Source organism: Felis catus, chromosome B4, assembly GCF_018350175.1.
Source record: "Felis catus isolate Fca126 chromosome B4, F.catus_Fca126_mat1.0, whole genome shotgun sequence".
In the NCBI taxonomy this organism is placed as follows: Eukaryota; Metazoa; Chordata; class Mammalia; order Carnivora; family Felidae; genus Felis; species Felis catus.
This window is the reverse complement of record NC_058374.1, coordinates 17,070,895-17,215,073: the sequence shown is the minus strand read 5'-3', so window position 1 is coordinate 17,215,073 and position 144,179 is coordinate 17,070,895. Positions and strand designations below refer to the sequence as shown.

Sequence of the window (144,179 nt, the reverse complement as noted above, 5' to 3'; positions counted from 1 at the left end):
AAAAGCCCCTAGGACAGCAAGAGGTTGTTGGTGTCTGAGACATCAGGTTATTGTCATTTGCCTGGTGCAGAATATTATCATCCCTCATTTTCCTTTAAAAATAGTTTGACACAGTGTGCCAGTATGCTCTTGTATGACCAGTAGGGTGTTCCGGAAAGAGAGAACCCCCAGTTTCTGGCTGAATGCCCAAGTCAAGGGGAGCGCATCCCTTTCTCAAAGTGAGCTGGTTCCCCCTCAAGGGGGTGCACATACAAATAGCCATCACAAATCAGCATATCGTAATATGGCTTTTTAACAGAAAGCATTCCCCAGGTTCTCAAGAGAGATTCCATGCTCGTGAAAACAGGACCAAAAATAGAAGAAGTTACTTCAAACAATCCTGAATGATTTAGTGTGTTTCTGACAAGGGGAAAGACAAAGGGCATTTATTTTGCCTGCCACGAACACCAGAAGGCATTAACGTTATTTTTGGCGATGAGGAAGAAAATGCAAATCATTGCCATAGTTTATCCTCAAAACCCTGTGTGCCCATTCATTTTCTAGAACCTGTGGAGGTATCTGGACCATTCTTCTTGGAACTAAGTACCAAAGGTCACTCTGAAAGCAACCATGTGCCTTAAGGTATTAATTTATTATAACTTCTAGTGATTATGCATTTAAAATTTACTTACCATCTCATTTTAATAATTATGGAAATGTTTAAAAAAAATATGGTTTGTTGGAGACCATGTACCTTTCAGAACACTCCTTAACACCCTCAATACCATAAACATTTACTTCTTATCTACAATGTGCGATGCAACTCAGCTGGTCGCCTTTGTTACTGTCTTCAAGGAATTCTATTTTCTTCACATCCAGATCGAGTACATAGACAACAGAAATTCAGCTGATGGAGTCCCTTGTCACCATCTTCCTCCCTCAAGCTTTTATTGTCCTTGGCCCTTAAGAAAAAGCGATTTCAGCAACACTTATTGATTCCTTACTAAGGGCCTCGCATTGGGAAGTACACAGAAGCTTAGGACTTGTTCAGGCTTAGGGAAATCCTGCAAAGTTGGGGGCTAAGAATTAGGAGATATGGTCTAAAGATGTCCCACTACAATGCTGGGAGTATATTGTAATGGTGAATTTTATAGGTCAATTTGACTGGGCCACATGGATTTTGTCAAGCATTATTCTGGGTGTGCCTGCGAGGCTGTTTCTGGGTGAGATTAACATCTGAATCTGTAGACTGAGTAAAGAAGGCCCTCCCTAATGTGGGTGGGCCTCACCGAATCAGCTGAAGGCCTGAAGAGAATAAAAGGACTGACTCCTCCCTGAAGAAGATCAAAGTCCTCCTGCCTGACTGCTTTTGAGCTAAGACATCATTTTCCCCCCCTGCCTTTGGGTTTACACTGAAATATGGGCTCTTTTTGAGTCTCAACCTAGCTGACTTTTGGACTAGAATCACATCACTGCCTCTTCCAGGTTTGTAGCTTGCTAACCACCTTGCAGATCTTGGGACTTACCTATCTCCATAACCACAAGGGCCAATTCTTCTTCTTCTTCTTTTTTTTTTTTAACGTTTATTTTGAGAGAGAGCACCACATGAGTGGAGGAAGGGCAGAGAGAAAGGGAGAGAGGGAATCCCAAGCAGGCTCCCAGATTTCAGTGCAGAGCCTGAGGCAGGGCTTGATCTCACACACCATGAGATCATGACCTGAGCTGAAGTCAGGAGCCTGATGCTTAATTGACTGAGCCACTCAGGCACCCCACCTGGGCCAATTCTTTATGATAAACACCACCCCCTTTTTGTATGCATATACATGTATGCACTATTGATTCTGCTTCTCTGGAGAGCCTTGACTAATATATATACCTAGGCCAAGGCTGGAGGGATTAGCCCATTCACTACCCACCCAGGGAACTCTGCACTCTTGTTCTAGATTGAAATTGATAAAGGTAATGACTTGGGGAAAATGGGATGAAGTTTTCTTTCCAGAACCACCATAATGAACCTACTTAAATAATTAAGAATGCCATGTACCTAAATTCCACATCTATCTCTAGGTCCATCAATAAAATATAAAGGAGATTTTGCTCTATTAAAAACGGAAAGGATTTGAAATGGAGTCAATCTGGCTTTAGCAGGTTTTGTTGCATTTGGGTTTTTAAATCACCACAGATTTTAGCAGGCTGCTATTCTTTTGTTTGGTGTAGAGAGGATTGGTAATTTTAGTTCGAGCAATGGAATGGGAAAACCGGCAGAGTGAATGTATTCCACAAAATTTGCTTATGTCCCCAAAGTTGACTATGCCCTCTCATTAAAGTCAGTTATGCCCCCCATATTAGATGCCCAAACAAGATGTTGACATCTCGAGAAAGGATTGTATGTGTGTGTGTGTGTGTGTGTGTGTGTGTGTGTGAGAGAGAGAGAGAGAGAGAGAGAGAGAGAGAGAGAGAGAGAGAGAGAAAGAGAGAGAGAGAGAGAGAGAGAGAATGTTGAAGCAAAGGTATTAGGAGGTTTTTGTTTTGCTTTGTTTTGTTTTTTCTTTTTCAATCAGCAGTGTCTCTAAAGATTGATTAAAGACATAGAAAATTATCTTAAACTTTACACTCTTCTTATTACTGGAAAGAACACAATTACAGCTCTTGATATTTCATGTTCTTCTAAGAGAGAAAAACCTTTATTCTTTTAAAAAATTTGTCCCTGCTTCTGAGAAGTTCTAGCTTTCTAAACTTTTCTTGAAAAGTCAAAGTACTCTAGCAATAGTTTTAGACTCTAGAATACGTGTCAACAATTTCTAACCTTGAGGAATATACAAACATAAGGGAGGCCATACAGGCAGTTGATGAGTCCTGGCACTAGACAGACCTGGATTTTTTTTAATATGAAATTTATTGTCAAATTGGTTTCCATACAACACCCAGTGCTCATCCCAACAGGTGTCCTCCTCAATACCCATCACCCACTCCCCCACACCCCCCATCAACCCTCAGATTGTTCTCAGTTTTTAAGAGTCTCTTATGGTTTGGCTCCCTCCCTCTCTAACCTCTTTTTTTTTTTCCTTCCCCTTCCCCATGGTCTTCTGGTAAGTTTCTCAGGATCCACATAAGAGTGAAAACATATGGTATCTGTCTTTCTCCGTATGACTTATTTCACTTAGCATCACACTCTCCAGTTCCATCCACGTGGCTACAACAGGCCAGATTTCATTCTTTCTCATTGCCACGTAGTATTCCATTGTGTATATAAAGCACAATTTCTTATCCATTCATCAGTTGATGGACATTTGTATGGAACCACAAAACACAGACCTGGATTTTAACTCTACTGTTTACGGTGTGCACCTGAGGAGGCTTCTTGAAGTCTGTGACCCTCAGTTTCCTCTTCTATAAAATGAGCTTATAATAATACACCCCTCACAGAGTTGTCATAAGAGAGAACTGAAGTAACGTATCTATGTGTTTATTATAGGAAGTGACATACGGAGACGTATTCAGAAGTGTTAATGAAGATAATGGTCATGTTCACAAAATCAAATTTACACAGAGTAAAAAGTAGACAACATTATCAAATGTAATAACCTCTCATTGTATATGGTATTCCCCAACATCTCCTTAACCTCAGATGTCGCACACCATATTTCCAACGTTACTGTCATTTATTTAGTATCTTTAACTGACAAAGAAATTTAGCTTTGTCGTAAACAATAATATTTGTGATATCACAGATTTAATGTGCTGGTTGAATTTCTCTAATAAGCAACACAAAACCACAACTATTAAGAATGTTCGTCTGTACATCACTTAGAACCATCTCGTATCTCCCCAGTGGTCCACACATCCATTTTAGGAATCAGGGAAAAACAAGTAAACGGGTGTTAAGGCACACAAGATAAAGATAAACTGAGGAAGGCTTTGGAGAGAAGGATGAGTGGAGCAAGGGCCTGAAGATAAATAAAATCAGAAGACTTGTACAAGAAACAAGTGATGAATGAACTCACTGATGCATCTATCACTAGGCCCATTAGACCGTCCTGTATGAATGAGGCAGAACACAAATGCTTATTGACATTCTTGACTTAATATGCGGTCCCCGGGCTGATCGGAGACTAACATGTGCAGAAAAAGTTACAGACATGTTACTCTATCCTTTTACGTGGGGTCGCTAAAAGTATCGCAAAACAAAGCAAAACACAACACCAGCCCCTAATTTCTTGTATCAATACTCTCCGACGCTGCCACTTTCTGGAAGCGTGGCCTGGGCAATGGATTTTCTCTCTCTAGGCCTTCGTTTCTTCAACTGTAAAATGGACCTATTCTCTGTTTCACAGGTTATCGTGAAGGTTCAATGAGACCGTGCATGTGAAGTCTTTCTTACTGGGCTGGCGAGTTCTCAATAAATGGTGGCTATTAAGTTATCAGAATAACAATTAATGATTTATCACAAGAGCGCCTTTGAGTTTTGGCAATTAAGTAGGAAGAAAAATGACAAGGCTTCCATACCTGGCAAAGGAAATATTCCTATTGACTGTCTGTAGGTACATGGGGATAAAACTAAGGGAACTCGGTTGCCTCTGAAAGAAACACAGAACGGGGTCCCCGGGTGGCTCAGTGGGTTAAGCGTTAGACTCGGTTTCAGCTCAGTCTCAAAAAACATTAAAAAAAAAAAAACTTAAAAAAAGAAAATGAAAGAAACACACAATGGTTAATCTTCACACTTCTGATACATCCATGAAATATGAGCTCCTGTTCATTCTCTCTTCTCGAAAGGACCCTGGGCACTTTCAAATGGAACTTTTGGTAGACAGTAATAGATGAGGCAATAGAGCGTGTTGGAATTTGCTTTGCCCCCTGGGGGTTCACTTCGTTATTATAACAGCAACACTATTCACTCAAGAAAGGAGCAGGGTGTGTTTCTCTAGAACCTCTCAGGAGCTAAGAAATCGGGGAGAAAGACAGGTGACTCACATGAGCTCATACAACGATTTCAAGCAGACATCCGTACGTAGGTCTTTCCATTTGTTGGCTGTAGTGTAACAGCAGTCTTATTTGTGACTTGGTTTTACCGGCTGTGATTTTCACAAACCACCATAAATGTGAAAATTCACTTCAAGAGAATTGATCAGAACCAAGAGTGTAAGGCCTTAAAGTCTGAGAGAAATCCACATGTACAAATATGATTTAATAGAAAGAGTATTTTCCTAAGATGTTTAAAAAATAACAATCCCTTAGTATTTACAGAGCTTCTCTCTCGGAAGAACTCAAAATATTTTACAAATGAAAAAGCTTTTAATATTCTTGCAAGACAGAGAGGAGGACAGTACTCCCATTTGGCAAAGGAGAGCAATGATGTGATTTTTTTTTTTTTTGCAATCTTCACCTCCGTTCAGAGTTTAATAGTTTGAGCAATATGTTGCCTGTAACCATTGTTTAAATCTGAGCAACTTTTAATATTACCAGCAGGGCCTGGACAAAAGACTGTCAGCTCTTGAAAGGGGGTCAGAGCAACTTCATCATTTGCCTTCCAAAACCAGAAAGCACTCTGGGACTTGGGCTTTGACCCACCTTGTTGGTGAAAAACTCCTCCCACAAAAATATTGCTTAACATTCCTTTTTCTTCTTTCTTTTTAAAACAACCCTATTCAGCAGATTCCCATGATCACAAATCACTCGTTTACAGATGAATGAATAGTATGTGGAGCTAAATCACAGCACTGTTTCAGAGTGTTTAAGGTATTGAGGGGCCCCCACAGCTCCAGTGGGCAGAGTTGTGTCATATTCCCAAATAAGGGGGGGTGGGGGCGGGGGCGGGGGTAGAGTGACCTTGCACCAGTGTTAAAGTGAAGGGTGAATGGAATTGAAATACTGAGTGGTCTTGCTCATGCCTGAAAATCCTTTTAAAATGGGACCGTCTCGTGAACATTCTGGAAATTCTTTTCCCAGCCTTGGCTTTGATGCCACTCTCTGAAATAGCAATGTGTTTACAGACAGGACTATGAAGAGAAAAGGAATGTTACCAGGGCCATGGCATCGTGCTATGTAAGTCAAAATTACAGGAAAATAATCAGGGACAAAAAGCTCACACTGAGTCATCCTCGCAGATTAGGAGGAGTGATTATTCCCAGCTACAGGCAGTCTTGTGGGTAGGAGTCAACCAGATGACTAGCTGTGGGGGTGACAGAGTCTCGAGGCCGAATCTACCTGCCACAAACAAATCCAGAATGTACTCGTGTTGAATAGTGAGTGCAAAAGTCAACCCTTGCTCCCTCTTCATGCGTGCTGTAAAGGATGCTCGAGGGTGACAATTCCAGCAGCCTGGCGTCCTGGCCAGAGACCTGATCAATAACCAATGGAGGACAGGCTATTGAGTAATCAGGATTCTTTTCTCACTGCAGTAGGGCCTGAAAGAGGCGAGAGAACAAGAAACCGAATCTACTGCCACTGAGATCCAACCACAGATCTGTCCCTAGACAGGCACAAACCTAATCACAGAAAGATGGAAAAACCAAAGCCCCAAACCCTTTCTCATCTTATGTTCCTGAAAAAAATTGTTTGGAAATCTCAGCTTTTTCTAAAGCCTTTGTGGCCTCTCAGATCTAGTTTGTTCTCCTTCGCTGGTGGTACAGGGGAAAGCGGAAACCACACTGAAGATCCATCATATGCCAAGTTCTACGAATTATATTTGTTTGCCTGCCTACCCACCTACCTACTTACCTACCTACCTACCTACCTACCTACCAATAACTAGCCTCTAAGGTTAGCATGATATCTTAGTATTTCATATATGAGAAATATCTGGGGAAGTTAAGCATTTACACTTTGAAGAGTACGGAGGTCGGATGAAAAGTCAAATCTGTGTGACCTCTCACTTTCTGTTTTTACCTCACTACCAGGGCACCTCTGATTTTTGTGTTTGTGGCTGACATCCTCCTAGCAAGGGCTTCAAAAACTTGCCCCTGGGGCAGAGCCGACTGAGGGTGGTAATTCCCAGTGATAGTTGAGTGAGGGTTGGACAAAGAAAGTGAGATGGTGCAGCGGAGACAGGGGCAAAAAACCCGAAGTTTTGACCTTCAGAGCAACACCCTCTCCTCTCCTTCCCTAGCACTGCCTTGACTGAGACTCCTCAGAGGACTGAAGCTCCTTGGAGAATGAAACCGTCCTTTCCTCCCTTTCTGGGTATCTTTCCTCCCAGAGGAACGACATTGCTAATTTATTTCCAAAAGAAACTTCTCATATTAGACAAGTGAAGGATTCTCAGCTGTTTTGACAATGTTGGACTCTGCCTGGAGCACAATTGCTAGTCTGTCCATCGAGCGATGGAGAGACTTGCTCTGATAAGAAGGGTCTCCATAGAAAGATACAAAGATGGATGGGTGGATGGATGATTAGATAGATGTATGGGGAAAGGGCTAGACAGATACGGATAGATATTGATATTTCTTGTTTTATTTCTGAAAATTCAACTTGCAAACACGAATAGAAAACTAAATGAAAGCTTGACTGGCATAATCAGTGGGTTTAGGGGTCCTTGCTATGATTTCATGGAATTTGTAAACATCTCCAATCTGACAATTTATCACAGTGTGTTATAATTATGTGTTTACCTGTGTTATATGGTAGCATCCAGGTTTTCCACCTTTCTGGGATTACTCTTTGTTTTAATATTCAAATAAACTATCTACGACACAATTCCTTTGTGAAAACCCTAACACATACCCCCAAGAATTCTGTGTTGAACCTCCAAATGAAGGATGGTTGTTTCATGGTTTATCTTTTCTTATGAATCCTAACTCCTGATATATTCTCTTTCTGAAAAATTTTTCTTACTTATTTATTTCTTTCAGTAATCTCTACACCAAACGTGGGGCTTCAACTCACAACCCTGAAATCAAGAGTTACATGCTCTACTGACTGAGCCAGTCGGGTGTCCCCCCTCCCATATAGTCTCAATCCTTGCTTATTTACCTTTCTCTGTTGTTTACAATCTATACAGATTTTCTCAAAACGTGGCCCCTATCTTCTTCATATGCTCCTTCTTCTCCCCGCTCCGTCTCCTTTGTTAAAGGATAATTCTACATCTAACTAAGAAGCTTTTGCACCAGGAAGAAAACCATCATCAAAATGAAAAGACAACCTATTGAATGAGAGAAGATAATGGCAAATGATAAATCCGATAAGGAGTTAATATCCAAAATACATAAAGAACTCATGCAACTCATCACCAGAAGAGACACCCTGATTGGAAAATGGGCAGAGGACCTGAATGGACATTTTTCCAGAGGAGACATGCAGACGGCCAACAGACACACGATACAGAGGTCAACTTCACTAATCATTAGGGAAAGGAAAATCGAAACCACAAGGAGATGTCACCTCATACCAGTTAGAATGGCTGTTACTGAAAAGAAGAAATAAACATGTGTTGGTAAGGATGTGGAATAAAGGGACCCCTCGTGCACTGTTGGTGAGAAGGCAAACTGGTGCAGCCACTGTGGAGAACAGTACAGAGGTTCCTTACAAACTTAAAGAGAGAAATAACCACGTGATCCAGTAATTCTGGGTATTTTCCTGAAGAAAACAAAAACGCCAGTTGGAAAAGCTACATGTACCCCTATGTTCATTGTAGCATTCTTTATAATATCCAAGCTATGGAAGCCACCTAAGTGTCCATCCATAGGTGAATGGATAAAAGAGATGTGGCATACATATACACAATGGAATATCGCTCAGTCATAACAAAGAATGACCTCTTGTCATTTGGGACAACACGGGTGGACCGAGAGGGTATTATGCTAAGTGAATGAAGTCAGACAGAGAAAGACAAATACTATAGGAGTTCACTTCTGTGTGAAATCTAAAAAAACAAAACAAACAAAAAAGAAACAGACTTATAAATACAGAGAACCAACTGGTAGTTGCCAGGAGGGGCGGGGGGTAGGGATGGGAGGAATAAAGGGGAATAAGAGGTACAAACTTCTAGTTATAAAATAAAGAAGTCATGAGAATAAAAGCCACAGCATAGGGAATATAGTTCACGATTTTGTACTAACTCTGTATGGTGAAAGACGCTAACTACACTTACAGTGAGCATTTCATAATGTGTGTAGATGTTGAATCACTGTGTTTGTATACCTGAAACTCATATAACGCTGTATGTCGACTATATTGAAATTAAAAGTTAAAATTAAAAAATTTTAAACATCAAAAATTAAATTGTGATGGCTGTACAAATGTGAAAGAAACACTTGCCAAAGATTTTGTTTAACTCACCAATGATGAGGGAACCAGTGAAATGATCCCCACTGCTTCAAATAAGAAGGTCTAAAAATACACACATAGATGTGGAAAGAAACTGACGATCAAAGTAAAAGTGGTCAATACCACATGGCAATAATCAACAGCGTCTCTACATAATTTGCACTTTTATAAACAGAGTCATTTGTATCACTACAGCTATTCTACCTTCTCGAGTTGTAAAATAGCCCAAAAGACAATGAAACCTGGGGGGGGGGGGGGAGTCACGGAAGGGTACTCTCGATACTGAATAATTTTTTTTTCCCATTACAAAACCTTTCACAGTTTTTCTGGATATCTTTTTCTCCTTCATTCTTCAAAGAAAGTTATTTTAAACATAGATTTATTGGAGTTTAAGATTATTAAAAACTGGGACAAAGTTGGACCACAGCACAATGTAGAAAATCAGGGAATAACGTAGAATTGAATATTGGGTGTCACTATTACTCCCCAGTCTCTTGTAGCAAAGAGACTTGCTTACTGGCCGTCTTCTCCTCGGAGAAAGGTCATCCTCACCAACCTCTGCTTTTCCCTCTATCCCTCTCTTACCTATTAAGAGGACAACCTCTCTCCTTCTCTCATCTGGACTGGCTCTGAAATTTACTCGTAGAACCTAACGGCCTGTTAGGTGTTTTCCCATATAAAGACCATTTTCCCACTGAAGCAGGATTCTGTCCCTCGAGGGAAGTGTGTCCTACACCGGGCCAGTTTTGACAGTAAGAGTATGTTCCCCCTGCTTACCCAAGCATTTAGGCTCTTTGAGACTATCCTTGGGATTTTCAACACTTAGCACACAGTGAGTCTTCAATAAAATCTTGAAATTTTACAGTTTAGGTAAACCGAACCAAAAGAGTTCGCACTGAACTCAGAAGCCTTCCTTCCTTATAGTCAAGATATTCAGTTCTGCACATCACAATCTGATCTGGTCAGCGACTCTTTCTAAGTCTTGTGGAGAGTGCATCATTCTTAGCCAGGAGAACTTACTCTTGATTAATGTGAAAAAAGACATCTCCTCCCATCTCAAGTAACCTTTCAGCAGCCCGTCTTCCCCACCTAGCCGATGGGTGGGGAAGGGTTAGATAAGAAACCTGGCTGATAATTTGAAATAATCAGAAGGCTAAAAAATAATTCAAACACAACGTTTGTTGTTCTTTAAATCATTGCCATTTGATGTATTTCCAAAATGTAATAAGCGTAACACTCAACTCTGTTATTGTAGAAGTTAAGCTTTCTATTTTTGTATTTAAAAAAAAGGCACCCACTTAGGACAAGATGAGTTCATTTGCAAGATAATTACAGCAAATACAGAGACATTCTTGATAGGAAGACCAAATAAAGGCCGGGTTAGAAGACCCACTGGGACCAAGGACAATAACGCTTCAAGGTTACAGAAGTGTGTGCCTTCATTGTTTTGCTTTTTTGGGTTGCAAACTCTAATATCCATCGCGGTAGGGAAAAAGGCAAACAAAGTAAGTGTGCAAAGTGGGGCTCCAGAAAGGTAATTGTGAAAGGCACAGATTGTATAAGTACTGGGATGATGGCATTGCAATGTGAAGAGCAAACGAGTCCTGAGAAGTCTATGGTGGGACTTGGCAAATCCACGGTCTACAACTTGGGACTGACCGTGCCAGGTGTTCTCCAGATTTGCATGAGCTTCCGGAAGGAAGAAAAGGAAAGGGGTCCTTTATGCTAGGAATCTTCACCTACATTTAATCTTCACAACAACCTTAGGGAGCATTCTTAATCCTCACTAGCTTGCCCAAGGTCACAACACTAAGAGCCCAGGTTGGAACGTAGGCTCCTGTGATTCTCCACCATATATCCTCATTCTATTTTCTGTTATATGCCACAGCTAGAAGACTGGTTATGAAGATGTAACCTTCAATGTACTCAGGAATTCAGAAAACGTTATGTTTGAGGATATTTAGAGCATAAAATCATAGGGAGAAGGAAACACAAGAAATAATGAACCGTTCTTACATTCAGTCAATATAAAGGATTTCCTATTTCGTTTCCTGGCATGTATTTCAATGACCTGAGCTACTCTCCATTCTCATTGTTAACACCCTTGCCCAAGCTCTCACCACCACATGCCCGAATTGCTGTAGCAACTCCTCCCTGGGCTCTGGGACTCAACGCAGGTCATGCCTTCATGCCCCACCAACATGCACACACTACTTGCCTCAGATTAGTGGGCCAGCCTCCCCAACGTACCACATTTGTTTTCATTCCATTCCTCATTCTACCATGCCCCAGCTCCAGCTCCCCATGAAGCCTTCCCAGACTGGCCCATCCCTCACGGATGCCCCTATTCCTGATTTCCTGTGGCACTTTGGGCTCCCCTATGTGAGTTCTATTTCCTGAATTAGATGATCATCTCTTTGAAGTGACTGAGTCTCAAGACTGGGCACGTAAAAGGATCTACACAGGGGCCTGCGCAGTGCTGACCTCACAGTAGGCATTCGATATGTGCCAATGAACTCGATCATTAATGTCAGAATATTAACAGAGAGGATGCCTGGGCATCAGTTAGGCAACTAACTCTTGGTTTCGGCTCAGGTCATGATCTCATGGTTCATGAATTCAAGCCCCGCATCGGCTCTGCGCTGATAGTAAGAAGCCTGCTTGGGATTCTCTCTCTCTCTTTCTCTCTCTCTCTCTCTCTGCTCCTCCCCTGCTCATACTCTCTCAAAAATAAATAAACTAAAATATAAAAGAATATTAACAGAGGACAAAAAGCCTTCTAAAAGTAAGTAAGTGCCTTATGTGAGGGATACATAGGAAGGAAGAGAAATTTAAAAGGTGCTCCCAGTGTTGGTCAAATGCAACAATATATGAAAACAATTCTGGAACCACTTGACTGAATCTCAAGGATATCAGTATAAAACATCTTAATAAACTCCCCTTTACAATATTGCTTCTCAAAACATTTAGTCAGGGACTCTTCAGAGTTACTCTGTTCCCTCGTGGTCCCACTGTCCTCATGGTTCCCTCGTGGTTCCCTCATGGTTCCCTCCTTCAAGGGCCAGGGAGGGCCTGGCAATGCATGCCTTTCCAAGTCTATCCCTTCCCTCCAGGCACAGTCAAAGAATCCCCAGTACCGCCGATTCACTAAGCCTGATGGTGATGGACCAGAGTCAGTCCCTCTTATGGTAAACAGATGAAAAATGAAGTGTGCAGACCTGAACTAGCTCGTCACTGACTCCATGAGGAGACTCATCCAAAGTGGCAGATGGGACGTTTGGGCAGCACTCAAGCACCTGCTGGATGCAAGCCCACCCTAGGCTGCCTGGGTCTTCTCGGAAGAGCTCAGAGAGTTGATGTTTCCAGTTCAGACAGTCAAGGTATGAAAAGAGTGGGGAAGAGTGAATGCAAATTGCAAACCTGTCCAGGCTCAGGGTACCGGTGAGAGTAAGTTCATTTCCTAGGGATGCTGGGGGAGCTCTTAATAGGACCTTGAAACTCAAAGAGATGTTGACCTAGCCCCTAATGTACATTTCTACCCATGTTTGCCGGGGGATGTCTGTAAAGTTACACTCACTGTATCCCAGTTGCCTTTATTTAGGAACTCTCAGTATTTTCTCCACTGTCAGAAGGTCCCAGGTGACCCCCGCCCCGACCTATCCAATTTCCCACTTCTTGGATGGCCTAAATGGGCTTCGACTCGAGCTATATTGTGTTCTATCTCTGACTGCTCACAGGTTTACCAGACGGTTTCTCCGTAAATGACATATCTGAACTTCCTGAACATACAGCCTTTCCAATATTGTTTTAAATATAGTAAGGAGTTCGTCTTATAAACCCCCAAAGATTATACTTTCTAAAAAACCAAGTCCCCAGTGTTTATTCGTTTGTTTATTCATTCATTTGTTCATTTAGTCATTCAACACATAGGTACTGAGCACTTATAACCCGTGAGGCACTATACTAGGTTCTAGGGAAACCATCCAATAAGACATAGTAATTTTCCTCAAGGAGCTAACACAGTACCTACTGAAGGACTCATCTTCACTTGTCTTATTGTATTCCTTAATTCTCACTGATCCACAAAGAATCATTCTTATTCCCTCAAAAATGACCCCAAGGTAGGTCACAAATTCAAAGCCAAACAAATTTAGTGATAAGAGATCATTATTGGGTCGCCTGGGTGGCTCAGTCAGTTAAGCGTCTGGCTTTAGCTCAGGTCATGATCTCCCGGCTCATGGGTCTGAGCCCTCCATCGGGCTCTGTGCTGACAGCTCAGAGCCTAGAGCCTGCTTCTGCTTCTATCTCTGTCTCTGTCTCTCTCTCTGCCCCTTCCCCACCTACACTCTGTCTCTCGCTAAAATACACGTTAAAAAAAGAGATAATTATATTTTGCTTATCTTTAAAGAATGGTGGCAAGTTAAGGGAATCTCTGAAGACATCAAGTTAAATTGACATGAAGGAATTTTAGCTTGCCCCCTCCCAATTTGACACACATCCAAACCAGTCATCCAATCTGAAATCTGCATACGCACCAAGTCAGAATCCTATCATTTGGGGGAAAATCACGTTATGGGAGTTGATATACAACTGCTCCTTTCTACATAAAGCCTTTGTTCTAACCACTCTGTAATTTCTGAAGCTATGACATTTTGTTAAAGCCGCCCCCAAAATACAGCTTGGGTAAAGCTTGATGATTAAAGGCAACAGCCAGGGATACTAGGTTCAGGGAGACTGGCACATTCTGAAATACTTGGAGATCAGGCCACGAAGAGAAGCACCCTAGTCTTCTGGTGACGGCCTTTGATCTCCTGGGACTCGGAATCTGTTCAGAAAGGGAGCTTTGAACTCTGCGTTGGGCATGCTTCCCAAGAACTCCACATATCTTCCTCTGGCCAGCGGCCAACAAAGGACAGCTCCAGGAGGCCGGGCTGTGTTGGTTGGAAATGTTCTGAGCATTCTGGCTTCTCATTCTGGGGGTGTCCACCGTGTGCTGAGCTCTCTTTTCAGCCAATTGGAGGTCCTTCTTCTGAAAATGGTTTTGGCCCATGAACCAGAGTACATGTTCCAATTCTCCCACTTTACCTTCCTTAACAGTTCCTAAGACTTCCAGAGAAAGGAACAGCTGGGTTTCCACGTTAAATTAAGTGCCTGTGAGAAGTTGTCCTGCTTCCCGGTCAAACATTTCCTTTCGAAACAGAGCACATCCTTCAGGTCATGATCACCAGGCGCTACACTGTGAGATTAATGAGCAGTTTGGGCCAAAACCAAAAACAGTGCAGGACTCGGGCCCCCGCTCAAATCCTGAGATACTGGCTTTACAAAAATTAAAAAACAAAATGATGTTTGAAAAACTATATACGTGAAATGCCAAATTGAATAATACTATTTAGGGCATGTTGTTATGAAGATCTCAGAACATCAATGACTTACTTTTTATGGAACTCTTACAAACAATGCCTCACGTATCAGGGTTTGGTCGACTCTAGAAAGTAAGGTTGCTGATGTTTTGTCACGGTGTCAGACTAGATCCCAAAGGAGGCCCAGGTCTCCGCAGGATTGTTCCCGGCCAAAAATTGCTTCCCTGTATCATCTACCAATTTGCTATTTGTTTGAACTAATAAAAGCTCAGCTTTTAAGACGCAAGCAACCTGCGTGGAGAATAATCATTGCAGATTTTTTACCTATAGTGCCTACAGATTTAACACCCAACAAATTCGGTTGCTCTGAGAAAAGGAGGTTTTGATGGGAAGGTAGGGGAGGGAGGGAGAGAGGAAAAGGGGGAGGCCCCTTTTTTTTAAAGTATATTTTGTATATTTTGAGAGGGAGAGAGAGAGAGAGAGAGAGAGTGTGTGTGTGTGTGTGTGTGTGTGTGTGTTTGGGCGAGAGAGAGGAGAGAGAATCCCAAGCAGGCTCTGCACTGTCAGCTCAGAGTCCATGTGGGGCTCAAACCCACGAACTGTGAGATCATGACCCGAGCTGAAATCAAGAGTTGGTTGTTTAAGCAACTGAGCCACCCAGGCATCCCCAGGAAGGCACTTTGGGAAACAGAATGTCTGGGAGGGAGTGCTGAGCCATGAAGCTTTGACTAGTCCAAGGGAGGCATCAGCACCTTGGCGTCCTTTCTTCTGGGAAGGGAGAAAGGGGCATGAGGAAGCAGAGAGAGAGGTGAGCTGTTCCACGGCAAAGTCTGTCTGAAATTCCCCTAAGCCCCTGGTAGCTGTCATCTCCTCCCGTAACAGCAGGAAGACATCCTCCAAGATCGTTTTCTCTAAGCACAGAACTTCATTCTTTAAATTTTGTTGACTGATAGAGAGCTTCCTCGAGTTCACTGAGAAGGTGACTTTTGAGCAAAGGAGGGAGAGGGAGTGTACCCCTCATGTGGTGTCCTGGGGTATGAGCTTCCCAGGCAAAGGAAGGAGGGCAGAGGCTCTGGAGGGGACAAGCCTGGCAGGTTCAGGGATACGTGAGGAATGGAGGGATAGGGTTGCAGAAGGAAGGTCAGGTCTTGGAGAGCCCCGGATCTGATGGTCAGGGCTTGGGTTTTCATTCTGAGTGAGGTGGGAAGCATTGGAGGGTTTTGAGCAGAGGCGTATCATGATCTGACATAGATTTTAAAAGGTTCTGGCTGCTGTGTTTACTTAATAACTGCTGCTTGTGAGCACTTGCGTTGCTCCAGTAAATCCAAAATCAGCTTACGTACACATGGACGATATTATTCTTCAGGAAGTCCAGAATGTATATCTCAAGAGCATCCCAAACTAAGTATAAACCATGTTATATATTGCATTCAAATATCTACTTTTATACCTGTTGACTAAAATGTTGGGAACATTAAACACCTGTCATCTACAGATAGCTAATAAAACCCAGCTTGGCATTATAGACACCTGGACAATAAACTGACTTCAGTTTTCTTAACTATGAATTGAAGCATCTGAACGAGTGCATTCATTCATTAATTTTATCAAATATTTATTAATACATACTTCTATTAAGAGCAGGGATTATGCTGAGGGAAGATCCTCTTTCTTCTTAAGGAGTTTGTATTCTAGTGGTGACTGACCGGAAGCAGTCTTAAAGAAGGAAGTTGTATTTTTGGTTTTGTTTTGATGGGTTGAACTAAGTATTTTTTTAAGTCTGAGGGAAAGGAGCTATAGATAAAAATATATGGAAGATTCTAGAAAGTGGGAAGACTATCTGTAGAAGAAGGTGAGCTGCCCCCAGAGGCCAGAGAGAGAGGGTCGGGTGTTCCCTTGTGATAAAAGTTTTACTAAAGAAGGTCACAGGTTTGCAGATTGGAAGGTGAGAGAATTTTATCATTAAAAAGGCTTCGATTTTCCTCCTGAAGTCACCTGCTGAGCCATGAGAAGGGTACTATGGGACAGAAGAATTGAAAAAAGCAGTAAAGTCTTAAGATGGCCACTGTGGAGAATGGGACAGGAGGGCCCTGGGACTAATGCCTAGTGGGGCCAATTGGTACTTTTGGTGATTTTTACATCATAAGAGTACAAGTGAGTGGAGAACACAAACAATTCAGTTGGTGCGAGGTTGGGGCATTGATACACAGCATGATGTGGAGACCATGGTAGCCAAGGGCTGGAGGAAATTGGTAAAGACTAGTTGATACAAAGAAGGATTTGTTCTGGTTGGATGGGGAGGTAAGGGGAGGGTGGCAGGAGGAGAGGAAGGCAGGAGGGCGATTGGGGGCAAAGGGATTGGATACCTCACTGAGACAAAGGCAAGTATAGCGGGAATCATGAGAGCGCTAGAAGAGGCAAGGTGTGGTCAGCAAGGGCAAGGTTTGGATTTAAGATTTTACAAAGGAGCAGTTTGAGGAGTATGGTAACTGGGGTCTGGTGGGGAGAGTGGACAGTGAGAGAGTGAGAGAGAGAGAGAGGGGGGGTTATTGGAGCTCAGGGGGCCTAAGAACCGGGAGATGGGTCTGCTTCATCTGCTTACATGGAGATGAAGGCAGCTGGAGGTCCAGTAGGGTTTCGGGCAGAGAGAATCACGGTCCCTTGTAGCTCTAACGTCATATTTTTTGGATTTATAAAAGTAACCAATAAGTAAGAAAATGGTGACTTTTAGTGAAGTTCAGTGAGCGATACTGGATAAGAAGTGGTTCAGAATTCCTTTATTTTACCAAAGCAAGTCAATGTTCGTCTCCAACCAAATATTATCGCGTCGTATGTCATCGCGGAAATGGGGTAAGTTTTGATTCAGAAGTCGATCTAACCCCATCACTTATCATCTGTGTGGCGTAACTTCTCCAAGAATCTTTCGTTATTTGTAAAACGGAAATCACAATATTGATTTCCTGTGGTCGTTGAGATTTTCATATACTATGTCATATATGAAATGGGTCCCAAAGATGATTTGTTTAGTAACCCCTCTTTCAACCCCCTGCATGTCCTGCCCTGGGTCCATATGGGAGGTGCCACATGAAGAGACTATGCCTGCCCCTGGACACAGGTGATCAGTTCCAGGGTGGGCACCTGGCCCAGGGGAAGCCAACATGCCCCCCTCTAACATTTTGTACTCCAACCACAATGAGTATGGTTAGTCTCCCTACCACGGCTGAAATCGTGGGGTGTCAGATGTAAAAGGAATTTTTTTTTTTTTTTTTGAGAAATGGAGCTGGTCTGTAGATAGGAGCCAAGCTATCCCCTCTTTTGCTTGAATGGCAGAGGTGGGTTTCTTAAAAACGGTGCCGACGCAGTGTGTGAAAGTTACTGGCAGAGGACCTAACCCAGTTCACGTGTTGCACAATGGTTTTTATTTTTTTCAAGCATGGCTACGTAGGAGAGGGATTAGGAGTCAAAAGTAACTACGTGATTTATCAGACACTGCAAACACACGCGTGCATGTGACAGAGACAGAGGCGGAAGCAGGGCGGGAGGCAGAAGGCGGGCAAACGCAGGAGAGAAGAATGTGAGAAATGACCCACGAGAAGGCTTTCCCGGCTACAGGATAAACAAGTCACCAGTGTCCGCCCAAAGTACTGAACATGCTTCCTGTCCCTACCCTCTCCATCGAGCAGCGCTCCTGGGGAAGGCACAAAAACATCAGAAGTCTTAAAACCAGAAGACGAGAGGAGAAACGCGGGTGATCTGGAGCTGAAACAGCCACGAGGAGCCAGAAAACGGGGGAGGGTGACTGTTCCACTGAAACGCGCAGCTGACAGTTCGAAAAACTTAGTCACCAGCCTCTGAGAACAGATCACAGAGCGGGGAGGCTGGACTGAGGCACAGCAGGGGGAACCACGTCCTAAGACTCCGAGGCGCAAGGCTTTGAAACTCACAGCCTCTGAAACCAGAAACCTAGAAGACCAACTCATGGGAAAAAGAGGAGAAATCCGCTTTGTGTTTCGACGCGCAAATATGACTAACACCCCTCTGATTGAGGCTTTTGAATGTGGAGACAATTCCAAAGGAATCGTCTACCAGTGAGCATGATTATATTTGATCCGCCAAAAATTCACGAAATGTGCCTCAATTTTGAAAATTGCCATTTTGTGCCTAAATGGCCTTTTTAAAACAAAAAAAACAAAAAAAAACAAACCCGCTTCACTATGTCACTCAACCTAAATTCCCTTATCGTTCTAACCATAACTTTAAGAAAAACTGCATTAATTTTTACCCGTTCTGTGGGGGACGAGCACACACAGAAACAAACGTGGATGGTGACAATGTCAACACTAGGTTATGAGCACCCAGATGATTCAATATTTAATTTTAGATCTCCTCATCAGACCAAAGACACGACCATTTTAAATGTTTATGGAGAAAGTGAGAGATCCCAGAGAGGGTATCACCAAACTCCGCCAAGACCGTGGACTCCAGTTTTAGGGACGGGGAGCCTGAGGGCCAACATGGTAAGATTATTTCTTGCTGGTTCTGAGTAGGGTGACCTGGTTGGGTGAGGGGGAAAGCTGGAAGCGGCACTACCCCAGGGGTCATTGCAACAGCTGAGGAGGAAGGTGAACGGGCTGAAAGACCAGAAGAAAAGGGAAGAAAGGATGGGAGGATTTCGAGAGAAAGAAGGAAGGCTCAATGGCTCCTCAAGGCTCACGAGAGGTGGAGACAGAGAGAGAAGGAAACAGTGTAGCTGAATGTAAACCACATAATAGATATATTTTTAGGTCTCAAGGATCCTCTTCAGAACTATATAATGTGGCAACAAGTTTCTGTGCACACCTGACTAAACAAAACGCTCTAGAAGGTGTACTTAGGCCCACGGTCAAGTGGTGTTTGTAATTAGAACCCCTGGGCCCTCTTCTCCGCTCCGCCAATTTTGGGAAATTGAGGTCATCACGGTTTGTTCCCCGGTCTGTAAAATGGTGGGTGTGTGGGAGAGAGGACTGGATGTTCAAAAAGAATCACAGAACAGCCTGACAAGAACACCCAGGAGGAAAAAAAAAATGGCGCCAGACAAAAATTAATTCTGGAAATCCTTTTGTAAATTGTACCGGCTAATGTGAACTTAGTCTTTAAACGAGAAAAACATGAAGGCAGAGGTAAGATTTTGAGAGGTAATTTCAAATAATTGCTGTGTTCTCTGCACACAGGAGTGAGCAGCCTGGCTTTCTGAATAAATGGCCATTTACAGCTGTCATCACCTGGCAAAGCCCCCAGGAGCGTAGCCACCCAGATGGCCCCCACACAGACGAGTATGTTCAAAGACACAGAAGGAATTTTCATACAAAAGAACCTTTCTTCTGGCATTAGTAGCCATTGAGTCAGATTGTGATTGAAGAGCAGCGCATTTGTATTATTGTCGCACCAAGGTTGGATTTTTGCACTGGCATAAAGCATGGAAAATTATCCCTTTTCCCTCCAAAGAGTCACTGCTGATTTCCTCGAAACATGTAGCACTTTAGTGTTGCTCAGGGCAACTGACTTAATTCAAAGAGATCCTGCTTGTGAGTGACAGCTGAAGCAAGGTGAAGTTTATTTGTGATAGATTTAAGAATGGGTTCTAATAGGTATGCAGAGAGATATCAAGCAGTTAGGAGAACAGCAGCGGATTTCAGAGAAGTTTAGCTAGCTGAGAAGAGCCCATTAGGGAAGTTTGAGTTCTTGCGAGAATTTGCATGCAAGCTACTGGTAACTTCTAAGAAAAAGATTAACCAGAGGCATAGAAATACATAAACAAATCTGGCTAATGCATTTTCACCCAGGGAACAGATGTCGCTACACAAAATTCCGTCCAAAACATTCTATCCAAAGCTCCCCAGACTGGGTTAGAAGTCAGATAAAGGTATTCCGGACATACGTTAGTGAAACAGACAGTCCGAAGTCGACTTTGGAGATTGCACGGAATCGCCTAAGCCCTCCAATTTTATATATTCGTTTGGTAATGTTTGACTGGATATGAATGTAATGGCTGCCATTTTGTTGGTTTACTCTCCTCTAAGGAAAATAACCAACTAGTAAAACTTCCAAAGGCATGCATTTTTAACCCAAGAAACATCTGAAAATGAATTGTTTACTGAACACGGCGTCCGGTGAATTCTAATTTGCTAGCTCAGTCTGCAGCCTGACAGTAGTCATTACTGAGTCACAGAGTGACTGATTTCAGATTGCGCTCAGAGCTCGTGGGAAGCCATGGAAAGTAACTACAATAGTCATGTATTCCTGTATTGTTTTATATGCTTTTCCCAGACCAAAACAGACCGTTTATCCTATTGTATTTCTCTGGTATCGCGTACTTACACTGCAGCACCTAGGGCATTATGTTTCACTTAATTTTCTTCCGTATCAGTCTCCTGCTTGTCTGAAATCCTTAAAGAGCAAAGAATATGCCTCATCCTTCTGTTTTTAGCTCCTGGCCAAGTGCTTGGCACAGCAGTATCTGTCAATAAAAATGTAGTGAATGAATGAATGAATGGATGGATAATTGCTTTCTTCAATTTTTATCAACCTTCACACATCAACACCTAATACTGTTCTAGAAAGCCAATGAAGGGAATCAGAATAAGTCATCCTGAAGTATGCCACTTTGGCATCAAGATTATTTTGAGCGAGAGACAGTTTAGAATCGACAGATACAGGACGAATTCTCTGCCTTTCCCTTTTCTGCCTAAAGGCAGCGCATACTTTTCCATTGGTGATGGTGTCCCTCTCTCTTCCCCACCCTGCCCAGAAAGAGAAGAGCAACTCACATCACCAGAGACAGGGGAGGCAGCAACAAGGCTAACTTGCTTAAACAGATCTTACTAAAATAACCTTTATCTCTCCTATTTCCTAGTTACTTCCCCAATACACATGGGACCCTGAAGCCCAGCCCCTCCTGTTTTGCTAAAGGTGTATATAACCCCTGAGTCTAACCACTTCCTTGAGTTTTGCTTCTTTTTGTGAGCTCCCATGCATGTAAGTATTAATAAAAGCTATGTATCTTTTCTCTTAGGAATCTGTCTTGTTAATTTCATTGACAGGCTCTCAATATAAGAGGGTAGAGGTTACACTCTCCTCCCTGACACCATTATATATATATTTTTTTCTTTCCTTTCTCCCTTTCCTTTTTTCCTTCTTTCATTCTCTTTCCTTCTTTCCTTCCTTCCTCCTTTCCTTCCTTCCTTCTTTCCTTCCTTCCTTCCTTCCTTTTCTTTCTCTTTCTCTCTTGCCTTCCTGACTTCCTTTATTTTTTTCTTAGAGCACATGTATGTGAGCCTAGGAGAGGAAGAGGGATGGAGAGAATCTCAAGCATAGAGCTCCACGCAGGGCTCAATCTCAGAAACTTGAGATCATGACCTGAGCCAAAAACAAGAGTGGGGTGCTCAACCAACTGAGACACCCAGGCGCCCCTATTGTCTTTATTTCTTATATTTTAACATTATATATATTTATATATTTTAACATTTCAAAATATAAAACAAAATCAAAGTAACAAACTTCTACCTTGACCACATGGGACTCTTTTTAAAGACTTTTCCTTCCTGTTAACCTTTCAAGCCAAAAATTAACTCAAAAGGTTTCCACTTTTTAGCCTCTGCCTTGATTACTTATTCTCAGTTTCTATACCTTTGGCAAAGCAATTTTCTTCTTTCCAAAGGCCATCCCCAAAGCTCCTTTTTGTTAATGAAGATGCTCTCCTTGAGCAAACTTGAGTCAGGGGGCTCTGAACTCTCTTCTCAATGAGGCCTCAACTTCAGGACTCCTGTGTCCATCCGTGCATTGCCCAATTTTAGCAAAAACCCCGCTAAGTCAGGAACAGAGAAATTCTCCCACTTGATAACTGATCACTTTGATGTCTGATTAAATTCCTGACCCCCTCCCTTCCCCCAGGTGATGTCTAATCACATGGCCTGCCTTTAGCAAAAGTCCTGTCAAGCTGATTTAGCCAGAATCCCCTTTATCCCTATGTTTCCTTAGTAATGTCCCATCTGCTGACCCTACCCTGATCCTGGGCTATAAGTCTCCACCTGCACATGCTATCTTTAGAACCGAACCCAGTTTTGGAGCACCTGTGTGGCTCGGTGGGTTAACTGTCCAAAGCTTGACTTTGACTCAGGCCATGATTTCACAGGTCCTAAGATTGAGCCCCACATCAGGCTCTGTGCTGACAGCATGGAGCTTGGTTGGGATTCTCTCTCTCCCACTTTTTCTACCCCTCTTCTCTTCTCTCTCTCAAAATAAATAAATAAACTTTAAAAAAAAAAAAAGAACTGATCCCAGTTCTTTTTTTTTTTTTAATTTTTTTTTTCAACGTTTATTTATTTTTGGGACAGAGAGAGACAGAGCATGAACGGGGGAGGGGCAGAGAGAGAGGGAGACACAGAATCGGAAATAGGCTCCAGGCTCTGAGCCATCAGCCCAGAGCCCGACGCGGGGCTCGAACTCACGGACCGCGAGATCGTGACCTGGCTGAAGTCGGACGCTTAACCGACTGCGCCACCCAGGCACCCCGAACTGATCCCAGTTTATGTGGAGGTCTCTCTTCCCCTCTTGCAGTCATTCCTGAATAAAATCTCTTTCTTCCACTTTACTGTCAGGTTCTGATTTTAACAAGATGTACCGGGACCAGTAGCTCAAAAAAGACCTCCAGCAAAGGATCCTCCCTCCATGTGTCGCTTGCTTTGCCCTGCTAGAGAACAATTTTCAAAAATTTTTCATCATGGCTCTCATTCCTTTCATCATCCATCTGGTAAGAAGCACCAGATAGGCTGTAAAACTAAATTTCATCATTGCTGCAACCAACGGTAGGCGGCTTAGTGGCCGTGCACGAACTGGAATCAAAAACAACATACACACGCTCAAAAAACCGAAATCGTTAGAGAGGACGGAAGAATCTAAAGAACTGAGAGCCAGTAGCAGAAAGTTACAGTTCTGCTTTTTGTTATTCACACTGGGAGCCAAGATGAGATAAGGTTGGGCGTATACAGCCCCTAAGGCTTACTTCCTAAGCGGTGCATTTCTCCAGGCTTCCATGTCTAGCCCACTTGAACAGAGCACTGCTGCCTCCAACATCCTTAAGGTACAATGTTTTTCATGTCAACAACCTGCATCTGATGCATATATCAAAAATGAACATGGGGCGCGTGGCTGGCTCAGTCAGTAGAGCAGGCGACTCTGGATCTCGAGGTTGTGAGTTTGAGCCCCACATTGGGTGTAGAGATTACTTAAAAATAAAATCTTAAAAAAAAAAAAAAACAACGTAATAATCAAAGAAGGAACTGGTAAGACATGAAGGCTATTTCAAAGAGATTAAAGAGAGCACCCCAGTGTCACAGTCATAAAGCATCTGATTTCAGCTCAGGTCATGATCTCACGGTTTGTGGGTTTGAGACCCACATGGGGTGAACAGGAGCCTCGCTTGGGGTGGGCCCCGCTTCTCTCACTCTCTCTGCCCCTCCTGGGATTCTCTCTCTCTCTCTCTCTCTCTCTCTCAGCCCTTTGCTCACTTGTGCCCTCTCCCTCTCTCTCTCAAAACGAAAAGAGAAAGAGAAAGAAAGAGACTGAAGAACAGAGAGATACAGAATCAATTACGAATGCTGAAATACATTTGTTAACAGAGGTAAAATGTGTTAATATCTAATGGACGATCAGTTGTAAAGCTTGAAATTATCTTTTATACCAGCGGGAAATGAACTGTTTCTCTAGTGGAACAATATTCATTTGCATCATCGCGGACAAGAATCATTTGTACGGCTATCAGTTTTCCACAAGCTAACTTCTTCCCTTACATAGATGTACAATTGCCTAGATAATAAGTCAAAGGTACACATCGCTACAGAATCAGATAATCTCCAAAGGGATTGCCAGCCCTTTGTTGAAAGGACACTTGGCAAGCTCTTTTACCCACTTCAAAGTCTTGGACAATCTCTCCTGACATCCTTTTGGAATTTAATTATCTTCCCTATTCCTCTTTCTTTCTCATTATTATTTCTTTCCTTCTTTTCTCCTCAGGTATATATTGATCACTTACTGTGTTCTAGAGCAGCACTGACGAACAGAACTCTCCATGATAACGGAATTACTTTCTGTCCATGCTCTCAAGTATGGTAGCCACTAACCACACATGGCTATTGAACAGTTGCAATGTGGCTAGTATGACGAATAAATTTTAATTTGGCTTAAACTTGACTAATTTAAATCTAGATAGACACACGTGGCCTGGGTCCTTTAAGGGAAGGCACAATTGCAGCTACTATGTGGGATTCGTCAGCGTGTAAGGTATTGTACCCCCGATTCCCACCTTTTTTCCCTATAAGCTTGTGTGTTCATAGAGAAGTTCAGGCAGTAGGAAAACCACCATTTTAGAAGATAGCAGGTGAGCACAATGATGGTGTGTGAATGCAGAGGAGAGACTACTTCTAGCTCGGTAGATCAGCAAACACTTTAGACAATGTTGGATAAAACTTGCCAAGATGCTAGAGAAAGACATTCCAGAAAAGGGAATAGCATGGCACAAATAACGAGGTAAGTAGGTGCAATGGGTGTATTTAGGGATGCAGGAGTTACCCTGGTAGGCCAGGGCACAGAGCTCAAATAGGCAAGCGGTGAGAGCTGAAGTTTTCTAGAAACGAAAAGGCCTTGAAAACAGACTACAAAGTCCTTTTGAAAATCACTGATGAGCTTAGGAGTTTGTCCTGTAAAAGTTATGGGAAGTCACTGAATGCCCTACATGGAGAACGACGTGACCAGATATTTACTTTTTTTAAAGAATCTCCATAAAGGCACCACAGAAGTCAGATTGGAAGGCAGGAGCCAGCAGTGTTTAGGATACCCATCGGAAGGCTGTCAAAACCTTGATGTGAGAGGTGATGGGGTCTGCACTAACATCATGGTAACCAATAACATCGGGGGCATTCATTCGACATGGCTATAGCCCAAGATTTAGTTTAGTTTTTGATAGAATATGTGTATATGCATGTATGTGTGTATATGTCTATGTGTATATGTATGTATGTGTATACAGCTCTGTAGGCATATATACATATGTATGTGTATACAGGTACGTATTTGTATACAGGTACGTAGGGATATATAGTTACATATGTGTATATGTATACACACACACACTTTCCAGGCAAAATGACTGTTAGGGGTGAACTTAAACATGGTGACTCTGACAAGAGGGAAAACTATTTTCATTTCTGCACCCAGCTCTGTGAATCTCTATGTGATTTAGGAACAGGGCTTCAATGACTTATACAGGGTCAACCTTGGACAAAATTGTTAAAGGTTTTAGAAGCATTCAGCCCCCCCTTTTCCCTATTTAGCCTGCATAGCTAACATGTATTTATTGATCACCTATTAGTACCTGGACCTTCATTAGGATCTTAAATTATTAGTTTCCTATGTCCGCTTTAACAAAGTGCACCAGTTTAGTGGCTTGAAATACTACACATGTATTATCCCCCACTTCTGAAGGTTAGAAATGCGACATTCTCACAGGGATACAATCAGGATGTCAGCAAGACTATGTTTCTTGCTGGAGGCTCTAGGGTAGGATCCGTTTCCTTGCCTTTTCCAGCTTCTGGAGGCTGTCTGTGTTCCTTGGCTCAGAGTCACTTCCTCTACTTAAAAGACAGTAATGGTGGGTCAAGTTCTTTACAGCCCTTCGACCTTCTCTTCTGTCTCCCTCTCCCACTTTTAAGGGTCCTTCTGATGACACGTGGACCCACACAGATAATTCAGGATAAATCCCTAGGTTGAGTCCGTTGATGCGTACCCTTAATTCCACTTGTAACCTTAATTCCCCTTTGCCATTTTCCCATCCCAAGTTCCTTAACTGTAATCAACCACGAAGTCCCTTCTGACATATAAGGTAACATATTCACAGATTCCTGGGATTAGCGTGGACATCTGGAAGGGGGTAATATTCTACCTACCACAAATACATTATTTCATCCAATTCCCACCACATGATTACTATGATTATTTCCATTTTAAGGGGGCTTAGGACTCTAGCACTAGGTTGTAGATAATGAAACTAAAACTTAGGGAAGTTGAATTCAATGACCCAGTGGGATATTTTGAGCTTGAGACTCTCACTGCACTTCAGGGGCATAGATAGTTGTCTACTTTGCTTACTGTAGGGAGAGCCTGGATCCCAGGCAAGGCTTTGAGGACAGGAGGGACAGGATTCGGAGAGTGTTGTTATCTCAGAGTCAAGTCAGACGGCGCCTCACTGCCTTTCTTGTCCTGGGAGCCATCCACTTGCGGGATCAAAAGACAAATGGGCCACGTACATTCAAAATTAGCTCTCCCTAAATAAAACATTAAGTTTATTTTTTAAATGAGAGAAAAGCTAAAATGTTACTATAAATTGTATACCAAATACGTGCACGGAGATCACATGTGGTCATTTCAGAAATCCAGAAATATCAGGCACATTCGGTGGAAGCTAGTCTTTGAAAAGATACGGTCTGGTTTTAACGCGAAAAAAATGTGTAATTCTATGGTCCCTTTGTTCGTTCTCTCGCCCCGGCCTCCTTCATCGGCTAAAAGTGCAACAAATCCAGCTGTGGGTCTCCCAGGTAGGGCTGGATTTCTTTGTTTGAAGCTGGTTATACACTTGTGTTCACCCTGTGCAAATTCACAGAGCCGTGAACTTATGATTTGTGTCCTTTCAGGACGTACGCTACGCTAATAAATTTAAGAAGACACTAATACCAGAGAGCAAGTGCAAGGGGATGGTCTCAATGGAGGAAGCAGGACTGCTGGGTGGCCGAGGGCAATTTACCCTGGAGTTCATGCTCCAAGGCCCTCCCCGCTCTGGGTTCCCATGAGCGTGAGACATGCTGCTAAGGAGCAGCTGGGTGTTCTAGGTGGGGAAGGGAAGCCAGACTCCCCTGAGAAATCACCTCCAGAAAAGAAGGAAAGAAGGAACAGATTTCTGAGGATTCAGTGATTTCTTTTTCAAAATACATATGCACTTTTTGATTTTAAAAAGCAAACAAAAACGAACGAACAGAGTACTCACTCTCCTAGAGGTCATAGTGCCACGGCAAAGCATTGCTGCACGGGGGAGCAGGAAAGACCACACCCAAATCCGTGGCAAGCAGGAAAGACAAACGCTTCAAACTGCTGCTGTATTGACTCCCAAACAGTCAAGTTTCAAAACTTGTGGTCTGGTGCATCTTAACGTCTTTTGAATCCCTGCCTTCATGGAACTTACTTGCTGAAGTGGGGGTGGAGACAGACCGACCAAAAACAAACCACGTGCAACATAGAGTAATTGACAGGGGACAAGTGCTACGGAAAAAAATTAACAAACCAGAGAACAGGAAAGGGAGGGCCATGGCGGTGGTGATGAAGATAAGGCGTGATTTTTAAAGAAGGTAAAGAAGGACCTCCTCGCGGAAATATGGCATTTAAGCAGATACCTGAAAAATCAGCATCCGGTGGGCATCTGTGGACAGGCATCAATGGAAGGGGAGCAGTAAATGCAAAGGCCCAGAGGTGGGAGGCTACGAGGAGTCAGTGTGGTTGGGGCAGAGCTGAGTGCAGGGGGAGCGGCAGGAAAAGTGTTCGCAGCGGGGAGGGGGGGTGGGGTGCAGACCCGGCAGGTGTCTTGAGCCACGGCAGGGAGTCTGACTTTTACTCTGAGTGGATTTGAGGAGGAACTGATCACAGGAGGGATATAATCTGAGTTAGACTATAACTGGATCATTCTGAAACTATACTGAGAAAAGACAATTTGAGGGTTGTTGTAGAAGCAGGGAAAAGAGCTCGGAGCCTAAGCAATGATCCAGGGAAAGACAGGAACGCTGATGGAGGGAAGAGTAGATCCGGAGAAAAGGGATCCGACTTTGTTTATCCTTGAAGTCAGACCAATATGACTTCCTGACAGACTGGATGTAGGTTAAGGGAGAAGACGAGTCAAGAATGATTCTAAACTTTTTGGACTGGACAACGAAAACATACAGCAGCCTCTCACAGTCATGGGAAAACTTGGGAAGTTTGGGAAAGTCCATGGGAAGGACTCAAAGAAAGTGAAAATACAGACCACAGAATGGAAGAGAATATTTACAACTTATATCTAATAATGGTCTAGGTCCCAGAATATATAAAGAACACTTATAATTCATCAATAAAAAGACAAGTAACACAGTTAAAAATGGACAAAGGATTTGAATGGATATTTTTGCAGAGAAGTTGTATAAATGGCCAACAAGTGCATGAAAGGATGCTCAACATCATTAGTCATCAGAAACACAGAAATCAGGGGGCGCCTGGGGAGCTCAGTCAGTTAAGCGTCTGACTTGTCATCTCAGCTCAGGTCATGATCTCATGCTTTGAGGGATTGAGCCTGTGTGGGACTCTGCTGACAGTGCGGAGCCTGCTTGGGGTTCTCTCTCTCCCACTCTCTCTGCTCCTTCCCTGCTCATACACACACACTCTCTTTCCCTCTCTCTCAAAATAAATAAGCATTAAAAATTTAAAAAAGAAAGAAACATGGAAATCAAAACCAAATGAGGCAAATCTCATACTTAGTAGAATGGCTGTATTCCAAAAGATTGACAGTAAAACTAGCATGTGGAGAAATCGGAATCCCCATACATTGCTGGTGGGAATGGAAAATTGTGCAGTCACTTTGGAAAACAGTTTGGGAGTCCCTCAAAAACTTAAATGTAAAGTTGCCATATGACCACCAGTTTGACTCTTGGTATATACCCAAGAGACCTGAGAACTATGTTCACTCAAAAACAGGTACACGAATGTTCATAGAAGCAAGATTTATGATAGTAAAAAATAAGAACAAATATCCATTAACTGATGAATGGATAAACAAAATGTGGTGTATCCACACAGTGGAATATTATTCAGCAATAAAAATATTCAATACTACTGATACATACTAACAGACAAAACTTGAAAATGTTCTGCAAAGTGAGAAGCTAGCCACGAAAGATCATGTATTGTATGATTCCATTTATTTTTGAGAGAGAGAGAGAGAGAGAGAGAGAGAGAGAGAGAGAGAGAAAACAAGTGGGGGAGGGGCAGAGAGAGAGGAAGAGAGAGAATCCCAAGCAGCCTCCGTAATGTCAGCATGGAGACTGACATGGGATCGAACTCATGAACCATGAGATCGTGACCTGAGCTGAAATCAAAAGCCAGATGCTTAACCAACCGAGCCACCCAGGTGCTCCAGTATGATTCCATTTAAGTAAAATGTTCAGAATAGGTAAATCCATAGAGATCGAAAGTAGGTTAGAAGTTGCCAGGGGCTTGGGGAAGGCAAATGGGGAGTCATCACTAGTGGGTATAAAGTTTCTTTTTAGGGGCACCTGGGCAGCTCAGTCGGCTGAGCATCCGACTTCAGCTCAGGTCATGATCTCATAGCTTGTGAGTTGGAGCCCCATGTCAGGCTCTGTGCTGACAGCTCGGAGCCCGGAGCCTGCTTCGGATTCTGGGTCTCCCTCTCTCTTGGCCCCTCTCCCACTCGTACTCGTGCTCTGTCTCTCTCTCTCTCAAAAATAAATAAACACCAAAAAAATATTTTTTTTAAGTTTCTTTTTAGGGTAAGAAAAAGGTTCTGATCAGAGTATAGCGATGGTTACAAATACACTAAAAACCATGGGATTATACACCATTAAAGGGAACATTTTACGATAGGGTGAATTATATCTCAAATTAAAAAAAAAAAAGAATGAACGTCTTTGACAGTTATTCTTAAAAGAATATCTATGAGCAGGACATGTATCAATTATTCAGACTTAGCATAATAACAGTAATAAAACCAGTACAGTCTGGCATCAAAGTAGACTAATAAAACAGAAACTAAAAGTCAGAGGCAGGTCCATGTTTATAGGGAAATTTAATATATAGTCAACTGGTACCACAAATCAATGGAGAAAGAATAGATTGTTGTATAGCTACAGTTAGCAAAGCGGGCCTACTATCAGAAGCAAATAAATCTGAATTACTAGCTAACACCAGACAGATGGAGTCCACATGGATTAAAGACCTGAAGTTATTGGAAAATGGGATGTTTCTTGTGACTTTCGACGGGGAAACCTCTTTTTTTTTTTTTTAATTTATTTATTCTTTGAGAGAAAGAGAGCGAGCGAGAGTCAGCGGGGGAGGGGCAGAGGGAGAAGGAGACAGAGGATCCCAGGCAAGCTCTGTGCTGAGAGTGTGGCGCCCCATGCGGGGCTTGAACCCACAAACTGTGAGATCATGACCTGAGCCAAAGTCGGATGCTCAACTGACTGAGCCACCCAGGCGCCCCACGATGGGGAGAATTCTTCAAATGAATCTTCAAACAATAAATCTCAAATTTAATGAGATCGATTACACTGAAGTTAAAAATGTCTGTTCAGCAAAGCACATCGTGGACAAAATTAAGACAGGTACAGAATGGAAGAATGATCTGCAATGGTTAAAATCAACAAAAGGTTAATATCTGAGAATACAAGAGACATTCTCATACCAACAAGGAAAAAGTAACAATTCCAATACAAAGTCAACAAAGGATACAACAAAGGGATTTATAGCGGAGGAAAGTCACATGACTAAGGAGCATAAGAAACAATGATGTGATAGTGAACTGAGACAGGACACATCCCCTAATAAACAGGTAAAATTAGAAAGATGGAAAATGACAACTGTTGACAGGGAGGTAGGGATATCTGAATCCTCATGCACTGCTGGAGGAAATGGAGACTGATGTTGTCAGCTGTCAGACTGATGTTGTCCTGTTCCGGGTATACGTTCAAAGAAATCCTCACGCGGATCGGTAGGGAGAAGAATTTGAGTATAATTATTGCAACATTCATATTGGTTTTGGTATCGGGAAGCTATAGACAGTCTTGGAATGTACCACTTGGGAGAGGGGATAAATAAAATATATATACTTTCTAAAATTCACCCACCCCATGTGTGCACACGTACATGCGTGCCAGATATAAATGCTCAACGGCCTTAAGAATAACTAAATCTCTATTTCTGCAAATCTGATTTGCCTGGGCCTGTTCCTAATTCTAACCACAGAGAACCTCATGTTTTTCTTGGGTCTCAGCTCACCTACTCACAGAGCTTACCATCCCAGGTTGGAATAACACGACTTCTAAAACCCACACTCTCTTAGCCCTCAGGCCGAAAGAACGATGCTTTTGCATTTTTTCCATGTTCTGAATTCCCAGTGCAGGCACAAACTGGTTCTTCTGCTTATCCTGTGAGCCCTGCAGACACACTTGATCCATCTCTGTTTTCCTGCCAAGAGACCAGATCTTCTTTTAAAACTAAACCTAAGCAGGAGCTCTGGGTCCACTGTCAGATTCAGACCTCTTGCCAGCTCTTGACCTTGATCAGGAAATGAGCTTGTGGAGTTGTCTTAGACCTTGAGTTTGCCCTAGTACAACGAAGGATTACTAGCACCTGGGCACATTCTTCCATACCTTGCCGTAGGGGCTCCCCTGTTCTTAGGTCCTGGCCATCTGCCTTTCATTCTCACTGGAAGTGTAGACGATGCCCAATGCAGTAGGCTGAATAACGGTCCCTGAGTGGAGTCCTCTTCCTGTTTCCTGGGACCTGTGAATCTTGCCTTGTAGGGCAAAAGGGACTTGGCAGATGTGATTAATGTCAAGAGCTTTAGAAGAGGGAGATTATCCGGGATTACCCGAAGGGCCCAATGCAATCACAGCAATCCTTAAAAGAGGGATGATGAAGGAGTTAGAGGAGAAGGTGACCCGAAATGGAAAGAGACTGGAGTGATTGGCTTTGATCATCAGGAAGGGGCCACAAGCCAAGGAACAGAGGTGGCCACCAGAAGCTGAAAGTACAGAGAACATCAGAGCCTTCGTGCTGCCACCTTGACTTTAACCCAGTGACACTGATTCGGGAGTTCTGACCTCCGGAACTTTGAGAGAATAAACTTGCGTTAATTTAAGCCATTACATTTGTAGTGACTTGTTACGACAGAAATAGGAAATAAAGACACACAAGAAACACTCTCAACGTGTTATACTGAACACCTCCTAATCCTACAACTGAGGGCTCTTTTCCTTTTCCTCTTCCTTCTGAGCCTCTCTTGGGAGGCTGCCAGATGTAGCAACAGCAAAAATACGGGTTTTAAGGGGAAAAATCCAGATCTGGTTCCATGCAAGAATTTCATGGAACCATATCTGGTTCCATTGCAAGTGTTTCCATGCAAGAATTCTTTCTTGTCCTTTCTCAAAAAATTTGTATGTGTTTCTATATCCTGGGGAAGATCAGTTGAGAAATTGGGGAAAGGAGAAAATATAATTCTCCAGCAAAAACGAAAGCTTAGCCATCAACATAGAAGGGGAATATTTATGATCTAACCAGCCAGTCTTACTTGTAGCTGTTGCTATACGTGTGTGCTTCTGACTTGACCTGCTGCTAAGAGTGAGTCATTCTGGTCCAGAAAATAAATATTAGTAGGTTTATACACATCGTATGCTTTATTTAAGTCCTATAGACGATGTTCTAAGAAACAACAACTTTAGAAGCAAATAAATCCTTAAATTGGCAATGTCTACACATGAATTTTATAGTTATGTTCACCTTTTTGGGAGATCCAAATATTACATTATTTGAATACTAGCCAGTGTGGTTTTCTGGCATTTTCCAACATTTGAACATTTGCTGTGGTTTAAAGATACTACTCAACTTAATATTTCTTACTCATCAAACACGAAATTTTAGATACCCATACTGGTGAGTAAAGTGCATAAAGAATGCTGGAAGTATTTTAAGCATAACTTATAGTTTGGGGAAATTCCTGAGAAATCAGATAAATTATCGTATCTCATTCTTGAACCCCCACATTAGTATCTATTAGGAATTTGGATGCCCCAGTTCAAATTCCCACTCTATCACTTTACTAGTGGCACAATCTTGGGAAAATTATTATTTTAAGCTTCAGTGTTTTCATCAATCAAAAGGAGATAATAAATAATACCACATAGGTTTGCTGCAAGGATTAAATAAGATTATATATGGGAGGTGCCAGAGACATAATAAGTCTTTAAAAAAGTTCAAAAACAACATGGGGTAGATTTTTGTAAGGTTGGATTTGGCTATGGATACTGAGATAGATAACAACAACAACAACAAACAAGCAGCTAAAGGTAATGTTGAGGGGCATCTGGATGGCTCAGTCAGTTAAGTGTCTGACCCTTGGTATTGGCTCAGATCATGATCTTGCGGTGGTGAGAATGAGCCCCGTGTCAGGCTTGGTGCAGAGCTTGCCTAAGATTCTCTCTCTCTCTCTCTCTCTCTCTGTCTCTCTCTGCCTCTCCCCTGCTCCTTCTCTCTGTCTGTCTCTCTCCCTCTCTCTCAAAAAAAAATAGAACTTAAAAAAGATTTTAAAGGTGAAGTCGATTCGTTGGACATCAGCAAAATTAAAAACTTGCGTGCATCCAAGCATATTATCAAGAAAGTGAGAAGACAACCAACAGAATGGGAGAAAATGTTTCCAAAATATGTATCTGGTATATACCTGATCATATTTCCAGAATATATGAAGAGATCCTAAGTCACAACAACAAAGACACAAACTTGACTTCAAAAAGGCAAAGGACTTGAGTAGATACTTCTACAGTGAAGATACCCAAATAACCCATAAGTACACGAAAGGGTGCTGAGCGCCCTTCGTCATTAGGGAAATACAAAGGAAGAGCACAATGAGATACCATTTGGCACCTTCTAAGATAGTAATAAGAATAATAATAACAATAATAATGGAAAACAGTAAGTGTTGGGGAGAATGTGAAGAAATTGAAACCCTCACATTGCTGGTGGGAATGTAAAAGGATACAATTGCTGTGGACAACAGTTTGGTGGCTCTTCAAACAAATGGTCAACACAGAATTGCCAAATAATCCAGCAATTCCGCTCCTATGGGTATACCCGAAACAAGTGAAAGTAGGGACTTGAGCAGACACTTGTGTGATAATATTCATTGCAGCATTATGGACAATTGGTAACATGTGGAAGCAATCCAAGTGTCCACCAGGGGGTGAGTGGATAAACACAGAACAGTATATGCATACAACAGAATATTATTCAGTCATTAAAAGAAATAGATGAAGGGGATGAACAAGATACAAGAGATTAAAAGTACACTTATCTTTTTAAAAAATATTTAGTTATTTAAATTGTTTTTTAATGTTTGAGAGAGAGAGAGACAGGAAGAAAGAGAGAGAGAGAGAATGAGCAGGGTAGGGGCAGAGAGAGAAGGAGACATAGAATCTGAAGCAAGTTCCAGGCTCTGAGCCTGACATGGGGCTTGAACCCACGAATCATGAGATCATGACCTGAGCCGAAGTCGGACACCCAACCAACTGAGTCACCCAGGGGCTCCAATGTTTATTTATTTTTTGAAAGATAGAGGGAGGGGCAGAGAGAGAGAGAGAGAGAGAGAGAGAGAGAGAGAGAGAGAGGATCCGAAGCAGGCTCTGCACTGACAGTGCAGAGCCCAATGTGGAGCTCAAACTTACAAACTGTGAGATCATGACCTGAACCAAAGTCAGAGCCTTAATTGACTGAGCCACCCAGGTGCCCGAGAATACACTTAACTTGATGAACACTGAGTAATGTATAGAATCGGTGAATCCCTAAAACTAATAATACACCGTATGTTAATTATATTTAAATTAAAAAAAAAGATACTGAAGTTCTGACACCTGCTACAACATGGATGAATCTTAAAAACATTATGCTGAATGAAATAAGCCAGACATAAAATGACAAATGCTGCATAATTACATGAAATACCTAGAATAGGCCAATTCAAAGAGACGTAAAGTAGAGTGGGGTCTACCCAGGCTGTCGCGGGCATGGGGAGTTACTGCTTGATGGCCACAGAGTGTCTGGTGGGGCGGTGGACCAGGTGGGACATGTAAGTGAGGAGAGTAGCACATCCTGGGAATGTCATTACGCCTCCGCATTGTGCCTCTAAAAATTGTTAAAATGCTAATTTTCTATGAAATTTGTTTGACCCCCCCCCCCCCATTCCCATTCTAATGGGGCTTCCTCATGAGATTGTGCTTGAGGAAAGGTTTCAGTGGCTGGGAGACTGAGAAGCCACTTTCCCACTGGGTGCTGTCTCTGGGGTACTAAAGTGTCCCTTGTCTTCTTAAAATTTTTTAAGTAGGCTCCACACCCAGCACAGAGCCCAATGTGGGGCTCAAACCCAAGACCCTGAGACCAAGACCTGAGATGAGATCAAGAGTCAGATGCTCAACTGACCGATCCACTCAAGCACCCCCTGAGTGTCCCCCGTCTTAACAGACATTTTATTCCTTTGCCAGATATTCTCCTTCATTGTCTGATTTTTCTCATAACTAAAGACCTGTAAAAAGAGAGATGCCTGGATGGCTCGGTTGGTTAAGTGTCCAACTTCAGCTCAGAGCACGATCTCGCGGTTTGTGCGTTTGAGCCCCGCGTCGGGCTCTGTGCTGACAGCTCAGGGCCTGGAGCCTGCTTCGGATTCTGTGTCTGCCTCTCCCTCTGCCCCTCCCCTGCTCACTCTTTCTCACTCTCGCTCTTTCTCTCTCAAAAATAAATAAGCATAAAAAAAAAAAATTAAACACTGTGTGAGGCAAGAACTTGACTCTCAGTCTGACCCGAAGTACGGCAGTTAAGCTCGGTGAAGTAAGAAGATGCCAGAAGGTAGAGAGGCTACGACTCTCTTAGTCTCTCCATGTTCACCAATTACTCAGGACACCCTGGCGAGGGGCAGGAGTGGTAGGGAGTGGGGTGGTTTTGAGGTGGGCCTCACCAGGCAAAGACCACAGGCCCCAAACGCAGAGCCAAGCGAGGTGACGTGTGGCCCGCCCCCCGGAAAGTTGACCGTCCTGTTGGCTTTTCCTGACACCGGACCCACTGCACCAGGAGACCCTGAGCCAGCATATCTGTCACCATAAAACACTACCACGAGGCAAGGCCTACTGCAGAGTTAACCTTATCTGAGAGGCATTATGCGATCAAGGAAGATTTGGCAAGCTTCGCGCGCTCTGCTCCGCAGAAAAGGCTGAAGTGCTGATTTTCGCTTCCCCAGCTCACTTCCACTCAGCTAAATGAAGGAACAGCAAACACAGCGTCAGTGCGATGACTGGAAGGACACAAACCAGACACAGGCTTGCTAAGTTAAGTACATTCAAGGAAGAAATATTTATATTTTACATTTTAAATAGTCCCCGAGGGAAGCGCGGTATGGTTTTCATCTCGCTTGTGTTTAAGAACTTATCGTCCTTAAAAAAAGCAAAGCAGGCCCCGCGAGCTACGGATTGAAACGACAGTGATTTTCTTATCGTACAGATCAAAATAACAGGCTTGGGAGCCAAAGGAGGCTTTCTGTGGAAATGCATGAAATATGGGCTACGCAGAAGAAAAGGTAAAAATGATTGTATTAACAATGAGCGAACGTTCCGACCGTCACGCCACTGGCTGCCCGGACACAGGCCCCTAGGAGGTAATGTGTCCCAAACTTCTCCTGTATGATTATGTAACACAAATGCACATTTTTAGGAGTGCGTCTTCTGAGATTTGGGGCAAAGAATATAGAGATTTGTGCAAAAGGGGACTTAGGAACATTCTAGAAAAACTCAGGGAAGAGGGCATGTAGATTTCTGATCTGGGTTGCCCTGCGAGATACAGTGTGGATGGAAAAGGTGTGGTCTCTTGAGGGAATGGAGACTTTTCAAGGTCCCTATGTGAGCAGAAAGAGCAAAGGCAACTCAACCAGTTTACGGAAGGTAACCCTCAGTTCCGTCATGGGGTACAAACATCTACTCTGTGGGAAATGATAGTACCACTTGCTGTGACACTTCAGTGTGACGAATGAAGGAATTAGCTTGCTAGGCTTTGGGTCCCAGCTTCACCTCTTACTAGCCACGTGACTTGGGCGGAGTCACAGTCTCTGTGAGTCAACATCTCTATCTGATAAATGGGGAAAATAATAGTATTTATCTTCTTAACTTTAATAAACTCTTGTAGCACTTACTCTACGCCAGTTCCTGGGCTAACTACTTACTCGTATTTACTCCTTGATTCTCATCATGAATTTTAGGTAGTAAAGGTGGTTGTAAGGATTAAATGAGATAATACAAGCAATTAGTTACAAAACAGTGCCCAAGATATAGAAAGTGCTTGGTGAATGTCGCTAATGTTAATATCATAATTGCTTTTGAATGAACTCAGTTTAGTCTTCAGCCATTTTCTTATATCTGGGCTGATAAAAAATATTATTAACAAAAGCAACAATATAATGGCAGCTATCATATATGGACCGCTTATTATATTCTAGGGACTATGTTATGTTTCTTCCATATACCATGTCAACCTTGCAAGGCAGAAAGTGTTACATCTGCCTCACATGGGAACTAAGGTTCAAAGCGGTTAAGGAATTTGTTCAAGTTACCACCACAAACAAGTGTCAGAGGCAGGCCTTGGAGCCCATGCTCTTTCAATATGCCAGGCTATGGAAGCCAGAACTAATAAACAAATTTCATTATCACTGAACAGATGACATGAAGAAGTAAATTCATTTGAATGTTGGATGAGACCCATATGTGGCTATATATGTTCTCTAAACAACAGTGGACTCATGTAAGAATAACTTCCTCCAAGTAGTAGATCCCCTCCCCCCCACCCCACCACAGTGCCTGGTACACATGGGTACATCACAAATGAAGGTGGTGGTCCCAGGGCTGGCAGGGGTACGGGGCTTAGCTGTTCCCTTTATGTGATATGATGTAGATGTAGAATGATTCCCCCAAACCTCTCATGCTTTCAGTTATAGAGTAAAGAAATAGTATCGTTAGTCCTTCTGCAAGGAAAGCTCTGGCTGAAGAAAGAGACAACGAAGGTCCCAGAAAGAAGACCATACCAGAACATACGCTCAAAATAGACAGGCAGCGTGGATGACAGACGATGAGTCAGGAGAGCTGGGCTCTGGGCTCAGCCCTGCAACTCACCAAGTGCAGCACCCTGGGCCAGGGTCAGGGTGGTGCCCCAATCTCCATTTCCTGAATTCCCAAATCTTCTGATGAGCCAACCGTAGAGTGAGACTTGGGGGTGATGTTGAAATTCAGACACACTGGTCTAATTCTGAGATGCAGTGACCCAGCCATCAACCTGATCAGAGCCTCAAACCCCAGCCTGTCTGACTCGGGATTCTTTAATGCTAATTGGAAAGAAAACGTCTGGAATTAGGATGGAGGCTGTGGCACCCCTTCCAACATTGTGTCTGGACTGCTTTCCCTCGTTCTTCCAGCTCCTTTCCCCCCAAAACCAAGTCAGTTTCTCCAAACCTCTTTCTGTAGCTCTCTTTCCCTTGCTGCCAACACTTTTGTTTCCCCCAAACATACTTCTGATCACACCACATTATACTAGCCTCCTGGTATTTTAAGTTCTACCTTTGTAAAATAACAGATTGAGCTGGAAGCTATCAAAGTTTCCTTGCAGGCCAAGCATTCTCCGATTCTGTACGTGGAGTTGTATATAATCACATTACATGTCTATTTCGGAGAGCTCTGTTTAACTTTTAAGGCTTTGACATCAGATCAACAATAGCCCTGATGTAGGATGTAATTAGACAATCACACAAATATTATTAAATGAGCTCAAATGTGAGTGTGTCTCCTCTTGAAATAAATTGTCCAGAATGAAATAATCTACTGTTTGCATAGATATTTACTGTTTGCAGACACTCTCAACTGCACTCTCTCATGTGCTTCTTACGTGAACCCTAAAAGATAGGTGTGAACCCCTCACCATACCTAAACCGTGATCTCGTCACATGGCTCACCTATCTTTTTCCGTGTTAGTCACGAAGGAAACTCTGAACATGGGCACACCAGCAGTTGAGTTCTGCAGCTAGATGCAGCCTGGGCGGTTGGCAAAAGAATCTCTCAGTGGCTCACTAGCGTTACCTTTCCTGAAAACCAAGGTGTCTTTGTCTGTTTGGGCTGCTAAAATAAAAGACTTGCAACTGGGTAGCCCATCAATACCAGAATTTTATTTCTCACAGTTCTGGAAGCTCGGAAATCCTAGATCAGGTTATGGGAGGATTTAGTGTCTGGTGAAGGCCCGCTTCCCGGTCAACAGATAGTTGTCTTCTTACTCTGTACTGCCATGGTGGAGGTGAGGTGAGCTCTCTGGGGTCCTTTTGTAAGGACACTAATTCCATTCCTGAGGGCTCCACCCTCATGACCTAATCACCTCCCAAAGGCCACATCTACAAATACCATCCTTGGGGGTTAGAATTTCAACATATGAATTTGGGGGGACGGTGGGGGGATACACATAGCATTTAGTCCATAGCACAAGGCTAACCATTTTATCCATCTAGTGACTCTGTAAGAATAATAATGAAAAGACTTTCTAAGTAATTTACAAAAACCCAAGGCTAATACTTGTACAAGTATAGGTAAGTACTTTGAATATCTTACTTGTGATCCTGTCCAAAAGATTAGGCTGGGGTTTCATTAGACTGGTCTCTTCTACTCAACAGGTTTCCGATATGAAGGGTGATTTATAAATTTTATGCCAGGAGAGAAATTTAAGAGGTGATCCTAATCTCTTGATAATCGAAGTTTCCTCAAAGTCTTGCATTAAAACAATACTGAACACAGAATTATATACCATTAAAAAACACACACACAAGAAAAACTCATACGAAGTAATTCTTTGGAGCCTAAAGATTTGCAGATCTCCACCATAAATAGCTTTTAAAACAAAGTGAAGCCATATTTCTAGACACACCTCAGCTAACTTAGGAATCTATAAGGTAACCAGATAATCAGCTCGTGAGAAGCAAATGGAGATGGTTCCTTCCTTTCACTGCCATTTAGGCAAATTGATCTGTTTCTTATTTGTGAAGACAAAGCAATATGGCATCTCTGTGAGGTTTTCTGTTGTTTTTCAAATAGACTTTGAAAACATTAAAAAAAAGAAACAACTTTGAAATATTGGTTGAATTTTCAATTCAGTTGCCAAAGCACTTTAATTGATTTATGTGGTTATTCACCAAATAGTTACTAAATGCCTTCTAAGGGCTAAGTAAAGATCACGGCTCTGTAGATATAAAGATGATCAAAGTGTAGTATCTGTTCTCAAGAAGATCGCTGTCCGGTGGGAAGGAGCACTGTCTAAACAGTGATATATAATATGAGTCATGGGTACCATGATAGAGATTCAATGGAAGGAGAAAAGATGGTGATAGGATCCCACTGGATTTGGGGAGACTTAGGAGGAAGAACAAGGGAAGAACTTCTCAAGGAAGTCATGCCCAAGGCTTGCCAGATAGAGGGAACCACCTTGCAAACACATGGAGGTGAGACACAGCAATAGTACAAGGAAAATACACAAGCAGTCTGATTTGGTTGGAATGTAAAACACAAACAAAGAGGGAATGAAAATGCAATGGGATGGGGCGCCTGGGTGGCGCAGTCGGTTAAGCGTCCGACTTCAGCCAGGTCACGATCTCGCGGTCCGTGAGTTCGAGCCCCGCATCAGGCTCTGGGCTGATGGCTCGGAGCCTGGAGCCTGTTTCCAATTCTGTGTCTCCCTCTCTCTCTGCCCCTCCCCTGTTCATGCTCTGTCTATCTCTGTCCCAAAAATAAATATAAAATGTTGAAAAAAAAATTAAAAAAAAAAAAAAAGAAAATGCAATGGGAGAAGTCAAAACAGAACAAATCACACATTTATTAAGTTATTCTGTGTTAAGTAACTTGGACGTTTTCCTGAAGGCAATAGGGAGAAACAAAATATTTCAAATAGGGGAATGACGTCCTCTGATTTGTTTTTTAGACGGTTCATTTTAACAAATTTTTAAATGCTAGGTTCTAAGAGTATAAACATGAGTGAGAGAGAGCGTTTTACCCTGGAAGAACTAAAAGTCTGGCGGAAAACACAGACAAGGAAAGTGTCGACTTCAAAATTTTTGCTGAGGGCTATGACAGTAACTGGATATTTGAAAAGACAGCACGCAGGTAGAGTTGGCAAAGCTAAAAGAGCTCCAGAAATAGATGGGAAAGTGCTTCTCTTCCTGGAGTTGTATGTAGTATGAAGTTTGAGTCTTTGCAACACAAATAGGTTGTCGGCCTCCATTCCCTCCAACAAAATGCCTCTGAACGGCTGTCAGCTCCCAGTCTTGGGTGGGGGGCGCTTCGAGGTCACCTAGCTCCATATCTCCTAATAACAGCCTTGCCCAACTGGGGAATCACCTCATTCCAAAGCAGCTTGTTCCATTGCTGGAGGTAGACGTGTCAAAAAGGGGATTCCTGCAGAGCACATCACTTCTAGTGACGCCTTTTGACTCCTGTCATTCTTGTCTGAGGCAATGTGTGTGATGGGAAAGACCCAAGGCCATGGAATCACAGTGGCTCTGCATTTAGGTGCTGTGTCCTCGTTAAGCTACTTAAACTTTCTGCCTCAAGTCCCTCATCTCCAAAATGGTCTCATACGGGACTTAAATGACAAGAGAAGCATTACAGGAAAGGCGGTAAGTGCCTTGTATAAAGAAATTCAATTAAGTCATAGCTATCACCATTATTATTAAAGCATAATTCTCGCTATGTCCTCTTTCCTCACTTCATTTTTTTTTTAAAGAAAGCAAAACTTCCTTCCATGAACTCTCTCCAAATGTTGGTCTCAGTGCTGTACTTGTTACCTGGGTTCATCACACATAATACTATCATAGAATACTATGTCTCTTGGGCACAAAAAAGATTTAGGCAATTTCGGACATCTATTCCCACCTATTCTTGTATTCTGACTGTTGATCCGGGTGACTTAGCATCCACAAGAGCATCTATATTTTCCAGGTTGGCCTGATAGCCTGGTATTTCCCTCTGCATTTTTTAAAAGGGAAATGCATTTAAAATTCCAAATGAGACCAGTTTTTTAATGCATAATAAACGCATTACGTGACCTTGTACATCTAACATTTTGCAATTGTTTGCTACATTCCCCAAATCGCAAGATAAAGAAACAGCTTCTGGTTCAAGATGGCGATGTAGAAGGATCTGGAACTTATCTCTTCCAACAGATAAATCTATAGATACATAAGGAGTAATTTCCTCTGGGGGGGGGGCCCACACGAGCTGAGGTGATATGAGCTTCCATATCAGGTGAAAGAGAAAAAACCCACATCGAGGTGGGATGGAGAGGGTGAGACACAATTTGACCATGAAACCTCACCCCCAGCGTGACAACCCACAATCGAGAGGGAACTCAAAATCGTGAGCTTTTTCCTGAAGAATAAAGCATTTGAAGCCCACATCCCACATCCCAACTTTAAGACCTCTACCTGAGAGGTGAGCCCCCCAAAACATCTATTTTTGAAAGTCAACACGGTTTGCCCCCCCCTTGACCCACCAGGCTACAGTGAGCTAAGAAACAGTTCTTAAATCTCTTACACAGAGCCTCCTCATCCATGCCAGGGCCCAGTGCAGAGTGCTGGATGAAAAGTGCCCAGACTTTTCGTGAAAGAGACCCCTTTGGTTTTTTTCAAAAGCACCAGCCTGAGAGACAGGCATCCAATTTAACACACAGCTAGGGGCCTAGTGAAATGCTCTTCAAAGACAGAGGCTGGCAATCACCACCTTAGTATTCTCCCCGTCTCACTCTAGCACCAGTGTCTCCCAGAAAGGAGCTTCTATATTTATCTGGCACCCTGATTTTTGCAGCTGCTGCCCAGGGCAAACCTCTAGATTGCCTGGCTCTGGTGCCCAGTGAGTCTTATGCTGGTAGGTCCCACAGGACGGTTGCAAACAGAGAAAGACTTCTTAACCAGCTCCAATGCACGGAGCACGGCAGAGAGGCCACAGACTGAGGCAACCGGTCTTGCTGTGTAAGTTGTCTTGAATTAGGTTGTCTTTAGAGCTGTGGCCAGAGGGGCAGCCATCTAACTTAACACACATACACACACACATATAAGGGTTGACAGGAATCTTCTTCAGAGACCTTGGAGGCTGGGTGCCATCTTTGTGTTCTCCCTCTGCTGCATTCCGGAACAGTGGGATATCCCAGAGAGAAGCTTGTGTACAAATCTGGAGCTCCAGTTTTTACATCTGGCAGCCAAGCTTTTGTGTCTGCCACCCAGAGGACATACCCTTCAATAGCCTAACTGTGATCGGGGCGCCTGGGTGGCACAGTTGGTTAAGCGTCCAACTTTGGCTCAGGTCATGATCTCCTAGTCTGTGAGTTCGAGCCCCACATTGGGCTCTGTGCTGACAGTGCAGAGCCTGTAGCCTGCTTCGGATTCTGTCTCCTTCTGTCTCTGCCCCTCCCCTGCTCACACTCTGTCTCTCTCTCTCTCTCTCTCTCTCTCTCTCTCTCTCTCAAAAATAAATAAACATTAAAAAAATTTCTTTAAAAGTGGCCTAACTGTGATGGCCAGTGTGGCTTGTGTTCAAGGTTCAATGGGATGGTGACAAAAAAAAAAAAAAAAAAGTTCTCATATCGGGGCTCAGTGCTGAGGGAGCAGAAACACCTGCCTTCCACTCTTCCTTTGAAAGACGTAAACTCGCACATTTAAAAAGTTACTACCTGAGGATCTAGCTTCTAATCAGCCTGAATCTAGGTGTTGATTGACATCCTTCCCTTTGGGACAGTGACAGACGTCGGCACACCCTCAACTGCTAGAAGTCTCTGAAGCGCAAAGAAGGCTCCTCGGACAATCACAAAAGTTTGAGAGACAACCAAGAGCTACAGCAGGACTCAACAACCTATTTCATCTCCTGCATAAGTCCACTCCTTCAAGACTGGGAAAGAGGACTGTTTCATCGAATGCATAGAAACCAACATGGCAAGTCAAGGAAAAATGAAGAAGTAGAGGAATATGTTCCAAATGAAAGAATGAAATAAAACCTCAGAAAAAGGCCTGAAGGCAACAGAGATAAGTGATCTACCTGAAAAAGGGTACAATCACGGCCATAAATACGCTCGCTGAGCTCAGGAGAAGAGTAGATGAACAAACTGAGAATTTCAACAAAGATATAAAAAAAACGTACCTATAAGAAAGTACCAAATAGAAGTCACAGAGCTGAAGAATATAGTATTTGAACTGAAAGATACACTAAAGTTTCAACAGCACATTAGATGAAACAGAAGAAAGGATCAGTGAACTCAAGATACAGGACAACGGAACTAACCCAATCAAAGCATCAAAAAGAAAAAAGAATGAACACAGCTTAACAGACTTATAGGACACCATCAAAACAAACCAACACACTAACATCTGCATTATAGGGGTTCAAGAAGGAGAAGGATAAAATGGACAATTTATTTGAAGAGATAATGGCTGAAAATTTCCCTAAAGTGGGGAGGGACACATAAATACAGATTCAGGAATTCCAGAGAAACAAAAAAAAAAAACCCTTGCGAAGACACATTATAATTAAAGTGTCAAATTCAAAGACAAGGAGAAAATCTTCAAAGCAGCAAGGGAAAAATAAGTTTTTGTGTACAAGGGAATCCCTACCATATTATCAGCAGATTTTTCCAGCAGAAATTTTGTAAGTCAGAAGGGAGTGACATGATATATTCAAAGTGCTGAAAGAAAAAAAAAATTGACAAGAATATTCTATCCGGCAAAATATTTACTCAGAATTGAAGGACAGATAAAGAGTTGTAGACAAATCAAAACGAAAGAAACTTGTCACCACCTGACAGGCCTTATAAAATCTGTTCAAGGGACTTCTTTAAGCTGAAACAAAATGGTGCTAAGTAGTGAAAGGAAAACATGTGAAAGTATAAATTTCTCTGTTAAAGGTAAATATATAGTAAAATTAGAATAATCTAATGTAAAGGTGATGGATTAATCATTTGTAAAGGCATATGAAGGTCAAAGACAAACGTAGTAAAAATGACTCAAACTGCAATAATTTGTTAATGGATGCATGAGATAAAAAGAGGTGAGTTGTGATATCAAAAATAAAATGTGGGGGAGGGGTATCTGAGTGGCTCATCAGTTAAGCGCCAACTTCGGCTCAGGTCATGATCTCATGGTTCATGTATTTGAGCCCCTCTTCAGGCTCTGTGCTGACAGCTCAGAGCCTGGAGCCTGTTTCGGATTCTGTGTCTTCCTCTCTCTCCCTCTCTCTTTGCTCCTCCTCCACTCATGCTTGCTCTCTCTCTCTCTCTCTGTCTCTCAAAAATACAATAAATATTTTAAAAATTAAAAAAAAACTAAAATGTGGGGAGGGGATGTAAAAATGTAGAGGTTCAGATACATTCACACTTAAGTTATTAGCAACATAAAATATATTGTTATAAATGTAAGGGTTTCTTTTTTTAATGTAAGCCTCATAGTAATAGAAAGTAAAAACCTATAGTAGACACAAAAAAGAGAAAGAATAAGGAATCCAAGACCCCTACAGAAAATCATCAGGTCTCAAAGAGAGCAAGAGAAGAAAGAAAAAAAGGAATTACAAAACAGCCAGAAAAGAATTAAGAAAATGGAAATAAGTACATACTTACAATATTTATTCATTCATTCATTCATTCATTCATTCACTCATTTAAAGAGTGGGAAGGCCAGACAGAGAAGGAAGAGACAGAGACAGAATCCCAATGCAGAGCAGAACTCATGAACTGTGAGATCATGACCTAAGGTGAAACCAAGAGGTGGATGCTTAACTGACTGAGCTACTCAGACACCCCAAAAATTATTTTAAATGTAAGTGGACTAAATGCTCCAATCAAATGACAGAGGATGGCTGAATGAGCCAAAACAAGAACTCCCATTTATATGTTACCAACAAGAGACTCACTTCAGAAGGAAGGACACACACAGACTGAAAGTGAAGTAATGGAAAAAGAGATTCTGTACAGATGGAAACCAAAAGAAAACTGGGATAGCTATACTTAGAACAGATAAAACAGACTTTAAGGACTGTGATAAGAGACAAAGAAGGTCATTTTATAATGAAAAAGGGGTCAGTCCAACAAGAGGACATAACATTATAAATATTTAGGCACACAACATAGCAGCTCGTAATTATAAAAAGTTTTAATAGACCTGAATAGGGAAATATATAGTAACACAATATACCAAAATTGGTGCATTTTTATACACTATAACAAACTACCAGAAAGATAAAACTAAGAAAATAATTCATTTACAATTGCATTAAAAAGAATAAAATACTTGGGAATAAATGTAACTAAGGGAGTGAAAGGCCTGTACACTGAAAACTATAAGACACTGAGGAAAGAAAATGAAGACACAAATAAGCTGAAAGATATTCCATGTTCATGGATTGAAAGAATTAATATTATTAAAATGTCCATGTTACTCAAAGCAATCTACAGGTTCAGTGATTTCCCCATGAAAATTCCCAATGGCACTTTTCAGAGAAATAGAGCAAATAATCCTAAAATTTTTATGAAACCACAAAGACCCCAAATAGCCAAAGCCATTATGAGGAAGAGGAACGAAGCTGGAGGCATCATGCTCCTTGATTTCAAACTGTATTATAAAGCTAGAGTAATCAAAACAGTATAGTGCTGGCAGACCTAAACATGAGACAGCAACCATCAAAATCCTAGAGGAGAACACAGGCAACAACCTCTCTTGACCTTGGCCGTAGCAACTTCTTACTAGACACGTCTCAAGAGGCAAGGGAAACAAAAGCAAAAATGAACTATTGGTATTTCATCAAGATAAAAAGCTTCGGTACAGTGAAAGAAACAATCAACGAAACTAAAATGCAACTTATGAAATGGGAGAAGATATTTGCAAACAACATATCAGATAAAGGGCTAGTATCCAAAATCCATAGGGAACTTATCACACTCAACACCCAAAAAACAAATAATCCAGTGAAGAAATGGGCAGAAGACATGAACAGGCATTTCTCCAAAGAAGACATATAACTGCCTGATAGACATAGGAAAAAATGCTCAATATCACTCATCAGGGAAATAAAAACCAAAACCACACTGAGATACTGTGACACCTCACACCTGTCAGAATGGCTAAAATTACCAACTCAGGAAACAACAGATATTGGAGAGGATGTAGAGATAGGAGAACCCTCTTACATAACTGTTGGTCAAAATGCAAACTGGTGCAGTTACTCTGGAAAACAGTATGGAGGTCCCTCAAAAAGTGAAAAATAGAACTACCCTCTGATCCAGCAATTGCACCACTAGGTTAATTATCCAAAGGATACAAAAATGCTGATTCAAAAGGGCACATGCATCCCAAAGTCTATAGCAGCACTATCAACAATAGCCAAATTATGAAAAGAGCCCAAATATTCATCAACTGATGAATGGATAAAAAAGATGTGATGTATGTATGTACACACACACACACACACACACACACACACACACACACACTGGAATATTACTCAGCCATCAAAAAGAATGAAATCTTTCCATTTGCTACGATGTGGATGGAACTAGAGTGTATTATGCTAAGCAAAATAAATCAGCCAGAGAAAGACAAATACCACATGATTTAACTCATATGTGGAATTTAAGAAACAAAACAGGGGCGCCTGGGTGACTCACTCGATTGAGGGTCCGACTTCGGCTCAGGTCATGATCTTGTGGTCTGTGAGTTCGAGCCCTGCATCAGGCTCTGTGCTGACAGCTCAGAGCCTGGAGCCTGCTTCAGATTCTGTGTCTCCCTCTCTCTCTGCCCCTTCCCCGCTCATGCTCTGTCTCTCTCTCTCAGTCAAAACTAAATAAAACATTAAAAATTTAAAAAAAAAAAGAAAACAGATGAACATAGGGGAAGGGAAGGAAAAATAAAATAAGACAAAAACAGAGGGAGGCAAACCATAATAGACTCTTTTCTTTAAAATTTTTTAAGGTTTATTTATTTTTAACAGAGAGACCAAGTATCAGTGGGGGGGGGGGGGAGGGTAGAGAGAGAGAGAGGGAGACAAAGAATCTGAAGCAGGCTCCAGGCTCTGAGCTGTCAGCACAGAGCCCGATGCGGGGCTCGAACCTACAAACCGTGAAATCATGACCTGAGCTGCAGTTGGTTGCTCAACCGACTGAGCCACCCAGGTGCCCCCACAAGAGACTCTTAAATACAGAGAACAAACTGAAGATTGCAGAAGGGGAAGTGGTGGGGTGGCAGAATGGACTAAATGGGTGATGGGCATTAAGGAGGGCACTTGCTGGGATGGGCACTGGGTGTTATATGTAAGTGACCAATCACTAAATTCTACTCCTGAAATCATTACACTATACGTTAACTAACTTGAATTTAGCTAAAATCTTGGAAGAAAAAGAAGCAGTATAGTCCTGGCATAAAAACAGATACATAGATCAGAAGAACAAAACAGAAGGCCAGAAATACACCCATACATGTATGATCAATTAACTTATGACACAGAAGACAAGAATACACAATGGGGAAAAGAGTCTCTTCAAACAATAACGTTGAGAAGAGTGGATGGCTACATGTAGAAGAATGAAACCAGACCACTGTCTTAATACCATACACAAAAATCAACTTCAAATGGATTAACGACTTGAACTTAAGACCCGAAATTATCAAACCCTTAGAAGAAAACATAGGTGGTAAGCTCCTTGACACCAGTCGTGGTGATACCTTTTAGATTGGACACCCAAAGCACAGGTAAAAATGGCAAAAATGAACAAGCAGGACTATATGAAACTAGAAGCTCTCCTACCAAATGGGAGAAGACACTTGCAAATTAGATATCTGATTTAACACCCCAAATATATTGAGAATTCATACAACTCAATGGCAAAACGAACGAACAAACAAACCCCCCAAAAAGTCCAATTAAATAGTGGGCAGAAGACCTGAATAGACATTGTTCCAAATAAGACATCCAAATGGCCAATACGTATATGAAAAGGCGCTCAGGATCATTCACAGTCAAGGAAATACAAATCGAAACTACAACGACCTATCATTTGCGTTACAATGGCTGGTATCAGAAAGACCAAAAAATAACTAGTGTTGGTGAGGATGCGGAGAGAAAAGAAACCTCGGGCACTGTTGGTGGGAATGCAAATTGGTGCAGTCACTATGGAAGAGTATGGAGGGTTAAAAAATTTATAATAGCCAAGATCTGGAAACTAAGTGTCCATCAGTGGATGAAAGGGTAAAGAAAATCTGAGACTTGTACTTTTACATATATATGTTAATATATATACTTCACCACCATTATATATACACACACACACACACACACACACACGCACACATATGTGTGTGTGTGTGTGTGTGTGTGTGATGGAATATTATACAGCCATAAATAGGAGGAAATCCTGCCATTTGTGACAACATGGATGGATCTTAAGGACATTAAGCTAAGGGAAATAAGTCAGATGGAAAAACGTAAATACTGTATGATCTCACGGATAACTGGAATCTTGAAAAAAAAAAAAAAACCCAAACCAAACACATAGACCCAGAGAACAGATTGGTGGTTGCCAGAAGCAGGGGACGGGGGTGGGAGAAATGCAGGAAGGTAGTCAGAAGATACAAACTTCTAACCAGAAGTTATTAAGTTTATTTTATTTATAAAATAAATAAGTCATGGGATGTAAAGCACAGCATGGTGACAATAGTCAACAATACTGTGTTGTGTAGGGGTGCCTGGGTGGCTCAGTTAACTGTCCAACTTTGGCTGACTCAGGTCATCATCTCACAGTTCGTGAGTTCGAGCCCCACATTGGGTTCTGTGCTGACAGCTCAGAGCCTGGAGCCTGCTTCAGATTCTGTGTCTTCCTCTCTCTGTCTCTGTCTCTCTCTCTCTCTCAAAAATAAATTAAAACATTAAACAAAATTTAAATACTGTGTTGGGTATTTGAAAGTTTTTGAGAATAGATCTTAAAAGTTCTCATCACAAGAAAAGAAATGTGTTACTCTGTGTGGTGACAAATGTTAACTAGATTTACTGTGGTAAACATTTCACAATACATACAAACATCGAGACATGATGTTGCATATCTGAAATATAATGTTGTTATATTCAGTTATATCTCAATTAAAAAAAAACTTGCTTAGACTCCAAATCCTCACGGATTTCAACATGACTTGGGTAGTAAAAGCAACCTCAAAGGACTGAGATCTTGATTGGGCAGGACCAGGGGTGAATGGAGATATTTGTTAAGATGGCTGGACTACAGTCAGAGATCTAAATTAAGTCCTACGTCAACACCTTCACAGGGATGAGAATTCAGGTGATCATTCAGACTCTCCAAACTTCAGTTTCCTCTCTACAGAGGCTGTGTGATATAGGGATTAAGATCACAGATTCTGGAACCAGCCTGCCTTAGCTCTCTAACGTTGGGCAAGTTTAACTGACCTCTCTGGGCCTCAGTTTCTTCATCTGTAAAAGGGTGCGTGAAATTAGTATTAGGCCTACATTCTCAGGCTCCTTAAGAGAATTAAATAACTCTCATAAAGCACTTGTCATAGCATCTGGCACACCGTAAATGCTATAAAAATGTTTGCTGTTATGACACTACGCTAAGATCAGAGTTAAGTGTCTGACTGGGGTTCCAGCACCAGCCTTATGCGATGCTGGAGGCTGAGTCTACGGGCGCCCTGCATAATTTGTTATTTAAGGGAATTACTGAGACCATGAGTCAACCTAACCCAGAAAACACAAGTCCTAGGTACTTGCCAAAATTTGGAGGGAATGGGAATCAGTGGGAGCCCAGGTGGGTTATGGCTGGACCAAGCATCCCTCTCTGTGGGCAGGGGAAGGGCAAGATCTTTTTTTAGAAATTTTTTAAAGTTTAGTTATTTATTTTGCGAGAGACAGAGATAGTACAAGTCGGGGCGGGACAGCGAGAGAGGGAGCGAGAGAGAAGTGCGGAGCTCAAACTCGCAAAACCTTGAGATCATGACCTGAACCTAAACCAAGAGTCAGATGCTCAACTGACTGAGCCAAACCAGCCTCCCTGAGGAAGACCTTTTTGATGTTGTTCAGTATGACTAGGGAGGTGGAGGGAGTTAGTTATATAATGAAAGGAAAGCTTCTGAGAAACAAAAGTCTTTGCGAAAAGGGTTAAGGGGTGTGTGTATTGGGGGTGGGGTGTCACGGAATGTGCAGGGGGAAGGTCCACGCGACAAATATCTGCCACTGAGATTTGGACATGGAGGCAGGGGCAGGGCGGGGTGGCTACAGTCAGTTGAGCAAACGCATTTCATAGGTAGGCCCTTCAAAGAAGCAATGGGTGTGGGGTAAGATCACTCTGGATTTGGGACAGCCTCGTTCGCTTCTCAAACTCCCTACAACTTCCGTTGGGTTTTGAGAGTTGCCTCCGTAAGTAAAAGTGTGAGCATGTGAGGCTCATCGCGCCACAGCCAGGGGAGCTATGGCACTAGGGGGAGGTGCAGCGCCTGGGTGAGGTAGAGTGCCACCATCCATGGTGACGTCGGGGTCCAGCGCGGGCTGTGTGTGCTGCCAGCCAGAGGGCATCTGGCTGTTTAGACAGGCCAGGCCTCCAGCAGGCAGAGGCTCCGCTTACCCTGATGGGGCTGGACTCTTTTCAGCCCTGGTTTCATTCCCTCAGCAGGTGCATGGTAACAGGGGCAATTGGTGGAACTACTTTTTGTCTCCCCGAGTTGAAATCAAGTTGTGACAATAGCCGTGGCCTCAGGTTTCTCTCCGTCAGTCTCCATCATTGAACCTCCACAGCCTTAGAAGTGTGAGTGGAGTAGAACGTAATAGGTTTCCATTTATTATGAGAGAGAAAGAGAAAGGGGAAGGGGGGGGGGCGGCGGGGCTCACACTGAGGGCAATCATGATGGTTGAAGGCTTCCCAGGGAGATGGGCAGAGTAGGGTCCACCAGAGGGGACCCCCATCTCTCTGGCTCCAGAAGTGAGGAAAGGTGAAAGGCAGCTTTGAAGGACCGGCGGGGGGCTGGCTTGGAGGTGTCACAAGAGGATTACAGAAAAAGCCTTGCTCTCCATTCTCCACCAAGACAAAACATTTCCTTGACCCAAAGCACAGCCCTGGGAGGTAAACCACAGAACCGACGACCAAGCGGGTACCGATGATAAATTCCTCTTTATGGATCCATTTCCATTCTGCAGGCACTGAGCTAAGGGCCTCATGAGCAGTAAGAATCTCTTAAGGACCTCACCACAATCCTAGGAGTTAGGTTCCCTTTTTAGCCTTATTTTACATGAGAAGAAATAGCTGTTTAAACAAGTTGCAAGGGGCGCCTGGGTGGCGCAGTCGGTTAAGCGTCTGACTTCAGCCAGGTCACGATCTCGCGGTCGGTGAGTTCGAGCCCCGCGTCAGGCTCTGGGCTGATGGCTCAGAGCGTGGAGCCTGTTTCCGATTCTGTGTCTCCCTCTCTCTCTGCCCCTCCCCCATTCATGCTCTGTCTCTCTCTGTCCCAAAAATAAATAAATGTTGAAAAAAAAAATTTAAACAAGTTGCAAGACTATTGAGTGGCAGCATTGGTCTCTGAGCCAAGATGCCAGTTTCAAAAAAGCCTGATTTTTTTAATGATCACACAAAACCCCCCACCTGATTAATCCCGCGTACCCTAGCGATTAGCAGCCAAATGGTAGGACCCTTCCCCTCAGCTCTGAAGGAGAAAGGAAGTGTAAAAATGCAGCGTCCTGACGGGTGCGTCTTTCAGCAAGAGGCACAGTCTCACCTCCAAAGTCTGGGTTCTGGGCAGAGTGGTGTTGGCCACAACGCATGAGCGCACACGCAGAACCCTCTCGCCCTGAGGCACGCAGTGCTGGAACCATCTCCCCAGGCCCAGCACTTGGCATCACAGCGACCTGGTGACGTCTTCCATAAAGATGGCTGTTCACATAAGATTTCTGTGTGATTTGCTCTTTTATTTTTCTCTTGGACCATTTCTAGCTCAGTGACGACAAAAGAAATCAATCACCAAGTAGAAATACAGCGGAATCCTAAATTTAGGCCTAGTAAACAGAAAGACTCTACGGTTATTGAGAAATCCGGCCTCAGGAAAAATGCCATTTACCCCGAATTTCAGGAACACGTGAATTTAGATAACTTCACGGGATGATGATGTGCAGCCATCCCAAATTGAGACTCTGCCCATATTTAGAAGGCGAAGAGTTGTCCTAATATTCTTATCATTACCCCTCAGTTTTGAGGAAAAGAGAATTGCTGGCAATTCTAAGATTGCTTGTGGCTGGAAGTCCCTCGCAGGCTACGGGGTTGCTCAGTAGATTAGCAAAGAGCCAGCTCAGGGAGCAGAAGGAAGGAGTGCTGAGCCCAGAAAGGTGCCCCTCAGAAGTCATTACCCCCGTATCCTTAGGGTGACATCCTACAGATGACCTCTGATGGCCAGGACTCTGTTTACCATCAGGGCATTAGGTACAGGCTTGCAAAACGTTCACCGAGAACGTCCTTCCAATCACTCCAGCCCCTCTGTACCGTACCCACAAACTCATCCTAGAGGTCAAATTCAATTCACTCTCCCTGGAACGTTACGCTGTGAGTCGCTCAGCCCCCAAATTGTAATTTAGCTAGCCCCAAACTGCGCTAGACTTGAACTTGAAATAATTCACCCAGCAGAACTTTCCCAATTAAATTGGCACAAACTCAGGCTCCATGTCAAAATCAGAACTTGGGTCATAGAGACCAAAACGCAAATGGCGCCAGATGCTTCTAGCACGCAACCTCCACACCGTGTTGACCACAAAGCTGGTTTTGTTCCGCTACAAACGAGTGTCTTTTTTTAACAAAAGAAGGGCAAAGCGCTAGGTGTCGCGGCTGCTTACCTTGAAGGTGACTATGAGTACCAGTGCAGGTCTCTGGACTCCTCATCCAGTAACTCCTGTAACTGATCCTCTGCTCCGAGACCAGGAGGCAAAGGGAAAGGAGTTTCAACCTAGAATGCTGGCCTAGTGTGAGGTTTACAGAGTGGTTAATCAACTTAACGGGAATCACACAGTCCTTGGGCGGCCGGGTTGTGTGCCTGCTCTTTCTCGAAGCCAGCTGTGGCTGACTTCTACCGAGCCGGCGGAGCTCCAGCAGTGCCTCAACGAGGAGCATCAGGATCACCTGGAAGCCGCTCAAAATCAAAGTCTCAAACCCTACCCAGACTCACAGAATCAGAAACTCTCGGGATGGGGAGGAACAGTCTGTGTTTTAAGAAGTCCCCTGGTTGATCCTGATGAGGCTTTTTGGGGTGACAGTGGGGTTCACGGGGTCCGGAGCCGACGGCCAAAAAAGAATTCTTGAAGTCGTCTTTGGTGCAAAAAGGTGATTTTATTAAAGCACGGGGACTAGGACCCGTGGGCAGGAAGAGCTGCCCCAGGACCATGAAGAGAGGCTGGTTATATACTATGGAGTGAGGAGGCGGGGGAAGTCCAGGGGAAGTTTCCAGCGAGATTTTCATATGCTAAGGAAGACTCAAGGGATACTGGAGGCCTAGCTATTGTCAAGCTAGGGTTGTTTTTCCCTTTAGCAAATCATTAGCATGAAGACACAGGGAGTTCCTGGAGGAACACCAAGTATTTGTCAATGGGCTGCAGGTTAGAAGGCAATTTAGTTCTATCTGCCATTTCCTTCTGCCTTTGTTCCCCACATCACTATGGAGGGGTGATGGAGGCTTAGATCCTGCAGGACAATGATCTCTATCAGTTAACCGTTTGTTTTCCCCCCTTTCCTTTGTTCTTGGGCAGCCAGGAGTGCCCAAGGAATGCCACACATCCCACCTGCTTGGGGAGGGAGGGGTGGATGTTTGCAGCCTATCAGCTTGCCTTATGTTCCCTCTTCACTCTTACTGGATGCCACCATTTGTGAACTGCTGTACTTTGTCATGAGGCCCCCTGAAATCAGGCTCTAGAGACAACTGAAGAAGAAACCCGCCTCACTTTGAAGTCAAATAACGGTGGTAGAAAAAGATCGAGTTTGGGTGGGACAAGGCAGAATATCTATTTACCGGTAAGAAAGGCAGGAGAGACGGATTGGATTGGTTGCTACGAGTCTTTTTGGCAGTCAAATGGGCCTTTTCCCTCGTCAAGATATATCATTAAAAAAATAAGAAAAATATTAGGCCTCTATTTTCCAAGAAAAATAACTAAAGCCGGGGTTATTTTCTATTTTAATAAATTGGCTAGGTTGTCAGTAACGTTGTTTGCACATTTCATGAACTTACCTACTGGAATCATGTTTAGATTTCCTCCCCAAAATATAAACTATATCACATTGTCAGTAATATTATATCCATAAGCACACTCTGTTAAAACCGTGACAGTTTAGGGGCGCCTGGGTGGCTCAGTCAGTTGAGCGTCCGACTTCGGCTCAGGTCATGATTTCACGGTTTGTGGGTTCGAGCCCTGCGTCGGGCTCTGTGCTGACAGCTCGGAGCCTGGAGCCTGCTTCTGATTCTGTGTCTGCTTCTCTCTCTGCCCCTCCCCTGCTCATGCTCTGTTTCTCAAAAATAAATAAATGTAAAAAAACAAAAACTGTGACAGTTTATGCATTGATCTACGGCCTGACTTAAGCTTTTGTTATTTAAAACATTTTTTTGAACTTCCCTTTTTGTTTCCAGCTCTCCTTACCTAAAACAGGTTTCATTTAGTGATTAGATAGAATGTTCATGTATTATCCTCTAGGCTTCCTGAGTTTGCTGATGTAACATCACTTATGAGCCAGTGGGCAAGGCTTCTAGAACTATACGATATTGGTTTTGCAAGAGTTGGTTCAGAATCTGACACTCAGAAACAGAAGGTAATACAAATCACCACATTAACACTAGGCTTTATTACATTTGTCTGTCATTTAGTTTCCTTGGGGTTTGTCATCTTACAAGCAGAAAAATATTATTGACATCACAGAAGCTGCAGCCACTTTATCCCAACAGGCCTCTGTCCACTTCAAATACTACAAACAAACGTTCTTTATTAGCAAAACAATATTGTTTGAAAGTTTCCCAGAATTAATTTAGAATTTCCTAATTACTGAAAAAGATACAAGTTCCATCATGGTGCTGGGGACTAAAACCAGAATTTCAATTGAGGGCAACGTGATCTTTGTATCCTAGAACAAAAGTGCCTTATAAAATTAATAACTTAATGACCTAAAAGACACATACTTCGTCTAAGATAACAATAATTAATTTACAATCACTGTATAGAGTACGACAAAAGAAACAAAAGGAGGCCATATAAATTCGTTTTTTGAAGAAGTGTGAGACTCTTAACTTATATTTTAATATTTTGTTCATATATAGCCAACAGTAAGAGAGAAAGCCAACCTAGGGTCAATCCAAAGTTCTGCAGGAGAAACATCAACCAGGGTCGCCGTGTTTGAACATGAGTCATTTCAGGAAGCTAAAAAAAGAATAAAAAACCAGAATAAGATCCAGATATATTCACTGCTGGGAAAAGTTTGGTGGGAAAACATGAGACTGTTATTCAGAACCTAATAACCTTTCAAATTCCCAAAGCAGTTACAAAATGCTTAATACCTACTCCCAACCAAAATTTGAAAATGTAAGATAAATTAAGTCATTTGATTGCGGTTAGAAGAATCCTAGTGTTGCCAGAAGTCTTAAAATGACAGAGTTATCAACTGAAACCAAGCGCAATCCTTCTTATTTTTGTTTACTGTGAAGTAGATAATAGATGAAAAGTATTACTTTTGACTGTTCTGTTAGGTTTACGGAGCCATTAAACTTACTGGTTGTTACAAAGCACATATTTGTTTCCTTTCAAAGAGATCTTCAAGGTCTTTCTGACCTTCAAAACAATAAAGGAATCACGCTCTAAAGCTACGCTTTACTCTCCTAGAGGCAAGTGACAAGGGTTTTGTTTGTGAAATGGCTTTAACACCATTGAGAGCAAAATGTTCCTGTGAGCATCTAGGAACAGCACCTCAAGGTAGTATTTTTTCTTTCTTTCTTTTTTTTCACTTGGCCTTTATTATTTTTTTTAATATGAAACTTATTGTCGAACTGGTTTCCATACAACACCCAGTGCTCATCCCAACAGGTGCCCTCCTCAGTGCCCCTCACCCCCCCTCCCCTCCCTCCCACCCCCCCATCAACCCTCAATTTGTTCTCAGTTTTGAAGGGTCTCTTCTGGTTTCTTTTTTTTTTTTAATTGAAGTACAGTCGACACACAACGTTACATTAGTTTTGAGAGTAACGCGTAGTGACTTACCACCTCTACACCGTATGCTATGCTGGCCACAAGTGAAGCTGTCATCTGTCACCTTACAACGCTCTTACACCGTGGACTATATTCCCTGTGCCGTATCAGTCCTCCCTGTGATGTGTTTTTGTCTCACATTCTTTCAAATCCCTCACCCCGGGAAGGTGAGTGGAGATCTCTCGTATGACATAGTCATTTCTATTAGAAAACAGGCTTAGGTCAGCCTGGAGGGGAGACTTAACTCACCCATGCCATTGTTCACATTTTGGGTTGGATAATTCTTTGTTACGGGGGTTGTAGGGCGCTTAGCAGCATCCCTGACTTCTGCCTGACATATGTCAGCTGTACCTCTGACCCCAGTTGGGACAACCAACAATGTCTCCAGATGTTGTCAAATTTCCCTGAGGAGTAAAAATCACATCTGGTTGAAAACTGGGTTATTTACAGCAAGAAAAAGATAAAACATATAAAATGTGCAAGGGTTTTAGAGTTACGGCTAGAGAAAACAGGTTGATATACTTTTTTTTTTTTTTACCTTGACATGTTTTTTTTCAGGCCTGTACAAGAGCATCTGGAATGTTCTATTTGGGTATGCTTGAGATGGATATTTCTCCCTTTTAAAATTAGATAAATGGACAGAATGAAGATTAGGATTATTGTGTCCTGCTATCTTACACCCTAACATGGAGCAGTGGACTAGAAGGCAAAGTAGGATCCAGAAATGCTGTCCTGGGTGGATGACCTTAAAGAAATTATGTGTCCTATTGGTTTGTCTCCGCCATGGTTAAACATCAGGTTAATGATACTACTTGAGAGTAATACTATTTGGTTCATTATTATAAACTCAAAATGAAATTTGAAAATCCATAAAATATTCCCAAAGAGCCAACAATTTATGGTAATCTGGAGGGATTAACAAGATACATGCATCAGAGTCACCCCATACATCTGATTCTCAATAGTTTGTAAGCAATTTCCGAGAGGTGACTCCAAGGCCAGACAACATGGGCCACCAGTTCCCTTCTGTCTCAATAATTTATGTTTCAGACCATCTTGGTGACACAATTAATTATGCCATCTCTGGTAACATAAAGGCTGAAGCTCTGACCAGCCTTATTTCCAAATACGCTAAGGTATTGAGATATTGTGTAGTTCCCTCTCCTCCCTGTTTCTCAAGCAAGGTAATTAATGTTCATTTACAAGATGTGGATGAATTGACAGCTCATCTTATGTCCACTGTGTCCAGCACTACCTGATTGTTCATCTCTGATGAAGTAGAAGTAATTTCTAAAAAGATTTTCTTGGTAAATGCTCATAAAATGTGAAAGATTTGCTGAACAATCATGCTGTTTTCAACGACGTGTTGAGAAAACTACTTCAGGCAAGACAGAAAGCACGGTGACGAAAATGGTTCCGGTTCAATAGATAGAACTTGAGATTTATTTTCAAACCACCAGTGTCTTAACCTACAATTGAGAAAGCTCATTTTCTAATTGTCATCTTTGCCTCAAACTTCTAGTCAGGATCGTTTGTTGGAAAGAAGTAGGTCTTGATTAGGTAGATTTAATAGCCAAAAAGTTGTAGATACAAAAACACAGAAATTAAATGAGGGTCCTGGGACTTCCCGCAAAATCTCAATCAGTTTCTGTCATGACTCAATCCAAAGAAATGCCACAATTTTTAAAAACAATTGTTTGATCTATTGTTTTCCTCACTAGCCTGTTTGTAGACCTGCTGTTTGCTTGTAGTGTGTGACACACGATAGAATTGAATAAATGTGTTTATAAGAGCTTCCAGACTCTGTCAGTGGCCCCATTCCCAGGAAGAAAACCAAGAATCCTTTATTCTGAGTACGCACATGGCATTGTCCACAAGAAAACATCATGAGGATTTTACAGCTCCAAGAGCCACCGTTCACATGAACTCAATGTCTTCTGGGAAGTTTTGCAACTTAAGATGACATTTTGAAAATCCATAGAATGTTCCCAAAGAATATTCCCCGGTGCGTTCAGAAAGGGGAGTGAGCATGTTATCTCTAACCGATTCATGGGAAGCCAAAGCAAGCTTCCCGCCATCCCGACCTTGGTGGACATTTCTAAGGCATGTATATTGATCTCCAAGGGGCCTGGAACACATAGCCCCAAGACAGTACACGGGGCAAACACGAACAAGACGGAGGGCCAAGGATGGAGTTGTTAGAGTGTACAATCCTCTGTCTACTACAGTAATGAGATGAGCGGGCTTCTTGTCCTAGTTCTGACATCACATTCATGTGACTTTGAGTAAGTCATTATCCTTCTTGAGCTATGGTTTCCTCAGAACCAAAAGGAGTTAATAATTTAGCTCTTGGGGGCGCCTGGGTGGTGCAGTCGGTTAAGCATCCGACTTCAGCCAGGTCACGATCTCGCGGTCCGTGAGTTCAAGCCCCGCGTCGGGCTCTGGGCTGATGGCTCAGAGCCCGGAGCCTGTTTCCGATTCTGTGTCTCCCTCTCTCTCTGCCCCTCCCCCGTTCATGCTCTGTCTCTCTCTGTCCCAAAAATAAATAAACGTTGAAAAAAATAATAATAATAATTTAGCTCTTGCAGGATTATGAGGAGTAAATGGGGTGCAGGATATAAGAAAGGGCGTGATAAAATGGATGTAAATGAAAGTAAGCGCTGCATGAGACCTGTAGCCAGAGCATCCTGAAAGACTTCAAGGGAACGATGAGCTGCTAGAAGGCACACCCAAATGGATGGCAAGATATCATAGAGTCGGGGCGCCTGGGTGGCTCAGTCAGTTAAGTGTCTGACTTCGGCTCAGGTCATGATCTCATAGTTCACAAGTTCCAGCCCTACATCAAGATCTGTGTTGACAACTCAGAGCCTGGGGCCTACTTCAGAATTTGTGTCTCCCTCTCACTCTGCCCTTCTCTTGCTCTAGCTCTCTCTCTCTCTCTCTCTCTCTCTCTCTCTCTCTCTCAAAAATAAGTAAACATTAAAAAAAAAAAGACTAACCTTGTAAGCCTATAGAAATGGACAAACAATGAAAATCGACATTTAAAAAAAGTTTAAGGAGATTCTCATCTTGATATGGATCATCTTGATTTGGATGGTCTATCTGAACTTTGCACGTTCGCATGTAAGTGGATTTTGGTAAGAAAATCAAGCTAAGCTTGCTTTTGAGAAAATACTTGGCTCTTTTTTGGATGATTATGGATGAATATATAAATCGTAATATCTCTTGGATATGCACCAAAATACCAGAGAGTCTCACAAAAAGTCTTTCCAAAAGACACAAATGTAAAATGCCAAATCCCAACCGTGTCTGATTACAACATTTCACTTTCTTTGAACTTACCCATATTTTTGTTATCATTTCAGTCAGTAAATTTTGAAGGGACATAAAGATATATATGCATTCATTTTTAAGAGTATATATTTTGTTTTTTCTTTTTAAAAAATTCCTGACATGAGTTTTAGTGCTACCCATTTTCCCCTGGATTTCAAGAGAGAAAAGTCCCTTTTTCCTCTAGGGCAATTAGATTCCCTTATTGAATAATTTTACAGATCCTGATTATATCCTAAGACTAGAGGGGGTGAAATGATGGATAGAGTATGTTAACAATGAAGTAAAAGGTCAGGAAAAAAGAGAAATGTTAGCAAAACACTTTTGCCCAGAGATAGAGCTAAGAGATATGTTTTTTAGATTGCTGCCAGAAATTTGGAAATCTTGAAGTAGAAAGCAACTTTCTTTTTTACCTCCATGTTTAGCAAATTCCCCAACTCAAATCAGTGGATGCCAAAATATGACAGCCAAGGAATTGTAATGTTCTGGCAAAAAAGAAAAAGAAAATCTTTACCTAAAAGGCTTTTAACATGCTTTTTTTTTTTTTTTTTTCAAATTTGAATCAGACACTGGAGACCAATTCCCTAGATGGACCAAGTCTACATGGTGACTGACCTATCTGCAGATAATGGTCCCTATATTTCTATTAACTAACTGAGATGTAGGTATGGTGACCAAACCTCTGATTAGAATTTCTGGACATTTAGAAAGTGATATGAAGCACATGATTTATACTTGAGTCAGTCTCCATAACTGTATTCATAGTCTTAACTTTTTAAAGGGAATGCTCACAGAGAATGTTAGAACACAGTGGATAAATTCTAATGGCATGTGCCTTGTAATAATTATATACTAGGGAGGACTTATCACAAAGGAGGATGATCTATAAAACATTCTCTAGAACTAAGATTTTTTGTCTCTCCTTTCACATCTAAGCTGCAGAATCTTGCTGTGCAAAGCCTTCTCTGTCTACTTCTATCTGTAATCTGAAACTGGTTTCTTGTGGGTATTAAAGCTCTATTGCTACATATTTCAACATTTACTTTCAGTATAGATCATAAATGTGTGTCTGAAAAAGAAAGTTCAGCATCCAATGCTTCTACAAAACACCGAAAAATCAAAGTCCTTTCATTATTAAAAATTTATAATTTAAATATAAATATTCAACATTCACTTATTTAAAAAAAATTTTTTTTAATGTTTATTCATTTTTGAGAGAGAAAGAGGCAGAGCATGAGCGGGGAAGGGGCAGAGAGAGGGAGATACAGAATCCAAGGCAGGCTCCATCCAGGCTCTGAGCTGTCAGCACAGAGCCCGACGGGGGGCTCAAACTCACAAACCATGAGATCATGATCTGAGGCGAAGTCAGGCGTTTAAACAACTGAGCCATTCAGGTGCCCCTCACTTATTTTTTAAAAAGTTTATTTATTTATTTTGAGAGTGAGACTGAGAGTGTGAGAAGGAGAAGGGCAGAGAGAGAGGGAGAAGGAATCCCAAGCAGGCTCTGCAGTGTCACTACAGAGCCCGACATGGGGCTCAAACCCACAAACCATGAGATCATGACCTGAGCCGAAATCAAAAGTCAGATGCTTACCTGACTGAGCCACCCAGGCGCCCCTCAACATTCACTTAACTGAAGATACTTGGTGATGTTTTTTATGAAGGTAAAATTGTAATTTAAATGTTTTCCCTTTCTCAGGAATACGTAGTTTTTGACATTATTAACTTTCAAGAGAAATAATTTGCTTCTCCATTCATGAGGCTCTCTTGATAACTGACTTACACCATCTTCTTTTCAGAAGGACCCTAAAACCCATTCATTATGCACATGGAGTTAGGTATGCATTTGCATTTGCTAAAAGGAGCCACTCTCGTTCCTAAGAAATATGATGAGAGAGAAAACCTCAGAAACATATTTTGTAGGCTGTCCTAATAATACTTACTCTCACTAGGGGCACACATTCCATAGGTTGTTCTAATTGTCACATTTTTATTATTTTTATTTTTTTAAGTTTATTTATTTTGACACAGAGAGACAGCAAGTGAGTGTGAACGGGGGAGGGGCAGAGAGAGAGGGAGAGAGAGAGAATCCCAAGCAGGCTCCACGCTGTCTGCACAGAACCCAACATGGGACTGGATCCCAGGAACTGTGAGATCATGACCTGAGTTGAAATCGAGAGTCAGACACTTAACCAACTGAGCCACCCAGGAGCCCTTGTCACATTTTTAAAGAACTTAATTGTGTCTTTGCAGAAGACCCACATCTGAGAACAAGATGGAAGTTTGTTAGTGAAAGTTATAATTTGGCTTTTTTTTTTTTTTTGGTAAAAAAAATGAACAAACTGAAAATCAACAACTCTTCTCAGATATGACAGAAAAGTGAGGTCCAATGACTGACCCAAACGCTGGAAAGAAAGTCAAGTGAATATACAGAATCACAACTTACCTGAGCAGAAACCTACAGGAAGAAACTTTTGTGGGACCCAATAAGCCAAGGTAGGGAAAAAGAAACACACAAACCTGTAATTGACAAACTATTACAGGCTTAGTGTAGACAAGCCTAAGAATTAAAAAATTTAGGGGACCCTAAGTCTCAAAGCGTCCCCCACACTTTTGTTGATTTTACTGCCAGGAGCTCTACCAAATTCTCACAGTGAATATTGGGGGGGGGGAATTCCCTTGTGCTTTTATCAGGAGGAAGATAAAGAAGCCATTTTGAAATCCTTTAGAGATTCTGATCTTAACAAGGATTTCCCTTATGAGAAATTATTTTATCAAAGTCTAACCTGCTGGAGTTTTATCAGAGCTTATCCCACCTAGGGAAGGGAAGTCCTCAACTTCACCCCACTCTAGCCATTTTCTTCCACCTAAAGGGGGAGGAGGCAAGAAGTTCACAGTCTGGAAGCACAGGCTCCCCACAAGACCAAGACCTAATCAAAGAACTATGGAAGGCTCCCCTTCTCTCCATGCCTTACCATGATATTACTACAGGACTCTTGACCACACAATTCCTTTTATCCAGTACAACAGGTCATGCTTTCAACCAAAGTAACATGAATTACTAGAAGGCAAAAAAACACAGTTTAAAGAGACTGAACAACCTTCGGAACCAGAGTCAGATACAGCAGGAAAGTTGGCATAATCAGGCCAGGAATTAAAAAAACAAACAAACTGTGACTCATATGGTAAGGGCTTTAATGGGAAAAGTAGACAACATAAACAATAAAAGATAGATAATATAAGCAGAGAGATTCTTCTAAAAAAGAAAAAGAAAAGTTAGAGATGAAAAACACTGCAAGAGAAAAGAACAATGATGGGCTCATTAGTGTACGGGACAGAGCTGAAGAAAAACTCTGAGTTTGAAGCTATGACAATAGAAACTTCCAAAACTGAAAAGGAGAGAGAAAAAAGACCCCAAAAACCCAAAACATAATATTGAAACCATGAGAAAAAACGTGTAATATAGGTGTATTGGTAATATCAGAAAAAAAAAAAAAAAAGAGAGAGAGAGAGAGAAAATGGAAGCAATATTAGAAGCAATAATGGCTGTGAATTTCTCCCCCAAAAATATCAGGTACCAAATCCCAGCTCCAAAGAAGCTCAGAGAATAGCAAGCGGAGATGTGCCAACAAAACAAAACAAAACAAAACCAACCAACCAACAACAAGCAAACAAAAACAAAACACCCTTCGGGGCGCCTGGGTGGCGCAGTCGGTTAGGCTTCCGACTTCAGCCAGGTCACGATCTCGCGGTCCGTGAGTTCGAGCCCCGCGTGGGGCTCTGGGCTGATGGCTCGGAGCCTGGAGCCTGTTTCCGATTCTGTGTCTCCCTCTCTCTCTGCCCCTCCCCCGTTCATGCTCTGTCTCTCTCTGTCCCAAAAATAAATAAACGTTGAAAAAAAAAATTAAAAAAAAAAAACAAAAAAAACAAAACACCCTTCACGTAGGCATATCATTTTCAGACTTTAGAAAAACAAAGGTAAGAAAAAAACCTTAAAAGATGGCAGAGTAAAAAACAAAAACAAAAACAAACAACCATCCAAAACCAAAACCAAAACCCAAACAAAAAACTTATATAGAGAGGAGCAAGGACAGAATTATATCTGAATTCTCCTCTGAAACGATGCAAGAAAAAAAAAAAAAGAGTGAGAGAAAATGTTTAAAGTGTTGAGAGAGAAAATCACCAAGTTAGAATTCTGCACCTCCAAACTTTTCCAAGAGTGAAAGGAGGGAGCGCCTGGGTGGCTCAGTCAGTTAAATATCCAACTCCTCATCTCGGCTCAGGTCATGATTATACAATTCGTGAGTTTTAGCCCCGCGTTGGGCCCTGTGCTGACAGTACGGAGCCTGCTTGGAATTTTCTCTCCCTCTCTCTCTACCCCCACCCCACTCATGCCCTCTCTCTCTCTCTCAAAATAAATAAACTTAGAAAACAAAAAGAGACAAAGGAAAATAAGACTTTATCAGACAAACAAAACTTGAGTAAATTTGTTGTCAGTAAAAAATGTTAATTGAAGTTCTTTGGAGATGGGAAAATGATAAAGGTCAGAAACAGGGATCTACACAAGAAAGGAAGAGTATCAGAAAGTGAAAAAGTGAAAGCAAAATGAAAACTTTTAGGTTTTAAAGTTCTAATTGATCCAACAGATAATGGTTTCTTCAAAATAATAGCAACAACGTATTCCAGTCCGTATGCTTGTGTGTGCCTATGTATGTATGCTTATGTAATATTGAAATAATTGACAGAAATGATGCAACGGATGGGGAGGATGGATTAGGAATATTTTCTTATTACAAGGTACTTTTATTATCCATGGCGCAGTGTTATTTGAAAGAGGAGTTGGATAACTTGTAAATGTATACTGAAAACTCTAGAGTAACCACTTAAAATACTCAAAAAAGAAGTATAATTCATGTGCTAACAAATGAGTCAAGTGGAATTATATAAAATGCTCAATTAAAATCACAAGACGGAAAAGGTGTGGAAGGCAAAAAAAGGTAGCCATAAAGAACAAAAGGCAACAATTAGAAAACAGTAACAAATATAGTAGATTTTAACCCAACTATATCAATATTCACTGTAAATGTCAATAGACTAAATACACCAAAAAAAAAAAAAGAGGGATTTTCAAAACGGATCAAAACATGAGACCCAACTATATGCTTTCTACAAGAAGTCCATTTTAAATATAAAGGCACATATCAATTAGAAGTAAAGGCATGGATGAAGATATATCATGCTAACACTGAGTAAAAGAAAGCAAGACTACCTATGTTAATTTCAAACAGAGCAGACTTCAGAGCAAGAAATGCTATCAAGGATAAAGATGGGCATTAAATAAAAACAAAAGACTCAATACTCCAAAAAGACATAACAATTCCTAATATGTGTGTACCTAACAACAGAGAGTTAAAAAATGTGAGGGGCGTCTGGGTGGCTTAGTTGGTTGAGCATCCGACTCCAGCCCATGATCTCACAGCTCGTGAGTTCAAGCCCCGCATCAGGCTCTGTACTGACAACTCAGAGACTGGAGCCTGCTTCGGATTCTGGGTCTCCCTCTCTGTCTGCCCCTCAACCCACTTGCATTCTGTCTCTGTCTCTCTCAAAAATAAATAAACATTAAAAAAAGATGTGAGACAAAAATTGATAGAACAGCAAAGAGAAAGAGACTGATCCACTATTATTGTTGGAGACCTTAACATGCTTCTATCAGAAATGGACAGATGCAGCAAAAGTTGATTCTATGAAAACATCAATAAAATCTATAAGCCTCTACCCGGTTAAGAGAAACAGAAAACATAAATTACTGATATCAGAAATGAAAGGGGTATCACTACAAATACCAAGGACAATAAAAGCATAATAAATGGATGTTATGAACAACTCTATACCCACAAATTCGATAATCTGGATGAAACACAAAAATTCTTTTAACAGACAACTGCTAAAACTCATACAAGAAAAAATATACAATCCGAATAGGCCTATATCTATTTTTAATATTGAATCAATAATCAATAACCTTCCAAAACAAAAGTACCATGCCCAGATGAGTTCACCAGTGAATTCAACCAAACGTTTAAGGAAGAAATTATACCGATTCTCTACAATCTTTTCCAGAAGACAGGGGCAGAGGGAATACTTCCTAACTCATTCTAAAAGGTCAGCAATATCTTAATACCAAAACTAAAGACATTGCAAGAAAACTATAGAGCAATATCTCTTATGAACAGATATGAAAACTTCTCAACAAAATATTAGCAAATTGAATCCAACAATATGTAAGAGAACTACACACCACAACCACATGGGATTTATCTAAATACACAAGACTGGTCCAACATTCAACAATTAATACAGTCTATAGGACAACATCGACAGTCAAAAGAAGATATTAATAGATGCACAAAAAGCACTGGAAAAATTCCACACTTGTTTATGATAAAAACTCCCAGCAAACTAGGATTATAAAGAAACTTCCTCAAATTCATCATGAACATCTATAATTAAAAAAAAAAAAAACAACAAAACTCTACAGGTAACATCATGCTTGGTGAGAAACTAGACTTATTGCTAAGATCAGGCACAAGGCAAGGATGTCCCATCCCACTGATGCTTTTTCAACATCAAGTTGAAAGTCTTACTGAATTCAATAAGAGGAGAAAAGGAATTTAAAGGAATATAGAAAAAGATCATTTATGTATAAAATCCAAAAGAATCATCAAAAAGACTCCTAGAACCAGTAAGTGCTTATAGCAAAGTTGCAAGATACAGTAATAGACAGTAATATACAAAAGTTGACTACTTTTTAAATATGAGGAATGAACAACTGAAATTTGAATTAAAAACACATTAGCATTTATGTTAGCATCAAAAAATGAAATACTTAGGGATAAATCTAAAAATTATGTACACAATCTGTGTGAGAAAAAGTGTAAACATCCAAAAAAAAGATATCAAGGAAAAAATAAAGAGGCATAGAGATAGTCCATGTCCATGGATAGGAAAAATCAATATTGTCGAGATGTCAGTTCTTCTACAGATTCAATACAGTCCCATCCAAAATCTCAGTAAGTTATCTCATGGCTGTTGACAAACTGATTCCAGGATTTATATGAAGAGGCAAGAGACCGAGAAAGGCCACCATATAATTGAAGGAGAAGAACGAAGTTGGAGAGCTGACACTGTCAGTCTTCAAGACTTAATATAAAATTGCAGTAATCACAACAGTATGGAACTGGTGAAAGGACAGAAAGACAGATTAAAGGAACAGAACAAAGAAGCCAGAAATAGACCTATATAAATATAGCCAACCGGTCTTTGACAAAAGAGCAAAAGTAATAAAATGGAACAAAGATAGTCTTTTTAAAAAAAAAAAAAAACCTGCAATGAATCTATACACAGACCTTACATCCTCCACGAAAATTAAGTCAAAATGAATCATAGCTCTAAATGGAAAACACAAAAGTGTGAAACTCCTAGAAGATAACAGAGGAGAAAACCTACATGATCTTGGGTACAGTGATGCCTTTTTTAGATATAATACCAGAGACATGATTCATGAAAGCAATCATTGATAAGCTGAATTTCATTAAAATTAAATTTTCTTCTTTGCAAAAGACATATCAAGAAAATGAAAAGACAAGCCAGAGATTTGGAAAATTTTTTGGCAGAAGACACATCTGATAAGAGACTGCCATCCAAAACATACAAAGAACTCTTGAAATGCATAAATAGGAAACAACCCAGTTTCAAATAATGGTTAAAAGACCTGGACAGACACCTCCCCCAAAGAAGGTACACAGATGGCAAGCAAGCATATTCAGAGGTGTTTAACATCATATTTCACTAGGAAATGTCAAACGAAAACAGCAACGAGATATCACTACACAACTATGACCGTGGCCAAAATCCAAACATCGATGACACTGAATTCTGACAAGGACCTGGAGCAAGAGGGACTCTCATTTAATGCTGGTGGGAATGCAAAATGGTATAATCACTTTGGAAGACATTTGGAAATCTTTCCTGGAACTAGACATACTCTTATCATATGATCCGGGGATTACATTCCTTGATATTTCCCCAAATATATAGAAAATTTATGTTCACTCAAAACCCTGCACATGGATATTTATAGCAGCTTTGTTTGTAACTGCCCAAACCTGGAAGTGACCAAGATGTTCTGCAGTGGGCAAAAGGATAAATGCACTGTGGTATATCCAGATGTGACATAGTGCCAAAAAGAAATGAGCTATCGAGCCACGAAAAGACTGGGAGAGACCTTAAAACCGTACCCCTAAGTGAAAGAGGCCAGTTTCAAAAGGTACATACTGAATGATTCCAACTACACTGCATTCTGGAAAAGGCAAAACTACAGAGATTAAAAAATATTCGTGGTTTCTAGGGGCTAATGGAAAGGGAAGAGGCAGGACACAGAGGATTTTTAGGGCAGGGGAACTATTCTACACATTACAAGGGTGGGTATGTGTCATTTGTCAAGACCCATAGAGCATACAACACCACATATGCAATAAATGTGAACTCTGGACTTGGGGTGATAATAATGTGTCAACAGAGTTTCTTAATTATAACAAATGTACCTCTGTGGTGCAGGATGTTGAGAGTGGGGAAAAGCATGCATGTGGAGGACAGATGTTATTTGGAAATTCTCTGGACTCTCTACTCAGTTTTGTCATGAACCTCAAACTGCTCTCAAAAATAAAGTTTTTTAACTAAAAAAAAATCCATTTCCCAGTTACCCTAACCATATTTCAAGTGCTTGATAAGACAGCCACACATAAAAAAAAAAAAAAGTCACTAGATAAATTAAAGAAACACTTTGCGGGAAGTATAGGCCCACTGGGAGAAGAATTATAATGGTTATGGATCATTCTGTATTTCTTCTGCCCACACATTCCTATTCCTCTAAAAATAGGAGAAAAAAGGAGAAGAAGGAAAGGCTAAAGTATATTTTAAGTTACTGGACTGTTTAGTGGCTTAGGTCAAACTAGAGAGTGCCATTTCAAAGTCTTCTGTTTATACTCAGAAGGATCTTTTTTTTCCCTAGTATTTTCCACAATCTTACACCTGTATAACATCTGCATATTATCAAATGCATGAAAAAAAATGGACTTTAGAATATTCACTCATCTGGGTATTTACAACAAAGTTAATAAAGCATTCAGTTAATTTTTTTCTTTTGATCTTTTGAAGGGTCATTTGGTAATTACTCATTGATAACATGTTATCTAGAAAATGATTAAAAAGAGACATTGGTCACTTTGGAGAATTTTTTAAATTAAATAGATAGGTAAGTAGATAGTTTACTATGGTTCTTTTTTTTTAATATGAAGTTTATTGTCAAATTGGTTTCCATACAACACCCAGTGCTCATCCCAACAGGTGTCCTCCTCAATGCCCATCACCCACCCTCCCCTCCCTCTCACCCCCATCAACCCTCAGTTTATTCTCAGTTTTTAAGAGTCTCTTCTGGTTTGGCTCTCTCCCTCTCCAACTTTATTCTTCCTTTCCCTCCCCCACAGTCTTCTGTTAAGTTTCTCAGGATCCACATAAGAGTGAAAACATATGGTATCTGTCTTTCTCTGCCTGACTTATTTCACTTAGCATAACACTCTCCAGTTCCGTCCACGTGGCTACAAAAGGCCATATTTCATTCTTTCTCATTGCCAAGTAGTATTCCATTGTATATATAAGCCACAACTTCTTTATCCATTTATCAGTTGATGGACATTTAGGCTCTTTCCATAATTTGGCCATTGTTGAAAGTGCTGCTATAAACATTGGGGTACAAGTGCCCCTATGCATCAGTACTCCTGTATCCCTTGGGTAAATTCCTAGCAGTGCTATTGCTGGGTCAGAGGGTAGATCTATTTTTAATTTTTTGAGGAACCTCCACACTGTTTCCCAGAGCAGCTGCACCAGTCTGCATTCCCACCAACAGTACAAGAGGGTTCCCATTTCTCCATATCCTCGCCAGCATCTATAGTCTCCTGATTTGTTCATTTTAGCCATTCTGACTGGCGTGAGGTGGTATCTGAGTGTGGTTTTGATTTGTATTTTTCCCTGATGAGGAGCAACGTTGAGCATCTTTTCATGTGCCTGTTGGCCATCTGGATGTCTTCTTTAGAGAAGTGTCTATTCATGTCTTCTGCCCATTTCTTCACTGGATTATGTGTTTTTTTGGGTATGGAGTTTGGTGAGTTCTTTAAAGATTTTTGGATACCAGCCCTTTGTCCGATATGTCATTTGCAAATATCTTTTCCCATTCCGTCGGTTGCCTTTTAGTTTTGTTGATCATTTACTTTGCAGTGCAGAAACTTTTTACCTTGATGAGGTCCCAATAGTTCATTTTTGCTTTTAATTCCCTTGCCTTTGGAGATGTGTCAAGTAAGAAATTGCTGCAGCTGAGGTCAGAGAGGTTTTTTCCTGCTTTTTCCTCTAGGGTTTTGATGGTTTCCTGTCTCACATTCAGATCTTTCATCCATTTTGAGTTTATTTTTGTGAATGGTGTCAGAAAGTGGTCTAGTTTCATTCTTCTGCATGTTGCTGTCCAGTTCTCCCAGCACCATTTGTTAAAGAGACTGTCTTTTTTCCATTGGATACTCTTTCCTGCTTTGTCAAAGATTAGTTGGCCATACTTTTGTGGGTCCAAGTCTGGAGTCTCTATTCTATTCCATTGATCTATGTGTCTGTTTTTGTGCCAATACCATGCTGTCTTGATGATTACAGTTTTGTAGGCTAAAGTCTGGGATTGTGATGCCTCCTGCTTTGGTCTTCTTCCTCAAAATTACTTTGGCTATTCGGGGTCTTTTGTGGTTTCATACAAATTTTAGGATTGCTTGTTCTAGCTTTGAGAAGAATGCTCATGAAATATTGATTGGGATTGCATTGAGTGTGTAGATAGCTTTGGGTAGTATTGACATTTTGACAATATTTATTCTTCCAACCCATAAGCATGGAATGTTTTTCCATTTCTTTATATCTTCTTCAATTTCCTTAATAAGCTTTCTATAGTTTTCAGCATACAGATCTTTTACATCTTTGGTTAGGTTTATTCCTAGCTATTTTATGATTCTTGGTGCAATTGTGAATGGGATCAGTTTCTTTATTTTAGTCTTTGTTGCTTCATTATTAGTGTATAAGAATGCAACTGATTTCTGTACATTGATTTTGTATCCTGCGACTTTGCTGAATTCATGTATCGTTTCTACCAGAGTATTGGTGGAGTCTATTGGGTTTTTCCTGTATAGTATCGTGTCATCTGCCAAAAGTGAAAGCTTGACTTCATCTTTGCCAATTTTGATGCCTTTGATTTCCTTTTGTTGTCTGACTGCTAGAACTTCCAACACTATGTTAAACAACAGCGGTGAGAGTGGACATCCCTGTCGTGTTCCTGATCTCAGGGGGAAAGCTCTCAGTTTTTCCCCATTGAGGGTGATATTATCTGTGGGCTTTTCATAAATGGCTTTTATGACATTTAAGTATGTTCCTTTTATCCCAACTTTCTCGAGGGTTTTTAATAAGAAAGGATGTTGAATTTTGTCAAATGCTTTTTCTGCATCGATTGACAGGATCATATGGTACTTATCTTTTCTTTTATTAATCTGATGTATCACATTGATTGATTTGTGAATGTTGAACCAGCCCTGCATCCCAGGAATGAATCCCACTTGATCATGGTGAATAATTCTTTTTATATGCTGCTGAGTTGGATTTGCTAGTATCTTGTTGAAAATTTCTGCATCCATATTCATCAGGGATATTAGCCTATAGTTCTCTTTTTTTGCTGGATCTCTGTCTGGTTTGGAAATCAAAGTAATGCTGGCTTCATAGAATAAGTCTGGAAGTTTTCCTTCCCTTTCTATTTTTTGGAACATCTTAAGAAGGATAGGTGTTATCTCTGCTTTAAATGTTTGGTAGAATTCCCCAGGGAAGCCATCTGGTGCTGGACTCTTATTTTTTGGGAGATTTTTGATAACTGGTTCAATTTCTTCACTGGTTATGGGTCTATTCGAATTTTCTATTTCTTCCTGTTTGAGTTTTGGAAGTGTGTGGGTGCTTAGGAATTTGTCCATTTCTTCCAGGTTGTCCAGTTTGTTGGCATATAATTTTTCATAGTATTCCCTGACAATTGTTTGTATCTCTGAGGGATTGGTTGTAATAATTAAATATTCATTCATTATTTTATCTATTTGGGTCATCTCCCTTTTCTTTTTGAGAAGCCTGGCTAGAGGTTTATCAGTTTTGTTTATTTTTTCAAAAAGCCAATTCTTGGTTTCATTGATCTGCTCTACTGTTTTTTTAGATTCTATGTTGTTTATTTCTGCTCTGATCTTTATTATTTCTCTTCTTCTGCTGGGTTTGGGGTGTCTTTGCTGTGCTGCTTCTATTTCCTTTGGGTGTGCTGTTAGATTTTGTCGTTGGGATTTTTCTTGTTTCTTGAGATAGGCATGGATTGCAATGTATTTTCCTCTGAGGACTGCCTTCACTGCATCCCAAAGTGTTTGGATTGTTGTATTTTCATCTTCATTTGTTTCCATATATTTTTAAATTTCTTCGCTAATTGCCTGGCTGACCCATTCATTCTTTAGTAGGGTGTTCTTTAATCTCCATGCTTTTGGAGATCTTCCAGACTTTTTCCTGTGGTTGATTTCAAGTTTCATAGCATTGTGGTCTGAAAGTGTGCATGGTATGATCTCCATTCTTTTATACTTATGAAGGGCTGTTTTGTGACCCAGTATGTGATCTATCTTGGAGAATGTTCCATGTGCACTCGAGAAGAAAGTATATTCTGTTGCTTTGGGATGCAGAGTTCTAAATATATCTGTCAAGTCCATCTGATCTAATGTATCATTCAGGGCCCTTGTTTCTTTATTGATCCTGTATCTAGATGATCTATCCATTGTTGTAGGTGGGGTGTTAAAGTACCCTGAAATTACCACATTCTTATCAATAAGGTTGCTTATGTTTATGCTTATTAATTGTTTTATATATTTGGGGCTCCTGTATTCAGTGCATAGACATTTATATTGTTAGCTCTTCCTGATGGAAAGACCCCATAATTATTATATAATGCCCTTCTTCATCTCTTGTTACAGCCTTTAATTTAAAGTCTAGTTTGTCTGATATAAGTATGGCTATTCCAGCTTTCTTTTGACTTCCAGTAGCATGATAGATAGTTCTCCATCCCCTCACTTTCAATCTGAAGGTGTCCTCAGGTCTAAAATGCATCTCTTGTAGACAGCAAATAGATGGGTATTTTTTTTCTACCCATTCTGATACCCTACGTCTTTTGGTTGGAGCATTTAGTCCATTTACATTTAGTGCTATTATTGAGAGATATGGGTTTAGAGTCATTGTGATGTCTGTAGGTTTCATGCTTGTAGTGATGTCTCTGGTACTTTGTGGTCCTTGCAACATTTTACTCACAGAGTCCCCCTTAGGATCTCTTGTAGGGCTGGTTTAGTGGTGATGAATTCCTTCAGTTTTTGTTTGTTTGGGAAAACCTTTATCTCTCCTTCTATTCTGAATGACAGGCTTGCAGGATAAGGATTCTTGGCTGCATATTTTTTCTGTTCATCACATTGAAGATTTCCTGCCATTCCTTTCTGGCCTGCCAAGTTTCAGTAGATAGGTCTGCTACTACCCTTATATGTCTACCTTTGTATGTTAGGGCCCATTTATCCCTAGCTGCTTTCAGAATTCTCTCTTTATCCTTGTATTCTGCCAGTTTCACTATGATACGTCTTGCAGAAGATCCATTCAAGTTACGTCTGAAAGGAGTTCTCTATGCCTCTTGGATTTCAATGCCTGTTTCCTTCCCCAGATCAGGGAAGTTCTCAGCTATGATTTGTTCAAGTACACTGTCAGTCCCTTTCTCTCTCTCTTCTTCTGGAATTCCTATGATACCAATAATGTTCTGTTTGATTGCATCACTTAGTTCTCTAATTCTCCCCTCATACTCCTGGAATTTTTTATCCCTCTTTTTCTCAGCTTCCTCTTTTTCCATAATTTTATCTTCTAATTCACGTATTTTCTCCTCTGCCTCTTCAATCTGTGCTATGGCTGCCTCCATTTTACTTTGCACCTCATTAATAGCATTTTTTAATCATCATGACTAATTTTTAGTTCCTTGGTCTCTGTAGCAATAGATTCTCTGCTGTCCTCTATGCTTTTTTCAAGCCCAGCCATTAATTTTATGACTATTATTCTAAATTCTTGTTCAATTATATTGCTTAAATTGGTTTTGATCAATTCGTTAGCTGTCGCTACTCCCTGGAGTTTCTTTGAGGAGAATTCTTCTGTTTTGTCATTTTGGGTAGTGCCTGTGGTAACTTCAAACTGCAGGGCACTTCCTCTGTGCTATCCAGAGAAACTTGTGTTGGTGGGCAGGGTTGCAGTCAGACCTGATATCTGCCCCCAGATATCGCTGCGCCCACAGTCAGACTGGTGTGTACCTTATCTTCTCCTCTCCCAGGGGCAGGACTCACTGTGGAGTGGTGTGGCCCCTGTCTGGGCTGCTTGCACACTGCCAGGCTTGTGTGCTGCGTCGATGGGATCTGGCCAAGGGCGTATTAGATAGGGTCAATCCGCAAGGTGCACAGGGTCAGGAGGGGCAGGCTTAGGTAGCTTTTTTGCTCTGAAGCACCAGGAGGGAGGCAGACCCGTCAGAGGGATGGATCCACAGAAGCACAGCGTTGGGCGTTTGCACAGTGCAAGCAAGTTTGGTGATGGGAACTGGTTCCCTTTGGAATTTTGGCTGGGGGGTGGGAGAGGGAGATGGCGCTTGCCAGTGCCTTTGTTCCCCTGCCGAGCTCTGTCCTTCCAGGGCTCAATAACTCTCCCTTCTGGCGTCCTCTCGCCCTCCCTGCTCTCTGAGAGCAGAGATGTTGACTTTTAAAATTCCAGATGTTAAGTCCTGCTGGCTGTCAGAACTCATGCAGTCTGGCCCCTCCGCTTTTGCAAGCCAGACCTCGGGGGGCTCTGCCTTGCCGGACAGGCTGCCCCTCCACCACTCCGGCTCCCTCCCACTAGTCTGTGGAGTGCACACCGCCTCTCCGCCCTTCCTACCCTCTTCCGTGGGCCTCTTGTCTACACTTGGTTCCAGAGAGTCCATTCTGCTAGTCTTCCAGTGGCTTTCTGGGTTATTTAGGCCAATGTGGGTGGAACCTAAGCGATCAGCAGGACAAGATGAGCCAGCGTCCTCCTACACCGCCATCTTCCCCTGTACCCTCAGTTTGCTATGGTTCTTAATGACACCCGAAAGTTCGGCCAGTGTTTGTAAAACCTAACACTCAGTCTATATGATCCTTTATCCATGAGCTGTCTCCAAGAAAATTTTCTGAAGAAGTCATCCATGAGATCACAACTTGCTGAAAAATTGATAAATTAGAAACACTGTTGGTCTTTATAAACCCAATACATAGGTGGACTAAGTTTTGTCTTTCTTCTCTCATCTGTTGAGTGAACAATACACTTGTTTTAGTAAGTCTTCAACCACGGAAACAATCACATGACCTTTTTGGTTTTCTTCTGGACTGGTGACAATATGAAGCCACACATAGGCTGGGTCTTCACAGCAGTGATTTTTTCACACATTCAATTAACTTTAGATGAACTGAATTGTAAACAACCTATGTTAGTCTTAATAAGTAAACAAGACTGTATCTTACACTCACTGTCACAGACTACATAAATCTACCAGGGAAGTTGGTTTAGTAAATGAAAGATCACACAAGGATCAAATTTGTCATACATTGTTCATTAAGAATTTAAGAAAACATCATCCCTTCTAACTTCAAGGAAATACAGAGATTTCTTTTATTTACTTGTTCTCATGAATGCATGTTTATCTATTCGTATAACTTAAAATTAAAGAAGAGGAAAAAAGTGGATAAAAATTGAGTCAGATTTCTGTTTCGAATGAGTTAAAAAAACAAAAGAAGAGAAATGACCTCATGTGATTAATGATGGAATCCTTTTGACTTGTAAATGTCTTTAACCTAAACAATTGTATTCACTAAAGCATTACATTTTTTAAAAAAATACTGCTTACAAAACATGTCCTGATAAATAAAAATTTGTTACCCAGTACCAGTATCTTTTTTTACTTTTGAGATGTTAAGATATATTTAAAATTTAGCAATTGTATGATACAAAATCAACACAAAAATCTGCTGTCTTTCTGTACACAAATAATGAACACTCTGAATAGGAAGGATATTAAGAAAACAATTCCAGGGGCGCCTGGGTGGCTCAGTCAGTTACGTGTCTGACTTCAGCTCAGGTCATGATCTCATGGTCCTTGGGTTCAAGCCCTGCATCGGGCTCCATGCTGACAGCTCAGAGCCTGGAGCCTACTTTGGATTCTATGTCTCCCTCTCTCTGCCCCTCTCCTGCTTGGGTTCTGTCTCTCATGCTCTCAAAAATAAGTAAACATAAAAAAACTTTTTTAAATAAAACAATTCCACCTGCAATATATCATCAAAAATAATAAAATACTTTGGAATAAACTTCACCAAGAAGACACAAATAAAGGGAAAGATGTCCTATGTTCATGGATTGGAAGACTTAATATTGCGTAGATATCAATACCAGGTAAAGTGATCTACAGATTTAATGCAATTCCTATTAAAATCTTTATGATTTTTTTATAGAAATAGAAAAATCTATCTTAAAACTCATATTAAATCTCAAGAGACCCTGAATAGTCAAAACAATCCTGAAAAAGAACAAAGTTGGAGGTCTCACACTTTCTGATGTCAAAATTAATTACAAAGCTACAACAATCAGGAGTCTGGTCCTGGCATAAAGACACACTATAGACCAATGGAATATAATAGAGAAACCAGAAATAAATTCTTGCATACATAGGCAATTTTGACAAGAGTGCCAAATCTATTCTTTCAGAACAGTCCTTTCAACATAAGGTATTGGGAAAATTGTGTATCCACATGCAAAAGAATGAAGTTGGACTCTAACCTTATACCCTATACCAAATGAACTCCAAACGGATAAAAGACCTAAATGTAAGACTTAAAACTGTAAAACATTTAGGAGAAAACATTGTGAGAAATCTTCATGACAGTGGATTTGGCAATGATTTCTTGGGTATGTCTTTAAAAGCTCAGGCAAAAAACAAAAGAAAACAACAGATTAAATTTGGGTTTACCAACATGTAAAACTTTTATGCATCAAAGGACATTATAAACAGAGTGAAAAGGCAATCCACGGAATGGGAGGAAACATCTGTAAGTCATTTATCTGATAAGGGATTGATATACAGAATATATAAAGAACTCCTACAACTCACACTCACACAAAAATCTAAACAGAATGATCCAAGGACTTTAATATGCATCTCTCCAAAGAAAATATACCAATGCTCAATAAGCACATGAAAAGATGGTAAAGAACATCACTGAACATTCAGGAAATACAAACAAAAACAACAATGAGATACCACTTCACATCCATTAGGATTGTTATTTTCAAAATGACAGGCTATAACAAGTGTTGGTGATGATGCAGAGAAAGAGGGTGGGTAAAATGATGCAGCCACTATGGAAAACAAGTAATTGAAAATAGACACTCTATGATTCCGCAACTCTATTTTGGGATATACACATAAAAGAATTGAAAGCAGGGACTTCAAGATATATTTGTATACCCATGTTCACAGCAGCATTATTCACAATAGCCAAAAGGTGAAAGCCACTCAATGTCTACTGATGGATAACTGAATAAGCAAAGTGTTGTACAGACACAAATAGAATGTTATTCAGCATTAAAAAGGAAGGAAATTCTGACACATGCTGACACGGATCAACCTTGAGGACCTTATGCTAAGTAAAATCAAACAGTCACAAAAAGACAAATACTGTGTGATTCCACTTATATAAGGTACCTAGGGTAGTCAAATTCAGAGAGACAGAAGGTAAAAAGGTGATTGCCAGAGAGTAGGGGTCGGGACAGTGGGGAGTTAGTGCTTCATGAGTATGGAGCTTCAGTTTGGGAAGATGAGAAAAGTTCTATAAATGGATAGTGGTGATGGATGCACAAGAATGTGAATATACTTAATGTCATTAAGCTCTATACCTCAAATGGTTAAAAGAGTAAATTTCTTGTTTTGTATCTTTTACCATAATAAACACCACACGTGCACAAACACACACACACATACTCCAAGCTCTGTTTTGATTAACTCTAGCTTATTATAATAACACAATAAGCAGCATTTAATTACATCTAAGAATGTAGGTGATAGGAAGAGGGTCATTAACTGCCTGGTAAGGATTCATTATCATCACTTTGCAGTGAGAAACACGTATTATGTTTAGATCTCAAAGTCCTGGAGCATAGATGTTATGAATTGAATGTTTTCTTTCCATCAAAATTTGTATGTTGAAACCCTATGCCCCAGTGTGATGGTATTAGGAACTGGCGCCTTAGATGAGGTCATGGGAACAAAGCCATTTGGGATGAGTGCCCTTATTAGAGTCCTTTTTTAGAGTCTGAAGTGTGGCTTACTTTGAATTTCTTTGTGATTGTCAGCTATAACACGATGGAGGGAAGTCTAAATTTCTTTTCCTTAAAGCAACCTGGCTGTTTCCTGGCTATAACTGGTTGGGGAAGATTGCCTATCTGCAGAATGAGGTTTTCTCAACTACAAAATCTCAGGAGGGCTTGCTGGAGTTCTCCTTCCACAATGTTCTGGAGAATGAAAATTTTCTCTGGAGTATTTGCAGAAAAATCTCATATCAATTCGTGCCTTTAACAGTCTCCTAAGACTTGATTCAATAAAAGTTGCTGTGTGGTTTCAACCTAATCTATCCTTCTGTCCATTATATGTTTTCTCTTTTGTTTTTTTGAATTCATTTTCTTAGTCATTTCTTTGACAGCAATATAAAGGAGGAGGCTAGAAGTATGTTTTATTTTCTGGGCAGAAGACATGAACAGAGATTTTTCTAAAGAAGACATCAAGATGGCCAAGAGACACAGGAAAAGATCCTCAACATCACTGTCATCAGGGAAATGCAAATCAAAACCACAGTGATGTATCACCTCACACCTGTCAGAATGGCCAAAATCAAAAACGCAAGAAACAACAAGTGTTGGTGATGGGAAGAAAAAGGAACCTTCATGCACTGTTGGTGGGAATGCAAACTGGTACAGTCACTATGGAAAACAGTATGGAAGTTCCTCAAAAAACTAAAAATAGAATTACCATATGATCCAGTATCCCACTACTGGGTATTTATCCAAAGAACACCCCTGTGTTTATTGCAGCACTATAAACAATAGCCAAATTATGGAAGCAACTCATCGATTGATAGATGAATGGGTAAAGAAGAGGTGGAATATCACTGGATATCAATGGAATATCGCTCAGCCGCAAAAAATAATGAAATCTTGCCATTTGCAATAACATGGATGGATCCTAGAGGGTATATGCTGATAGAAATAAATCAGAGACAAATACCACAGGATTTTACTCACATGTGGCATTTAAGAAACAAAACAAATGAACACAAAAAAGAGACAACCAAAAAAACAGACTCTTAAACAGAGCGAATGATGGTTACCTGGGGGGAGGTGGGTGAGGGGATGGGGGAAATAGGTGGTGGGGATTAAGTGCACTTGTTGTGATGAATACTGGGTGATGTACGGAACTGCTGAATCACCATATTGTACACCTGAAACTAATATAACACTGTATGCTAATTGTACTGAAATTTTAAAAAAATTCCAGGGGGTAAAAGCAATGGCCAGAATATTGTCTTGAAATAAAATTCACAAGTTCTATAGGACAAAAATAAGAGAAGAGCATTCTATTTCAGCCCCATATTTGATTACGAACAGTAACATTCTCAACACAGATTACTGTGTTGACTCAACGATACCTTAAAATTGGGAGATTTGTTCCCATGGACACAAATTCTGCTTTGAATGTAGGTCTTTTTAAATTAGTAGCTCTGTTCACAAAACAACTTAATACAGTAGATGTAATTTTCCTCTGCGAGCAAGAAAGTAAGGACCACAGTCCTCCATGTATCTGGGATCACCAAAGTGAAGGTACCAGAGAGGAGGTCTATCTGAAGGTTATTATTATTTTTTTAATTCAGCATTAGATATTTTACTTAAATATCTAAATACAGGTATTATAGGCTTCTAATTTCCCAATCTAATCTTCCCAAGGGAATTTATGAAGCAGTTTGCGTTGGAAAACAAATGAAAGTTTCCTCTTGAAAACTGAGCTGTAGAGCAAAGACCTCATCGTTGTCACGCATGATTCAGAGAGACAAAGATGTTACCTGCTTCTAACTTGTCTCTAACAATTCACTTCTTCATTTATTCCTTAGGGGGATGATTCAGGTAGACAAATTCTTAATTATATAGCCCAGGAAAGAGAGCCATTAGCCATCTTTAGTATTTTCCTAAGAAATGGATTACTTTGGAAGATGTGGGTGTGCACAGGTGCGTGGTTTGAGAGACTAGCTAGAAGGAAAAAAAATACAAGGAGCAGAAAAAGGCCAACATTTCTGGTAGTCACATTTTAAAAATTGCAGAGCTCAGCATTTATCAAAATTGGGTTTATTAATCATTTTCTCGGTAGAAAACACCTAAGTGCAGAGTTTGACTGATGTATAAAGGAAGAGAATAAAAGTCTTTCAAAATTGTTGGCAAGAATGATTCATACTTCTTGTTTTGGGGAAGAAATAATTGTGAATGTTAAATTATATTAATTTTGCTGCCTGACATGGTTTTTAAATGCTTGTCATTTTTCTCCCCCCCCACCAGAGAAAGAGTATTTTAAATGTCAGTTGCATTCACTGATTTCAAGTGCAATATTTGTTGAAAGCAAGTATGTATATCAACGTTATTTTATATGTCTTTCAAACAAAATATCCCCTTTCTATGGATGGATTTTGTTTAAAGGGCATGACACGTAGGTATTCTCAACCTTCAAAGAAACGATAGCTTAATAGTTTTCTTGGAGGGAGCAAGGACTCTTTTATCAGAACCAACTTGGTGATTATCAATTACTGACTGAAGTGCATTGGGCATAACTAGATTTCTCTGAGAAAGCAAGACCCCATCAAAATCAATAAATTGGAGGACAAAGAATAATGAAGAGGAAATAGGATCGGTATCCTAAAAGTGTAGGTTCGTTTTGGTTTAATTTTGTAGTCATGTGATTAAGGAAAGATGAGAAGCCTCGCTAGAAAGGTGGCCGTTTTGTCAGTCAACTTATGTTCTTTTCACCCTTTGTGAAAACTATTATGAAGCTGTTAAATCTACTGAGCTAAAATAAATGTAGAGAAGCCAATGGATGCTCATCGTCTGATGATCTATAATCCTGTTTATTGACTGGGTTTAATACGTAGATTTTATTTTTGTGTGTTTGGGTATATATTATATATATATGTATATATATGTGTGTGTGTGTGTGTGTGTGTGTGTATAGTTTTAAAAAAAATTTTTTAATGTTTATATATTTTTTTTGAGAGAGAGAGAAACAGAGTGTGAGCAGGGGAAGGGCAGAGAGAGAGGGAGACACAGAATCTGAAGCAGGCTCCAGGCTCTGAACTGTCAGCACAGAGCCCAATGCAGGGCCCGAACTCGTGATTTGTGAGATCATGATCTGAGTTGAAGTCGGATGCCTAACCGACTGAGACACCCAGGTGCCGCACATGTATGTATGTATGCATATGTGTGCGTGCGTGCGTGTGTGTGTATATACACATACATACATACATATACACATATATATACATATGTATATCATATACATATGTATATATCATATACATATGTATGTATGTATGTATGTATATATACACATATATTTAAAGGTTATTTATTTATTTTGAGACAGAGACAGTGTGAATGGGGGAGGGGCGGAGAGAGGGAGAGAGCGAATCCTAAGCAGGCTCTGTGCTCCCAACACAGGGGCCCAATATGGGGTTCAAACCCATGAAACCATGAGGTCGCGACCTGAATGGAAACCAAGTGTCCCACGCTTAATGGATTGAGCCACCCTGGCGCCCCTTGGTATATTTTAAAAGCAGAGGATCTTGGGATAGCTGACTGGCTCAGTTGGTAGAGCACGCGACTCTTAATTTGGGGATGGTGAGTTTGAGGCCCACACTGGGCATGGAGCCTATTTTAAAATTTTTTCTTTTTTAAAGTAGAGGATCTTAAGTTCAAAGGAGTCTTTGCCCTACCTTTCACATCTGGAAATTTGAAAATGTTCCAGGCAAAATCTGGCAGCCATATTGCTTCAAGGAGACATTCACAGAAGTGGGTAGATACGCAAAGTGCTCTAAGTGACTGCTCTTCAGTCTTGGTGTTTCCTCCCCCATGGTTATGTAAGTGAAATCAAGATGAAGGAACATGAGTAATAATCTTGAACAGGAAGAGAAATTTGAAAAGAGCATCCCCTCAGGGCGCCTGGGTGCCTCAGTCAGTCAAGCATTTGACTCTTGAATTCGGCTCCGGTCATGATCCCAGGGCCGTGGGATGGAACCCCATCAGGCTCTGTCCCGAGTGTGTAGCCTGTTTAAGATTCTCTCTCTCTCTCTCAAGAAAAATAAAGAGAAAAAGAAAGAAAAGAAAAGAAAAGAAAAGAAAAGAAAAGAAAAGAAAAGAAAAGAAAAGAAAAGAAAAAAGAGCAGCTGCTCAAACAAACAAGCAAAAATTGCAGAGGGGAGGGAAAGAGATCCAGAGAACTGTGTAGTTAGGGAGATTTGTAGCCGAGAGGGCTAGAGATAAGGTCTCCACTCGACTGGTTGGTCTTGATGCGCATGGAGGGGGCACCTGAGTTTGGTTTCATTTTGTTTGGGCATGAACTGGTGAATTCAGGGCTCCCTTCTCTACTACCTACCTCTAGGAGCTACAGCTTGGATGCTATGAACGTATCGGTTCCTGGGCAGTTGTCCAGTTCTGCCAGTTCCAGGGACATCTCTCGTTACATCTGTGGTGATAGCCCCTTGGGGTTTCCATGGGCTTGTTGTTATGGAAACAGTTTTGCAGGATCTAAAACTTTAGGGAAAAAAAATGCTTCAAGGTCTGAAACCGGTTTCATATCCAAAATAAACCTTTCCTTGCCATGGTGTCTTATGTTCTCTAAAATGAGTTAATTTACGATTTACATAATAAGTCCTATTTATTAAAAGAAAGTCTCTCTTATCCAAATGGCTAAAAAAAAAAAAAAAAAAGAATACTTCTGGGCTTGTCTTTTCCTTCTATTTGAGAAAATCTGTAAACTTTAGAGAAGGTGAATATGAGGAATCCTCTAGACGTTTTAGTTCTGAGAATTTTCTTAGAAGGAACTCTTAGTTCCCAAGCAGAACAAGAGAGTCCTACGTTGCTGCCTCTGTTGTCAAGAACATCTCAACCAAGGTTAGTGGCACAGGGATATATTAGTTTTCTCTGGCTGCTGTTAACAAATTACCACTAATCCGGTGATTTAAAATGATACAAGTTTTGGGGCGCCTGGGTGGCGCAGTCGGTTAAGCGTCCGACTTCAGCCAGGTCACGATCTCGCGGTCCGTGAGTTCGAGCCCCGCGTCGGGCTCTGGGCTGATGGCTCGGAGCCTGGAGCCTGTTTCCGATTCTGTGTCTCCCTCTCTCTCTCTGCCCCTCCACCGTTCATGCTCTGTCTCTCTCTGTCCCAAAAATAAATAAACGTTGAAAAAAAAATTAAAAAAAAAAGATACAAGTTTATTATCTTACAGTTGTATGGGTCAGAAATCTGGCACAGGTCTCATGGGGCTAAAATCAAGGTGTTGGTTCCTTCTGGAGGCTCCAGGGGAGAATCTGTTACCTTGTCTTTTCCAACTTCCAGAGGCAACTGGTATTCCTTGTTCCTTGGCTCCTGGCCCCCTCCTCCAACTCCACACCCGGCAGCTCCAAATCTTTCTGACCCTCCTTCCGCCATCACCTCTCTCTCTGACTATAGCTGGGGAAGGTTTCCTACTTTTAAGGACTCATATGATTAAAATGTGACCACCCAGATCATCCAGGATAATCTCCCTGTCTCCAAGTCCTAAACCTTAATCACATCTGCAAAGTCTCTTTTGACATGTAAGATAACATATTCACAGTACCCTAGAATAGGACAAGTATATCTTAGGGAGGAGGGCATTATATGTACAGAGGACAAATCTCATGAAATCTTTGTAGCAAACATGAAAGTACCAAAAAAAAAAAAAACCCCAAAAAACCAAAAAACCAAAACAAAAAACAAAACAAACAACAACAACACAAATCAGTCGATCTGGTTATAAATACAATTTGGATAAAGTGAATAAATAAGATAAATGGACACTAACCTATTAATCCCAGGGATTGCTGACTACATCAGACATTTCTGTTATGTGACACTTCAAATAATCTGTCAAGACCCCACCACTTCCTTTCTATAGCCAGGAGAAGACAAAAGGATGAAAAGAAATATCCTGTGCAAACAGTAAGCAGAAAAGCAGATGTGACTTTATTAACATCAGACAAAGGAGGCTGCAAGACAAAGAGTTTTATCAGAGGTAAAGAGAGGGAACTTTCAGCCTGTTAAAAATATCAATTCCATCAGGAAGACAGGACAAACCTAAATACACATGCATGTAATAACAGAGCTTCAAATGCATAAAGCCAAACTGACAAAACCAAGAAAGAAATAGGCAAACCCACATACCTAAGTCTATATTTTTAATGCCACTCCCTCATAATTAACACAAGTAGAGAAAAACAAATCAGTATGGAATTTGAAAACATGAATAAAACCATCAACCAGCCTGACTTAACCGACATTCACAGAACTCTAATACCCAACAGCTGCCATACTTGTGTACTTTCCAAATGCATGTGAGGGCATTTACCAGGATAGACCACTGGGCCATGCAACAAACCTCAAAATATTTCAAAGAACTAAAATAATATAGAGTATATCTGACAATGAAGGATTAAGTTAAAATCAGTAACCAAAAGCTACTTTTACAAGTTACAGATACTGAGAAACCAGGCACCATACTTCTATATAACATGTGCCAAATAAGAAAAAAGTTATGTGAGAAATTGAAAGACATTTTAAGGTGATCAGTATTGAAAACACCGCATATGAAAATATATGGGATCCAGCAAAGCAGTGCTTAGAGGAAAATGCAGAGCTTTAAATGCTTAGATCTTCTAATCTAAGAGAAGAAAAGATTTAAAATCAACGATACATCATCCCATCTCACAAAGGAAGAAAATAAACAGAAAATTAATGCAAAGTGAATAGAAGGAAGGAAATCTTAGAGATAGCAGAGAGAAAATCAGGAGGCAATGGTAGACCATCACTGCTGGCTCTTCCATTGGTAGAATTTGTACTAGCGTTATGGCTACACAATGGAGGAACCCAGGCACATAGCCAGAAACTAGGAGTTTCCTGAAGCATCTCTTGATGCTTCCATGCCTGATGACGATGGTGAACAGGCAACCACAGGAAGCATGACCCAACTAGGATAAAGTAGACCCGTCAGTGAAGATCTGGGCTGCCCTACCAGGAAAGAAATCTGGATCAGCCCAAGCGCTGCCTGAAGGTGAGGAGAACCAAGGTTGGGTGCTAGAAGACCGCGAGGGTTGAATATCAAATAATTGCCACAAGACCAATGGGCGGGTGTCTGGGTGGTTCAGCCGGTTTAGCAACAAACTCTTGATTTTGGCTCAGGTCATGATCTCATGGTTCATGAGATTGAGCCCCACGTGGGGCTGTGTGCTGACAGCGCAGAGCCTACCTGGGAGTCTCTCTCTCCCTCTCTCTCCCTGCCTCCCAAACCGTACCCCCTCCCCTGCCCCATTCACGTTCTGTCTCTCAAAATAAATACAAAAACATTAAAAAAAAAAAAAAAAGACCAATAGGGTTTGAAGCTTATTCCACTCTCTTGTATTAAGTCTCTATGGAGTTTTTGGCTGGCCTCCAACCCTGAAGGGACTTCTCATATTCTCTCATCTCTGGTGCTCAGCCACTGCTGCAGAGACCATTTCCAAGGAGGTGTTAGCAAGTTTTGCAGAGAAGCTTTGCTTTAGTCCACACTGCATTTCTCTTTCTCCTGCCCTGGGCTTCTCTAGTGTTTTGGCCTGAGACCATCGTGGGAACTTCCCAGGTGCTCAAGCATGCATAGCCTGAAAGGGGTGTGTGTTGGGGGGGGTATATTTGTGGGTCTAGCTTTGAACAACGGGGACAGGAGTCCCCACAGAAGGTCCGCTGTGGTGGGTCCCCATAGTGGTGGTCACGTTAACAAAAACACATCAGTGTATTGACTTTTTGTCATTTTCTGTTTCGCTCCACCTGCCCTTCATTCCTCTCCTGGGTTCACCTCCCAGGAGGTGAACAGCCATCACACACGCGTGCGTCTTTAGTCTCTGCTTGGGCCAAACTCAGCCTAGCACACTGATCTTTCTAAAGGAGCATGAATTTCCTCTGGCCGCCCAGGCCCGCATTCATTCTTAAATTTCTTTAGAAACCATTCAATGCCACCAAGACTTAGTGTGCTTGGATGAGGCAATCCCACTTTGGAGAATTTAGGCTGGCAGATTTCCCTAGTGAAGAATTTCTGCTTTGCTGACTTCATTGCTAATGGCCCCATTTTTGCCCCTAGTTCTTTTTCTTCTGGGATTTGAAAGAACACGCCCAATTTCTTTGAAACAAACAAGCAAGGCAAAAATGTAGCTAATCTTTCCACATTAGCCCAACTGAGAAGGTGCCTGGTAAATTTCCAGCGTTTAGTAAATAACCAGTGTATGGAAGGATTCCTGCCCCCTTCCCTCCCACCGCCCTTACCCTTTACTTACTGTCTTTTTTTTTTCTTTCCTGTTTTACACAGTCTTGAAAACTTGTTTTCTTCCCTTTAAATGACAAAAGACTATTTTCTCTGGCACAGCCCCAGCTCACAGAAACAGTTAAAGTTGCTGCTATGTGAAAGAGTCCTATTTGTTTAGAAGTTACTCAAAAGGCCGTGAGAGCAGGCGACCTGGATTATAGCAAGTCGCCCCAGGAAACTCCAGAGTATTTTCTTTGCTGTCTTTTTGCCAGGATGCCGGTTTTCCCTTGGCCGATAGTAATTTGCAACAAGGTCAAGATTCATTCTAGTTGGAATCTCATAGGATATCTGCCACATTTCTTACAAGCAATCGCCTAACCTTGCAAGACCAGGAGGAGAAACCCTAAGGGGAAATGATGTACCCAGCTTAGGGTTCTATGGGACAAATGGTTCTTGATAATGTCCTCAGGTCCATTTTGGGAGATCAGACTCACGAACAAAGAGAAAGCATTAACTAGATAGATAGATTAACTAGATACGTATCCATCAGAGTTGAAGAGAGGTACAGACTTGAAAAAAAAAAAAGCAAACCGGAATAACTAAATAATACAGCAACTGCCCCCAACTCAGTCATAAAGGGAAAGGAAGTTAGAAGCAGAAAACTGACCGTCAGGAGATCCAAGAGTGAATTTCAGGACTGATATACAGGCATTTTACACAAAAAGTAGCTCACAACATTCAATGATGAGTGACAGTGTGCTTTTGAAGTCATCACTCAAGGCTAGCAACCCAGACTTCTCGAACTGGAAGGATCATGAGATTCTGTCATACTGACCACGGCTTGAGGATTGGGGTTCGGAAGAGGTGGGTTGAACTTGCCCCACAAGTCTGTCTTCATCATCAAGATTAGGAAATTCCCTGAGTATCGTAAATTACATGTAAGAACGTTTCTAAACACGGAAATACCCTTTGGTGTTGACCTCATCTCTCTGAATCTCATTAGAATTAAGAAAAACAACCAAAAAGTCAAATGTATTTAGACTGGGGTTTAAAATGGCTGTGTTCACTTGAAGAGTCCCCTTATCAAATTCTTCAAGATCGTTCGTTTTACTTTTCTGCTCCAGGATACAGGCCATCACATAATTTTACTTCCATTTGGATTGGCTTTGTATTGGTTTTCACTCTTAAGTATTTCTTTTACTCATGTATGTCATTTTTATTTGCATTATTCCAACACATAAGAAAGGATAGGTTCATTTTTTTGTTTTGTTTTGTTTTGTTTTTAAGTAGGCTTCATACTCGTTGCAAAGCCCAACGCGGGGCCTGAACTCACAACCCTGAGATCAAGACCTGAGCTGAGATCAAGAGTTGGATGCTCAACTGATTGAGCCACCCAGGTGCCCCAAGAAGGGATAGTATTATCCACCTTAATACATTTAAGTCATAAAAAGTCCAGTAGAGGGTGACCTTAAAAAGTCTGGTTTATTTTGCAGTTTCCAGAAGCAAAACAGGGTGAAATTTCCAGCTGTAATTCCTTTATCAGATTTCTGAGGATGAAAAGTGATGAGTGAGTCACTGTTAGCATTAGCAAGGCCCTCTCGAAGAAATGTATGTTGCAATGTTAGAGACTCAACACTATAACCTTTCTCATTTCACCAGTGTGATAGCCCTTCAGCAATTAAAACTTAAATCATTATTTTTAAAAATTACCATTGGTTGGGCACCTGGGTGGTTCAGGTGGTTGAGCACCTACTCTTGATTTCAGTTCAGGTCATGATCTCAGGGTCATGGGATTGAGCCTCAAGTTGGACTTCAGGTTGGGCATGGAACCTGCTTAAGATTCTCTCCCTCTGTCTCCCCTCTCCCTCACTCATGTGCTCTCTCTCTCTCTCTTTCTAAAAAACAAAAGAACCCAAACTATAGTTGGTTAATTAAACCAAACAGCTCATTAATTAATGACAAATTCGGACGAACTGTCTTCCAATGTATAAACAAAATAGCCGGCTGTTTCACAGAACTTTCCATTTATCAGCTAGAAGGACAGACCTCATACAGAGATGCAAAGCTAGAGCAGGATGAACTGATGATCACTTTTTGGCAATTTTAAAGGTTTCGTTCATTCCACTTAAATTCACTAAAAGGATGTCAATATTTTCTGTATCTCAAATTATGTTTCCTCTGCCTACAATTTACTTTCTTGGATTACACAGACTATTTCCTTAGCCTTTTATATTTTTTTTCCAACATTTACTTATTTTTGGGACAGAGAGAGACAGAGCATGAATGGGGGAGGGGCAGAGAGAGAGGGAGACACAGAATCGGAAACAGGCTCCAGGCTCTGAGCCATCAGCCCAGAGCCTGATGCGGGGCTCGAACTCACGGACTGCGAGATCGTGACCTGGCTGAAGTCCGACGCTTAACCGACTGTGCCACCCAGGCGCCCCTAGCCTTTTATATTTTTAAACATATCCTTCTTCCCCTCTCCCCATCTATCCTTCCATTTTATGGCTTTGTCTCCGTTTTACATTTTCAGAGTTTAGACAAATAAAATAGAAAAGCCACAATTCTTACCATTTCCACCAAGGATAAATATAAGAACATCCCCGCAGTAACTGTTAAGATCCAGTTCTGCACACATGGATCAGCTGATACGGAGAGACCAACGTATAGTCCTATGAAGGCAGTTAGCGCGCTTATAAAATTCATAAGGATGGCAATCTTAATGGGAAGTCCAGAGCTTAAGAGCACAGCAAAGTCTCCTGAAATTTAAGGGCACAAGAAAATATAATCATGATTTAACTTAGGATGCCTCTGGTAGAGGAATGTGCTATTAGGTTGTTCCAAATTTCAGCAACTGATTTTACAAGTAAAAGTTGACTGACCAGTTTAACAAAGCCCTTGCCTGTAGTTCTCTGGGATTCGTAGCCTTCTCATTACACTATTAGGAAGTTACATTTCCAGAGCTGTCTTCCTTTTCTGTTCCTGAAGATTGCATATACCAAGAGAACTGTGACATATTCTTCAGTTCCCAATGCCCTGTGACATTTTCAACTTAGATAAATGCAGAATAAAGCACTTGCTGTTCCAGGGTTTTTAAACCTTTTTGCCTGGAAACTGGCCAGGCTAAATCACGTTATGTCGGCTTTTCTTATTTGCTTATGTAAGAACTGCTATGGAGAGAAAACTGCTTAATAGGAGATTTAAAAATCATTGCCAAAGTTGGTTAGGAAAACAAATTTTTCCTTTAGAAAATGTTTTACTGCCTTGATGACTATAGAAACATGACCTTATTCTCTCCACACCTTTCCTCCCAACGAAGAATCACCTTTAAAAAAAATTTTTTTTTAATGTTTATTTATTATTGAGAGACACAGAGCATGAGCAGGGGAGGGGCCGAGAGATGGAGAGACACAGAATCTGAAACAGGCTCCAGGCTCTGAGCTGTCAGCACAGAGCCCGACGCGGGGCACGAACCCACAGACCGTGAGATCATGACCTGAGCCGAAGTCGGACGCTTAACTGACTGAGCCACCCAGGCGCCCCAGAAGAATCACCTTTTAATCTGCGAGCCTCTAGTTCTTAGTCTGAGAGGTAGGGAAGAGGCTGAAAATTCAATGAATAGTCTGGGGACTCAGTTTCTTAGTTCCACGGCATAACTGGTCCTATGAACGGGTCTTAAACCATCGTTGCTGGCCTGCCCCAGACTGTCTGACTCCTCTGTGGTTTTATTATAATAGTGAGTGGGGCGCCTGGGGGGCTCAGTCAGTTAAGCATCTGACTTCAGCTCAGGTCATGATCTCCCGGTTCTTAGGCTCGAGCCCCCTGTTGCCTCTGTGCTGACAACTCAGAACCTCGAGCCTGCTTCAGATTGTGCGTCTCCCTCTCTCTCTGCCCCTCCCTCACTCGCACCCTGCCTCTCTCTCAAAAATAAACCACCACTAAAAAAATAGCAGTGAAAAGCAGGACCATGCTATATGGCACCCAGACCAGGGACATTTTAGTGGATTCAGGAAGGGCCTTGGATAAACTGCTCTAAGAAGGACCGGTGACAGAATTATGGACAGTGGACACTGAACACCAGAGGTCCCGGTGGCCCAAGGGGACAATGTAGACCCGGAAATGGGGGCAGCGAGACAGGCAAGAGCCCCCTCTCTAGGGCACATGTGTGCCGGGGTCAGCCTCTGCTCTTTCTGGGCCTGTTTCCGAAACCTCTATTCTGTCTCTTCTCGCTTCCTGGGAGGCAGAATTTGAATTACGGGGCTATTAAGATTATCCAGAAAAAGAGCCTCATGTGCCTCTGCCACCATACGCCTGTCATTTCAATTTTATGCTTGGCCTTAGACATTTTATATAAATCAAGTTGATGAAACCACGGTTTGGCCTTAATTTAAATGTTATTTTATCTCATTGGCCTGTTTGCTGACATAATGGGTAAAGTTCCCCTCGTAATGTTTTTCCCACATTTAATACGCAGATTTTAAAGTCTTTGCCAAGGCCTTTAACGGCGAGGTTTCTCTGAGTGACTTTCTCCCATATAGAACTCTCCAGAATCCAAAAAGAGTGACTTATGACCCTGGGAAACATCATAAAGAGTCTAGCTGAATTTTCTCCCAAGGTACAGCATTTTTTTTTTTTTTCGAGTTGTGCTATTCTTACCGTTTAAATAGATTGTGAACAGAAAGTATTCATCTTTCAATGGTGTGCTGGAAAAAGACACCTCCAGGCCATAGCTAGAAATAACGCTACGGCGTTCTCAACAAGCAGGAAACAGGGCCCCTACTATGTGACTTACCCATTTCATGTGGAATTTCATGACACAAGATGGCGAGGGTTGTGGTGGCTCCCGACTCAGATGATGATGAGAAGGCAGCTCCTATCACGAGGCCATCTGCAAAATTATGCAGGCTGTCCCCAACCAGTATCATGATTGCTAACAAGCTAATGGTTTTGCCTAAAGGACCAAACAAAGGTGTGAGAAAGCATTCACAGGGCACTAGATATTTCATGGAACCCTTCACACACGACCACCTTTCCCTTCCATCCTGTCGTTCTCAGTACATGTGCTGTCGAAGCGAGCACAACCCTTGGCATTCTTAGACTGCCTCAAACTAAGCGGCCCCACTTTCTTTCCGCGTTCCAAATAAGTCAGGACTGGAGATGCCAATCTGGTAAGGGACCCATTTGGCTGCGTGGCCATTGTTTTTCTAACAGATCTGACTAGTCATGAGATAAATTAGGCCCTGGCATTCACTATTCTCTCACCTTGTTCAGCTAACCCCAAAGAAAAAGAAAAAGAAAAATGTTGCTATAACCTTCCCAAATCCCACCAATGACCTTTCCATGTGCGTCTTCTGCAAAGCACTTTAAAATAATTTAAGACCCTCCTTGCAGAATGTCATTAAAATGGAGGCTGTTTTCCAAAACTATCTCCTCTGGGTCAGACTGTTCCTGGCGCCTATCTGCTGGAGTGCACTTTTGCCATTTTCTGCTCCTTGTTCCCCTTTCTGGTTGGCGCTCACGACCGTCCCAAGTTCTCTGGTTCACTCTCCAGCTCTGTGACCATGACAGAACCACTATCGACTCGGCTGGCCCCCAAATTAGCTTTGGAACAATTAGCTAATGTTCTTGTCTTTCTGGAAAGTAACTCGACCAGCTGGACATTGAACAAAATAAAGAGAAACTGCTTTCCTGGGATTGTGTTACATAATACACATTATCTGATTAGTAGAGAGTCAATGAAATAATTAATGAAATATTTTGGATCATAATTGGGTTCAAGTTTCTAATGGACAGAATTCTTTTTTTCAAAAACCTAAAATTGCATATTAGTACAGCCCCGTCATGAAATGGAACAACAAATACATTCAAAAAATACTGGGGGAATAATACTTACTCTGACGGTAAGCCACGTAGGCACACCTTTTGAGAAAAAGGGCCATTCAAATCAATTTCCATGGTCTAAAATTTCACTAATTACTCAGTGGCTCTCCACTGCATGCCTAGAGTAAGAAGTAGGTGTTGCTGCTGTTAGAACCAAACACGATATTCTAACAATTGTACCCTCAGTAAACAGAAAGAGGTTATCTCCTGGTTTCTGTTATGTGGTCTTAGACTACGGGGGCACCGTAGTATACTATGGTTTTCTATTTTGGTTGGGGAATACAGCTTGACTCACTCATTCCACATCCCACACCGTAAGATAAGTAACTTCAGTCAAGTAATCGGCAGATATAGTCCAGACTATTGGGCAGGAAACGGACTATGGACTGCTGTGCAAAGATGTCTCACACATTTCACTTGCAAAAATCCTGCTTTATCTACAGCTATCACTGTTAGACTAACTTGTATCCTTCTTGTGGTTGACTAATTCATTCTATTCTCTGTTAAAAATGAGGAGATTTCAGGCAACTGTCATGAAAACAGAATAAATATCAAATTATTGAATTCAGGGAGTTCTTACTGGCATGGCCTAGAAGCTCTCAAAATTTAATAATCCTACCAGGTTGTGTTGCTGTTCCTGCCAATTTTCAGAAATAAAGCTCTTCTTTGTGAAAATAAAATAATTCAAAGCAATACATTTGGCAACATCACAGCACGCAAATAAATTGTGATTTCCAAGTGCTTATATGTAGCTTTGATATGAGTGGCATATACTCAAATGGACATTTTTTTACTCAGTTTATACTCTGCTAAGAAACAGTGTGGCCTATTTTTGTTGTCTATTATTTTATTTTCTCTGATTATGGGTTTCTAAATGTCAGATCATGAACATGTAATAAACCACAAGGCAGACATATTCGCATGTAAGCCCCAAGGAACACAATGGTACACATTGTTTAAGGCAACTTAAATATTATTCAGAGGGAGATAAGACAAGCCTTCACTGGTAATCTAATGTACTTATTACAGAATTATCAATAATATTTTATCTTGGCTTATGTAGCTGGCAGTTCTATTCATTTCTACATTTCTAACTTATCAGAGGTTTTCCATGGTGAGACGTGGGCCGGACCTTGTATCATGTTGCTTTTTGTTTATTTAAATCAGACTGTGGGTAGGATTTTCACATCCTGTCTTTTGAAACACAAGCTGAGTCCCACCAATGAGGTAATGTGAAACAAGTAATCAAATATTTGAAGCTAATTCAATATGTCCCTGGCAAAAGGGCAGTGGAGTAATCAAATTTGGATTTGTTCACTGTTCATTCTGAAAGCCAAGCCTGATATCTGAAGTGGAAAGAAAGATATGAGGCCTCCAAAATACTCGAATCAGACCATCATTACTCCTTCATCTAGCATATGTCACCCCACTCCTAAGTTGCCTGGGCGTTTGCTTCTTTCCTCTTCCTTTCCTCCCAAAACAATAAATGAGGGGCACCTGGGTGGCTCAGGCGGTTAAGCACCCAACTTTGGCTTGGGTCACGATCTCACAGTTCGTGACTTGGAGCCCCCCGTCGGGCTCCGTGCTGACAGTTCGGAGCCTGGAGCCTGCAGCCTGCTTCCGATTCTGTGTCTCCCTCTGTCTCTGCCTCTGCTTGTGCTCTCTCTCCCTCTCAAAAATAAACATAAGAAAATTTTAAAAAATAATAAATGAAGAAATGTCTATTGCATCCCTACTAGTTGCCTGGCATTCTAAAATCTCTCCTGGAACTAAAGATTTAGAAGGAAAAAGATTAGTAGCAATGTTCTGAAAGCAGAATTGGCCAGACCACGTGATTACGTATTTTGAATCAAAGAAATAAATTACCGAGGTTAATATATGTAACACGTTTAAAATAGTGATCGTCGCAATTGTGTTTGTTGTTTTAGTATTTATATCCCCAACCACATTGCAAACCAGGGATAAAGACCATTCTTATTTTATTCTCCAGTGTGTGCACAGTGCCTGAAACATGGTACATGTTCAAACATTTCTTGAATGAATGAAAGAGCGTGAGAAAAGACATCGAGGCATGCATGCATGAATGGCCATATAGAAACCGTCGGCCCGTGGGCATTCCTTACTTAGTTCCTCAGTACTGAAGCTTCCTAGTTATGTAATCCTGGGCAGGAACTTACCCTCTCTAACAATTGGTTTCTCCGTTTGTTTAACTAGGCTAATAATTGTTCTTACTTCATTAAGTTGTATGAGTATTAAATAAAATTATCCATGATCCATTGAGCACTATGCCTGGCATATAATGTTAGCTATTTTTATTAGTAACTAATCTGTTAGGGTAGAACGGGAGTAACTAATCATGACTGTGTAATATAAAAATATTGAGAAGTCTGCGCCACAAACGGGTAATATCGGTGAGAAAAGGGGGGCAAAGATTTGGAAGCAACTGGCAAAAACCAGAAGGGACCAAAAAAATTTGGAAAAGTATTCAGAAACATAAATAAAAAGGAAGAAAGCTGTATACAAAATGGGTACATTAAATTCAGAAATAAAGAAACCACAGAAAAAAACCAGTTGGTTACAAATGTTATGAACAAGCCGTCTCAATGACAACATCACACATGAGACAGACATTTGCGCTCAGTTTCAGTAGACTGTGATAGAAGTTTCCAGGCTTCATAGAGAAGTGAAAGGCTCAATTATCATGTAAGCATGGATTTTTTTAATTGACATTTAATTGACACACAACACTACATTAATTTCAGTGCACAACATTGTGATTCCACAAGTCTATACCTTATTAGTACTATGCTCATGATTTTAAAGGAGCCTTGATATAACTACATATGAATCTACACTAATTGAAATTCTCAGAAGATCAGTTTCAAACCGTCATCTGAAACCATTGCTTTTAAAGTATAAAGTTGATGCTAATGCGCAGTGTGTGTGAAAGACGGTTGGAATGAGTATTAAACATATTCTCGTAGAGGCTGTAATAATGCAAAACAAACCCAATGAGAAACCTACGTGATTTCGGCACATTGTTCCCAAACAGACATAACCTTTCTTCTACAGCACTTTCTTCATTTTAAGTTTAGCTCTTTAACATTGGTACTCACATTTTCTGTTGGAGGCTGTCATACTGCCTACAGGAATTTCAGCTGCCTGTGAATCTTCTGGGCCTTTCTATTTTAAATGAAAAAACAAGTGATGAAAGATTAGCCATGGCCACCATTTCATTGTAAAATTGAAATATCTGGACAGTTATGCTGGTTTTTAAACATTTTAATACTCCAGAGTAGAGCAGAACTTTTAAATTTCACAGGGAAGCATAGAACGTAAAGCAGGAGGTCTGTGAACAAACTTCTCGCACTGTGTGCCTTGGGGCAAAGATAGCACTTTATGTAGATCAGAATCTTCCATACAGAGCTAGAGGCTGCTGGGACAGTCTGCAATCCAGGCTCTTAAATTATGTAAACCTTTATGAAATCCAAAAGCTGTGGAAACAGTTCTTGATTCTTGACCTAATTTGACAATTGTCCTGTGTGGTGGACTGTGGATGTAGGATTCATTTCCTGATGTCTAAGTACATCGTGTATTGTGGATAGAGAACAAAGCCATGCAGACCCAACGCCTCACATTACTTGTGATGGAGTATTCTGTTTTGGGGGCTTTGCCAGCGAGTAAAAGAATCTTGTTGGTTCAGAAAGCAAGTCAACAGGGGTGCCTGGGTGGCTCAGTCGGTTAAGTGTCCGACTTCAGCTCAGGTCATTATTTCATGGTCCGTGGGGTCAAGCCCTGCAGCAGGCTCTGTGCTCGGACCCGGGAGCCTGCTTCAGGTTCTGTGTCTCCCTCTCTCTGTCCTTCCCCCACTTGCACTCTGTTTCTCCCTCTCTTAAAAATAAATAAACGTTAAAAAAAGAAAGCAAATCAACAGACTTAACAAAAGATAAATACAGCAAATTAAACTGTTTCTATCCTTTCATATGACAGGTCAGATTCTGAAATTGACTTCTGTGAGTTAATATGATGTGATTTCATTTCAGAGACTGACTCATGGATCAATTTCAGGAAACGTCATCTCCCGTCCCTGTGCCTCAGATTCTCATTCTGTTATGTGAAAGGAAGACTTTTCACAGGTAGTCCTTGCTTTTCTTAAGTTCATGTCACGCCATGTAGCTTTTAGCAAAAACCAACATTAGTACCTGTTTTCACTAACTGAAAGAAATCCAAAGAGGATTTTCGGTTTTTATGAAAAAAAAGCCAAAAGCACAAAATAGCACTCAGCATTCATTTTGCAGCAAGCCTAAAGTGGTGCCATGCGCCCCAACACCGAGTGGCTCCCATAAGCTCGTTCCCAGCATCTCAGCATCAAGCCATCAGAGCTTGGTGTGTATCTGGGAGCATCTGGGGTTGTTTTGTTTTGTTTTGTTTTGTTTTGTTTGTTTTTAAAGCAGGGTCCACACCCAGTGTGGAGCGCAACACAGGGTTTGAACTCACAACCCTGAGATCAAGACCTGAGCTGAGCTCAAGAGTGGGATACTTAACCAGTGGAACCACCCAGGTGCCCCTGTGGTTTATTTTGATTTATTTCGTGCACCTCTTAGCAAAATGTGCCCGCAAGGTATCAAAATATCCTAAGAGAGGTTATTTTGGGGGACTGGGAACACTCACAAATTTTTCCACGTAAATGAATGGTAATTGCTTCTTCACTTTATACCATATTGGCTTACAAAAGTTTTCATAGAAATGCTCTATGTTTGGATAGTGAGGGAAAACTATCCTATTGAACATGTCCTTTTAAAAGCTTCTAAAAGCATATTTACCGGGGCGCCTGTCTGGCTCAGTTGGAAAAGCGTGTGACCCTTGATCTCAAGGTTATATGTTCAAGCCCCACGTTGATTGTAGAAATTACTTAAATAAATAAATAGACTTAAAAAAACTAAAAGCATATTCACATCATTCTATCACCCAAAGTTGTGAAAATTTTGAGCCATATTTCATGTGAAGCCTAAGCACCTTTTTTAAAAATGTAAAACAGAGAAAGTAAACGTATATCTCACATAGTGGAACAGTAGCCACTACTCAAAAGATATGATGGGCAATTTTTGGATAAGGGGCTGAGAAGTAAGGTAGGACCTGAAGGATATAGGATAAAAGTGAACAAGAAAACAATGTGATTTTTCTTTACACTATATCAAAGGCCTGGTTACCATAGAAAGGTTCTATAGATCTAGTAAAAGGCAGGAGTGCAAAAATTTATGCTAAGGTTTTCCCTCCAAAACCATATACTGTGTAAAGGGATTTAGAGGCAAGCATCCAAGACTCCTTGATGGGTGAGAATTATGAGTTTCCCTCCTTCCTGAAAAACCAGGAACTTGAACCAAACAATCCTAAAAGTTCATATTATTTCTATCACTTAAAGTTGATCTTGCAACTAAAACAACCAGAGGAATAGTGAGTATAGTATTAGTCAGCCGGCATATTCAAGTAGTTCAAAACTCACAAGGTTAGTTAGCATCGGACATTTACTTATATGGGTCTTGGGATTCCGAACCCTTCATTGAAACGGAATAAAATCGGCATTAAACTGATTTTAAAACTAACCTCAGCCTGAAATTATCTTCTTCCAAGCCATATGTGAAGCATCTAAGCCATAAACATAATAAAGGCTTTGAAAGTCACTTTTTTAAAGGGATGGTTTTGTTCATAATTGCGTTAGCTCTAGATCTGTGATCTACCAGCAGACTTCTATTTGCTGTGGCAATGTCCCAGGCACAGCTTACTTATTTCCACTCGGTCAGGAATCTATCCTTGAACTGTAAACCCTTCCCCCAATGGCCATGGTTAGAGGAGACAAGTGTTCTGTTACATGTCACTTTCAGATTCTTCCTGTCCCTTTACTTGCTACGTTAAGAATTAGAGTAGGAGCATTGTTTTCAACCTGATGGGAGGCTGTGTTTTGCAAATTTGAGTGGAATATTTGTCCTGGAAAACTCAGTGTAACAGAAGCCACTTATGAGACATCTTATGGGGCAGAATCAATTATCTTCTGCAGTACAAAATGATCACCCCACTCCTAGAGTAGCAGGATTCTCGGACAGAGTCATGACACTGAGGATTTTCTTTCTAGGAAGCAACTTTATTCCTGCTGACACTGCTCAGTTGGGTTCATACCTGAAGAACTGAGCCCTGAACGTCGTATGGCATAGCTTTTTATATATTTCCTATTTATTTGTCTCCCATATATGGTAACACACAGAAACATGTGGTCTGATGAAGTGGTCTCATGTTACAAGGTCATGAGGGATGTTGTCACGTCCGCTCATAGCCGGTTACCTTGAGGTTTCTTTCTTTCTTTTTTTTTCTTTTCTTTCCTTAGGGAGGGGACCCTACCACACTAGCTGCACTAATTCCTTGCCCACAATTTATTTGGCCCCATCTGGTCATGGCTAAGGATTCCTCAAAATGGAAAACCTGGAGGTCAACGGGTTTATGAAACCCTGTAAACAAAATGATCAAGATGTATTTTATGCAATCTAATCATATATGCTTCAACGTGGTGCAGATACCAAGGATTTGAATCCGCGGGAAAAAAAGCTTTTTATTCTTTAAAACAGCTTTCAGGTGCTTGGCAAAGCTTCCCAAACTCCTTATCATGGTTCAAAACAGGCAAATCACAAATAGATATTCATCTATCCTACTGATTTTCATCTGTTCATTAAGGAACAAAGGAAGGAAGGTAATCAGATCAGTAGAATACCTCAGATCGGTAACCTACCAACGGGATAGTGGAAGCAGATTTGCCTCTGCCTGACTGGTCACTTAATTCGGAGTTGAGTGCAAGATGGTGGGAATGTTCCACATGCCCATTAACCAATGACATGCCCTGCTGGATGAGGATGGTTTAAAATTAGTGCTGAAGCCAGAAGAACACAGGTGCAGCCTTTGTGAATTCCGTGGTTCTATTTAACATTTTGCTTATTGGCCAAAGTGGCGGGCTCATTGTGGCAAATACTAAAATGTCTCACCTTGGAGAAGCACAGGCCAGTTCTGAAACATTGTGCATATTCTGAATGCCCTAAGAATGAAACTTTAAATACGTCTAGTTGTGATTTTAAGAGACTTGAATAGTGGTTGTTTTGATACTGTCTTTTGTATTTACTGAAAAAGTATATTTACTATGAAATTAAATTTGGAATTCTTTCTGCTGGAGATACCAAAAGGATGATAACTGAAACTATATTACACCCTATAACAATGAAATGAATATCTTCAGAAACGTATTCATCAATTAAAGCACTTATACCCTCTAAAATATTCACATTCCCTTTATTTTACTCAATATAAGGAGTCTTGAAATATGTTCTTAAACCTTATTGTAAGTTCTCTGACAAGTCCAAGGACAGTCTGAATAAACTTTACATTTTTGGATGCCCAGAATTTATTTCACTCACTTCCACCCTGGCTAAACTTCGAATTGTCACATACAAGTTGACAGGTTGGCTTTGTAATTTAGTTTTCCCAGGCTAAGAACGCCAATCTATTGTGTACAAAGGGGATCTGATATTTACTTTTGTGCTTCTTGAGATGAGAACCCCTCTTGAGGAGGTTAAGTTGTTGAACGTGCAGGGTGGGGACTGTGGTCAAAGATGGTTTGACCATCAATTACTATAGCCTCCTAGCGTGAGCTCCAGGACAAAGAAAAACTTTGCTTCACTAAAAAAGAACATTTCTACAGCGTTTTATTTACTGTGAAAAGTTTCCAATACACAGAAAAGCTGAAAAGAAGTGTAAGGTGATCACTCAGATACTCATTCCCAAGATCCACCATTACCATTCACTAAAGCCATTTTACCACCTGTCTATCCATCTATCATCCCTCTGTCCATCCATAAAACCATCTTCATTTTTGACACACAGACTTTGAGCCTCAAATAAATTTAGGAATCATAATAAACAAGTGCTGATATTTTACATGACTGCTAATGTTTTCCCTGAGCACAGACATTATGAATTACATGCACAAGTAGAAAGCCAGAAAATACGCAGAAAAACCATAGCAGACCGCAGAGCCCCAGGACTCTGTAAGGAAAATTTACTTTATTTTAGTCTCCCACAGTTGTTTGTAAGCATTTACCTTTTTAACCATCCCACCAGACAGTTAATCTATTGTCTTATAGGATAACGTGTAAGAGCAACACAAATCCATGAAAAAAAAACCATACTGCATTTTACATTTCATCACAGACACAGAAATTGATCAAACCAATGCAGGTACAATGTGAGCAATTATTCAAGCCACACACACACACAAAAAAAGATCTGCCACAAACCCCATTTCTGAGCGCCTTGTTCTTACAATGTTCAGTGGTTTTAAGATAGAAAATGACGGGTAATTTTGTGAATTTGCAAAGTTTTTGTCTCCATGTTTATTTGTTTCGGGTTATGAAAGACATCCAAAACACTCATTAGTACGTAGGCCTTTCAGCCGCTTCATTCCCAGACATGAAATGGTCTCCTGTCTCTAAACTAGCCATGAAGGTCAAATAGCAGGTTTTAACAAGTACCTTAACGGGCCAGCAACAGATGTTTAAAAAATTAAGAACCATACTTAGAGGGAAGCTGCCAGTCAGCGCGACTGGAGATCAGAGCCCCATCCCTCACATAGAGAGCATCACGAAGACGTCAGTCACTTTTGAACAAGTACTTTTGAAATAAGGGAGGAATATTATGAAGCCCTAAAGCAAAAGATAAAGAAAATTTTAAATATACCTTGGTATTTGGTGATACAAGAAGAATAAAACATTTTTCGATCAAGAAAAATCCATGGATGCCTCCAATTAGTCCTAACAGTTTCCAAATATGACCTTTGTTCTCATGGACATGTCCAAACTCTGAGCCTTCCTGCTCGTGTAAACCAAGAACCTTTAAAAAAAACAAAAGCAAACACAAAAAGGAGACACAAAGAAATGACTTACGATGGCTTAAATGTTAATTAACAGGCCCGGTATTAAATATATTCACCTTTCATTCTGGGGAACCCCATGATAACCGCTGGAATCATTGAAAGCCACATTTGCTTTCAGTTGTACGAATACTTCCACTAGATGATTTAATCAGGGTCAAATAAAATGTGCACAAGGGAAAAGAAAGGAGAACTTTAAACCTAAATTTTGAGATATTCTCAGTCCCTGTCTTTTCCTAGGAGTTCAATCCATACCTGTTTGCCCAGCAAGTCTTTAATAACAGATGAATATATTTTATATCCAGAAGAAATATAAAGATACATTTCATCCAGGGTTTACTCTCTCCACACCCCATTGCAATTAAAGAAAACTTTTAGGGGCGCCTGGGTGGCTCAGTCGGTTAAGCGACCGACTTCGGCTCAGGTCATGATCTCACGGGTTCGTGAGTTCGAGCCCCGTGTCGGGTTCTGTGCTGACAGCTCAGAGCCTGGAGCCTGCTTCGGATTCTGTGTCTCGCTCTGTCTCTCCCCCTCCCCTGTTCACGCTCTGCCTCTGTCTCAAAAATAAGTAAAACATTTAAAAAAAATTTTTTTTAAAGAAAACTTTTATTAAATGTTCTGATAAGTAAGAAATCCGCCTGAACGATATCTTCCACTGAGTGTATACCCAGCAGTACTGTCCGCTTGGAGAAACAAAAGGATACATGAAATGCATTAGGAATTTTCCTCTAGTTGACTCATCCCATTGGTTGACCTCATGATTTCTTGTGAGCTAGTAAATCATTATGTATCATATTCCCTCCCCAGGAGAAGGCAGTTTGGCAAACAGCTCAGTGGTTTCTACATTTAGGATGTTAGTGACCATCAAATTTAAAAAAACAAAGGGGCGCCTGGGTGGCGCAGTCGGTTAGGCGTCCGACTTCAGCCAGGTCACGATCTCGTGGTCCGTGAGTTCGAGCCCCGCGTCGGGCTCTGGGCTGATGGCTCAGAGCCTGGAGCCTGTTTCCGATTCTGTGTCTCCCTCTCTCTCTGCCCCTCCCCCGTTCATGCTCTGTCTCTCTCTGTCCCAAAAATAAATAAACGTTGAAAAAAAAATTTAAAAAAACAAAAAAGGAAAAAGATTCTATGCATACATATTGTATGTGCATGTGTTCATACGTCCACGCGTAGATTTAAGTGTGTATGCGCATGTGCACATAATGTACTCACATGTGTGAGTAAATGTGTGTACCTAAGTGTAGACGATGAGTTTATGAACCTAACTAAAATCCAATATACAGTAGTCAACTTTTCCTTTTGGTAAAGGCATTAGGAAGGATACCTATCTAATATTCGCAATTACCATTATTTCACAAAACAGGGGACGTGGTAAGGTCACAAAACAAAACAGAAGCAGACCCCACAATCTCAGAATCAAATGTAGACCTTTAAGTTGAATAAATTTTGCTAGTCAAAAAAAAAAAAAAAAAAGAAAAAAGAAATCCTGACAGTGGTATTTTTCTCATTTCCGTGTGGCCTTCTGAACCCTGGCCATGGATCACATTCAGGAACCACTGATTTTTCTAGCTTTCCACCACACTGGTACCGCATTGTTCTTCCTTTCCCCAGTAACGTTTGTCCGCATCTCTTCCCTCAAGTAAAACACTTGCCTTCCAATTTTCGTGAAACCTGGCTAATCTTTTAAGCTCCTCTCCAGAACGTGTCTCTGCAGAACCCGCTGACGGCCCCCCAAACCCCAAGCCCATGCCCTGCTGCTGGGAGATGTGAGCCCCCCCATTGAGGGAGGCGCGGGAAGCCTTAAGACCCTCTAGCTGTTTTGCAGTGAACAGCCCTGAAACCACTAAAGGGACCTAGAAAAAGGCCTCGGCTGCTTCCTCAAGCCAATAAGCCCTGAAATATTTCCAGAAAATTAGATTATGAGGGAAATTAAAACAAATAATGGTTTGTTTCATTTTCCAATGCTCACTTTGTGATTTTTCAAAACATCTAATAATCATTGAGCCTTTAAGCAACAAGAGTGACCCTGTAGGAAATTGCCAGAGGCTTGTGGAAATTTTTAACATCTCCGGCTTTGCAAGAAGAGGGCTCATTTGCCCATCATTGTCCAGTCTCAAGAGATTTCAGAGGGAAGAAATAACCTCATCTGGAGACCCTTCTGTCTGAACTCTTGCATGTCAGGTCCTGGACCTTTCATTTTTGACAAATAAAGAGCCTCAGAAAACTTCAGCAAAGAGCCAGCTTCCCGAGGCTTACAGTTTTCTTAAGGAAAATCTAGATGTTATTAGGCCAACAAAAAATTCATTTCGATGGTTCAGATGAGGAGAGCTTAATGATGGTGTAATGGCAGACTTGTAGGCAGACAGGTAGGTACAAGGGGTAATGAGACACCCAGAAGCGTGTAACCCCAGAAAACCATTTCCACTCTTAGGGCAGAAAGGGCATGGGGCGCCTGGGTGGCGCAGTCGGTTAAGCGTCCGACTTCAGCCAGGTCACGATCTCGCGGTCCGTGAGTTCGAGCCCCGCGTCAGGCTCTGGGCTGATGGCTCGGAGCCTGGAGCCTGTTTCCGATTCTGTGTCTCCCTCTCTCTCTGCCCCTCCCCCGTTCATGCTCTGTCTCTCTCTGTCCCAAAAATAAATAAAAACGTTGAAAAAAAAATTAAAAAATAAATAAATAAAAAAAGAAAGGGCAAAGGTTGGAAATAATGTTTCTGCAGCTCAGTGGGAAGAGGAGTCGGGGAGAAGGGCTCCCACAGGAGGAGCTGTAATATTGTAGGAAATCAGCTGCTTCTAGAGCAGGTGCAGAGGCAGGGGAGAGTGAGGAAGAGATATCTCTGCTACTCTCTCCTCCTACCCTGGCTTTTCTGTTGTGCCTTCCATTGGCTCAATCCAGACAACAACGCAGCCTGCAAGGGAGCTGCAGAGGCACAACCGTCTGGGGCGGAAAAACACAGCAGAGAGGGCAGAGACGGGATCTGATGAGAGTTGGGGGCAACCGGAGAAAACTCAACGTAACATCTGGCAACCCATTCATTTTTATTGGCAGATAATTAGTGAAAACTTCCTGAAGTTTTCTTCATAGGAATCTGCATCTGATCACCTTTTGGTTTATTTAAAAAATAAGAATAACCCGTGGTAAACCTAAGGCTTGGCTATCTCTTTTCCTCTGTAAGTGCTTTGGGGAAATAACACTTATTTCCAAAGACAACACTGGCCACTGCATTGATTCATCCAAGTCCCTTTGAAAGTTTGCATCAACACCTCCAGTGACTAAATGGAATTGGAAATGAGAAACACACCATTGCAAGCAGGAAAAGAGTTACCTGAGGGATAAGGTGGAGCAGAGCATCCCCGGAAAGCGTCCCGACGGCCAGACCCACAAACGGCTGTAAAATAAGCCTGTAGTTCTCCTCACAGTTGTGGAACAGAATCAGCGTTGTCCCAAGCATGGAGCCTAGTGTGAGCAGGGCCACGGCCACTGTGCTGTAGCCATATTCTAAGCCAAATGGAGATTGCAAAGCAGTCAGTGCTCCTCATTCGCTAGGAGTGCCCTGGCCAGTGAAAAATGCCAGAAGAATCCATCTTATGATACAGGTGGTCGGGATACGGAATTGTTTTATGAGTGTTATAGCGTGTAAAAGGTCTTAAATTTTCTTTCTTTCTTTTTTTTTTTTAATGTTCATTTATTTTGAGAGTGAGCTCTGAGAGAGAGCCGGGCAGGGACAGAGAGATGGGAGAGAGAGAGAATCCCAAGCAGCCTCCTCCACTGTCCGCACAAAGCCCGATGCGGGGCTCAGTGTCACAAATGGTGAAATCACAACATGGGCCCAAATCAAGAGTCGGATGCAAAACCGACTGAGCCATCCAGGCACCCCTAAGAGGTCTTGATTTTTAAGGAAAAGAATGAAAACACTTTCACCGTTAACCTTTTTGCTTTGAAGCTACCCTGACTACGTCCTACTAAAATCACTACAGCAAACAAGCACCTAGCTCATCTCCCACCCCCAAAGAAATTATTAATTTCCCCCACTTTAAACTACAACATATGCTGCCATAGACTGGTGATGATTTCCTTCTAATCCCACCTAAATCTTTTGACGCCAAGGAAGCAGAGTGTCAGAGGGAGCACGCAGTTTGGGGCCATCGGAGACCTACGTTTCTGTACAAGGTGAGTACCTTCTTCAAAAAATTTTCAAAATTATCTGTAATGTCGAAAGTGTTTATTACTCTCCGTGCCTAAAATGAGTGATCATATCGGTAAAAACCGATCGATGAATGTGTGATGGTTGATAACATAAATTTGGACAGCCTAGGTTTTAAATTACTGCAGTAATCTTCTAGGACCCCTAAGTTGATCCCATGTTGGCAGGTTTCTGAATTTTCAAAAAATGTTCAGGGGGTGCAATTTTTAAGATTATTCAAACAAGAGCAAATATGTGTGAGGGAAGAAGAGACCAGGAAGAAAAGAAAAGATTAAGAGAAAGGAAACAAGTGGCTTTCAGTGGCACGCAGAGTTGGATCCTTGAAAAATGCAAGAGTTAAGCTACAGAGGGGCGCTTGGGTGGCTCAGTCGGTTAGGTGTCCGACTTCTGTTCAAGTCATGATCTCACGGTCCGTGAGTTCGAGCCCCGCGTTGGGCTCTGTGCTGACGGCTCGGAGCCCGGAGCCTGCTTCGGATTCTGTGTCTCCCTCTGTCTCTGCACCTCCCCTGCTCATGCTCTGTCCCTCTCTGTCTCAAAAATAAGTAAACATTATCAAAAAATTTTTAAAAGCTACAGAAAAGAAAATTTTATTAAGAAAATCATAGGGGCGCCTGGGTGGCGCAGTCGGTTAAGCGTCCGACTTCAGCCAGGTCACGATCTCGCGGTCCGTGAGTTCGAGCCCCGCGTCGGGCTCTGGGCTGATGGCTCAGAGCCTGGAGCCTGTTTCCGATTCTATGTCTCCCTCTCTCTCTGCCCCTCCCCCGTTCATGCTCTGTCTCTCTCTGTCCCAAAAATAAATAAACGTTGAAAAAAAAAATTAAAAAAAAAAGAAAAGAAAATCATAAAAATAGGGTGCCTGAGTGGCTCAGTTGGTTGAGCTTCCCAACTCTTCATTTGGGCTCAGGTCATGATCCCAGGGTCATGAGATTGAGCCCCCCATGCTGGGCTCCACACTGAGCATGTAGTCTGCTTAAGATTCTTTCTCTCTCTCTTCCTCTGCCCCTCTCCCTGCCTTACTCTCTCTCTCTCTCTCTAAAAGAAAAAAGACAAAGAAAGAAAGAAAAAGAAAATCATGAGAGAAAATACATTTACAATACTCTATTATACATAAAAAAGCTGCATATAAGTGGACCCCTGCCATTCAAACCCATGATGTTCAAGAGTCAACTGTATAAATAAATGATTTGGGGATAAAGGGCTTTTCAGGCCACCATTTTCCTTTGGTTGCAGATACTCAGAGCAAATACTCGTCCTTCCACTTCTTTAGAAATTACTAACAAGCCATGGCAAACTGGTCTGTAAACAACGAAGGAAGTTAATTACAAAATTAAACTATCCTTACTGACTACAGATAAGTTAAATCAAACAATTCAATTATCACACTACTTGAGGCCTATTGTAGATTTTAAGAAACGATCATCTTAAAATTTGTTATAACAGAAAACATTCTATTCTTACCATTCTGGTTCTTTTCTGGAAGGTTCACCCTCTACACTAATTTGTGTCAATGATAAAAGCTGGTAACATGATAATAGACTTGTGATTTTAAGAGCACTTTCATTGAATTATATGTTCTAAATTAGACAGGAGTCTAATATTAAAATAGAGTTGGTAGTGTACTCAAAAGAAGCAAAAACTTACCATTTTAAAATTTTTCCATTCTTATCACTACCCCTTCACTTCTAGGGAACCTCTCCATAAAACAGTTGTCATTCAAAGGATAGAGAGGACTCTATACTTAACAATGGTTAAATTTCATTTCAATTTCAGTTTGTTACCACAATTAAAAATTTTAAAAAGTATGGGTACCTGGATGGCTTATCAGGTAGGCATCCGACTCTTGATTTTTGACTCAGGTCATGATTTCAGTTTGTGGGGATCCAGCCCTGTGTCAGGCTCTGTGCTGACAGCACGGAGCCTGCTTGGGATTCTCTGTCTCCCTGTCTCTCTGCCCCTTCCTCTCTCTCTCTCTCTCTCTCTCTCTCTCTCTCTCTCGCCCCCCTCTAGATAAATAAGTAAACTTAAAAAAATTAAAAAATAATAAAAATCGTTTGGAATGGTCATATACCAACCTAGAGGTTTCACTTTGTTCTGTCATAATAAAAATACCTATGTTATAAAAGCATCCCTGGAGATATTTAACCAAGGTTCATATCATACTCTTCCACAAACAGACTGTATGGGGGAGTGTCATTCTTCTCATCAAATACATAAATTAAAGACAGCTGAAGTTTAACATGAGCACCTGGATGTCTAATAAGTTTCAAAGTTGCCACATTTTTATGAAAGCTACAAAAGGTCAGAAAATGTTGAGAATTCACAAGGATAAATTCGGGTGTGGCATTTCCCAGGCAAAAGACAAAGTTTCCAGTCCTTTGATTCTTCTTCTACTCCTCTCCCCTTTGTCCTGAGGGCAACTACAGCTGGTATTGGAGGGGAATGGACACTTCCTTTCCTAAAAAAAAATTTTTTTATATTTTATTTATTTTTGATAGAGAGAGAGAGAGAGAGAGACAGAGCCCAAGTGGGGGAGGGGCAGAAAGAGAACGAGACACAGAATCCGAAGCAGGCTCCAGGCTCCGAGCTGTCAGCACAGAGCCTGACGCAGGGCTTGAACTCACAAATTGCAAGATCATGACCTGAGCCGAAGTCGGACGCTCAACCGACGGAGCCACCCAGGAGCCCCTGGAATGGACACTTCCTAACTCTAGGGCTTAGAAACGTTCAGGTCCTCTGTGAATCAGATTTCTCCTGCTCTCATGTGGCAAAGATCGCCTGAGAACCATAAAATCTGACGTTTGTGGCAATAGGACTCTGCTAATTACCCCAGGTCCTCATATAGGTGTCATGACGTCTTGACTGGAGTCAGGCAACTTATAGAGTTTCTATTTAAATGTTTTGCATCATTATAATAGAACTTGACCTAATAATTAAACACCTAGCCATTCTTAGGCAGCTGCTTTGAACATATCTGAAACCTGATTTATATGTGGTCATAACACTGTTTCCTGGAAACTCAACCCAACCTGGAACTTTGGGGTCAGGTCCCAGCACACCAAACACTACTCTTAGTAACGTCTCCTATGCCTCCTTCCTACCTTTTCTGATATTTAAGCCTTTCCCTTAAGTCACATAATGCAACACTTTAAATCGAGCACAGTAATGTTTGCCTAGGTTCCATAGTGAGTGCGATTTCTCTGAATTTTTTCTCAGGAAGACTAGTCCCTAGAAGGATCTAGGTGTTCATGAGAAAGAAAAACAATTCGCAGATCTGCAGTTCAGAAAGCTATTTTGTAGCGGCCTGTTTGAAGCAGACACCACGGGAGGTGGTGGGAATGTAAATGTAAACTTGCTCCTGGTGCCCGTGCTTCTGTCCCTCTTACCCATTTCAGAACCATCACTGCTCACCAGGTGCTGAATTATGTAGTTGCTCACTTTTAATGAGAGCTCAGTTTTAATGACATTCTGTTCCTTTCAGCGAATGTGGTAGATATTTAGGTCTGGCAAGGTTTCTGTTCACGTGAACTCTTCAAATGAGCCACTGAATGCGGCACAATTCCCTGTGAGTTAGGAGTGAACAGCTGGACAATTCATCCCGGATGGGCATCATGAGGCTATCGCAAAGAGAAAGCAAAATGCTCTGAAAAAAGCACACACAAGGCCCTGGGATCACTGGTAATATTTGGAATGGTGCCTGCGTTCACGGTCACATTTTTGCGGTCCATCACGAATGTTCTCAGGCCACTATTTCCTTTTCTTTTAAATACACAGTGCTTTAAATTCCACAACACAGTTTCGTACCCGTTATCCCATTTGAAACTTACAGCTACCCCAAGAAGGCATAGAGCTCACCTACCGCAGTAGTGCTACAGTGAGTAGCACTGGGCAGGAAAAAAAAGACAGGCTCAGGGAAATAAAGAGATGGCTTAAGATCACAAGAGTGGGCTGGGGATAGAAGGCATGGCTCAACTTTGCATCTCTGACCCTATCGTTAAGGTTCTTGCTCTCATATCACGCCCCTTCTCAACTATGAGCTAAGTTGGTCTATGACTCAGTCATATACATGGGACAAAAATCAATTTATATAACGTACATACAAACTATAAAATATTCAGTGAAGGGTACTGTAGCATAGTGGCTGACAACAATGACTCTGGGGCCAGCTTGCCCGGGTTTGAATCCCAACTCCATCACTTACCTGCTGTGCGCCCTTGGGAAGGTCACTTAACCTCTATGTGCCTGTTTCTCTATCTGTAAAAGCGGGACATTGATAGTATCTAGCTCATAGTGTGCTTGTGACGATTAAATGAGGTGAGACAAGTAAATTGCTTTGAACAGCGTGTGGTATGTAGTAAGTATCCATCCATTCACTGGTATTAGTGTGTACGTTATATGCACCAACTTTCTGTTCACTGTTACTATTACGTACATTATGTGCACCAACTTTCCATCAACTGTTATTATTATGTACATTATAGGCACCAACTTTCTCAGGGAAGAACCACAACTTACTCTCCAGAGTGGTTGGTGGGAGCTTTGTGTGTTGGTCCTTGGGCAGCTGGCAAGAACAGCTGAGCAATTGCTGGATGATTCCCGGACTCATTTGTTGAAAGTCTTCCTTCGAAATGGGTGAAAGGCTATTCTGTAGAAATATCTCCACCAGCTGCCCGGCAGAGAAGCAAGTCTGTTTGGGGGAAAACGTCATTGTTACTAATCTCAGCAAACAAACTTACCACCATCAGTTGCCATTCCCAAGGAGTCAGAACTAAACAGAATGGCTAAAAAGGACACATGAAGCCATGACTTCATTTTTCTTCCCTGCAATCTTTGTGCATATATAATTTCCCAGGATTACTTTTCATCTCTGATCAAAGCCAGCTGTATCTCACTTTTATTTTGAGTATTATCTAGTAAGAGTTTTGCACACTTTTTTCCTTCCTGAAAACATGCAACCGTGTTTTACAATGTGTGGCATGGTTTGTTAGCCAGCAGGCTAAGGAAGCCTCGATGCTTTTGTTGTTTTTTAGTGGGGATGGCTTTGTAGCAACAAAACCAAGACTTCAGATGAGAAACAGGTGCTCTGCGGTTATAAGATCATTGTCTTTAATATTCTCTGATTTAGTAAGCCTGTGTAGGCAACATGTATTTTCAAAAGCAATCAAAGTAAATATTTTAAAAAGTGAATGCTGTGTCAACCAGCTCGTGTGTAAACACTAAATGATATGGCTACCTTTGTAAGGGACGTCCCTTCTCCACAAAAACAACCGAAATCATTACGATTGCCTACTGCTGCTCCTCTATCTTTAAAGCCTTTCTACGTTGTATAGGCATATTTATAAGAGATCAGGATCATAGATAGAGAACAAATGCAAGACGTCTCTAAAAGCTGCCACAAGGAATTGGTGCATCTCAGAAGTGTTAAGGGCTGATTTTGTGTGTCAGAAGTTACACTTAAAGGTTTCAATGTGTATATAGTTCCACCAGCACAAATGGATGACCCTCGTGCAGAATCTTTGGGGTCTGAAGTCAGACCCTCGTGCAATATCTTTGTGAGCTCCAGTCACAATCAATAAGGTATTTTAAGAAACTCATTGACTTGCAAGGCTTTCCTGATTTGCCACGCTTTAGAACGTAGGGACTTTTAAGAAGGCACATTGCTAATCAGGAAATAATGACGACATATTTGCTGGGTTTTCCCACATACAATTTTTGGGGGGAGAAGATCCCGTGAATTAAAAATGTCCTATCTTGATCAGGAAATGTTGGGTGGCAGGGATGAGAAGCCACTTGAACCAGCAAGAACCAAGAGGAGATCGTATTGAAAGGACACTAAGGATCTCCAAGATTGAGAAGGTAGCCACACCTCAAAAGGAACTCAATCTGAAGCTAGAAAATCAGAACCTAAAGTTGTTTTTTCTCTCTCTCTCTCTCTCTTCGGGACCAAGTATTTTCTCCCTTCTCTTTCCCTCTGCATATATTTATTTCCTTTTACAGTCCGGTGTCTTCTCTTTCAGTAAACACATGGCCATATAAGCCCCAACTCTGAAGCGACCTCTCAGCCCACAAACCCAAGATTGAGTTGAGTCTGCAAGTCCTGACAGAGACCTGATTGCTACAGCAAAGCCACAGATGAACTCCCTTGGGTCAGACAACCCTCTGGTTCAATCAGTCTCGCCTCGAGATAGGAGGTGGGATCATTCCATTCGGACATGGCTGCCAGCCTCAGGCCTGTGGCTGAGGCAGGCATTTCTCAGAAAAAGGCTGGGCAAAACCCCAAGAGGCTTCTACTGCAAAAAGCAGCAACAGAAAACTAAACTTGGGATTTTTTTTTTCTCCTTTTGTCAAAATAATTTATGCCAAAGACAGTATTTTCTGTTGCACCGTTTGTTACTAATGGGATACAGTGACTTCATCATCAAAGCTACTGACAACAGAAAAGGGAAACGAACACCAAACTCTTGATGACGAAACCTTCGTAATAAACATTCTCATGAAAAAGTGCTCGACTGCTAAGTAAAGCAGGGGAGAGAGGAAATGAACAGAACGCCATGCGTCTTTCCCCAGTTCATTGCCAAGAAATTGAATAGTTCTGGTCTTAGACTACCTTCTCCTAGAGTACGGATATTCTATTATAAGCTTCTGTGCCCTTGATCTTTATTTGCTGTTCCTGTACTATTCAGGTCCTTTGTTGGTTTTAAATTTCTTTTTGAAATCACTAACATAAATGGCCTTAAAGGTGATTCATTATATTCTATAAAATTTTAAACCCCAATATTTTTAAATAGTTTTTTTTTTTAAGTTTATTTTTGAGAGAGAAAGAGACTGAGTGAGAGCAGCTCTCTGTGGAGGGGCAGAGAGAGAGGGAGACACAGAATCTGAAGCAGGCTCCAGGCTCCGAGCTGTCAGCACAGAGCCCGACGCAGGGCTCAAACTCACAGACCGTGAGATCATGACCTGAGCCGAAGTCAGCTGCTTAACCGATTGAGTCACCTAGGTGCCCCGAACCCAAAATATTTTTAATAAAGAATAATATAGAATGAAAATTTAGATTATCCAGCCAATAACTTTTAAACTATCTTTATTTCCTGGGGTGCCTGGGTGGCTCAGTCAGTTAAGCATCTGACTTCAGCTCAGGTCATGATCTCATGGTTTGTGGGTTTGAGCCCCGCATCGGGCTCTGTGCTGACAGCTCGGAGCCTGGAGGCTGCTTCTGATTCTGTGTCTCCCTCTCTCTCTGCCCCTCCCCTGCTCATGCTATCTCTCTGTGTCTCTCAAAAATAAATAAATAAATGTAAAAACAAAATTTTTTTTTAACTAGCTTTATTCCCTTTCATAAAATTTCAGTATATGTGCACCCTTGTGTTAATGTCATCAGACTTCTATGGTAACTTTACAAACATATTCTAAAGCAGTGGTTCCTGAACTTTAGTTTTGAGAATTGCTTGGATGGCTTCCTAACAGGCAGAGGGCTGGGCTCTACTTCTCAGAGTTTCTGATTCAAAGATGATGGGGTGGGACCTGAGAATTTGCATTTCCAAGAAGTTCCCAGACAATGCTGACACTGCTGGTCGAGGGACAAAACTTTGAGAACCACTGGTCTAAATAACATACATGGGTTCTTCAGATCCAGTCTATCAAGAGTCACAAGCAAAGGGCCATGTTGGGACAGAGAAGAACCATTGAAAAGCTTGATTTTGTTTACTTGGCATTGGTAGCACAGCAAATGACTCTTACTGTTCTTAGAAGTCACATGCTTACGGCGCCCGGGCGGCTCAGTCAGTTGAGCGTCCAACTTCCGCTCAGGTCATGATCTCCCAGTCCGTGAGTTCGAGCCCCGTGTTGGGCTCTGTGCTGACGGCTCAGAGCCTAAAGCCTGCTTCAGATCCTGTGTCTCTCCCTGTCTCTCTGCCCCTCCCCTGCTCGCACTCTTTTTCTCTCTCAAAAATAAATAAAAACATTTTTAAAAAACTTTTTTTTAAAGCCACGTGCCTTAAGTAGGTAGTTCCTAAATTTTAGGAAAGAATCTGCATTCGTTAGGAAGATAAGGTCTCCATTAGGCAAATTTGCCCCCTTCCCCAGAGCCAGTCCTGAAGAAGCATCTAAAAAGACTTGGCAAACGAAGACCAACACAGGCTTCAGCTCTCTTCACCTTGGGTTGAATACAATAAGCATGAGTTTGAAAGAATCAACTTTAATAAATGTCTTATATATACCGCACAAGTAACAAAAATTCACTTTTAAAAATATCTAATATTCTAATTAATAATCTGGTTTTGTCTTTAAAAAAAACCTAGTGAACAAACAACAATAAAAAAGAAACAGACTCTTCGGTAGGGAGAACTAACTAGTCGTTGCCAGAGTGGGGGGTGGGGAGGGTTGAAGGGGTTGGGCAAAACAGGTGAAGGGTATTAAGAGATACAAACTTCCAGGGGTAGGGACGGAATCTATGGTACTGTGCAATCATGTATTCATAACTCACAGGAAAAACGTTCCGAATTGTTAGCAATCTGTAGGGGATTTTGCTCTTTTAAGGTACAAATTGTACCTTGCTCATCTGAGATACAAATAACAAAAATAGTTTTATTTAAGTCAACACTTCCCCAAGCAATAGCACAGTTGTTAAGAGCACAGAATATGTTATCAACCTCTGTCTATATCCTCAGTTTCTGTAAACATTAAGCAATTACTTATTAGCTCCATGCCTCAATTTCCTCATCTGTAGTATGGAAAAATATCTATAGTATGGAATAATAGTTGTTATAATAATTAAATGAGGCAATGCAGGTGAAATAGCATTATGTCTAACACATCATACGTACTCAATAAGCATAAGCCACGCTCGTGGAACATCAGTTTCTCAGGATTTTAAATGGTTAGGGCAGGGAAGGATTCTAGAGTCAAAATTTGAGAATTGCTGGATTCAATAAGATCAAAGAAGTTTATTTGCTGAGAGACCTCCCAGATACCCTAATATGCCACAGTGTAATATGTATTTCTAGTATTTCCCACACCAATTTAATCATAGGACCCATTTCAAGAAATACCAAGATAGACAAGTGAATGTACTTTGGAGCACAACTTTAGGAAATATGGGTATAAATATGTTCATAGGCTCATACATCACCTTTTCTCAAAAACCTTCTCAGTGCTACCTACTATACAAATATTTCTCTGTTGCTCACAGCCCAAAGTAATCTCTTCATAACCTTATCTAAGTTTAAAGCATTCATTCATCATTGTAAGTATATATGCAATGTTTGTGTCCTATTCCTACCCTGTAGGTTCCAAAGGAGTTGTGCCTATTTTTTTTTAATGTTTATTTATTTGAGACAGAGAGAGAGAGAGAGAGAGAGAGAGAGCGCGAGAGAGAGAGCGCGCATGAGCGGGGGAGGGGCAGAGAGAGGGAGACACAGAATCCAAAGCAGGCTCCAGGCTCTGAGCTGTCAGCACAGAGCCCCATGTGGGGCTCGAACTCACAGACTGCAAGATCATGACCTGAGCTGAAGTCAGATGCTCAGCCGACTGAGTTACCTAGGTGCCCCGCGTTGTGCCTATTTTTTTCAACACTGTATACCCAATGACCGTGATGGTGACTGGCAGGTAATAAATGTTCAGTATGTTTGTTGAGTTAATTATTCATGCATTCGATATAGATACAAGAGAGGAAGTAGTAATATACTTATATATATATATTTTTTTTATATATATATGGCATATATATATATATATATATTTACTATCTGTATATCTATCTATATCTATCTACATCTATTGTCTTATTCTCCTACATGTCTTGGCCTCACATTTATGTCAGCAGAGACCCATTTGTAGAAGAAAACAACCCATGACCACTCTGTACAAATACAATATTTTCACATTGAAGGAAATACACATCATCCCTTAAGTTTTTCACAACTCTTATAGAACTTTCACCACTTTGACAGTAGCAATTGGTGGTGTAAGAAGAAGAATAACGATACCTTATCCCAGGAAACTGAACTGTCTTCTGACTCTTGGTCCATGGATACAGATAGATTAGGGTATCCCCAGTCATAGATTGTTAGGTTGTTTTGTTTCCTTTCAAGGCGATGGATTTTATCTGTTCGGATACAGGTACTTTTGGTCCAGAGAGTGTTGAGGAGTTGGTCTAGTTCTAGAAATTTCATACAAAATCTGGTGTCACATAGAATAAAGACAGGTCAATCTCAGGATAAGTACAATTTCTTATGGCCACAGCATAGATGGTTTGCTAAATAAATGTGGTCCTAATGAAAAGTCAAGACGTTACTCTGAAAAGTAATAAAAGAACACTTATACTTCACGTGAATGTTAATCCCCTCACAAGATCTTGACTAAGCTTTGGGGCTGAATCAGTCTTACAAAGATGTTCCCACCACTTTTAACTCCTAGGGATGATACAGTGGGCAATTCCTCCAAAGAAACGCCTTCTCGCGAGCCAACTCTTTCTTTTTCTAGATGTTCCTCATAAAAATGCACACAAAGGATAGAACTGGCCTAAGCCATAGGAAATTCATTTCCTTGAGGTACTATATACATCCTCCGTAGGTAAACTATGATATGTTTAAGTCAATCAAATTATTTTCCTTTTAAGGGTTTGTTTATGCAGAAACAAGAAAGGAAATGAAAGAGATCTGAGATTATAGAGACAACTGACTTTGTCTTCTAATACTATTGTAGTATGGTTTTCAGTTTATAGATTACAGTTTAGCTTCCCTTGGTACAGCTCGAGGCTCTTAAAAACTGACTGGTACAGGGGCACCTGGGTGGCTCTGTTGGTTCAGGGTCCAACTCTTAATTTTGGCTCAGGTCATGATCTCATAATTCAGGAGGTCAAGCCCCACGTCAGGCTGTGCACTGACAGCATGGAGCCTGCTTGGAATTCTCTCTCTCCCTCTCCCCCTCTGCCCCTCCCCACCTTTCAAAAATAAATCAATAAATAAAAATTTTTAAAAATTAATTGGTAGGCAGAAAAATTAAGTATAGTGGTGAATTTCTTTGGATTTATCCATCGGCTTGCTTGGGAATACAACATCCCTGGTATTTTCCTGAATGTCATCATTGAGGACAAGAATAATTACAAACTACAGTTACTACAATATCTTATTTTAAATGACTGGCTTTCAGCGAAAAGAAAATTATAAGACTTGCAAAAAAATGGGAACGTGTGACCCAGAATCAGGGAGGAAAGCAGTCAATAAATATGTCTTTGAGTATTCCCAGATGTTGGATGAAGCAGAAAAAGACTTCAAAGCAGCTATTATAAGTGTGCTGAAGGAACTAAAGGAAATCATATTTAAAGAATTAAAGTGTGACAATAATAAATCAGCAAATAGAAGAAATAGGAAAATCAAAATTATATAAAGGTCCAAATGGAAATTCTGGTGTTGAATATAGTGAGTGAAATGAAAAGTTCACAAAAGGAGCTCAGCGGCGTATGGGAAATGGTAAAAGGAAAAATTACCGAAGACGAAGAAAGAATAACAGAAATAATCCAGTCTGACAGTTCATGCGCTCACACTGATAGCATGCAGCCTGCTTGGGATTCTCTTCCTTCCTCTCTGTCTGCCCTCCCACTCTGCCACTTGTGTGCTCTCTCTCAAAGTAAATAAATAAACTTAAAAAAAAAAAAAAAGAATTGATTCTTACTTTTCTTTACAAACCTCAATAAAATGAAATTGTGACGAGGGGAAGTTTTCCATTACAGAATTATTACACTAATAAATGAAGAAGAAAAGAGTCAATGAGAAGAACACCGTTTCCGGGCGCCTGGGTGGCGCAGTCGGTTAAGCGTCCGACTTCAGCCAGGTCACAATCTCGCGGTCCGTGAGTTCGAGCCCCGCGTCAGGCTCTGGGCTGATGGCTCAGAGCCTGGAGCCTGTTTCCGATTCTGTGTCTCCCTCTCTCTGCCCCTCCCCCGTTCATGCTCTGTCTCTCTCTGTCCCAAAAATAAATAAACGTTGAAAAAAAAAAAAAAAGAACACCATTTCACAAGGTGCAAATAATCAATATAGACAAGTATCATCAATACCTTATGACTTCTCAAAAAGAGAAAACTAGATGTTATGTACCTTCTGGCGGAAGGTACTAACTCTAAGACAGCATCCTCCAAGTAAACAAACCACCTAATCAAATCTCTACAACATCAATATACATGAAACACAGTGCATAGAAATGCATATTGGATGACTAGAAATGCAATTGACAAAACCCAGATGTGATAAACAGTCCCCTTTTTTCTAACAAAAAAACCGCAGCGAAATAGAGAAAGTGGAGTCAGGGAGAGGCATGACATCTATAAAGGGAAATTGAAGAGATATACCAACAATCTGCATTTTATGAACATTATTTAGATCCTGGTGTGATAAAAAATAAAACATCTTTTTTTAACAATCAGGGAAATGTAAACATTAATGGGCTTTTTTTGTGATATTAAGGAATCAATATTAATTTTTTAGTTGTGATATTGGTAATAAGGTGCTTTTAAAAACGCTTGTCTATTAGAGATTCACACAGAAATATTTAATAATCATTTGCTTCAAAATAATCAAGTGATAGGAAAGGGTGGAGGCAAATAAAAAATAAGATTATCCAGTTGCTGGTAAGTGTTGAGGCTAGATACTGTGTGCCTGGGGGTTGACTATATTACTGTTTATATTTTTGTTTACATTACATTTTTATTAGATATCTACTTTTAATATTCAGAATTTATATAACGACAACAGCAACAACAACAACAAAAACCACTTAAAACTGACTTCTGGGGAAGATGGCAGAGTAGGAGGACCTTAAGTTCACCTCGTCCCATTGATACAACTAGGTAACAATCAGTGTAAAAGACCCAGAAAACGACCTGAAGACTGGAAGAACAAATTCACCACAGCTAAATGTAGGGAAGAGGCAGCTTTGAAGAGGGTAAGAAGGGTGGAGACGTGGTGAGGAGTGAAAAAGACTGCAGGAGAGTCTGGGGGAGGGTGGACCCACAATCCCAGAAAGGGGAGAGAAGTAGATTCTCACACCAAGGAGCCCACTCAGGAAAGACAAATCTCCGTAACATTTGGCTTTGAAAACTAAACGGACGAAATTTCACAAGGTCTTACAATGAATGAGGCTTAAAATCTGGAAATTTAAAAATCAGTGGGGTTGGCTCTGAGAGAACCGGGAGGGTGAGAGGAAACGGACTCCCAGTCCTTAAAGAAACATTACAACAGACAGAGCTGCTGTGATACAAGGTAGAAACAGCAGTTTGAAAAATACCAGGAGCATACGGGAGAGAGATGTGTTTACTAATCTCAGAGCTCCAGCTAGAAGGGCAGGGATCAATGGGACATTTTTCCAGGAACAAAGATGATGGTGGGTGCCATTTTCCTTCCCTGTTCCCCCAGTCCAGACACACAGACATCGGTGGGGCCCACTGCAGCACCTACACTCACTGCATAACTTACAAAGAGCATGCCCTACCCCTTCTTCCCCTGCAGACACATTCCCTCCAGCCAGGCCTCTGCTTCACATCCCCTCTTGCAGCAGACCCAGGCAAACCTTGCTAATACCATTCCTCCGACCCCACACGCTTCTGAGGATCTGCCCCCTCCAATACATTCTTGGCTTAGCTAATCCAAAGTGGTACCACAAGCCTGGCTGTGTGCAAGCATCCCAAACAGGAGCCAGTATCACACCAAACTGACTCCTGCCCCAGGGAGAGGGAAAGAACCACACACAACCATCAGGGTAGAGGCTTAGCGGTGGGACAGACAGCTGGTCTTACTATAGGTCCCACCCACCAATGAAGGCTTCTTAGGGTACAATACAAGGAAAGTGTCCTGCACTAACCCCACAGGGACCAAACCCTGTCCACAACAGGCAAAGAGAGCCATTGCAGATTACTGGACTGAAGGAAAAAGTGTTTCAGCCAATAGCAGGATGCATGCAAGAGACATAGAAGATTCTCCTGATGCACCAGGTTCTGCTGAACAGGAGACACTGAACTGCAGGGCACTACAGGACCTCTTCTTCATAAGGGCACTACTATCAAGAGCAGGAGACATAGCTGACTTTCCTAACACAAAGAAACAGAGCCAGAGAGTTAGACAACCTGAAGAGACAGAGGAATATGTCCCAAATGAAAGAACAGGACAAAATCACAGCAAGCAACCTAAACAAAATGGGGATAAGAAATATGCCTGCTAGATAATTTAAATCAGTGGTTATAAAGATACTCACAGGACTTGAAAAAAAGACTGAAGGACATCAATGAAACCCTTAACAAAGAGACAGAAAAAGAACCAATCAGAGTTGAAGAATGCAATAAATAAAATAAAAAATACACCAGATGGAGTAAATAGTAGACTAGAGGAAACAGAAGAATGGGCCACCAACCAGGAATACAGAATAATAGAAGGAAATCAAGCTGAACAGCTGAGAGGAAAAAAAAAATCAAAATAAAAATAGACTTAGGGAACTCAGCAATATTCACATTATAAGGAACCCAGAAGGAGAGGAGAAAGAAAAGGGGTAGAAAATTTATTTGAAGAAATAATAGCTGAAAACTTCCCAAACCTGGGATAGGAAACAGAAATCCAGATCCAAGGGCACAGAGAGCCCCTCAAAATCAACCCAAGAAGGTCCACAACAAGACACATAGTAATTAAAATGGCAAAAAGAAGCAGTAAAGAAAGAATTTTAAAAGCACCACGAGAAAAGAAAATACTTACATACAAAAGAAACCCCATAAGGCTATCAGCTGATTTTTCAGTAGAAACTTTGCAGGCCATAATGGAATGGCACTATATATTCAAAGTGCTGAAAGAAAAAAACTTGGAACCAAGAGTACTCTATCCAATAAGGTTAGCATTCAGAATAGAAGGAGAAATAAAGAGGTCCCCAGACAAACAAAAGTTAAGGGAATTTATGACCACTAAACCAGCCCTACAAGAAATGTTAAAGTGGATTCTGTGTGGCAAGGAAAGACTGTAAGTTAGAGTAAGAAAAGTAGGAAGCATGAAAGCAATAAAAATAAGTATACCTATAAAAATCACTTAAAGGACCCACAAAATAAAATGATGTAAAGTATGACACCATGAATCTAAAACATGGAGGTGGGGAGAGGTTTAAAAAATGGGTTCAGCCGTGAGTGACTATCAATTTAATATACAAAATGAATGGAAACCACAAATCAAAAACTAGTCATAGATACACAAAGAATAAAGAGAAAGGAACCCAAGTATATTGCTAAAGAAAGCCAACTAATCATGAGAAGAGAACAAAAGAAGGGAGGAAGAGAGAACTACAAAAACAATCATAAGACAAGTAACAAAATTGCAATAAATACTTACCTATCAATAATTACTTTGAATGTAAATGGATTAAATGCTCCAATCAAAGACAAGATGACAGAATGAATAAAAAAGCAAGACCCATCTATATGCTGCCTATAAGAGACCAATTTCAGGCCTAAAGACACATGCAAATTGAAAATGAAGGAATGGAGAAGTATTTATTATACAAATGGATTTGAAAACCAGGGTAGCAATACCTATATTGGATAAAATGACTTTAAAACAAAAGATTGAAATAAGAGACAAAGAAGGACACTGTATAATTATTAATGGTGTGGGGCTCCTGGGTAGCTCAGTCAATTGAGCAGCTGACTTTGGCTCAGTTCATGATCTCATGGTTTGTGGGTTGGAAACCCACGTTGGGCTTTGTGTTGACAGTGCAGAGCCTACGTCAGAGTCTCTGTCTCCCTCTCTCTCTCTCTGCCTCTCCCCCACTCATTGTGCATATGCGATCTCTCTCTCTCAAAAATAAAAACATTACAAAAAATTTTTTTGATGGGGGCAATCCAACAAGATGATATAACAATTGTAAATATTTATGCACCCAACATGGAGGCACCCAAATACATAAAAGAGTTAATACAAACAAAAAGGAAGTAATAAATAGTAATACAAAAATAATAAGGGACTTTAATACCCCACTTACATCAATGGACAGATAATCCAAACAGAAAATCAACAAGGAAACAGTGGCTTTGAATGACACACTGAACCAAATGGAGCTAATATATATTCAGAACATTCTATCCTAAAACAGCAGAATACATATTGCTTTTAAGTGCACATGGAAGATTCTCTGGACTAGATCACATATTAGGCCAAAAAACAAGTCTGAACAAATTCAAAAAGATCGAAGTCATACCATGCATCTTTACTGAACACAATGCTGTGAAACTAGAAATCAACCACAAGACAAAATCTGAACATAAATATATGGAGGTTAAATAATGTACTACTAAACAATAAATGGGTCAACCAAAAAATCAAAGAGGAAATTAAAAGATAAATGGAGACAAATGAAAATGAAAACAGAACAGTCCAAAATCTTTGGGATGCAGGAAAAGCTGCTCTTAGAGGGAAATTTACAGCAACACAGGCCTCCATCAAAAGCATGAAAAATCTCAAATTAACAAGCAAACCTTACACCTAAAGGAGATAGAAAAAGGAGAACAAACAAAACCCCAAGCCAGTAAAAGAAAGGAAATAATAAATATTAGAGCAGAAATAAACAATATAGAAACAAACAAACAAACAAAAAACAAGATCAAAGAAACCAGGAGCTGATTCTTTGAAAAGATCAACAAAATTGATAAAACCTTCAGCCAGAGAGAGGGCCCAAATTTTAAAAATCAGAAATGAAAGAGAAGAAATAAAAATTGCAAAGAAATATAAAGGATTATAAAAGAAAACTGTGAAAAATCATATGCCAAACAATTGAACAACCAAGAAGAAATAGATAGATTCCTAGAAACATGTGACCTAACAAAACAGAATCAGGAAGAAACAGAAAATTTAAACAGACTGATTATTAGTAATGAAATTGAATCAGTAATCTAAAACACTCCCAACAAACAAAAGTCCAGGACCAGAGAGCTTCATAAGGTGAAATATACTAAACATTTAAAGAAGAGTTATATCTATTCTTTTCAACCTATTCCAGAAAAAAGAAGATGAAGGAAACCTTCCAAATTCATTCTATGAGGCCAGCATTACCTGTACCAAAACAAGATAAAGACACCACAAAAAAGAGAGCCACAGGCCAATATCTCTGATGAACATAGGTGCCAATATCCTCAACAAAATATTAGCACACTGAAACCAACAATACATTAAAAAAAAGTCATTTACCACGATCAAGTGGGATTTGTTCCTAGGATGCAAGGGTGGTTCAATATTTGCAAATTAATCAGTGTGATACATCACATCAACAAAAGAAAAAATAAAAAAAAATACGATCTTTTCAATAGTTGCAGCAAAAGAATTTGACAAAATACAACATCCATTCATAATAAAAACCTTCAAGAAAGTAGATTTTGAGGGAATATGCTTCAACATAATAAAGTCCATATAAGAAAAACCCACAGCCAGTATCATCCTCAATGAAGAGAAAAACTGAGCTTTTCTTCTCAGGTCAGTTACAAGACAAGGATGTCCACTGTCACCACTTTTATTCAACATGGTACTGGAAGTCCTGGCCATAGCTATCAGATAAGAAAAAGAAATAGAAGACACACAAATTGGTAAGGAAGAGATAATACTACACATAGAAAACCCTAAAGATTTTACCAAAAACCTACTAGAACTAATACATGAATTCAATAAGATTGCAGGATACAAAATCAATGAACATGAATCTGCTACTTTTCTTTTTTTTTTTTAAGTTTATTTGGGGGAGAGTGAGAATGTGTATGTGTGTGTGTGTGTGTGTGTGTGTGTGTGTGAGGGAGAGAGAGAGACAGAGAGACAGAGAGAGAGAGAAAGAGAGAGACCAGGGGAAGGGTTGAGAGAAAGGCAGAGAGAGAATCCCAAGCAGGCTCTGTGCTGACAGCACAGATGTGGGGCTCGAACACAGAACCGTGAGATCATGACCTGAGTTGAAATCAAGAGTTGGATGCTTAACTGACTGAGCTACCTAGGTGTCCCTACTGCATTTCTATTCACTAATAATAAATAAGCAGAAAGAGAAATTAAGAAAACAGTCCCATTTACAATTACACAAAAATAATAAAATATCTAGGAATAGACTTAACCAAGGAAGTGAAAGACCTATACTCTGAAAATAATAAAACATTGGTGAAAGAAATTGAAGACACAAATAAATGGAAAAACATTCCATGCTCATGAATTAGAGAATAAATATTGTTAAAATGTCTATAATACCCAAAGCAATCTACAGAGGTAATGCAATCCCTATCAAAATACCAACAGCATTTTTCACAGATCTAGAACAAGCAATCCTAAAATGTGTATGGAACCACAAAAGGCCCCAAATAGCCAAAGCAATCTTGAAAACAAAAAACAAAACAGGAGGTATCATAATTCTGGACTTCAAGTTATACTACAAAGCTGTAGTAATCAAAACAGTATGGTACTGGCACAACAATAGACACACAGACCAATGGAACAGAATAGAAAGCCCAGAAATGAACCCATGATTATATGGTCAATTAATCTTTGACAAACGACAAAGAATATACAATGGGGAAAAGACAGTCTCTTCAACAAATGGTATTGGGGAAACTGGACAGCAACATGCAGAAGAAAGAAACTGGACTACTTTCTTACACCATACATAAAGATAAATTCAAAATGGATGAAAGACCTAAATGTGAAATGGGATGCCATCAAAATCCTAGAGGAGAACCCAGGCAGCAATCTCTTTGACCTTGGCCAGAGCAACTTCTTACTAGACACATCGCCAGAGGCAAGGGAAACAAAAGCCAACATGAACTATGAACCTCATCAAGATAAAAAGCTTCTGCACAGCTGAAGAAAACAATCAAGAAAACTAAAACACACCCTACAGAATTAGAGAAGATATTTGTGAGTGAGATATCGGATAAAGGGTTAGTATCCAAAATCTATAAAGTACTTATCAAACTCAACACCCCCAAAACAAACAATCCGATTAAGAAATAGACAGAAGACATGAATAGACATTTTTCCAAAGAAGACATTCAGATGGCTAACAGACACATGAAAAGATGCTCAACATCGCTCATCATCAGGGAAATACAAGCCAAAACCATGATAAGGTAGCACCCTACACCTGTCAGAATGGCTAAAATCAACAACACAAGAAACAACAGATACTGTCAAGGTTGTGGAGAAAGGGGAAATCCCTTCCAATTTTCATGGGAATGAAAACTGGTGCAGCCTCTGTGGAAAACGGTATGGAGGTTCCTCAAAAAGTTAAAATTAGAATTATTCCATGACAAGTAACTGCACTACTGGGTATTATTTACCCAAAGGATACAAAAATACTGATTTGGAGGGACACATGCACCCCAGTGTTTACAGCAGCCTTATCAACAATAGCCAGATTATGGAGAGAACCCAAATGCCCATTGACTGATGAATGGATAAAGATGGGGTGTATATATACACAATGGAACATTACTCAGCGATCAGAAAGAATGAAATCTTGCCATCTGCAATGATGTGAAATCTTGCCATTTGTAAGAGTATACTATGCTAAGCGAAATGAGTCAGAGAAAGACAAATGCCATAAGATTTCACTTATATGTGGAATTTAAGAAACAAAACAGATGAACATAGGGGAAGGAGAAAAAAAAAAAAACAGAGAGGGAAGCAAACCGTAAGAGACTCTTAATTACAGAGAACAAACTCAGGGTTGATGGAGGGAAGTTGGGTAGGGGATGGGCTATTAAGGAGGGCATTTGTGTTGAGCACTGGGTGTTATATGTAAATGATAAATCACTAAATTCTACTCCTAAAACCAATATCACACTATATGTTAACTGACTAGAATTTGAATGAAAATTTGAAAGAAAAAAAAATCCAGATGGCCAACAAGACACATGAAAAGATGCTCCACATCACTCCCATCAGGAAAATGCAAATCAAAACCACAATGAGACATCACCTCACATCTTTCAGAATGACTAAAATCCAAAACACAAGAAATAACAAATGTTGGCAAGGACGTGGAGAAAAAGGAACCCTCGTGTACCATCGGGAAGAATGCAGACTGGTGCAGCCACTGCAGAAAACAGTATGTAGTGTCCTCAGAAAATTAAAAATAGAACTACCATATAAAGCAGCAATCGCACTACTAGGTATTTTCCCAAAGAATGCACAAATACCAATTCAGAAGGTTCTATACACCCCATGTTTATGCAGCATTCTTTACAATAGCCAAACTACGGAAGCAGCCCAAGTGTCCACCAACAGATGAATGGGTAAAGAAGATGTTGTATATATACAACAGAATATTCTTCAGCCACACAAAACGCAACCTTGTCGTTTGTAAGAACGTGGATGGAGCTAGAGAGTAGAATGCTAAGCCAAATGAGTCAGAGAAAGACAAATACTGTATGATTTCACTCACACGTGGAATTAAAGAAACAACACAAACAAAGGAAAAAAGCAAAGACAGAGAGACAAACCAAAACACAGACTCTTAACTGTAGAGAACAAACACATGATTCCTGGGGTGGGGGGGGGGGGGGCAGGGGGAGATGGGGGAATAGGTGAAAGGGATATAGAATACATTTATCTTGATGAGCGATAAGTTATGTATAGTATTGAATCTTTATATGGTACATCTGAAACTAATATAACACTGTATGTTAACTCTACTAGTTTTAAATGAAAAACAACACTTAAAATGAGCATACTGTCTTCCAGGATACCATCAATATCAGCAGAGTCCTAGCTCGGGGCAGCCGTGAGAGAAAATGTCTCATGGCTTCTGAAACAAACACCTAATTGTGCTGACACGAAATGGCACTTGGAAACGGAATTGTGACTTCTCAGATGCAAAAGTGACTGGTTTTTGCCCCAGTTACTTGGGCATTTTAATGAAAATCCACAATGATCCATATCTACCCAGCTTGCCTCTAACTATATTCTATGTTGCAGTCTGATCACCTCCCATTTCTTGGGGGCGATGGAGCCTTCAAGTGGCCTACATCTTGACATTATTTGGAAAGTGGAATCACGGCTCTCCTCCAGTTGCAACGGGAATCGCACTGCTAAAATTTCCCAACCCCTGTTTCCCACCTCAAAATTGTTCTTGGCATAACATGCCTTTCCCTGGCTTGTTTCCTGTGTATGGCAGCCAGGTAACATGATTTAATTACATTTCAACTTTTCACAGAAAAAGAAAATAAACTGCAGAAACCCGCATCTGTCCTTCAAATGGTTGTGCTAACAGGTCCAGGGAAAGTTCAACACTGCATGTATGGCCCCAGACCGCAATCCCTTCTCTCAGAGTTGGGAGGTTTACCCAGATCACGGGCGTTGTCGGTCCCTTGGTAAATTCACATCTCCCTTTTTCTTGTGACTTCCCAAGAGGAAGGGTGTTGGCAGCAGCAACAGCTATTATGCGACATTCCGAGAGCCCTTGGTGTGCAAAACAGGGCCTCCTGGTACAGGTTTTTTAGACGTCATTTCATTTTTAATGCCTTGTCGAGTACAAAGAAATGTGCAAAACAAACATTCTGGCTCCATCCCTGGCATCCCATTTCTTCTCGGAGTTCCAAAAAGCTGGCAGTCACTACTATAACCAGGATGGAGAGCTCACACGACTTTTATTTAAAATTAAATAATAGATCTTTATGGCTACAAGCAAACACCACCAAGGCTCTTGCACCATTGGGCTTTCCATGTCTTCATTCTAGGCAATAGTTTGTGACCCCTCGCCCAGAACTACGTACCAAACAGACAAGCGTTCCTCAGCACTTACGGCAGGTCATAAAAATCTCTCCCTTGGCTCTACGTCCATAATATCATCATCATGGCTGAAACGGACCGAGTCCCAATTTTTGCCTCATCGCCACAAAGACACGACAGCATGTTTGCTTTAAGAGGGCCACCTGAGCTGTCTTACCACAGGCTATGATAAAATCGTGTTTAGAACATACCTGAACAAATTTAGTCATCAAAAAGTGTCACTCTTTTTGGCACAATTTGTTTAGTAGGCACGACTTGGTAGTTACACTCATGAAAAGCATCCTTACCTGACAGGTGGAGAGTATTTGTACTATTCAAAAAACTGAAAATATATTCCGTGAAATAGTCTGGAGACGGCAAGGTTCTTTGCCCCAGACAAACACCTTGGAGGGACAAAGTGATGATCGTCGCTGCCAACCGAGGGAGTGTGTTTTCATCAGCGCCATCCCCGCTCGGTATTCCAGACTTTTTCTGCAGCATTTTGGTGTCCATACACTGAAATCAGAGGCATAGTAAAAAGAAAAAGCTTGCACCTCGAAAGCCATTTTGATTAAAATATCTCTAGGATTTCCCCAAAAGACAAAGAAGAGTTTTTCACCTTAAAGAGGTCTGAGCTGTTTGTAGGAACACGACTATCAACATTCTCTAGTCTCAGACAGAATTCTGTCTGGAAAATGCTTGTTTCTTTTATCTGCCCGGACACTGTATTTTCTAACTCCCACCCTAGTGGTCCTCGGTTACCTAACCTTTCTCACTATTCCCTCAGAGATGTGTCTTCTCCAAAGAGATCTCTTGCTCTTCTTGTTCGCAGGCTTCCAGGTGGTGACTTGTTTTTCTCCAGCTTCAAGTCCAGCCCACAGTGTAAGGACTTTCAAATCTCTACTCCCGACCTTGACTTCACACCGGCCCTGCGGCCTCGTGTCATCACAGAGCACTTCCTTTTTAACGCCTGCCTTTAGTCTCAGGCTCAATGCGTGCTAAGTGATGACCAAAGCTGGCACAGTCTCTGTGTTCTTTGAACTCCCATAGGACATGGGATCTTTTCCATGGGTACACTGAGTGGTCTTCAATTAAATTATGAGCATCTGAAAGGCTAGACTGTAGCCTTATGTGCCGCTAGTACGCCCATTCATAAAAATCTCTCCCTTGGCTTTACATCCATAATATCATCATCATGGCTGAAACGGACCGAGTCCCTATTTTTGCCTCGTCGCCACACCAACATTTACTGAGTACCTACTGTGTGCCAGACGCCATGCTAGGTCCATGACACTATGTTCTCTTTTCATTGTCCCCGAGCTCTGTGCACAGGATACCCTTTTCCCAGACCACCTGGCCAGTGACAGGTAGAGTCCCAATGCGCACTCAGATCTGACTCCATAGCCTATGCTCTTAAATACCCTTCCTTTTGTGTAGAGAAATAAACGGAAATCCAAGCTGCTGATGGGCCTTTCCTATCATCAAAGTGAGTTCCGTAGCATCGTGCTTGGGACAGACAGATTAGGTTTTAAAATTATCTCTGCTGTTTGTAACTGAGCAACCTTGGGCCAAATGATTAACTTTGCTCACTCTCATATTCTTATCAGTAAAAAGGGACAATGCTGCCTACCACAAAGGTTATTAAGATTAGATCATGCGTGTAAAATACTTAATATGGTAGCTGGTGCACGGAACACGGTCAGCGAATCTTAGCTACTATTCTTGTTGGTCCCAGTGTCCAGTGGTGCACCTGATAGACAGGAGGCTGGAGAAGGTAGCAAGAGCCATCACGAAAACTTTTCCCTGAAGGCTCCAGAGGAGCCACTAATGCTATAAACAAAAGAACAATACAATATGGTATGTTCTAGGAATATCACTCTGGTGGCAAAGTAGTGAAGACATTGCCAGGGATAGAAACTAAGGGCTGAATGTCTAGTTCGGGAGTTATTTATTAGTCCAAGATACTTCTCGACCTAAGAGGGTAGCACCAGAGACGGAAAGAAATGGACGTATTTGAGGCACATTACAAAGGACTTGTAGGAAAATGTGAAGGAGGCCAAAGAGTTAAAAATGGCTCAGGTGTCTGGGTTTGTCAACTGTATAATGGTGATACCAACCCATTATTCCTCCACGTAAGAGTCAGGGCTAGCAGAGAAGTCTGTAGAGATCCCTGCTTATCTCCCATGGAAACAGCAAACAGTGGGGGGAAAAAACAGGGAGAGGTGGGAGCAAGAGACTGAGCCAAGAAGATAAAATAGTAGTTGGATAAATGAGAATGAAGGAATAGAGGGATGTTTATACTCTGGGCCATCAGGGAGGGTGGCTACGTTAGCCACCCTACGGGGTAAAGCTGTTTCTTGGTGAGCTGGTTAAGGCCCTCCTGGAGTGGCTGTTAGTGGCTTCACCTGCAGAGGCTGAGTCCTGTGCAGACCAAGACCTGGAACTGCTGGTAATGGCGGGCCTGGTCTGCCAGCACCGTCTGTGGCCTCACGCTCTCTAGTCGGAGAGCGCGGCATCCTCCGGTGAGATGCCCACAGGCCTCCTGTACAAGTCTGGATCGAGTGACTAAGGATTGCTAAGGGAATTCCAGCCCAAGCGAACAAAGGACCCTTCCCAGGAACTGGAGACAGTGCTCTCCTCCAGAAGATAACCGTCCGAGGCCCAGCAAGGGTTACGAGCTCTTAATTCTTCTTGACTGAAGAGGCAGAAAAAGTACGTCTACACATAATCTTGAATTATTTTATTCTGTTCTTGGAATGTTGGCTCTCACATACGCTTGGAGGCCCAGGTATTTGCGGCCTGTGTTGGATAACCAGGAATCTGCGTCGAATCTATACACACCGTCTGCTTCGAAGTGGCTGACCTGAACCGATCTTGTATCATATGGATGTTGCACTGAAGAAACTGTGTGTGGGCGTACTTCCTTATTGAAGCAGAAACCGAGTTCTAGAAAGGAACCCGTTTTCTCAGTTGGAAGTGGACACAAAAATATGGCCCTATTTGGAGAGTCATGAGATGCGAGTTACCAAAATGATGCCCACAAAGACCTCAGGAAACAGTGTTTCCATCCGTGTGCCAATCGCAAGAGAAATTAAACGTTTTTGCAGCAAGTTGGAGGATATGTCGGCTCGTCGTTGAACCACAGCATGAATGCACAGACACCTTTGGGCTCCTGGAAGCCAGAATTGAGGCCAAAAACCAAATACGTGCATATACATCACTACGGACTGAATGACTGCATTCCCCCAAATTTCAAATGTTGAAATCCTGCCACTTACTGTGATAGTGTTAGGAGGCGGGGCCTTTGGGAGGTGATTGGGCCATGAGGGTGAAGTCCTCAGGAATGGGATTAGTGCCCTGAGGAGAGAGACCTCAGAGAGCTCCCCTGCCCCTTCTGCCCTCTGAGGACGCAGTGAGGGGATGGTCTCTGAGGAATCAGGATGGGGGCTTTCACCAGATATCAAATCTGCCCAGTACTTTGATCTCGGACTTCCAGGCTCCGGAACCATGAGAAATAAATTTCTGTTGTGTAGAAGCCACTCAGTCTGTGGTATTTTTGTTACAGCAGCTCAAAGACACACGTCAATGAAAAATTCAAGAGAGAAAAATAAAACAGGTTTCACGGCACTCTTCAAAAGGCACTGGTGACTGTTCAATCGATTCTTTAAGAAAATGTGGCTTTAACATTTTTCCTACGTCCGGAGCGCTTTATCTGCTCAAACTCCCCACCGCCAGGCAGAAAGCATAAAGGTAAGTGAAAGGCCAGCTGTTGCTGGAACAGTAACGAAGGCCGGAAGGGACCAGGTGCCTGGTTCCTCACAGTGGGGGCCACGAGGAAAGCAAAGCCCTTCGAGAGACCCCTGAACATGTGCGGCACAAATCAAAAGCCACAGAAGAGCTATTGTCTGTGCTGACTGTCGTGAAGAATGCTTTCTGCAAGCTGCTTCTTCGGTGAAGCAACGAATGATAAGTTCACCTCTCTCACACCGGTTCTGTCCTCTTTTTCCCTGGCCGGAAGGCGAGGCAAAGAGCATCGCGTCCTCCCCACCGCGGGTCAGTTCTCGGAGATCGATCGGAAGCCATGAATCACTCACTTTCACGTTCAGGAAAAGAGAGTTGTCCTGTCACCTGGCTTTCCTGCCCACCCAACCACCCACCTGCCTTCTGGCTGGAACTCCTTTTACAATCATTAGTCATCGCCCTTCCCCCTTTTATACTCAGAATTTCAAATGATGTCACTTAACATCCCATCACTAAAACCCACAAATACCTCTCTTAGACGTCCTTGACTGTCGTGGGGATAGACAAGTGACAGAAAACAGGGCTCCAAGTCTGTCTCTTAGCAGCACCGCCAGGTGCCCTTCTTACCTGACTTCGAGAGGTGTCAAAGTACTGCCTGGTGAACGCCAAGATATCTTCCGTCTCATTCTGTGAAAGGAAATAGGGGTCTTCATCCTGCCTGAGGCTGAGGAGGCTGTGCAGGTAAAATTTATACTCTTTATTACTCATGTTGAGCTTAGAAGAACAGATCTCTTCCTGATGAATAATGTAAAAGAGGAGGAGAAGAGACACTCTCTGAACCACTTCTTCTCTGAGCTGATCCTCAAAATCCCCTCCAGCTATTAGCAACAGGGCATCTGGTTCAAAGCACTGTGCCAAAAACAAAACATAAAACAACAAAAGTAGAAACAAAGTTTAGCAAAGAGTCCTAGAACACTAACGACCGCCAGATCTCCAGTGTTCATTATTGTACGAAGGGGGGAATACGGGTAGGTCTAACAGCCAGCTTCAAATAAGGTAGTCGTGGCTGGACTTCTACACATTGATGTTGCCCTCCCGGGGAGCCCCTATTCCCTGAGAGTAATCTCTCTCTCTCCAGATGCCCATCTGCTGCCTTGAGTAAAACCCGTTGGCTCTTTGGCATTTAAGGTAATGACCCCATTGCATTTAGAATGAAATCTAAGCTCCATACAATTTTCTCTTTGGTCTGGCTCTTGCCCGCCTATCTCTCTTGTCTTACCTTAGCCTTTCTCCACATCGCTCACTAACCTTCCGCCCCTGTGATTTTTCATCAGTTCCCCCAAGCTCTTTCCACCATCTCTCGGGTCTCCTTCCCCCTCAATTCTCCGATCTCAGCTGAAAGAGATACCCCGTTGAGGATCCACACCCTACCCAAAGTAGAAAGCCCCGACCCCCCCGTCCCACGTTCTCCAGCACAGCACTGTTCGATGGAAACACAACCCTCGCCACAGAGGCGAGTCACACATCACTTTAAATTTTCTAGTGGCCACATTTGAAAAAGCGAAATTAATTTTAATAATACATTTAGTAATGTGTCTTACTGAAACCTAGATATGCAGGATATGATCACTTCAACTTGTAATCACAATTTTAAGAAGTTATTTGTGAGCCATTTGACATTCTTTTCGTCATGCCAAGTCTTCAAACTCTGGTGCGTACTTTACACTTACCAGCACGTGTCGATTCAGACGAGCCACGTTATCAAGTGGCCCATGGTCACACGTGGCTGGTGGCAGCTCTAACATATATCACGTTTATTTTCTCCATAGCACTAGTGTTCTAAACTTGCTTTCTCCCCGTGTTTATTTTCTCTCTTCCTTCGAGAACGAGTGGTCCATTAAGGCCGGGTTCTGTCCGTGCACGGTTCTATCCTCAGCATCCGCACAATGCCTGGCACTTACAAGGCGCGGAATGGAACGAACGAACGCCACCTGCCTCACCTTTATCCTACCTAAGAGGACGGCTAAAAAATATTTCCACGACGCTTTACTTGCTTCACACCCACAGCAAGACGTCTGGCTCATCTAATCTGGGAAGTCTGCATGGCAGAAGGTGTTTCGGGTAACGTAACGGGACGATGAGAAAAAGATACACACAGGGCTATGGAAGGGAAGCCCTCCCCACAAGACAGGAGCTGCCTTCCTTCAGAGACAGTGGGGAGCTCCTGACAACTCTCCCAGGATCCCAGAGGCACAGCCACAGAATGAAGGCATGGAGGGATGCCTGTCCTGAGCCCCAGAAGGACTCTTCCCAATGTGGGACAATGTGCCATGGTATCTTTTTATCTATTCTTTGAGGTGGAAATTTCAGGTGTCCTAATTCCATGTATGCTGTGTGTCCCACCAGATAACATCTGGGACATACCGTCTGAGTCAGGAAGAAACATGTCATCTGTCTCCAAAGCAAAGCATTAATCACATTCTTCACAAGCCATACAGGTTCTGTTCTCTTCCCAACTCAACTGCAATGGGGTAAGAGTTCGGCAAAAAGAGAGACATTGGCTTCCCATCAAGTTCACTCAATGTGACTATTAAGCTCCACCACTGAAACCACCCCAGCACATTTCTCTTTCTTGAGTAGCAGACGAGAAAAGTCCATGGGTTGGTAGCTATTGGCGGGGCTGACACCAAGACTCAAGGAGGTTAGTCAACTGAAACATAGTGTCATCAAGCCTCTCTTTGTAACATACCGCCTCCTGAAACCGAACTATTGATAGCATTAGCTAGCCTTTACTGGAAACCAGGTGCCCAGGATTGTGCTAAACACCTTATGTGTTTGGGCATTCCTCAATCTAATCGCTTCTGGAAAAAGTCAGATAATGAGTTTTTTGATGGTAAGAACATGATTCCAAAATTTTAAATAGAAAACAAAATGGCCCCAGCCTATTTGATAAGTCACCAACTATTTTTTGCAATGATGTAAGGAATTAGAGTACCAATTCCTCAATTATTTGGTGCCTCGTGAATTAAACAGTGGGTACATTTGTGTGCACAGGATCCAGCATGAGGTATGTCCTCCTTCTACAAGGAAGGTATACCTATAGCATATGTGAAAACCAAGTCTACAAAAGGGTAGATAATGTACCTAAAATCACAAAGCTAATAGTGGTTGCCCAATCTTAATTCCCACTATGCCAATGATTCACTTTATTTGCTTATCTCTTTGCTTTGGGCCATGAAGAATTTGAGCTGTAGACCCACCTATGTACTGAAAGTACAACCCCTTCAACCAGTAATTTTCTCTCCCTCCTGTTTGATAGAAAAAGAGGTCAATGGGGAGGCCAAGTAATTGATAAGGCTCTAATATAAATCAATGAGAGAACATAGTACCACTTGAAGATTGAATGAGTTCCTGTTGACAGACTTTCAAATGCCATTTAGGCTGTTTGATGAGGTTGATGAGGCAAAAGGGTATCAGTGACACGAGAAATGGGACCTCCGTGAAGCCACCAGACCAGATACATGTGGCCGGAGCTTGGTTGATAGCACAGAGCAGAGTATATGGCTACACTTCACCCATCTGATGTGCCTCACACTCCTGTCCATTTGTGGTTCCTCTTCAATGTACCTTTCTAGGATTGGAATAGGAGGGATGTGTCCTGGGGCAGCAGAGGAGAGGGTAAGATCTGAAATCATACCAATGTTCACTCCAGAAGTGTTTTCTAAAAAGCATATAACATGGAAGGTCAATTGCTTTTGACTGAAAATGTTTTAAATACCTGTGGAGCATCTCCTTTTGTCTGACTAGAGATTTCAGTCATCTTGAATGAACAGAAGTTGCCCAAACCTTGCTTTAAGTTTCTGAGACCTGCTGGAATAAAGCTCAATTGCGAATCAAATGACCATGAATTGAAAACCTTCTGCCCTTTTATGATATTTGATTCTTCTTTTAAACGTGTATTTATTTTTGAGAGCACACAAGTGGGGGAGGAGCAGAGAGAGAAAGGGATAGAGGACCTGAAGCGGGCTCCGTGCTAACAGCAGCGAGCCTGATGTGGGGCTTGAACTCACAAACCATGAGATCATGACCTGAGCTGAAGTCGGTTGCTCAACCGCCTGAGTCACTAAGGTGCCCCCGAGACATCTGATTCTTAAAGGAGTTACCTTTGTACGGAAGACAGTGGCTTGAGGAAAGAACACTAGGGAACACCAGAAAATCGAACAGACATTGACATGACAAAAAGCACCATGGGGGTTGATGGTGGACTGGACTTTCCGGTTCATCATCACAAGATTTGTTTCAGTTGTTAGAGCCGTTAGCAGAGGCTGGGTTGTTTTGGGGGGAGGGCGTTTAGTCCAATTTTGCAAATACTTACACCTCATAGGCATCAAGACCCATCCAAAGCACTGACCCTGGTGAAGTGATTCTTTGTTAAAGAAGAATGGACTCATTCAGGAATAATCCGTCGATTTTCCTTTTAATCTTGTCATGTGGGGGCCTAAGTTTTTTGGGGAGAAAAGCACAGATTCTGGATTCCAATAGCCAAATCAGATCACCTCCCCCAGCTGCTGCATTCAGCTTTGTTCATTGCTTATGCGAGGAGAGAGTCTCGGTAACAAAAAGCAACAGGAAATCTTTCCTCTATGTTAATAGGAGTTGTCAGACTTGATAAACTTTAAAATTTTTAGATCCAAAGATGCTTAAAGTTGATTTGGGGTTCTGGATAAGCCCACTGGCTTTTACAAGGTCTTCTGGGGGAGAGGGTTGTCTTAGAACTGATCATAAAAAGGAAATTATATTTCTTCCTTTTCCTGCCAAAGAGTTGGAGGGGTGTTTGCTGATGGCAGGCACTGGGCTTTTTGTGGACCCATGACCAGATTTTGCGGCATTTCTGACCGACAAAGAGGTAAGTCTTACTGAGAAGGGCTAAGAAACCTGTTAGATCAACAAGTTAAGATAAAGCTCGATGCTGTCCACTCTTCAACGCACGGCAGGTTAAGACAAACGCGGGAGGGAGGTTGAATTAAATGCAGGACCTTAAAGCAGTGGTTCTCTACCTTGAATGTGTCTGAGAATCTCCTGGAGGTCTTGAATAAACACCCCAAGCCCTGAACAGTTGGGGGAGGGGTGGGGGGGAGGGGACAGGAGGGGGTGCTGAGGAGGATCTTACTTCCCAGAAGCGCTGCGTTGGACATGTCCAGAACATACAGGAAATGTGAGGGCACAGAGAGAGCTGGTGCTCTCGTGTCCCAGCTAGCTCACACATGGCCCTGCAGTCCTCACAGAGAGCTCTCCGGGGAGAGGACCGGCACTTTGGTCTTACAGATGAGAAAGCCGAGGTTCAGCATGACCTAACAGCTGGAAAGTGCCAGAACAAGGATTTGGGCCCAGGGCTGGCTGACTCCAGACACCAGGTTCTTATCCCTTCACCGCCTCTGGAACTCATGTAGGGTTATGGTTCTCATCATTACTGAAGTGGAATTTGTTCTCTTAGAGTTACTTAATCCCTCATTAAATTCATTAAAACTGCAGTCTAGCCCTTCTCATTGAAAAAAAGAAACCAGGCCACGATCAGGCAAGACTGTCCATTTTCAAAGGCTGAAGTTTGAATGGATTTAAGTGCACGGCACTTTCAGATAGTTCAGATTGATTTACACACACACACACACACACACACACACACACACACACACACCCATTCAGTTTTTACCTAAGCCTGAAATAAAATGGAAACTTTTCGTCTCCCCCCCACAAATTTAAGACACTCACTTCCCTCTTTTTTTCAGACATTTAGGGATATGAGCTTGCCCTCTTTTTACCACAGAATTTCTCATCTAAACCCTGCCTCTAACTGGACGAAGTTCCTAAAAAGACACAAAAGATCCAACAACAAGCTAAGCCCTGTGGCTTGTGCCAGAAGGCAGATGCTTGTGAAATCAATAGGACACTGTTTCTCCCCGGCTTTTTATGAATGACGTGGAGAGATTTCATGGAATCCTTGCCTATGGGTGATTCAGGTGAATTGTAGCCCTCTGAGCAAGTAAAGCTGAAATTTGCACTTATTTTTTTTTAAGGTTTATTATTTATTTTGAAAGGGGGGCCAGAGAGAGAGAGGAGAGAGAGTATCCCAAGCAGGCTCAGCACTGCCAGCACAGAGCCCGAGGCGGGGCTCAAACGCGTGAACCGTGAGATCATGACCTGAACCGAAATCAAGAGTCAGACACTTAACTGACTGAGCCACCCAGGCCACCCCATGACTTTTTTTTTTTTACCTCAGTCTTTTACACAAAGAAATAGCAGCAGCAAGAGGGTGAAGCTATTAAAGACTGTGTTTCACTTCATAGGAATAAAAATAGCTGAAACGGAAGCGAAATTGGCCAAAGTCTCGATAATGTCACAGAAAACAAAAAGTGCAAAACAGTGTCTCCCTCTGAAAAGCAAAACAAAACAAAACATAGAACAATTTTGCATGTTTACATTCCCCCTAGCTTGACTAATATTCAAACAGCCTTAATAAGGCACTTTATGTCATTAGAGGAGAACATTTCCCCACAGCACATTCTCAGAGGACATTAATAAGACGTGACTCCTACTTATTTCCATGGGGAAGTCTTATGTTGCTATATATATAAATTAATGTCATCACAGATGAGTTGCCTATTATAACACATGTTTGCTCTGGGGACCCTTGGGAATTTCACTAATTATTGAATTATTCACTGTTTGCACAGAGCAGAGACCAATTCTATTAGCAGACCCTTCTGTCATGAAAGAAAGAAAAACCAAAAAAACAAAAAAATAAAAAACCAAAAAACGCAAAAAACAAAAACACTTGGCGGCCAGGAAATGTTTTCCCTAAAACTAAGCACGATTGAGAAAGTCTGCCAAAATTTTTTTGCTGGAGGCAGTTACTAGATTTATTCATTTATTTATTCATTCATTCATTCATTCACTCATTCACTCATGTCTTCATTTATTTATTTGTAGGTTCATTCTGGAAAAAAAAAAAATCTCACCAGTCAGGAAAGGGATGGTGAAGAGTGTTTTTGTCTATTTTTGGGTATAATTAAGACATGGGCTCCTACCTCTGGTGAGGCTCCTGTCAATTCCCCTACCCTGACAGAGACATTCTGATTCTACCTTAAATGCTGAATTTACATTAATGTGGATGTTACATTCATGTGACCTGCAGCGAATTTTTTTTTAATTCCATCCCAGGCAAGTTAATTCAACCTCATCTATGGAGGAAGAAGTCTCCACATAGTATTTGGTGAGAGCTGCCCAGACAATGCTGAGGTGCAGCCAGGGCGTAAGAGTCGCCTGGCAAACCGGGGGTAGGCTGTGGGCCCAGGCCGCAGGAGCCACAGACCTCATTTTAGCCCGGATACCTCATTTTTAAGAGGGTGATTACCCAATTCATTAACTGCCCACCATGCAAAATACTAGAAAACACCAATCAACAATCAGGCTAAAGTACTTAAAAATCCGACATTAAGGGTGCTTGGGTGGCACAGTTGGTTGAGCATCTGACTCTTGACTATGGCTCGGGTCATAACCCTACGGTGGTGGGATTGAGTCCCCAGACGGACTCAGTGTGGAGCGGGGAGCCTGCTTGGGATTCTCTCCCCCGCCCCCATCTCCCTACGCCCCTCCCCTGCTCATACATATGCATGCTTTCTCTCTTAAAATAAATCAGTAAACTTAAAAAATTCAACATTAGACAAATATAATAGTACTATCATTGTGCCATCAAAAACAAATCGTATCTAACCAGTGACGCACAAGTTCACGGCAACCACAAAAGAAAAGGGGGGGGGGGGTGGGGAGATTAGTGAATCAGAAAGAAGAAAGAACTGAAAGTTCATGCTCGTGGGGCACCTGGGTGGCTCTGTCGGTCAAGTGTCCAACTCTTGATTTTGGCTCAGGTCATGATCCTAGGGTTGTGGGATCAAGCCCCACACTGGGCTCCGCACTAAGCATGGAGCCTGCTTAAGATTCTTCCTTGCTCTCTTTCCCTCTCTCTCTCTCTCTCCCCTCCTCGGGCACCCCCCCCCCCCCAGTTTGTGCATGCATGGACTCTTTCTCTCTCTTAAAAATAAAAAGTTCACACTTACAGGGGCGCTTGGGTGGCTCAGTCAGTGAAGTGGCCGACTTCGGCTCAGGTCACGATCTCGCGGTCCGTGAGTTCGAGCCCCGTGTCGGGCTCTGTGCAGACAGCTCAGAGCCTGGAGCCTGTTTCAGACTCTGTGTCTCCCTCTCTCTGACCCTCCCCCGTTCATGCACTGTCTCTCTCTGTCTCAAAAATAAATAAACGTTAAGAAAATTAAAAAAAAAAGTTCACCCTTATAACTAAATACCTCTGAACATGCACAAGGGTCGTAGAAAGGCTTCTACAAACATTACCATATTACTACAACAAGATCCTCCCTGTTTTCAAGTACTATTTGTAGAACGCTAAATGACTTTCCGTACCCTAAATATGGGAGACATGATATCACAAGGCACAGCCCACTTGGGTACTGCGTTTGAGTTTGCCTTACTGAAGCAAACGGCTAGAGAAGCCACTGCTCTTTCTTGAACGTTCCCTGGTACCTGATCCCATTCTGTTACACTAACCAGATGGCAATCTCCTTGCATTCCGTTTGTCCTCCGTGGGCAGCCAGTTTTCTCCATCAGTGTTTTGAGGAGGCTTCCAGAATGGTTCAGGGGTGGGGGATCGCCAGCAGAGAGAGCTCGTAGCACTTCCGTCAGGTGGCCTGGACTCCAAGTGCTGCCGCTGTCCTGGGTTGAGGGTCTTTCTGTCTCAGTAGAGGGAACAAGGCTGAGGAGAAGGAACAATGGCACCCAAAATACCGGAAGCTTTGTCCAGAAGCACATTTCCACTCTTCCTTTACCTCAAGTCAGTGTCTAAGGGAGTTGGGTGGCTTGCCGTTCACGGTGTAAACTTGTAATGGGAGGAATTTCTGTGGTAAAGGGGGAAAATAAAGGCCTTAATTACCGTGGCTGCAACGTGTTTGAAAGGATTCATTAATTGGGTGGCTAAGCTGATTTGCAGTGGCAAGCTGTTTCTGAACAGTAGGGGGTCTGTAGGTCATTTATAACTGCGAACAGCAGGAAACTATCATGGCTGGAGACTTTTGAACTGTAGAACATCCAAGGAGTTTGTCACACTGCCTCCTTCTAAAATAAAAAGAGTAAAAAAGTCAGGAAGGGTAAGTTTCTCTGTTTATCTTGCACAGGGTACAAGTCATAGGAACCAGACAGGAAATACCCTCATTTTATCCCATCCTAATGTAGAACTCTGTGAGGTGTGGTTCTCATCACTCAAGTAAACAAATAAAAATAAAGAGAAAATCAATTTCTTTTTATTATTACTATTTTTTAAGTTTTTTAAATGTTTACCTTTGAGAGACAGAGAGAGACAGAGCGTGAACTAGGAAGGGACAGAGAGAGAGAGGGAGACAGAATCTGAAGCAGGCTCCAGGCTCTGAGCTGTCAGCACAGAGCCCGACCGGGGTTTGAACCCACGAACCGTAAGATCATGACCTGAGCGGAAGGCGGATGCTTCACCGACTGAGCCACCCAGGTGTGCCTGAGAAAATGAATTTCAACAAATTACGTACATCATGCTGAGTGAGAAGGTTTGAGATAAGAAGGATACTATGGAAGAAAACTGTCACGTCCAGAAAACACTGGTCATTTTCCCGTTTTTAATTTATTAAAAGTACGAGCTAGCAGAAAAACAGGAGTGTTTCAAGACCACAAGAGCCACAATAAATCCACAGACTCAGTGGTCACTAAAGGCATAAAGGACAATGTTAGAGCCAATCAGCTTTCTGAAAAAAAAAAAATTAATGTCTTCAATCTGTTGCTTAAGGAACACAAATTGTTAACAGCATCTCATGTCAGATCTTGGCCCAGAAATGACCTAATAATGACTGTGGGGTAGTAACAAAGATACTGGGATTACTTCCACGATTTAAAAAAAAAAAGAGAGAGAGAGTTTAAGATTCTTATGTTAGCATTAAAAAACGACAGAAGATGCTACAAACATTTCTAAACGCAGTGCTTACCGTTAGGAGAAAGATAAATGGCTATTTCTCTGGAGCTCTGTGGCCTTCTAAATCTCGGAGAGTATTTTGTGATTACAAAGTCCTCTGGTTTTAAAATTCCTTGACTGTGCATTGGAAGCAGGAGAGGATTATTTCAACCCAGAGACGTTTTCGGTTGCTGTGGAGAAAACTGCTCCGGGGATACCAATGAAGGCGGGTAAAAGAGAGAACTTTCTGTCTGGCAGATTTTCAGGAAAATCAAATAAAAGTTGGCTAATGAACCTAACGTTTTAGATCAATATTTACCAGTTCTCTTAGAAGTCTGAGAAAAACCTAGAATTTCTTACAGTCACGTGCCTTTGAAGAGACAGATCCAGGTCAAAGGATTCCACCTTGCAGGACGGAAAGTCTTTAGTGTTAGGTCGAGATTTCTTTTTTCTTTTCAGTTGCTTCTCTGTTTTATCAACCCTCAAACCAAAGATTTATTGAAAAAGTAAGCTCTTTAAAGCCTTAATTTTATCAGGTGCAGAGGTTTCAAAGGTTGAAGGCATTCGAAAATCTGTAAAAAGCTGTCTTTAAACAGGAGGAAAAGTCTTTATTGGAGGCATAAAGTTCTTACCCGGGAAGTAAGTGGATGGGAGTGGGGAACTTTAATTAGCGTGTATATTCTGACCCCAGAGTCTGTGATACAAGCGCCCCGTGAAACAGGCTCTCAGCAAATTCTTCCGAAGGAGTGACTGAGAGAACAAAGTGGCAAATTGTATACGAGGTAAGAAGTTACAACCCACGATTTCAAAATGCACAGAGTGCATGTAAATGGTACGTGAAAAACAAAGAGGATGAAGGGAAGGGACGGAGTTCCGAGTTCGGGCCCTGGGGTAGGAGTGGGGAGGGGAGGGGGCTTCTGGAAGGAGGCGGAGGAAACGAAAAGAGAAAGCAGTTGGGAGCATTAGCTCCTCCGTCACTAACTGGGTATGAAAACTGGCAGCAGCAGGGTGAGGCCATCCTAAGAGAACGCTGCTAATACTCACAGAAACGTGGAAGGCAAATGCTCCCAGAAATGCCCGGCGTCTCTTTAATTGCACATCACGGAGCCCTTGGATTTGCCTAAACTGCCAAGAGCAGAGACCTGGCCTGTTTCTCCTGAGCTCTCTGGTGAGATGGGCTGCAGTTAGTGTCCAGAATCATCAGGCCAGCAGAGGCGAGAGGAGCTGGTCAGGACCCGCCCCCAGTTGTGACCCCAGTCGGGGCGGAGAAGGGCCTGGGCTCAGGACAGAGGGACGTGGCCAGAGCCCCCTCCATCTCCACAGGGGAGACCATCTCAGCCCCGGGGGTCTCGGGGGTCGTCTGGGAGGTAACTGGAGCAAAGTAGTCCAAAACCTACTGAGCACAGTATCACGTCCTCCCATCGCGTGCTTTCAGTCCCTCGGCTTGACCTTGTTTCCGGGATTAAGCCCTGGCTTCCCGGCCCCGCCCCAAACGAGCAGGTGCCGCATCCGTCTTCCCTGCCCAGGTCTCACTGCATAAACTGCTGGGTTGCAGCGGAACCGGATCCTGATTCGCTCTAACCGCTGGTGCCAGGACAGTGCCCCCCTTCTGAGACTTGGGGAGCTTTTTCCCGATTCCCCTATGCCGGTGTCCACCCCAGAAGTCCTATTTCCCA

The 144,179-nt window shown here is 41.5% G+C and overlaps 1 protein-coding gene across 6 annotated transcripts; it reads right to left on the bottom strand.

Moving 5' to 3' along the window:
* Positions 1-56,366: 56,366 nt before the first annotated feature.
* SLC39A12 (solute carrier family 39 member 12) lies at positions 56,367-143,953 on the bottom strand. Of its 6 annotated transcripts, none has more exons than XM_045060967.1 (14): positions 142,538-143,947; positions 141,359-141,427; positions 141,081-141,262; positions 133,092-133,373; positions 129,032-129,239; positions 116,955-117,127; positions 111,487-111,658; positions 106,096-106,268; positions 102,583-102,735; positions 100,589-100,699; positions 96,927-96,993; positions 92,723-92,881; positions 90,502-90,689; positions 56,367-56,956 (listed from the first exon to the last, which is right to left on the bottom strand). In XM_045060967.1, the coding sequence occupies exons 3-14, from the start codon at positions 141,135-141,137 to the stop codon at positions 56,828-56,830; spliced, it is 1,872 nt and encodes a 623-aa protein (XP_044916902.1). In that variant the 5' UTR covers positions 141,138-141,262; positions 141,359-141,427; positions 142,538-143,947; the 3' UTR covers positions 56,367-56,827. The 6 variants fall into 6 exon arrangements, 5 of the variants coding, with proteins under 5 accessions (XP_044916902.1, XP_019689563.2, XP_003988182.2 ...); XR_002159328.3 differs by adding an exon at positions 84,015-84,172 and having other exon boundaries at positions 56,796-56,956; positions 141,081-141,427; positions 142,538-143,953; XM_019834004.3 differs by having other exon boundaries at positions 92,723-92,818; positions 141,081-141,427; positions 142,538-143,948.
* Positions 143,954-144,179: the final 226 nt, after the last annotated feature.

Bases quoted from the DNA above. Each gene is read 5' to 3' on its own strand.
- SLC39A12 (XM_003988133.6), bottom strand. From the start codon at position 141,341: ATGTGCTTCTGGACAAAGCTTCCGGTATTTTGGGTGCCATTGTTCCTT. The intron at 133,374-141,080 runs GTTAGTGTAACA...TTTTTGGCACAG, and splicing joins TGCAAGGAGATTGCCATCTG to TGCTTTGAACCAGATGCCCT. The intron at 106,269-111,486 runs GTAAGTTGTGGT...CATTTGGCTTAG, and splicing joins CCCACCAACCACTCTGGAGA to AATATGGCTACAGCACAGTG.